Source organism: Strigops habroptila, chromosome 7, assembly GCF_004027225.2.
Source record: "Strigops habroptila isolate Jane chromosome 7, bStrHab1.2.pri, whole genome shotgun sequence".
Classification (NCBI taxonomy): Eukaryota; Metazoa; Chordata; class Aves; order Psittaciformes; family Psittacidae; genus Strigops; species Strigops habroptila.
The window spans coordinates 55,116,697-55,255,506 of NC_044283.2; the positions used below are offsets into that span (position 1 = coordinate 55,116,697).

Consider the following 138,810-nt stretch of genomic DNA (forward strand, 5'->3'; position numbering starts at 1 on the left):
AAATTCAGTTTGCGTAGGGTACTCTCAAGCAGCGAGCCATCATTCAAAATGAAGGTTATATGTTCCTTTAAAAACCTCCTGGGTTTAAGAACAAACTCAGTTGTTACCTTTGAAGAAAACAGCTCCATGCTGGCAGTCCCCAGTGGGCAGCAGCCCCAGGCAGCTGGGGAGCCCAGCAGAGGCACTGCTCAGCTTTCCCGGGCAGCTCTGGCTGTACCAGCACACAGTATTGGACCTGCTGCAGCATGTGAAACAAAGACTGTTGGGGTAATGATGGCAGCTTGCTTGTTCTCTTCCAAATACCAACAACTTTTTTTTTTCTACTTTGCACCTGAAGTTTAATTTTTTCAGCAATTTAATGCTTTTATTTCCCAGAGGAAGACCCTCAAGCTCATTAGCATTGCTCTACTGAGGGACATGGAAGGGGAGACATTTTCTTGCCTCGTTGAGTTTGACAGCTCCTTCACTAGATCCTCCCTATGGTGTCGTATGACGCTAGGAAACAGATACATCTTTGTTTCAGAGGCTCCCGAGCAGCATTTCCTTGCCAAGCTTTCTTTCTCTGAGCTGTGCTGTTTCAAGTATGTGGCTTGGAGCCCATAGCAGCACACAGGACCTGCCACGAGCACTCCCACTGCTCTCCAGTACAGCACAGGGCTTTAACACTGCAGCCACTTCCTTCCCTGCTACAAACCAATCATTTCTGCTTAGAGCAAAGCCCTTTGAATGCCCTTTGCCTCTCTCACCGATGCACAGAGACAGGTCATATCTTGAGGTTGCACAGCAGGGAGCAAGTAATACTTTCTCAAGGCAGTGCAAGAAGCAAGCAGCCTCTGAGTGCTAGAGTTGCCCACCTACAACAGCAGGGATGAGCAATTTAGCAAAGGGAGGCTGAAGCTGCTTACAGCTGCAGGGGATAAAGCAGTGTTTTAAACCCAGTTTAAAACTCAGTGCCAAGACTGTGTGAGTCCTTCGCAGTTGTCTAACAAGGGATTTCTATCTATCTGATTCACTCACACTGAGCAAGCCAGGTGTTCCCAGCCTCTGCCTGCAAATCCATACAAGCCACCAATATTACACACCGCATGCAAGGATCCTGGCCAACTGCCACATCTCATTTCTTATGCTCTTTTTTTGCTTGAAGGAACAGGTTTTGCTTGATTTAATTCGAATGAGTCTAGGATCAAGGAGAGAAAATATCAGCTCAAAGATGTCTTCTTGAGGAGACATACATTGCATAGGAGCAGATACTCTGGAAGTTTTTTCCCTGAGTGTAGTTATACTTAGAAATGTTTAACTCACATGATTTTTTGTCCTCACAAGATGTATTGCACTGGATGGTTTTGTATTGACAAGGCTGGCTGCAGTAGTGGAAAGTGGGGTGGAAGTTCATGGAGGAGCTCAGCTTGAACCAAGACCTTAGGCTGGACTCTTTGTAGTTTTCCCAGTTTTCTCTTGAATGCCCATCAGCTGAAAACAGCAGATGTTTCTGAGAAGCCAAGTTGCCTGTACATACCCTCCTTTTCTGTTTTAAATAAGCCCTGTGAAGAATAAAACCATCTATGCTACCCTCAACATACTACCAGCATCAGCAGCCACACACTCGAGTTGCATCTAATAGCTCCAGTCACTCTGCATGGGTGGGTCAAGGTCCTCTCCTGCCAATCGAAATAACCAGCTGCATGCAGCAAGCCGAGGGGCAGAATTCCATCACCAGCACCCCCGGAGCACACCTCATGGTCAGCCCACTGGCCAAGGATGGCTAGGTCTTCTCCAGGCTCCCTGGGAGCACCTGTGTGCCCCACTGCAGGGAGTTGCTGACCACAGACAGGGCCAGAGACCCCGTGGGTTGGGTACTTCTCACAACTGGGGGGGCAGACCCACACATCTCCTGCAGACACACTCTCTCTAGCTTTTGTGAGTGGCTCCAGGTTCCACACTTGCATCATGCTGGTTGCCAGATGTGGGGCAGATGAGGTGATGTATACCTGGGGCTTGCAAAAGCTCTGCCTGAAGCAACAGTTTCATGAGCTATACTTGAAGTGATGTAATGTCCTTCCAGCCTAAAACTCTTCAGGGACCAGTAGCTGTGAATTAAACTCCGAAATGGCAGAGTTGCATTCATAAGATGCATAACCCTATTAAGTGATAACAGGCCTGAACTGCTTTTATGTCCCTACACCTAGCCTCTGTTACACAACAAAATAAATGTTCCCAAGGAAACAGCACTCCCCCAAACAGCTGTGACCTTACCCATCTTACAGACAGATACCCTGAATGGTTGTCAGCCTACGTGTGCTTAGTTTATCTTATATAGATAAAGCCATGTTGTAAGAAAAGCTTTAGTGAGAAAGCAAGAGAGGGGAACAGCAAAGTCTTTCTCAACCATATTTAGCTGTCTGTCTAATGAATACTTGGGGAAAAAGGATTTAAACGCCCTCAGTAGTTCCAGTGCCATCATTTGGGTGTAAATGCCAGCATCATACTGGCTGAGTAAAAATACTGACCCAAAAACTCCTTTATGTGTGACCTTTAAGGTTCTTTTAGCAAAAATAGATTATTCTATATAATACATTCCAAAAATTATATTTTCTATTACTTTATCAGCTTTATTGTAACTTCACCTACTACTATTTCTATGCTTAGATGAGTAAGATGTAAAATACACAAGAAACCACATGGCTCATTTTTAACAGGCAAAACTAAATTTTCAACCATTTGACACTGCAACTGACAAGTGCTGGGACTTCATCAATAATTCTGCATGGAAATGCAGTATCTCTATTAATGGTGAGTTGTTGCATTAGCATCCCTAAGCATGATCTGAAAAGGTGACACCACGCTCTGAAATTTCATTCCTATTAGAGGTGCAAAATAGCACGCGGAGAAGCTTAGTGCAATTTTCTTCATCATCGGCCCCATGGGAGTGCCAGAAGCACTGGGTGCACTGCTGGGACATGAAGAATTACAGTGAACACAGTGGCAAAAAGGATTCAGGCAATGAATTGCAAATGCAATTTCAGGAACTGCAGCTGGCGGTAGCTGGGTGAGGTCTGAAGCCAGTGCTCTTACGGATGGATGGAAAAGTCCTCCTTCGCAGCTAGCCCAGGGCAGCTCAGGAACAAGGACAAATCTGTTGAGCAAAGCCATGGAGCTAAGCCTAGGCTGAACAGGCAGACAGCCACAATCCTTGAAGCAGCAGGGCCCGGGGCTGTCTTTAGGCTCATTGTGTAGAGCAGAAAGGAAAGCTGAAGATCAGTGTAGATGAGAGGCAAGACAGAGCACTGTGCACAGCAGAGTTCATCTGGCTTCACCTGTCTTCCCCAGATCAGTAATCACAGAATCATAGAATCATAGAATAGTAAGGGTTGGAAAGGACCTTAAGATCAGCTAGTTCCAACCCCCCTGCCATGGGCAGGGACGCCTTGCACTAAACCATGTCACCCAAGGCTCTGTCCAGCCTGGCCTTGAGCACCAACCGGGGATGGAGCATTCGCAACTTCCTTGGGCAACCCATTCCAGTGCCTCACCACCCTCACAGTAAAGAACTTCTTCCTTGTATCTAGTCTAAACTTCCCCTGTTTAAGTTTGAAGCTGTTACCCCTTGTCCTACCACTATAGTCCCTAATGAAGAGTCCCTCCCCAGCATCCTTATAGGCCCCCTTCAGATACTGGAAGGCCTACTGGAAGGCAGCGCAGCCTACTTCTTTTTTGTGAAAGATGTACGTAATTCCTTTTAAGCCTTCTCTGGTGAGCTGGTGACAGAGCAGCAGCAAAGAGTTTGCTCCCTGCTATGCCCTTAGACCTCCAAAGGGCTAGAAGGTGTCAAATCCAGAAGGGATTTTGTGGGCACATCACTTTGCGTGAGCACAGAAGGCACGAAGCTGCTTGGAGGAGAATGGACAAAGAATGTTTATTCAGCACTTTCACATTAAGTGATGTGGCAAAGCCTGAAGAAACTCCTTGACTAAGCCCAGCATTACTGTGAAATCCGTGTTTGCTTGCATGGACTGTCAGCTTTGTGAAACACTTTGGTTTTGAGGCAAACACTATGCATGAAGGACAAAGTATAGCTGAAGGTAAGGCTGTGCTGCTGTCCCAAGACAAGCACGTAGGAGAGCAGCAGCTACAGCCCTACGTCCCCCACTCTGTGGCTGGGCTCTTGCATGGGATCATGCAAGCTTCTATCATTCATGCCTGGCCATTCATCTATTTTGGGCCAGAAAGTTTTTCTTCTTGCCAGGATGGCAACAAACAGAGCTCTGCTGTAGTCATGTGGTGATGGCTACCTGCCTGACCACACAGTGCTAAAGGACAAGCATGACACAATTTCTTTTGTCCCAATATCATCTTTCTGGGTAAGTGGCAGCCCACGTTTGGCGGGATGTCACGATGACCAATTCTGGTTGGGACTTTCAGCACAGAGTCGCTGCAAGTCATGGCATCTTGACAGAGGAAACTAGAAAGGAGAGCTCATTTCTGCTTGGGCAGAATGACCCTCCCTACCCACAGCCTTGCCAAAAGTACTGGCACAGTGTGTAGTACATCCACTAAAGCTGTACCCCTTTGTTTTCCACAGAATCTTAATGAAAGAAGGATTTACATGCTTAATCTCTGCTCCTACCTCAATTACAGCTGTAATCCAACCTGGGTCACTGGTAGCTGTCAGAAGCACAGAGAGGTGGGTAGTGGAGCCAAGAAAATGTACTTTCCACCAGAAGCGTGAAAAAATCCTATTTTTTCTCTCCCCAATTATTGTTAAGAGTTCTTCCCAACAGCAGAGCTGCTACCTACCTTGGAAATTCCCCTCTGCTTTGCCACATTTGCTCTTCCACTCTCCTTGTGATAACATTGAAGATGGTAGGCAGCACATCCTTGTCCGTATATCCAGTTCCCTCTTCTTGCTGCTCCACTTCCAGGCTGGTCCTTGGGCCAGTTCCCAAACCACTCCTCAGGTAGATCAGGGTCTCTCACAGCTCCATGCATTCCCATCTTGGGCACCTCACTCTGCTTTACCCTCGTCCCTCCACCTCCAGCTCATGCTGCCTTTGCTCAGAAACCTGTTGTAGGGCTGGAAACCTTTCCATGGGGAGGGAGAGTGGTGGGGTTTCAGCACGGATATGCTGCAGCCCAAATATTTACACTTTGGGTCCTGCCTCAGTCTTTGGTTAGTTCTACAATAGATGCAAGTCACCTTATTGATTTCTGTATATGGTATAACAAAGCTTTTGTTTTCTTTTATAGACTGATTTTGTTTGACTACAAAATATTAAGAGGAAAACAAGCCATGAAATGCTCTTCCTGTGCAGAGCGGTGATGGCTGTGCCCACCATTTAGCATGGGTGTTTGTCTGCACGAGTTGTGCTGCAGGCAGGGGGACAAGTAAAAGTGATGTTCAGGGAACAAAGGACAAATGATTGTTCAGAAAAAGGCTGGTGCAAAAACGTTGCAGAGCAGACAGTGCCATCGGGAGCTGCGTCAGTGCTGGCTGGGCTCGCTGGCAAGCGCTGCTGTGCTTGCAGAGTCCCCCTGCTCAGAACATATCGTGATGGAAGGGGATTTTCTTTCTTACCTGAGATGCAGACACTCGGATTTCCAAAGTGTAAGCATGCAGAAACAGGGTATTCAAGCACTGATAATCTGTGTGATATGAGTGCATAATATACAGATGCATGTGTAAACATACATACAAAGCAAAAACCATATAATGTTTCTATATGTGGTACACAAAAGACAGAGATTTGCTGGGAATTGAAAGACAGAGTAGCTGCGCTGTAGTCTCATAGCTGGAGAACCACTTCACTTTTTCAACAGCTGGACTTGGTGTTGGTATAGAGAACAAAATGGATGTTAATTAATAAAACACAGAGACAGATTTTATTTTGAACCAAAAGTTAAAATTTTATTTCGGAATATCAACATACCCCAAAAAAATAAAAATAAAAACTTCCTTTTATGTAGTGAAATAGCCATTTGAAAATGGTAAAATAAAGATATTTCTCATACTACTCTCTCCTAGTTATTGTACACATATTTAAGGTTGTTTTTAATTCTGAATATAAATCTAGCTTCAGCTTTAAGGCTCCCAAAAGCCTCAAGCATGTAGTGGCTCTTTTGAGAAAGCAGATAAGTCAATCAGAGCTGGTTTTTTCCCAGCAGACAGGCCTGCTTGAAGCTGTCCAGGACTGGATAGAAGTGAGACTTCTCAGGAAGGTCACTGTTTCAGGGGAGTATTATTTCATACCCATTGGGGAATACACTCTAACCCCACTTCATGCAGCATTTCATTGAGCTTTATGATGAGCTGGGGAAGGCCCTGGTTCCCCGCAGCTGTTGAGTTCTTGTGCAGATCTTATTTGTGTAGGTACATTTGGTTTAATTTAAGAAATCAAATCCTACCCTGTAGTGTTTGCTCTGCTAGAAATTAAGTCTGTAACAAGGCACTGATCCTGCCTTTACCGCTGTAAGCAAAAGGTTTCCGTGCCCGTGCGTAGTTGCCCTGACCACAATGGGGCCTTTACGATAGCAGGATGAGGATTTGTCCTTCAACTTGCTTCTCATAAAATACATGGAATGGAAAATGTATTGAAACAAAACAGTAGAAACTAACCGACAATTTGGAGTTGTAAATCTTCCCTTTCAGAGGGCTCATTGATGCTGGGCTAGAAAATATGACTAAAGATGCCAGTCAGGGCCTGAGTGATGCCCTAAGTGGTTCATGTCACCACTAAATAAACAAGGGGATTTAGGTCTCGCATCACCCTCTGAACCTAGGCTGCAGCGCGCTGAAGCAAAGCTTGGTGAAGTCACTGGGCATCTCACCAACAATCTCACTTTCAGCAGGCATTGCACCAAGTCCTTAACTTGTGTGAGTGGAATGGTCTGCAATTTGTTTTGATTTCTTCTTTGATCAAGGCCATTTTTACAACTTAAAGTATGTCTGTATTTATGATTTGTATATAAACAAGTTATATTCCTGTTACCAGTTCTGAAGTACAGGATAGACTACAACTACTAGAGATACTACTGCACTAATATGTTGTATCTGGCACTGCTTACAAAGGCTGCTGTCTCACTCCCGCAGGAGGGACCCCTTCATGCAAGTCTCACTCCACCAGCCACCCTGTTCTGGGCACCTGGAACTGTGGAGCCCACCCTCCTCCCGCCTTGCCTTTCCTCATCTTGGGAAGGAGTCAGCATTCAGCCTGGTAATACCTTCTCCTGGGATTTGTAATAGGGCTTCTCTCTCCTTGTCTCTCCTGCAGTTTGTGCTCAATACTTTATTACTACTACCCAGCTTGGCCCTTTTCAGTGATTCCTCTTGCACGCTTTGGCCCTTATCTTGTAAGTAAAAGCTGATATTAGTTTACTGTGAGATTCTGGCAATAGGTCTCTTTTGGAGCCAGCTGCTCTTAGTTGGGTGTTATCAGTGAGCCCAGACATACATAATTTCTGACTCCAAGTTACAGAAGGTCTGTAAGCACAAGGGGTTTCCTTTTCGTCACAGGCACAATTTTAAAGAGCCTGCAGAATTACCCAAGTTTTTGCTCTTCAACTAACTAGCTGAAAATATTTTCCTTGGAGCATCTACTACACACAAGTAGCGTTTAGGAAGAGCAAAATTCTGTTCACAGCTGCCTAAGTGTAAATCCACACCAACCTTTCTGGTTTTATTTCAGTACATTGGATTAACGTGTCAAAATATAAAACAGACTTTGGCCGTGGCAGACTGGCCTTATCACCAGTGTAACTCTCCTGACTTTAAAAGTGAATGCCATAACAGCATTTCCAGCATCTGTAATAGTTGTCACAAGTCCCGTAATGCTTGGTAGTCTATATAAAGTTTGAATTCCCCATAGTGTGTGTGAATGCAACAGAATTACAGCTTTATTTAAAATAATATAGGAAAAAAAGGGTGGTAGTGGACAGAAAAATTTGAAAGTGTGACCCCAATGCTCAAAGCAGGGGAAATAAATAGGACCCAAGTAGCTGTGTTGATATCTTGTGACTCGTAGGTTGGAACAGCTGGGGTATTGTTGAGGTGTCATTACATTAGGGTTGACTGGCTCAGTATTTAAGTACATGTAAGTGGGTTAAATGTGATGTCTAAATATCATGTGTGCATGTTTTAGGAAGAAAAAAGAAGAAAATCAGTTTAAGTTGTTTTTTGTTTTCTCCTCAATTTCTTTAATGCCAGTTACCACTCCAGTGGAAAACCTCAGAGGAAAAGCCCAGTGGTATAGTAGGGCTATACGACCTGTGTAAACGCATGTGTGACATGTCATCTCCTTAAGCAAGTGGCAGTGTGACAATAACTGTACCCTAATTTACCACTGTCCCTTGTGAGTCTGACCTTGCTGCCCCTTCCCTACACATATGCCTGCCTGTAGCCTAGTCACCTGCCACGACATCCACTGAATTCAGTGCCAATTTCCCTCTGCATGCCAGGGATACACCTGCACTGCATCTTGAGGAGGCCACTTGGGCTGGATTCTGCACAGGAGCCACTTCCCAGGCAATAAGGAAGGTGGCTGGTGCCTGCCTGGCCCTAGCTGGTAGGGTGCTGGGCATGTCATGGAGCAGGCACTGGGAACAGTGCAATGGTGCCTGCAAGGGCTTTGGGAGGATGGGGTAAGAGTGGGTGTAATCCTTGCTCTGCTGAGTATCGGCATTGCCAGAATTGCCATCCAGAATGCACAGGTGTGTTTTTTCTCTTATGCAACTAAGGAAAACAATATACTAAACATGGCAGGTTGGTTGCAATCCACCCTGTTTTCTGCCTGTGTTAAACTTGGGAGCAAGGAGTCCTTACCTTGCTGTGGTGTCACTTTGTATTGATAAAGTTTAGGGGGCTTTAAGTCATTAGCCACAAGCCTCAAATTAGCCTGAGATGTGTGCAGTTGCTTCCCCCCTGCTCAGGTAAAGGCAGTCAGACACAGAGGCTCTGTTCACAGCAGAGCAAAATCTCCACTGACTTCACAAGGTCCAAGATTTCTGCTCCAACTTCAGCTCCAGACACCGGACCACTTCCAACCCCTCTTGCTTTATTTAAGAGACCTAAGACACACAGGACTGAGGGTCAAATGGCACGATGGTGAGCTTCTACTAACACTTCTCATCTAATTGCAGTCGATTTTAATTTTGCCTTTTCTACTCTCAACTGGTCTTCTTAACCTGCTTCTTAGCCAGAGCAAAATTAAGCATGAGGAAAAAGGCTTATTCAGCATTATAATTATCTACTCCCAAGCTGTATAACAAAATGGTTTGCACATTTAATTGGTTTTGTCTAATATTTCCACGTATACAGTAGTCCTATTAACGAGTATCATAGCTTCGTTACTGCATATCACATTTTGCTATTTGTTGTGTACCATAAAATAACATCAGCACATCAATAACTTAAATAACACAAATGTAAACTCATTTTCTGCTTGTTATAGTTATGATTTTAGCCTGCAAAGGCTTTTTGATTTGTAAGACCATTCACATAACATGGAATGTAGCTTTATTTGTTTTTCTTTTGTATATAATGAGACACCAAAAGCCCTTATCATCTCTTAACAGGATACTAAAGCAGCTCTGTTTCATGAATGACAGCACAATTAAAGCTAAAAATCATAATTGAAAAAAAAAAACCTTTGTACTGTACAATCTCAAATTAAAGCAAGAAAGATAATGACAATCTTTTGCATTAGCCAGGAAATGTGATTCTCTGCCACTGGGCTTTTTTTTCTTGTTGACAATTCACAGAATGTGTATATGGGTGTGTAGTTATAGGTGTGTGTATACTCTATGCAGAACAGCAGTCCCTATTTTGTTGATCTAGTTCTTCTAATTGTTTAGTTAAACTACCTAACTGATACAATTTAGAATACTACGTTAACACATTTAACATCAAGTTTACATACTTGCGTCTTTGAAATACTAGGAATTTTTACACATTTTATTTGGCTTTTTAAGGACTGGAATATCACAGATAATGCAATCTACTTGTCTTTGAAAGAATATGGCTGTTCTCAACTAACTCTCTAAGGTTCAGAGTGAAATACGTTTCTCCTTATATCTGTAGCTGACTTCAGAGAAGAAAGAACGTCTTCTAAAGTGGTCAGTCTGATGTTACAGTACAGATTCTGCAGAGAGATATACTTAATGAAGGGTAATTCTCTCTGGACTTTAGAGTTAAGCTGTTGCAGCAAAATTACTCTGTTTAGACTATTTTTTTTCTCCATACAAATCTCAAGAAAACCCTATTCCAAGTATGTTTTGTAGTAGTATCTCCACATGACCAGAGGAGGGCACTTTGAACATCTTTGCACTGCCCAGGAGGCAGATGCAGAAGCACAGTGTTTCCCAATGTCGCACAGTCCTGCCATCTCTTCCCACCCAGACAGGTATCCTTGTGTCCACAAAAATACAGAATCCGTATCGTACCACAGGGCATTGTTCTGAAAACAGTGGGCAGATACATCACTCTCTTCCCGCTAACTAGGATTTCTTCCAATTTCCCCCATTTAATTCAGTGTTGCTGCGGGTTAAATTGAGATTAACAGATAATTCCTAAAAATCACATGAGGAAAGTTGCCTCCCTCTCCTTCCAGCACATCCCTCTGCTATTAGCCCCTGGTAATTTAGCAAATATTGATTGATTTAACCCTCTATGACTTATCCTGCTGTAAAAACTCCTTGTTTTTAAGTGAAAAATGCACTTGGAAAACGCACTCTCTGAGATATGTATTGCAACAGTGCATCTTTTCACATTAAACTCTTGTAAAGTACTGCTCCTTTCTGCCTTCTGAGGGAGGTGACTCTGCATCCCAGATCTGCTCCCCTGGTGGAGTACATAGCGGAGAAATCAATCTCTTCTCTTTTCCATACATGACCACAGAGTGGAGTTCAGCCACCTTCCGTACAGGAAACATCCTTTTGGGTTTCATTTTGGCTAAAGGTATCAACCCTATATGGAAAATATTCTAATTCTGCAATTGTACTGTTATCACAGACAGATTTGTTTTTCTTTTTGTAACCTCTCTGCTTTGTTTTGTTCAAGTTTAATGCTGAAAAAATATGAGAAAGGATTTAGAAACTTTTTTTAATAAAAGTCTTTCCTCCACCCTGGGGAAACACACTGCTTATTTAATGTTCTTTTTTCCCCCTCAACATTATTTCTTTTGTCTTCTCTTCTTTCTTTTCTTTTCTTTCCTTTTTTCTTTTTTTTTTTTTTTCTCTCTTCTTTCTTTTCTCCTTTCTTTTCTAGAGCAGACAGGTACAAGAAGGAAGTTGTCTTTCACCAGCAGTCCTTTGAGATAGAGTAGAATTCAGTGAGTTCTCACCATGATAGGATCATAAACTTACTGGGTTAAACCAAGCTAACTTTCCCTAAGCTGCCAAGTTTTAGCTGCACCATACATATATGTGTTTCCTTGTGCCATTTTCTTTTCTTATAATTTTGTTTTTCTTGATGACCCTGAGCTATGGCTTCTCGTTGCTACCACTAGTCAACCTTCCTTTCTTTTCTGGTTTTGCCGATATAGGCCTCAAAGAAAAAATGGCAGAAGAGCACAAAGTAGCTGAGGTACATGAGAGAGGACCAGATGATGTTCTGCACGTGGGAATGGCACTGGCCATGCTGCATCCAGGAGAAGACCAGGTAATTGATCACACAACCGATCAACATCTGAGTGATCTGCGACAAGGTGATGAACATGGCAAACTTGCGTGAGACTCTGAAGCCAGCAGCCCGCAAGGCATAGTAAGAGTACATAACGGCGTGTACTCCATAGTTCATGGTCATGAACCAGCCACCGCCAGCCACCATGTCCTTGTAGGAATACCAAGAATAAAGTAACACAGTAATGTGATGGTACCAGTGTAAGAAGATGAGCTTCTGTTTCCTAAGAATAATGAATATTGTGTCGCCTGTAACAAAACACAAAAAAAAGAAAGGAAAAAAAAAAAGAGGGAAGGGAATGAGAAACATATCGAACAATCCTGCAATTACTGCAGTGCTCTATTCCTTTTGCTATTGCTGGAGTACACACTATTTTGGAGCCACCATCTCACCTCTAGATCTGAGAGCCTGTCTGGTTCGAGAGCTAGCTTGGCTCCTAATCTCTATGCAGTCTTCAGAAAACCAAAATATCCACATTTTCCTGTGTGAATAACCCATTTGAAAACGCCATAGGTTTACTTAGTAGCACTTTGCTGCAAACGTCATCTGTCGAAGTCTGAGGTGAGGCAGGTGGATGTACTTGTATCATCCCTGACTGTGAGATTGTCCATTAGATACTGTGACTAGAAGAGAAACACAGCTCAACAGAGAGCAGAAAACCTGAAGAGGAAGCAGCACAGTGTCCTCCGGTTCATATACCTACCTGCAAACCGAACCCAGTTAAACTCAGTAAAGCTTTTTGAGCTACTATGCAAAAAACTATTGCATATGCAACCTACAATACCAAAAGGTATGCAATTACCAGAAAAAAATGCTTCTAGAAAAGAATTTGGTTTATGTTGAAATGTACATCCTTTTCTGCAAATTCATGCTGATACTGTAGAAAAGTAAATTTTATTCTTCATTCCTGCTTTTTCCTTCCTTCTGGTTCTCATTGTTGCACTGAGCATCTCAAGTAGATATATGTATATACGTATGCTGCTTGTTTTCTATTGTTATAGACACAGGGTTTCCACAAAGATCCCTGAGATTTGAATCTGGAAACTTATTTCTACATATATCTGTTCCGGGAAATCCATGTAATGAATATTAGTGATGGGTGGAACCAAACCGGCACTGTCTGCACAAGGACAGTAATAATATATAATGTTACTGTTTACTTCATTAGCTGCAAGATGTTGACTCACATTTTAATAAATAATCATATATTCAATTTATTGGTGCTGTGCAGTTCTAGCTGATGTTTTCCAGTTTTAACAACTAAATTTCTGTGCTTTTGCAGTAATTTAAAGAGCATGATACCAAGAGAATCTGACACAGCAAGGCAAATAGTGTCTTGTCTCTCTCCAGTTTTTATGCTGATGTATTGCTGTCCTTGTAATTTGCTGAATCAAATTCTCTGCTGAAAGGTAAAGACCTGTTTTTGCTGTACTCCTGAACACAGTGCCACAGCCCTTTGAGGTTTAATAAGGGCATCCTCCAAAACGAAAGCTGAAGGGCTGCTAAATTGATGGCTCCTCCTTCCCATTAAAACAATCCTTTCTAACACTAATAAGCCATGAGATGAGAACATAAGCAGACTTCCTATTAAGTTGGCTTTGGCATGTATATTGTGAGTATCCTTAAAAAAAAAAAAAAAAGCTGGAGAGACAGGAGTTTATAAGAATCAGGACTGGAAAAGCAAGGGATATTAAAGGAAATTGGTTTCTATTTGGAGGAAGCAGACAGCCACAGCTTTCAGTGTTTAGGGAGGAAGCACATTACTGTTCATAATTGTACGCCTCCATGTGTGTTTAAGGATAAATGCTGCATAATGGAGGCAGAACCTGACTCAAAGCTTCTTCCTGACACAGGTGCTGTTGCCCACCCTTCACTTCTGTACCCACGGGGTGAGCGACTGCCAATTATGCTGCTCAGATTTGCCTACGACTAGCTGAGGAAGAGGCTCTTAGCTCTTCACTGCCTTATTGTGTATAATCACTGCATTTTATTCCTTGGCTGGGAATGGGCTTTTTCAACTGCACATTGCTCTAACTTCAGTCAAGAGATTAGAACATACAGAGTTTGGGGTTGGTTTTGTTTGCTCAGTTTTTGTAAGACTAAAACAAGATTTTGACAACACTGAGACCCTTCTTGTGCTTCCTGCACAGACATTTCTGCTTTAAATATGCATAGTGAGAGAAAGGGAGAAAGGGTACTTACCTAGTTCGGGTGCTTTGCTTAGCACAAATGCATATGCCCAGAATTTGCTGACAGGTCCAATGTAAAAACTCTGATCACACACTGACTGCTTCAGGCCTTTGGTCATCAAAATGTACAGCATATAAGCACCAGTTCGAACAGCACCGAATATACTTCAAAACAAAAAGAGAAAATTAAGAAAGTTGAGTGGACACTTGAAATCTACATGTTATCACTTCAAATCATTATGAGAAAAAGGCTGAAATGTGCTGAAATAATAAGTTTGAGAGAGCCTGATGCTGGAGAAACTCTGCTGGCTTCTAGGGAGTTATTCTGAACTCAGATTTGTAAACTGGACTGCAGCTATATCATCTGATGAAAGTCTGGAATGGTAATGTCAGTGTTTTTTATTTCATTACTACAGGAATGATGCTTCACTTTTCAGGAGTCATGAGAGACACCTACTTCAGCTGAAAACAACATGCAGAGTTTTAATGCTGGCAGCTGGGAGACTACAAAAAGTGAGCTGATAAAGAGCTGTTATGAACATAATCAGGACCGAGTCCCTCTTCTGATTTCCTCAGCGTTTTCTCTTGTCTTGCTTTGTACTCTTTACACTCACAGGAGCTCTGAGCACAGAAAAACCCAGGTAGGGTGCAGAGATTTTGATGGTGGGTGTCAGTCAGGGCTGGTGTTTTGGATCACGTGCTACCTTCATCTCTTAACAGGTCACTGCTAACAGAGAAATCGACCAGTTGAATTGAGTCGTAAACAGCAGATTCACCCACACCTCATCAAAGTGAGGTGTAAGGTAACAGTGTTCTGTAAATGAGAAACATCAAGAGATTGCAATGGTATTAATTAGTGCAATCAAAGAGGAGACAGGTTCAGATAACAAAAGACATCCAGCTGATGTAAAGAACAAAGGCTTCTGTCTCAGCAGCGAGGAGCTCTGCAGAAGGAATTGCCTCACTGTTTTAGAGCAAGGACATGCTTGCCCATTGTCTACTATTGTCGCTTGTTGGCCCTCCAAAAGTTGATGAATAGTGGGTGAAACAAGCAGCTTTCAGAAAAATGGAGCAAAGACAGACCCAATCTCCTTTGGGGTTGAGTATATCTTACTTTATGCCTACATCATACATCCCTTTGCCACTACCCTGCTTGATCTTATCTCCCCTTTAACTTCTTTGTGGCCTTGTCCTACTCATGAATCCTCTGGTTCCTGCTCTGCCTTGGTGTCTATCGTGACTATCACATGGCAGCAAGCAAATCAAGCCACCTAAAACTGATGTGTAGACGCATGTGGGCAATGCAAGCTACTATTTATGCAAAGCGTGTGAAATAAGGAACAGTTTGCCTTAAGTTACAGATTATCTGTTACTCATTCTTGTTTTGAGAAGTCAGTATGCTTTTAAAAACATGTTTTAAAATTATCAAGGCAGACTCAAAAAGTGAGTCTGTGGCATTTCTTATGGCACTTGGTCAGAGTAGATGGTTTAAGTAAGCCTGCTGAGCATAAAAGCTGTTGACTTACGTTTATGTATTTTTTTGCACAAAGTAATTAGCTTTCCAAATCTGCAGCACTGATATACCCAGTCAAACCCGCCTGCTGCTAAGGAGCAATGTACCTTGCTCTCCGCTGTCCACAGCACTCCTCAACCAAGTGGCGTAGTACCATGCTGCATGGTGCTCTTCAGGCTCTGTCAGATGGAGCCGTGTAACATCCTGACTCCCGCACCATTATGTTTCAATGTCTGAGATTTCACTGTGCCATCAGGAAATTCAGACTACAGTAAGCACTTAAGAAGCTACTAGCATTATCTGCTATTTGCATAGTGGTAGTTAGTTGCTCATGGTCTCTATTGCCAGATGAGTCCTCTTGTGCTATGTGCAAATAAAAAACCATACTGCTGTGCTATTGGTGTACTGAAGGAATTTAGCCGAGTCTGGGTTTCCCATTAGCACAGCCCAAAGCAATGCACATGTTCCCAGGCTTAGGCAAGATGGTTGTTGCAGTCTCTCACATTCATTCACGCCTGCATGCAAAAAAGTATAGTATTCTTATCAACTACGCAATATATAGTGCACGCTTTCTGTGTAGGCTCTCTCAGCACACTCTTCTCATGTCTTTGGAGATAGGTCCTTTTAACTTGGCAGAGAATGCCAAAGCCTGCAGGAGGAGTTTTGAAATGAGGTGTAACTCATTCTGTGTCTTCTCTTTGGTGCTTAACACATGCCTTTTTTTTTTTTTTTCTTAGGAGTTACATTTCTCATTCCCAAGAAGAGAGGAGATCCTGACAGAGATGTGATCTGATCACTTCCTGAGGCAGTGAACTCCTCAAGCTAGCCAGGGCAGGCTGCTGCTTGCTCTGATGTTTTGGGTGGTGGCAAAAACTGGGTGGAGGAAGATCAGTAAGAATATCTAATGATACACTGGTTCCCCAATTAGCAAATACCTCAGTTCCGACATTAAAGTGGGGGAAAAAAGGAAATTCTAAATTATGAAATCAAATAGCTGCAAGAAATATGGCTTTCCTCGTACAGAAACTGTATTGCTTTTCTAAAACATCATTCATTATTAAAGTTTTAAAACCAAAGAGAATTTTGTGCCATGAACACAAACTCAGATGAGAAGACTGCTTGTTTGAAAAACACGCAAATGTTGACTTAACCACAAGTGATTGAGTATGGAAACCCAGGGATTTAATCCAGACTGATAACCGAGCAAAAGAGTATTTGCCCTGTGGGGATTACAGAGTTTCACTTTGCTGTCCTTGAGATTATACCAATGTAATTAATTCTTCCTGACTTTCTGTTTAGCAGCTACTGCAGAGCTCTCCTTGGAGTGCATGCACGCACTCACACTCCCACACTTACTTTCCTGTAATTACGCAGGACGGTGGCTTCCTCTAGTTCCATGACTCCAGAAGAAGTGACTCCAGCTACTGCTCTACATGGTGTGAGTCAGAGTAATCCGAATTTTTAATCAGTAAAAACCAAGTTACATTTTCAAATAATTCACAAGGGAAGGCTTCACAAGTAAGGGGGATGGCAAACTGATTCAATTATCTAAATAGATGCCATGAGCAGGTAGCTATTTATGAGAAGTGCTGCATGCCAAAACACTACCTTGCCAACAAGCACACGCCACTGGAGACAGAAAAAGATCTAATGCACGCCTGCAAATGTGCCTTGGACCCAGACAGCCAGGACTGCTTTTTGTGCCTCTGCCACTTAATCTTGTTTGTTCTGTAAGGTAAGATCAACCAACAAATTTCTATCTTGCAAAGACATGATGTGCAGCAGAGCGATGACACTGCTTGCTCAGTAAATCTCTTCTGCTTCATTTTGTCCTCGCCCTGCTCTGTGATGTAGCTTTTGTGAGGTATTGAAATGAACTGCTTACCAAAGCAGTCCGTCTGGTGGGAATCATCTGCAGGGATGTTAGAAATAAGGTAGCAGTAAATTACTGTACAATTACAGCCTTTTGCAACTAGAGAGACTGATTAGAAATGAACTGCACCAGCTAATGCAGCTTTCTCATCTATTCAGACTCAAAATGTCCTACATTCTCCTCCCTTCAGGCAGTGACTTCTCTGGTAGATTAACAAACGCCCAATTGGTATTTTACTACCCATAATATGATCAAAACGTACCCATGAGTAAAATAAAAAGTAATACTTTTCCCTCACCAACCTGTTTACAATTGAGGCTGTGGCGGGTTGACCCTGGCTGGACACCAGGTGTCCACCAAAGCCACTCTATCACTCCCTTCCTCAGCTGGACAGGGGCAAGAAAATATAACAAAAGGCTTGCAGGTCAAGGTAAGGGCAGGGACAATTACTGTCACGGGTGAAACAGACTCAACTTGGGGAGATTAGTTTAATTTATTACCAATCAAATCAGAAGATAATGAGAAATAAAAACTAAATCTTTAAACACCTTCCCTCAACCCCTCCCTTCTTCCCAGGCTCAACTTTACTCCCAAATTCTCTACCTCCTCCCCACCAGCAGCACAGGGGGAAAGGGAATGGGGGTTGATGGTCAGTTCATCACACATTGTCTCTGCCTCTCCTTCCTGTCAGAGGGAGGACTCCTCACACTCTTCCCCTGTCCCAGCATGGGCTTCTCTCTCCATGGGGCCACAGGTCCTGCCAGGAGCCTGCTCCATCGGGGGCTTCCCACAGGGTCACAGCCTCCTTTGGGCATCTCCCTGCTCCTGCATGGGGTCCTCCAGAGGCTGCACGTGTATATCTGCTCCACCATGGACCTCCATGGGCTGCAGGGGTACAGCCTGCCTCACCATGGGCTGCACCACGGGCTGCAGGGGAATCTCTGCTCCAGCACCTGGAGCACCTCCTCCCCTCCTTCCTCACTGACCTTGGTGTCTGCAGAGCTGCTTCTCCCACATGTTCTCACTCCTCTCTCTGGCTACAGTTGTGCAGGATTCTTCCCCCCTTCTTAAATATGTTAGCCCAGAGGCACCACCACCATCACTGATGGGCTTGGTCTGGGACAGTGGTGGGTCCATCTTGGCTGGCATTGGCTCTAACAGACACAGGGGAAGCTCCCAGCAGCTTCTCATGGAAGCCTCCCCTGTATCCCCATCATTAACAGAACATTGCCATGCAAACCTAACACAGAGGGCCTTAAAACACATCTCATGCATGGGTTAGGTGCAGCATTAAGGAGGGAAATTGAAGACTGGGGAGCTAGCTGATGGGAAGGTAAAGCAGGCATTAGTAGCCAAAGCCTATTAGGTTCTTCTGTTTCCTCCATCCTACTTACCAGGAGGGAGTGAGGTACTTCTTTCTTGAAAGCCTGAGAGGGCAGCAGTTCAACCCCAGCTGCCACCGTAGCAGGCTCAGCTCCTCCTCACAGTGAGAAGGACAATGCCCGTTTTTGCTAGAGCAGCCCTCTGTGCAGACCCATCACTGCACTTGTCTCCCGACACCTCTGGACATCTCAGCCCAGGATCAACACTGCAGAAGTCAGAGGGAATGTAACTCCACATTAAAAAAGTAAAAAGTTCAGCACAGAATATAGCAACATTTCCTAAATTATTTTATTGCTGTGATAATCACAGCACCAAAATTCTCTGCTCTGGTTTGTGTCTTAACAAAACAACTTCAACTAACCAAACACGCCATGAAAATCTGCAGAACTAGGCAAAGATGGCATTGAAGGGGATAGAAGTCTTGACTATGGCTAAGGTGAAAGTAAAATATGCTAGCTACAAGCTACATGTCAAAAGTGGAGTATCTTTATGCATGCCATCCTGCATACACAGCACCAGCAGAGAGCAGCAGGGAGCCCACAGAGAGCAAGACCCAGCTGTGCTGCACAAAATGAAGAGCTGGTAGGGACTTCAAGCAATGCCCTCCTTACCCAGGCCCAGAGGCTGTTCGACATGGCCCAAAACACAGGCACCCAGCTGGTTTAACCAGTCTCTGAGGCGTCAGACTATCCTCTGCCATGGGTGTGCTGGGCTAGTCCAGCAGTGGCCCAGCCAGAGCTCCCACAGGGTCCAGCTCCAGCTCCCAGCCTGAGGCCTGGATGGAGGAAAGAGGAAATCTTAATTCTGCCCCAACCTGCTTATATGGCGACTCACAGGAGTCCCAGCAGGTGAGTCTGTGCCCCGCGTGGTGGAGGAGGTGGTGGAGAGGTGGTGGAGAGCATGTGGTCCTCCTTGCCACATTGAGCAGACTGTGGTCCTGAGAGAGCAGCCAAGATCACCTTACACATGCAGCCACAGCCCTCAGACTGCAGCCTGCTTGTATCGTAACAGTGAGGAAAAAAAGGAAGCAGGTTCTTTGGTTGGTTTTTTGTTGTGTTTTGGGTTTGTTTTTTTTTACAGAGGAAGCACTCTGAATTCAAGAGATGTTTAAAGGTCAGTAGGTGAAGAATGCGGAGCTTCCTACACCTTCCTTCATGATAAATCAAATCGCCTTCACCTCTCTGTTCTGTTGAGCAGGAGCATTTCAGGGCTCATATCAAGTTTCACTTCTGCTGCCGAAGAGCTGGTTTAACACAATAAAATGGCCTTTCTGTGCCCTTCTGATTAAAACCTGCAGTCCTCAGAAAAGATAAAACAAGTTGTGCTGCTAACGCTGCGGCACAGGAGTGTAGGATGCACAGTGACCCCTCAGTCTGACTGGTCAGAGCGGCAGGGTAGTCCAAGAGCATGCCTAGAGAAAGCATTAATGTAAAAGGGCAACAGAACATTTATGCGCTCAGCCAAGCAACAGACAACATGTAAAATATGAACTGATACTGGGAAAAAGCACAGAGAAAACAGCTCTTAGAGAAACAACTCTCTAAATGAAGTTTCTTGAAATGCAGCTGAAGCCACCTTCATCAGACAGCTGTGAACTCCCTGATAGGGCAGTTACCCCCAAATCTGTAAAGAAACCTAGAAACTCCTGGTATTATCAAGCAGCATGTACTGAGGTAGGTACATCTTCATGTGAAGGAACATCTCACATCTTTCAGCCATTTGCTCCCTGTACTCTTCGATTAATTCCTAAAAATGTTTGTTAACAAAGCAATTTTGCAACACAACTGGTAGGTTTGTTTTCCAGTTCTCTGGAAGTATTTATAGAGCTTTTCTTCACCTGATAAGAGTGAGTTTCTTTCAAATCACTCTTACCTTCTGCAGTCTCACGAAACATGGTCCCAGAGTACCAGTCCATCAATGACATGCACCAAGCAGATGACACAGCAAGGACAGGGCTAGGTGATAGCTTTCTTAAGAAACTGGTGGATTTCATTGCTGGAAATGAAACTGTTTGTAGGAGATTTCTATCTGTCTCCTGTAAAACCCTGCTTTGGCCATATGACAAGAAACAATAGTTTTGGCTGACTCAAAAGACACACAGGCGTCGCCGGAGGATGCAAGCATTGAAGGGGCTGCCTGCCTTGCAAACCAGCAAAGGGACGGGTTTTTTCCAAGCTTAGTACAGAATTAATTTTTCCTAGGTGACTTCAGATAAAGTGGACAGACCAGCACTGAGAAGTGGCTCTTTCCACTGAGGAAGCACACAAGGGCAGGTCCTACCTAGCAAACAGGCAGGAGTTCTGAGAACATGCATTTGTATGGCGACTGCATGCTATATTCACCGCTGTATTATAAGATATACATGAACTATTATTTGTGTAGACAGCTGAAGTAGTCAGATCACAGTGTGCTTGCTGCTTTGCTAATGCTATGCTGATTATACTATCAAACCAGTGGGAAACATGGAAGATTTAATGAACCGTTGGCCTGCTCCCAACCTAAAATCTGTGCTTACATTTCGTGGTGGCTTCGGGCACTGCAGCAGCAGAGTACCCTGAGAAATTGCTAACCTTTATGCCAAAAAGAGAAGACTGTCAAACAAAATTTTGTTAACTAAATAAGGAGATCTATGGGAGTCTGCCCTCATAATCTGTAAAAAAAAAAAAATAAAAATACATGAAACAACTGCATTTTCTCCAGTTCTCCCAGGATATGGCCGTAGTGACGATAGTTTCTTTTTAAAGTTGAGCCAAAATGAAAGGGAATATCCAGGTTAAAGTGGCTATCTGGGTGGTGTCAAATGAGGAAAGCATATTAGGGTATGGTTTGTGCTGACCAGAATTATGGACCAATAGTGTACTGATTTTTACTGGTGCCTGGGTGCTTATTTAAAGCCTACTGAGCCAAAATCATTTTGTGTGTAGACATGCCAGACTGTTTCAAGGCTGGGAGAAGAATTAAAACCCCAAAAGCCTGCCTGACAGACACAACATTCATTCCTCCATGGGGAGGGGACTGGCGAGACCTGCTGTCACACACCAACCTTCCAGCATATGCAAGCAAAGGCCAAATGAGGAATATATTTCCTGGCTAATAAAATACACGGGCACATGCTCACGGAGTATCACAGAGAGCAAACGTGGGTCTTGCGGGCCTCCCTTTCTGGGGGGTGGATGATTGCAGGAACATGGCAAAGGAGCAGCACAACTTATCCTAATTCGCAATTGCTTTGCTCTGCTTTCCGATACCCAAGCTGCTCTTGGGTGTCTGTGGACTGGCTAGATTTCTTCTTTATTTTTTTATTTAAATGAATCGCCTTTTAACTCTGTGGTTTTTTTCCCCAGTCCATATTTACCCACATCTGGCCAGCTTTGCTGGGGGAAGAGAGGAGCAGCACTATCTTCACTGGGCAGTGTGCAATACATGATGCTGCAATACTAAAACGAAGTTGGATTTTCCAGATGGAATAAATTCTCTGAAAGAGTGGAGGAATTAATTAATTTTAATATACAGTTTCAATAAAAGATTGACAGACTACCTATTATCTCAGATGTGACTCCTGTCCTAGGTTGCCTTGACTGTATGCAAAAGCAGTTCCATAAAATCCTGGTTCTTCTTGTATTTAAACAGGTATAGAAACCATAAGGTTGCTTTAGGCTTATCTTCGATTGCAAAATCATGGAACTTTTACTGTACAATGAGAAACCATACATTAAGAAACAGATCATTAAGTAGAAATGAAATGTGGGCAATGACTGAAAGAGATCATTTGGCTGTTGTTCAGTGACCTACATGGCATTAATGGCTCTTATTTTGATCTCAAAGAGTTAATGAGAGCTAAGTCAGTGCAATATGACATGTCCTCTAATCTCACAGAAATCCTCCTAAATGGTCAATGCGACACAAGGACAGCCAATATGAGATATCTGTAAATATTGATAACTGACTAGAAGAATCAGTTTTGTAAGTCTGCACCTGGTTATTAAAAATATTTTGCTAGGTTTGTGGAACTGAGGGTTTCATTTTCCAAAATAAATGAATCAGTCTCCTGGTCAGTGAAGCAATACAGTATTCATCTAAGTGATAAAAAAGTCTGAAAAAGAATAGGACTGACGATGGATTTTGTCTCTCTAATTCTAAATGTAATGTTTATGAGGCATTTTACAAGCATTTAAAAGAGAGGACTTCTTAATAATGAGTTACCTTGAAATCCTAGAGAGACACTTGTTCAAATTACAGCTGATGAACTTAGCCCAACTGTTATTTTTGTAAGAAATGACGAAGAAAATAATGTAATTAGGCTGTTGTTTCATCATCCCTCAACATTTCTGAAGTGCTTTCAAGCAATGCCAAAGTTAGGGATGGAGAGAAGGAGACCCAATCCTGCAGAAAGACTGTTCTTATAAAACACTCGTAAAGTACTTCCCTGTTTTACCTCCCAGAACTGATCCAGGTACCTCCCCAGAAGAGCCTCTCTCCTCATCCAATCCACTTGTGATGAAAAGGACATCTCCATTCTCTCCTCAGAGCAGACCTTCCTGTTGCCATACCAGAATTTTGGTCTTGCCTGCTTTCCAACAGCCAAGTGACCTGGCAGCTCTAGCTTGGGCTGTCCCAGAATTACCAATACCTCAACAATATTCAGGCCACCAACTGCTTTAGGTCAGATGTCCCTGTGTGAAACTGCTAAGTACAAAGCTGTTCATAAGCTGGGGGTCTCTTCAGGTTCAGACCTAACTTCCTTCAGACTTCCTCTGTCTGTTCTGGCATCTCTAAAGCTCTTAACATTGTATTGGTGAGTATTTCAAAGTCCTTAATGGCCTCTACTCTTGTGACAGCCTCATAAGGTGGCTAAGGATAAGATTCATTTCAAAGACAGACACGTGAGGCAAACTGAAACAAGTGTCTTGTCAAAAATCTGTGCCTGAGCCAGAAAGAGAAATGACGTGCAATGTCATGAGTTGTGGCTCAGTGCCCTATCCATGCAGCCTGTTTGAGGTAAGCAGAAAGAGGTCTGACCTCACTGGGCATCAGTGAAAACAGTATTATGGAATTAACAGTAAATACACTCCAGTAAGGATGAATTTTCTTCAGAGAGTGCTTTGCCCTGCTATAGATTTTCTTTTCACGTTGAAAGTTATTCTCTAAACTTTCAAGTCCCAAACCCTCCATCTTAATTACCCAAGGTACACCTGTATCTTTAAAGATAAATCGTTTTTAGACATAAAAGCTGCTGTTACACCTCCCTTAACATCACATTTTCATTGTCTGCACATCTGATATTTTGGCAGCATGCTTTCAAGCCCTAAAAATACAGCAATGCACAGACAGATACAGTGCAAGTTTACAAAGCTGAGCTGCCCTAGAAACACAAACAGCTGAAAACTTCCTGACCTAGCCAGAAGACCAGACGTGCCTTACACAGACTCAGTCAAGACTCTGACTTTCCCTCTGTTTTCCCTTGACATATTAGGCAAATACCAGGGAGGATTTGGCCTGTCACAGCTGGACACAAGCCATAGAGAATGTGAACCTATGGAATGAGTTTTAAGAGCACCCCTGCTTCTATCTCTCCCCCACTGTCCTACCCCTTGAATTTGCGTAGGACCAGACCCCTGCAGCTGACCTTGGCACAGGAGGAAATATGTGGATTCTTCTGCCTTAATAAGGAGAATTTTGCTGTTGTTCTTTCTACTGTAGTTGTTTTGTATTAATGCTCCCTGCTGATTCTCTTACTTGCACCAGTGAACTCCAGAAGAAAATCAGGTATGGATCAGAATCCACGGTGGGGGGTGCCTAATTCCTTGCAACATAGGCAGGTACAAAAACCACTTTAGTGATATGGAAAATTCAATGCCAATATTCTTAAAAACATCCTGTTTTTCTTTACTATTTCCCTCTGTTGATAGAACTACAAAAATGTAGGGTTTAATCCCATTCAGCAGCAACTGATTCTGTGGGAAGTTCATTTTAAAAGGCTTCTATTTACCCTTTGTCTATGAAGAAAAGTCTGTGAAAGAAAAGCCTGAAGACATAACCAGTGAGTCAACCACAGACAAAACCAGAACACTGAACTGTCACTGTAAAATGAAAAAATCTTACCATTTCAAAGTCAGTCTTGCAGAAGACTGCAATGCTCATTTTTTGTATGTATGGGGTTTGGGACTATCTTGCCATTACTGTGCACCTCAGCTGAACTCCTTTCTGCTCTATATTGTTTGCACTTTGCTTGGGGCAGGGGGGTGGGAATCACACTAAATCACATTGGCCACCATTTTCCCGCATTTTCCTCTAACGAAACTAACTTTGGGCACAGATGTGAAAACATGTTACCGAGTCTCCTCTGGTGCTGATGAACCATGGTAACTATTTACATGCTCATTCTGTCTATGCCAATTTTAGTGTAAATACAAATTTTAGTGTAAAACTGTAAAATCAGAGAAAGAGGTTTGTACTACCATATTCCACCCCTCTGTAACTGCGTTTAGAGAACCATGTGCTCAGTTACCACAATTCAGTTGCTAGCAGGTAATTCAAAGCACAGTAACTCCCTTGTGCCTGTGTCCTCTAAGGCCTAGCCTATTGGTAAAATTATTTGGGACCATTATTTATTCTCTTGCAATGGGCAGGAACAAGAAAAAAATACGAAAAAACCCACCTTGGTCCCATGATATATCTTCTCCCTATGGTAACTGAACCCCTTTAAAAGCACGTTTTCAAAAATTAACGAAGTAGTTATTTAAGAGCACTTATATTAATCTCATCCTTTAAAAAGAACACAGAACTCTTCAGCCCATGTGTCTGAAAGGCCATAAGGTATCTATATCCTTCATTATGACTGCGCTATTGTAATTAAGAGCACAATTTTCAAAACTGTTTTAGATCTAGAGATGGTTTTAGCTTCCTGAACTCCCTGAAAGCTTGAAATGGCTAACACTGTAGTTCCCATTTGCAATTCTACTTCTCCGGCTGAGGGAATGCATTATTTGATAATGTCCATTTTCTTCAAGGAGATGTATGCAATAACTAGTGGTGTGCACTCTCTGTGGCTCTTCTCTGCTTTGAGCTCCTTTGTCTGTGCCGAGTGGTCCTCCTGCACAGGAACTACTCCACGGCTCACTCCAGAGGCAGGCTGCTGCCTCCACTGCCCCGCTGCCTGCCCAGTGGTGCCAATTTGGCTGGTTGCATGGTCGTGCTGTTTAACTGGACTGGGGAATGATGCAACTAAGACAGCCTCTCCTCCACTTTTCTTTTTAATGACATGATTTCATTGCTCTCAATCATAGGAGGGAAAACAAAGACTGGAGAAGGCAGGAGTCTTTCCAGACAGCCTTAGTACTACAGAATTCAAAATGTGGCACCATACTCTGAGCAGCTACTCTGCTCTGGGAAGCCACTGAAAATAAATTTAAGATGCTGGACTGCATCTCTCTGCTGGATCTTGTTTCAGATATGGTTCTTTTAGAGGATGACAGAAAATCCCAGGACTGACTTAAAAGCTTGGAAATACTCTTAGGCTATGGTCGAGAATGCAGCAGGAACCGTATGAATACTGTATTAAGTACCATGCCTGTTATATATGCTTGCTATATATTCTCTCTATATAATCCACTGCTCTGAATAACAGAATTAGGTGCCTCCAAAACATACTTCCACAAACAGTTATCATCTCTGCAAGGGCATTAAACCATCAAGAATTTAACAAGTAAGTCCCAACAGCAAAACGTTTTTTCTAAAATCTTGCTGCCCAGCTTCTCCTCAGCCTCTCCCCCTGCCCATCTCCTGACTGGGAAAGAGAACACATGGGTCTTGCAGCTCACACACAAAGTCCTTCCTTGTTCTTCTTGTTGAAAAAAAAAAAAAAAGGGTAATAAAAGTGGGAGATGAGGAATAACACATGCTTTTTTCAGTGTGGTGCTCACTTACCCTGAAACCTGGTGGTCAGCAGTAGTAGAAGTGTTTTATAATGGGGAGCTCTAGCTCTCAGTGCCACATGTGTCAGCAAAAGTAGTGCTGATTTTCACAGTTTTTATCACTCGTTTTGGCAGAAGACTTTTCTTTGCGTAAGTTCATGCTTACTTTGAGGTTTGGGTTCAGTCCTATCAAAATCCCAAAGCAAAATTTGACTGAATTCCCCTTCCATCTCTAAAAAGACCCCCACCACTGAACCAAACACACAAGCCTTGCCTTTCAGACCTTTCTACTGTATCTGATCCAGATGTCTTTTTAGTAGGCTTTTCAATGCAAATCAAGTTTATTTTTTTCAGTTGGGACCAAAAACCTGAAGCCAGGCCAGCTCAGAGTGATTTAAAATTTGTGCAAATATTTTACATGGCTCTAAGAAATAATATATCATTTGTGCAGGTTTATATCCATAAGCATATGCATACATGCCTGGATGGTTATTAGTTTCCCATGTGATAAATTTGGGGGAGGGAAATGAGGTATATTAAAGTGACAGCTTGCTCTGTGGTTTCCAAGTGAGGGCAGATACTGTGCTCCTTGCACCAGTCTTTTTTTAGTCCTCGGCAATAAATCCCTCAATGTGGGGCCACTCCCTTCAGCCCTTCCCTCTCATCGGCAGATTTTCTCTTCACAACTCACCTTGCTCCCAAAACCACTTCTTTGTCCTTTTCATTGACAAAACCGGAAAGAAACCAGACTCAACTTATTTCCTTCCTTCTCCAGGGACCTCATTAAGCATACCCAAACAGTGACATCTCTGCCGGGCTCTGGATCAATGGACACTGTCATCTGGAGATTTTAATCACATTAACACCACAGCAGAATAAAATCCATCTGATTCTCCCTTGCAAAAGTGGTAAGCTCAACAATTCTGCCAATTGCTGCAACTACTACTCAGAAGGCTTATTTATATGTGTGGACAAAAATCAATCTACCACAGCTACTGCCTTCCAGTCCCTCCTCACGGAGCCTGAATTCCCTCTCCAGGAAATACAATTTGATCCTGCAGAGCTGCCTTCTTTCTGTTTGGGATTAGCTATATTCAGACAATCCAGAGGAGCAGAGTACAAAAATAATCAATAAAGCAAAGCTCTGTGGTCCAGTGGAAGAACTTGCACTGCTTATAAAGCATAGCAGAAAAACAAATGCCAGGGCTACATTCCTACAAGTGGTCTTTGCAACAGAGGAGAAGATAATTGGTGGAGGTAAAAAGGGTTATACTTGCACAGAGTCCTACAGAGAGCACTCGGTGGCTAAACAAGGGCCACTGGGTTTTGGTAGAGATAAACAAGGAGCAGTGGTCAGGCTGAAAGGCAGCTGCACTTCATCATTACCCTAGAACATGAGAATAGCATAAGTTGCTTACAGGGATACCCCTGTAACCATACACTGCTGAAAAACCATGTCACTGCTTTCTTTCAATGAATAAAAAAATAATTTTTCAGCTCTACCCCCACCTCCCTGCATCTCATCTGACTTCCAAAGAGTCAGTTACAAGCTAATCAATAGTAATTACCTATTATCCAGCCTTGCCCTCCTCAATGCGCCATTACCTGATGCTGCTCCCTGATTATCCGGCACATGGAGGGTAGGAACTTGCAGGTACAATATTTCTTGATGAAAGCTGTTACTTCTGAAGCTATAACTCACTTTTCCATCACTAAACAATAACTGGACCTTTGTTGCAGCTGAAGATCCCCAGCACCCTGTGAAGGCTGTATTACTTGGTGAAATGTTTTTCTCTCATGAAACATTTCCTAGTTCTTAGATATTTATTTCAGCAAGTTTGGACGTGGCTAAATTATTTAAAAGGAGGGAAAAAAAAAAATCAATTTTCAACTTGAGATGTATGTTTGGTGCAAAATCTCATAAGAATTAAGGAATCTATCTCAGGATTTCTAAAGCAGCCCATGAGGATTCATAAGCACAGTGTACCTCTTAAGCAATCCTTAATGAATGCTTCAGGGGCATGTGCATTTGTTCCTGTGTCATTACTGGAATTATTCTCAGCATCCAACATTATCTCAAGAAAATTTTAGAACAACTGTAATTTATTGCAGTGATTTAAATGATAATCCAAAAAAAGTGGCATATCTATTTCTGCTGGATAAAGTAAAGATACTTACAGGATCAAATGTATCAAGTTGGTATGGTAACCATCATGTATAGCATTGAAATATATGTATTCAGGAGTTTGAAATTATCCTAGGCAAATAAAGCCAAAAAGTAATAAAGTAAAAGATTTACCAGAGAATCAAGGCAACCAATGGCGCTAGCCATCACTAAAGCTGTAAAACAGGCAGATAACAAAGTAAGCAAAATCTAAGTTACAGGAAAAGGCTAGCATTTGACAGAATAAAGAAGGCTTAAAGAAGCTAAAGTTATAATGAGCTGCTCAGATACATAAATTTAATGGCAATTACAGGCCTGGAGCCATTGATCTTCCTTTTTCACTTTGTCCTCCCCAAGGCAGTACTCCTGCAAGTGCCTAGAGAAGTTCAGATCTCATGGATTTGCCTACAGTCAGTAAATACTAAATACATATTTTATCTATTCAGCAACCTACAGAAGATGATGAATGGTACAGGCATGAAGATGCATATTTGTTTAGAAAAAGTTAAACTCGTCACAAAACGGACACTTCGCTTGACACCCGTGTGCAGCCCTGTGTGTGAATACTGCTCTGTTAGGCAGTGTTTATTAACACACTCGTCTGCAGATGCAATGTTGGATTTGATGGGTCATGCAAGTTAACACCTCTCAGTGTTTTATTCCCACCGTCTCAAACAAGCATAAGCTGTTGCGGACTTACTCAGAAGAAAATACATGGAGATTTCTATTCACCAGGGATTTTTGCATGTGGGAGGACCTCTTACCAGGCACATGAACCAAGTACTGAGGCTCAGTAAAATACAGAAGTGCTGCCACAGGAGGACAGATGGGAGGTTTAAGTTTTTTGGAATGAATTATCTACTTTCTCTCTAGTACAATTCCCTTCTTAAGCAACCAGACAGATGTTCTGTTTTCCTCGAATACACTTTTCAGTCTGCTCCCCATTCAAAATGGAGAGGGAAAGTCTCACTCCCGGGGAACTCTGCTTTGAGTATGACATTCATGCTCAGTGGTGGGGGGTGAGGGCTCCTGTCAGCTGGGACAGGCTGATCTCGTGAGAAAGATACAATTCAGACAAACTGAGTGTCAACACTCACTGATTGTGAGAGTGAGGAGCGAATACGGGCAAACAAGCACAACAGCTGCTTTCCAAGTAATGTATTGGATTCACTTTGCTAAGTTGTTCGGTTTTCCAGCAATAAAGGCAAAAAAGCAAACAAGCAGAGAAAAAAAGTTTTTAAAGAAAGGAGGTTCAGCTTAGCACTGAAAAAAGAGATTTTTGTAGGAATTTTTTACCACTCCTAGCCATATCTCCTGTAGAGTAGCATCAGCCAGGTCTCTCAGTGGATCCTTAGTTTACTTCTAAATAGGCCTGATTAGGTAAAAATAGTAAAACCACTTTATATTCAAAATTACTTTGATGGACACAACAGAGTCCACAGCAGTAACAGCAGTGTGAATGAAGAGGTGAGATTTCAGAAGAGGATGGGCACAGCATTTTGTCATGTGGCATCCATTACAATTCTGGGAATAAAGATATTTGCATGGGATGATTTTCTTTCTTAGAATAAATAAAGCACATACTGGAGATATATCTTCTTGACGGTACTTTACTGCTCCTGGTCTATATATTTATATCACGTCTACACTGCTTTTTAATGCCAGCTAGCTTTGTTTTGTAATGTATGAATTCACTCAACATAGCACTGTTTGTATTTTCCTATTGGGATTACAGTACAGCTTACAGAAAACAGATTTTTCTTCTTAAACTGATAAGATTTATCCAAGGGATTTTTGTCGTCTCGACAATCATTTTGAGTTCCCACTGTTCACCCAACTTTCAACTTTTGCTCCAAAGTGGTAATGAAAAGATCTTTCCAATATCTGTTATATAAGAAAATCACATAAGTACATAAGGATGAACATGGTAATACAGAAATAAATTGTTAAGTTGGTATATATTAAGCATTTTACTAATTTGGGTTCTGAGACATGTCCTGCTGAGAATATGCTTAACACTTCAGAAATATAGGGACTGTTTCACATGGAATTCACTTGCTTTTAGATTTATGAGAGAGGATTATTAATTCACCTTAAATGTTGCTTATTAATTATAACGTTATTTGGCAAATATTGCTCTTTTCAATAATTAATTTTTTCTTTGAATCTACTGCCAGGACCTTTATAAAAGTTCAGAGTATTTTAGGATTTTCACAGGTTGCTCAGCAACGTATGAAATTGTGTTTTTATCTCCACAGTGAGTATCTGTGAGTGGAAGCTCTTGAGATAGGATGTAAATTTGAAGCATTTTTCATCAATTTTCCTACTTATAATCATAACTAGCATGCATTTCAGAGTCATACACCCAAGCAATTGAAATCCCTTCTTTAAACTCATGTTTAGTTTTTTCTGTTCAGTTCAGCTCAGGACTGACTTCCTCACATAAAGATGGGTTTTGGATTGCCTTGTCAGGAACTGTCTGCAGAACAAGCGCAAACCCTACTATAAAATGCTGCTGTGCTTTCAGTAACAAATCAATCCCCTATCGGTCTCATAAACGCAAAGTGAGTCACCTTCTTCCAGTGAGCCTTTTTGGTTTTGCCTTTCAAATGTCAGACTTGTTGGAATACTTTACTTTTGAGGCTCTGCTTAACCTTGTGGCAGGCAGCTAGTGACCTTTTAGCTACATTGATACCACTCCTACTACTTTGAGAGAAACTGTTTCCCAGGAAGACATATCTGGAAAGCCTGTATTGACATCAACTGATTTCCACCACTGCTACAAAGCATAACTGAACTTAGGTTAGAATCTAACTAATCTCAGGTGATGATAATAGCATTATGGCTGTGTGGTTTGGCTAGACAAAGAGAAATCCCTCCTCTCGCTGCACCAGCCATGGTCGGGCTTAGCCCCTGCCTACAAATGATTGCATCACATTGGATGTTTCAGCTTCTTCGCCTCCCATATTGATGTGACAGTGTTCTCTAGAGAAGATAAACATTTACTATTATTAGTTAGTGCCTTGACCCTGAGACATCTGTTGGCAGCCTCCTAAGGATGGAGAGCAAGTGAAAATGGTGCCATACTGCTGTCTGGTGTGAAGATGAAGTGATCAAATACAAGTTTAAGCTCCTTGATAGTGATGCTACCCATGCACAGACTCTACAGACTATAAAAGGAATTACAAAAATCCAGCTGAGATGTAATGAAAACATTAATGACTTTTTATCCTTTTGTGAGAGTCCTGGTCTCAGCTTTGCTGATTCCTAGAGATGCCAGCATGACACTTTTGCTATGCTCCAAGTAAAAAATTCAGTGAATGACCCTAACTTTATGTTCGAAGTGGCATGAATATAAAACTGGCAACTCAGATTCAATGTGGTTTTGCAGATTTTTAACCCCAGGAATTATTCAGACATACAGGGCTGACTGTCACTTTCATGTGTAGGTGAATCAGCAACAGCTTCCTTGGGGTCTTATGAGACTGAAAATGAACTTTTTTGTCAGCTTCCTAATAGCAGGTTCCCGTTGACACAGAGCAGCGTGGAGTTGCTCCCTCAGGACCTCAGCAGGTAACCAGGCTGGGCAAAACCACTTAATTCAAGTGTAGAAAACAGAACAAAAGACTGAAAACATTTCAGGCAACAATAAACCTTGAATGCTTGAAAGAAGTCAACAAACCTGCTAGGGAGAAAAAAACACCCAACCCAACAAGCCAAGAAAAATATCGCAAACTAATTTCTCTGCCAAAGATTTCAGAAGATCATGTTTTCGCAGTAGTTTCCAAGTGAAAAGAAAGATTTACGGTCATTGCTCCTACAGAAGTTTTCACTGAGGCGTGATAACCTTTTTCTAGAGACAGAATGTTCAAAACTTGTCAACGCATCCAACGGGAAATAAAGCTGCTTTTCTACCTCAGAAATCCTGCTGGCTGCTAGTGTTGACACAAAACTTAGTCTTGACCAAGCTCTTGAATGCTCAACAAGCTCAGTAGGGCGGTGTAGTTGTTTTGTTTATTTATAAGTGTGGCAAGTTTCCTACTGTAGCTGCTACCACATTTAAATGATCTTGGCAAACGCAAAGTGTAAAGGATACATTCTGAAGAGGGACCATGTCATTGCCTGGCAGGCAATTTTCTTTGAATTTTTTTTTAAACCCAAAACACATCTTTCCAGCTTCTGCTAAGTGTTACTATTTCTGAGGATTTTTAAAGCAGGTATAATGGTAGGACTGCTAGAAGGGAGATAAACAAGGACTCCAGAAAAAAGCCTCACACTGACCTTGGGGCATAATATTGAAGGCTCTCCAGGCTGGCTTTTCTTCCTCAGTACAACCACTTAAGGCAGACAAATACATTACTTAGAATTTCTGCAAGGTATCATAAAAGTAATAGCATTTCAACATCCCAGAAAGCCACAGAGGAAGTCCTTTTAAAATTAAGGAACACTTTTCTGGATCCATAGTAAGTCTACAGGCAGAACATTGCCATCTAAATCTATCTTCACCAACCTTAAGAGGAAGCAGAGATGCCTTTCAGGCCAAGCATATGTAAATGAAACAGTTATGCCAGGAGCCAGTAGAAAAAAGACTAAGTTACTTGGAATGCTTACAGCATTCAAAATCTAGTGCAGCTTGCTAAGAGAGTCAATAAGGCTGTGAGTGACTGATGGCCCTATAAAGGACACTGTGGTAGAATACCAGGAAATGAATGTTCTAAATAGTACTTCTCATAAGAAGTATTAATCTGAGGTTTTAATGAATGTTCTGCATTTCCTCTGTTTTCCAGGCAAAAAGTCAAGAGGTTTTGTGTTTGGATTGGTTTTGTATGGGATCGCTGGGTCATTTTTCCCCTTCCCTACTTTGCTCTTCTCTACACTACTCAGCACCTCAGGAGAGCAAAGCTTTCTAAGCATAGCCATGGAATTTTCATAATCAACTGGTCCTCACTAGCAAATCCAGAAGGTTAAATGCTCAGTGCTTCCGTGTACTCCAAACCTACCACTCTCCTGTTCATCCCTTCCCCCTCCACCCTGCTGCCTCATTTCCCAATATGCAGAGGAAGGGTGTGTTCCACAGTGCTTGGGGAACGCTTGTCCCAGAATTGTGCTATTGGAGCTGATAGAGAAAGCAAACCCTGCAGCGGTGAATCCCTTTCAAACTGTGCCCTTCTGGCTACTGCTTCTCATCTGCACAAATAGAGCTCGCCTCAAGTGCCTACTCTGTGGGGCACAGCAAGAGGTGGTCTCTGTGGCAGGTTCACCCTGGCAGCTTGTGGCTCCAAAAACACGAAGTCCACATGTTAGATTTCACCCACCATCACTCAGCAGCTCATGCTGACCATGCTTTAGCTATTTCATATGATCATGATGGGAAACTCCAACTAGGAACTAACGAATGTGTTGATTTCAAAGACCTTCTAGACAGCAATTTCACCGTGTAGTGTGTATTCTTACTATTTGTTAATCAGTACACAGGTTATGATTTCAGGAGGAAATTAATTAGTGAAATTGCTTACAAATCCAACATTTTGAATGTCAGCCACAGACCCATCTCAAAATAATGTGATTTTAAAATTCATCCTAGACACCTTCTTCAGAGGACAGCTCTGAAATCATGCTTCTTCCCCTCGGATTCAGAATTAAAATACAAAAGCTTTGTGTTAAGTCAGCTATTTCTTAGTGTCCACATTCAATAAGAAAGTGTTATTGGAATATGCATTTTGGGATCCTGCTGCCTACAAATCACTTTACAAACTGATCCACAAATGACATGCCATCTAGGAACCAATTCGACAGCTGCTGAAATTCAGTCATTTCTGGAACAAACAGCGACAATTCCTTACAGGACCCTAACAGCAAAACTGCATTAGACACACAGCCAGAAGAAGTACAGTGTCAAATGCAATCAGATGAAAGTTATAAATCTTTACAGCATTTTTTGTTTGCACCAGGATATATTTTTTTTAAAGGTATTGATGAACTATTAAAATCATGCCAACATAAACTTCTGCTGTTAGCATGTCCTAGCTGGATGAGACAACTTAGAAATACAATTTCATTTCCCCTGCCAGAGTTTTAGAAAGTGTCAATGTGATAGAACAATTTTGGACTAGCAGTGCTGTTGTATGTGAAGAACCCCAAACCCTCTTCATGGACTACTGTCAAAGGCAGTTGGTGTGAAGAAATGCCTACCTGAAGACGGCAAGGCTCAGGGACCAGAGCACTAATGGTTTCCTCAGTTCAAATTTTGCTCGTTTGTTCATTAGGTGCCGACCACCAAATATAAAGGCAGCATAGAGAGCTGAAAACAGGAATGATTTCTTCCTGCAAAACAAAACAAAAACACACCTGTCAAGTATTAAATTAGCATTAGACACACAAGAAAGTTACATCTGGATATAACTGCCAAGGGCTTGTGCGTTTCCTTGAAAGGAAACTCTTCTGAAGACGCTCCTGCAGCCCAGCTGAGATTATCGTTACTGTATGAACCTACATGCCTGCACATGGGGCCGGGTCCAAGTGCAGGCAAAACTGATGCTGGGGAAGTTCTGAAAAAAAGACAGCCAATTTTGGCTCCCATTTTTCCCTGGTTTCTGAAGACTGAACTTCTGTAACGAACAGAACAGATATTGCAGAGCTGACGCACTTCTGCAAGCACAACACAGTTGATACTTAAACCAGATGATCACATTTTGTGGTTCATTTATCTTTTTCATATCAATTTCTGCTTCCTACAGGCTCCTTGCTACCTGGAAATTTAGTTTCCCATTGTTTCCTCCACGAAGACACTTAACTGCATCACAACATGAAGAGTCGCATGAAAAGCGGAGAACCACAAGGAGAAGTCAATAGCCCCATTAAGCAGTGACCATGCTGGGTGGCACTGCCCTGCTGCACACGTCCTGCCTGTGAGCACCAGTTCAGGAAATCCAGTGAATGTGCTGAAAGGCCAAGCAGGACTCTCTCAAGGGACTTCAATGATACTCTTAGAATTGCAAGTTTTATTTTTAAAACTGCCTGACAGTAGTCCAGCTCAGCAATAATCAGCAAACATTTGAACTCCGCTACTATAACTCATTGTAAATCAACCATTAAAAGTCAAAAATAGATTCAGCTTAGGATTCCTTCCCACACAGCACAATAATACACTGACTAAGATCTAATGATCTACAACATTAATGGTGGCCTAACTAGATAGGTATACATTTAGGAATGGATTTTTTCTCTAAAAAATCTATAATTATATTCACAAGTATCAGTGGACTATAGCTTTGCACCAAGAGATGCTGGCTCTTTTTGGACCTCAAAAAAGAAACACAAACACTCTCAAGAAAGGTGTAACTACTTCATTAATATCCCAGACAAGGCAGCAGCAAGCTACAAGATCTTATGTTCCTTATGACACTGGAACCCCGAGATGACGCAGCATCAGACCGACCTGTGATCAGGGCACGGCACGCTGCCCAGACTGCCCATCAGGGGCAAGGTTCACCTGCATTGTGGTCGTTATAGGTTTTTCAGTTGGATATTTCTATGAAATTATGTTACTTCACCTCAAGATAAAGACAAAGATGTGCTTGTGGTGCCTGATGGTGCCAAGTAGCTGCCATCCCCAGGCTCTTCCATTATGATTAGCCAGCTGAGGGTACCCCATGGCAAGGGATATGGACAGCACAGGATGGTCCTGAAGGCCAAGCAGTATGTGCAGCACAGTACAGCACAGCACAGTGCATGCCTGCACCTGCTCAAGGCAACTGGGCATGGATCACAAGCTTCTCAGTGGACACGGGTCTTCCCATAAGGTCCACGAAAGCTAAGAAAAGATATAGCAGCACATCTGATTGGAAGTACGAAGAAAGCACATGCAGCCTCCATTGGAGACAGTGAGTTTATATGAGTTTGAAAGCTTAGTAGAAGCAAAGTCCAAAGAGACAGAGGCATATCATATCAGTATGCATGCAGCAGCATGCCATTTTCTGCCTACTTAGAAACTCTGTTTCTACTGACATGTTTATAGCTCTGTGTTGCAAAACACAGGTAATTAACTACATGAAAATCCGACTGCTCAGTGCTCTGCACTGAGAAAGGAGGACCTGGTGCCTGTGATCCCCTGGGCAAGGTTTAGCATCCACGCTGGCAACAAACCCCAGAAAGACCAGGGTAACCACAGAGCCAGGGCCCTCTCACCTGGTGCACCGAGATGGCCTAATTGCCATGGCACTATTCATAACTATTTAAAATTGCCATGGCACTAATTGCTATGGCACTATTTACACGTGTTTTGAAAACCACAAAATGTAGGCCCTTATTCATATCATAGTAAAGAAAAAACCATTAATTTTCACTTCTATGTTCTTGATTTTCACAGCCAGGGAAGGGGCAGAATTACCACATTTATCAAAGTTTAGCTTGGTTGGAGGTCAGTAAATATTTGTTAACTAGTTTGGGTAGTGATGAACCAACTCAAACTTGCTCATTCCAAACTGCCTAACTGTTAAGACAAGATCTATGGGATATGGGACAGGAGCAAACTCTCAGTGTGGGTTGGACTGCATTCCCATCTCCTTCCCTCTGCAGCCTTTTCAGCAGCAGTGTGCAGAGCAGCCCATCGCCAACCTGGGCGTGGGTGAGAGAAGGCAGAGAGAGTGTGATAGGCTGTACCACAGTCTGCAGTGCTGTCCTGGTTGCCCCAGGGCAGCAGGAGAGACATCTCCTCTGCATACTTCTGCCCCTTCAGTCCCACAGAATTTAGGCATATGTCAGTGCTCAGTGCAGACAGACGGCAATGCACACAACGAGGTATGGAGATACTCATACATGATACGTATGTATGGCCATTCAAGCCAGGTCATGTGCAGGGACCCTAGAGGAGGGACCCTGCAGCCCCATGCCACGAGGCGGGTGCAAACCCCAGACCTCACAGCACTGCCGTGGGAATCCCTCACATCAGAGGCAGGAAAGGTCTGTCTTGCACTGGTCCATGCGTGGAGCTCCAAAGCAACTGAAAACACTGCAGGATGGTGCAGGGGAAAAGACTGCAACACAGTGCTGCCATGCAGCTGCCAACAGGATGTGGGATGCATAGGCTGGCACAGGAGGAGGTCAGGATTTAAGAGCAGTAGCTAAAGATTCTTTGTAGGAAGGCAGCAGGTACGAAGCTGTTCAGTTCTGGACCAAACACAGCCAAGACTTCAAAGTAATGGTTCAACTTCAGCTCCAATTCAAGAAAAAAGACCAGTCTGAATGAGTTAGCAGCTCAGGACTGTGCTCTGTTTGACTCCCTTCCTCCTGGGCAAGATATCCTACATACACCAAATAACATTTTGTTTTGCTTCTTATTACTGAAATTATTTTTTGCGAGTTCAATCAGTCTATTGAGGTCAATAGTTCCATTATACTAATTAAAACAGATAGATTTTAGGTCAATTTTAACAGCTTTGTAATGAGTTCACCATTATTTGCAATGATGATAAATGGTATTCCCTCAGCATACAGCTTTGTCTTGGTGGTGGCAGACGTGAGAAGATTTGACTGCACGCATGATGTGAACTGCGGAGAGCAGCTGTAAGCTGTTTCAGACAAGGAGGGACGCAGTAGTATTATCTCCTATCAGAGGTAAGCACAATACTGAATTAATGAGTAGGCTGATTTTGAAATCATCGCTCTGTTTTGACACCTGCTGACAACTTTTGATAACTTTCTGCATCCAGAAGACTTTGAATCTTCCCCTCTGCAGCATAATAATGGTTAAAAGAACTGGGTAGTCCAGGTGATATAGTTACAAAGGGGTTGCAGAGCTATGTACTCCTAAAATAATCTGTTTAACTGCATTAGACTGGTATTAACCAGCTTCCTACTAGTGTTTTTATGATGGATTTTCCTGAAAGGTTCATGCCTACAGTCTGGTTCCTGGGCTGGTGACGCAAAGCAATGGCAATCTGACAGTATTCAGTTACATCTGACATGGTTTTAGCCAAAGGCGGCTAATACCAAATGAGCCTTTTTAAAGACAGAGTTTTGGAGTTGTTCTGGAGCACTGTAACTTTTCATTACTATTATCTGAAGAGAAACTAAACAGAGCAGAATGATGACAAAAAAATTAACCTTGAAACTAAAGGGAAAAAAAAATAAAAAAAATCCCCCAAAGCAATTCAGTAGCAGACTCGCATCCAGTAACTTCAATGTTAGCACATTCATATGTTTGTCTTCAATTCTGTTCTGCAGGGTAACATGCAGACATAAAGACAGGGCTGCCAAATCCTCCACATTTTTCTGGCATTTCTGTTTCTCACAGTTGTCTCCCACCTTCCTACATTTTCAGACTTCAGGAACTAAGTACTCTCTCTACTGAATACAACTCCATGTTTCCCTGTCAAAAGTTGCCAGCTCCTTCCCCCAAAAGGGAATTTTCTGGAGAACCTATAAATGCTCTGCTTGGGCTGGTGGTTACTACAAGAAAGCAAGGCAAGAGTTTGGGCTACAGGATGAAGATGTGAGGCAGATCTTCCAGGACACTAGCACAGATGTGGCTGTATCATGAGGCAATGGGACAGGCAGAAGCAGCTGACATGATGGAAGAAACAGAAGAGAAAGGATCAGTGGTAAGCATGGCAGCAAATGAGAGGGGCTGGGGGCCAAGAGATGGACGTGAAGCTGGGACAGCATGGAAAGGAAGGAAGCTTGAAGTCCTTTCTCTGCTGAAGCCCCTGGAGCAATGCTTCTTGCATCCATGGGCACACCAACAGGCTCAGGCTACCCACGCTGAACACAGAGCTTTGGTCATTCTCCTGCAAAAATCCTACAGGGGCAGGTGGTATTATCATCCCCTGGACCACAGCCCGTGGGCTCTGCCTGTCCCTCTATACTGTGTAAAGGCAGGTGATGTGTTTTATTGAGGATGGATGAAGGTTTGGTACTTTTAGAACCTGAAATCCTTTATCAGATCTGCCCCATGGCAGAATAGAGACAGCAAAGAAGAAAAAACTGAGCAGAGGGAGGCACAAACTGAGGCTGACAAAGAAAGACAGAGGAAATCCAACCCACCAGGAACAAAGCTTCTCCTCGTTCATAGCTAGGGAATCCTATCTAGGAAAGCCCTCTCAGGCACCAAGGAGTGACAGAGAGAGATCAACCATCCAGCCTCAGGCAGGAAAACACAACATGGAAAGGGACAGCAACAATAAACAGACAGCTAAGGAGTAAAAAATACTGACTCCCACAGAAGTATGTTATTTATAAAATGCTGCAAGTGTAAGAATTGCCACAGTATTCTAAAATAAGGGGCCAAAGCCTGAGGGTGAGCCTCAGGTGCAGTAGCATGAGACATACCAATGTCTCTGATGCAAAGTGAAATAGCCTTGAATATTGCAGTGCTGCTGAAGGAGGTGGTTTCAGCCCAGACGCACTGTTGTAATTTTTTTCCCCTGAAAATAGCAGCCTGAGTCATTATTGTAGAGTTCTCTGATGTTAATCAGCAAACTGAAACAGAGATATGTGCTATAAAATGTAATATTTCCATGGGATTTTCTTTAATTATTAAGGAAAATCCTTACAGAAATGCACAAAGGACAACCTTATCACACATCTTTTAACTATCCTCTATCACGTAATACAGGATTATCCTCATAAAAGCATTCATTAGGGGAATAGTAAAGTGAATCAGTGTAAGCCCCCTTTATTTACATCCTACAGGGATTTTAAATGATTTTTTCATCAAGATGTATTTACTTTGCACAGGCAGAGCTTGTTCTTAAACTCATTACCACTTCTTCATATGCTGGAAAGGGAGCACAACAGGTAAAAAAAACTAAACCACTGCAGTTGCCAGAGTGCTTCTGGCAAGTAAACAGGCAATTTCAGGCTTCCGATGTTTTTCTTTCGGCCTTGTTCATCACCATTTTATTGACTTAAGAAAATAGATTTTACTGGGGGAAAAAAAAAAGAAAAGGATGCTCAGTAAGATGAAAGATAAGGGAGACTTCTTACCAGTTTCTCCCAGCTTTCAACAGAAAACAACAGCAACCACTTGTGTTTAATTGAAACTCCTAACCCGAGAGTCTAATTAAAGCGCTTTAACCTGATCACTGTAAATCAAGCATAGCCATGTCCACGGCTCACAAGCAGTGGCTGATAGCCTTGGCAAAGTTACTTTCTCTCTGGTGCTTATTTAAAAATCACACATTCTGCATGTATAAAAAAGGGTGTGAAAACGCTTTTCAGTCTCTCAGTGTTTCTACCTCAGAAATACTGTCAAAACAAACCTTTCTCTCGCTCTTCCCAGATATAATTTTGACAGAACCAGCAAAAAGAGATCTAATGTGTGGATATGCCAGATCTGGATATGAACATATAACCTGCACTCATGGCTTTGAGCTTCTGCAGCTGTTTCCTGTTGACCATACCAGCCTTAGTACCAGAGAGAGAAGGACATGCATAAGAGAAAGACCTGCCTGATACACACAAGCCAACACAGCCTAATTTATTCCTACAGCTCAATATCCTTTGACATTTATATTTAGAGCAGTAACGACGACAGTCACATACACGGGTAAGTGACTCACTGATGATGGTTTTTGATGTAACAGGCTATCAGAGAGTAAACAGGGATGTATCTCATACCAATCTGATCCCTTGATTTCTAAAGCCTGCCTCCTAAAAGACCATTTCGGTCTCCTCATGACAGGTACTGTTGGATACATAGGTCTGTGCTACCCCCAAGGCACCCTGGAGGAGTCAGGGCCCTGGGAACAGTCAGGGACTGTTTTTCCCCCATATCTGCCTTTTCTCTGGGTTCCTGTTCCCATCATCCAATTCATGTCATTACTGACAGACAGTACCTGTATCTGTCCAACTCGTTAACCCACAGAAAGGAAGAAAACACACCACTGGCAGGCTGCCAGAGGGAGTGCTGCAGGAACTGTCCCAAGCTCAATTTGGCCGAAAAGGATGGGGGAGGAGAAGGACTTGCGTGTGCACCCCATGCCCCGTAAATGCTAACAGCAGAGCCAAGGCCCCCCATTGCCCAGGTCAGAGTGGGAAGGCCTGCTGCCAGGCCAGCTAATTCTGAAGAGTAGAGAAACTGGGTTTTTTTGTGGTGTATCACAAGGTCACAGCCTGCTGTGGTCCAGCCAGAGGTCCAGCTGGAGACAGCCCCAGTTCCCAACCAGCCAACCTGCAAGCGCATCTTTCCCAGGGAGCAAGGGGCTGTGCCCAACCAAGCCAACCCCCACATCACATCCAATCAGACCCAGCAGCAGGAAAGCACTCCCAGGTCATGCCTTTGGCAGGGTAGGTAACAGCTCTAAAATTACAGAGACGAGAAACAAGGGCACAGGAGTGTGGAGGCACAGGGGAAGATGGCTCATGTCCTGCACCTCCCTGATGGTTGCATTTGTTTTGTTGAAATATGTTTGCCATACTCATGCCACAGTTTGTCCTACTCATGCTTGTAGAACATACATGTTACAGAGTACTGGCTATAAAGTAAAATGTGCACAGCTAGGGATGAAAACAGCTGCAGCAAATTTTTCTTGCTTTCCCTCTGCAGTTGGAAAATACAAGAGAAGCTTAAGGGTGAGAAAATGAAGTTAAAATTCAGGGATAATTTATTTTTTTTCCTGATAAAAGTGGCAAACTCAGCTCTGAAGCATATGAAGTTCCTTGCTCTTTATAAGCCTCATGTTGCCTTAATCTAACAAACCAGAAACCCTTAAAAACCCATAAGCTACAATCCCAAATATAAGCAACATCAAAAGAGAAAATTACCCCTCAAATGGAAAGTGCTTCCCAAAAGAAACCAAAACAACCTCCAAAACTTTGAGACTTGAAACAGCTTGCCAAGATTTTGTTATCACTGAAGGCAGATCAGCTTCCTCTCTGGCTCTGCCCCAGATTTCCTCCAATTTAAGTTATGCTTTGAATGGTGACCTAACCAGTGGAGATGGCAGCTGATGGTGTATTCACAGTTATGACAGCCATCTTCCAGTTTCCACCTCATACGGACAGCAAGGCAAGTTGCAGCCCAGTGGGCTGGATTGCTGTGGTGAGCCCCATTGTACCCTTCTACCCAGCTGACACCACTCAGCCTGTGCTGAAGCCTGCATCGCCCTATCCACAATGCCTCCACTCCTCCGTAGGGATGGGCCAGCATCTGACCTCACTGTTACTGACACCGATCATAAGTAACAACCATTTTCGCACAAGCCCCCCAAGATTTATGTCACCAGAGCTAAGAAATGAATCTAGCCCCAGAAGAATCAAGGAGCCTACTGGCAAAACAATGACCATCCCTGTCCATGTTAGCAGTCTTCACAGCAGGTCAGTGTAATCAAAGAAACTCCTCCTGTACTGGGAGCCTCTGCTATACCTGTCTGTATCACTCTGACAACATACCTAGTTCTTAATACAAAGACTTGGGATTACAACAGGTGACGAAGCAGGGTGTCCCAGTGTCCCCTTGGACCCACCATGGGCTTCTCCAGGCTTTGCTGGCTCTTTCAGGCAGCCGGTGGAGAGACAGCAGAGAGTAGGGAACTAATGTAGGTCATGGGCACTGCAGTTCTGATGAAAAGCTACAGTACTTTCACTTTTAATTCCATCAATGTAAATTTAAACCTCTGGCCTCCACAGTAAAAACCTGGAGCTAGTAAACACAACTGAACTTGGGTCTACTAACCTACATGTCTCTCAGTTGAAGTCATTCTGTTTGTATGCACGTCTCACCTGAAAGTAGTTAATGAAGATGCTAGTGGAGGTATGTCATAGATGCTAGTGGAGGTATTTCATAGCATGAAAATAACTAGATCTCCATACTGCTTTACTCATTTGATCTGCTTTATCTGATCAAATCAATCAATGGTTATGACATCTAATAAGTTTACACTTACACTTACATCATTGTAAGGCCTTCAGATCTGGAAAGATCCCTGAAGCAACTCACATATGTTATTTATATAGACAAGTGTTGCTTTTTTCACTGCTCTGAGGATAGATACTTATTTAACAGGACACAACACAACACTATAAGTAACACAACAATATGAATACTTTATTAAAGCTACCTTTGCCCCTGCCTCAGCAGGAAAGTCTATGCATCACAGTGGTATGGTCAGGTCTCTCTACCTTTGCAAATGCAACTTGTAAACAGTCTTGGAAATAATGTCTGCTGGATATCATCAAATATTTAAGTATAAAAAAAGCAGTCATTCAAAATAAAACATGGAAAATGCAGGGATTACAAGCAGTGTGTTGTTTTTCTACCTATCCACCCTAAGAGACATTCCAGCGGACATTGCTCCCTTCCAGCCTTCTGCAATACAACCTCAGAAAATGATGTTGCTACAACTGCCAGTGGATTGCAAAACACAAACAAAAACCATCCCGATTTTCCTGAGAGCATTCCCAGCCAAAAAAGACATGCAAGATTCTTCTGTGGAGCAGAGCGCAACCTTAGAAACAGGGCAGCCAAAAGCAACATACAAATAAGCTTTTACATCTAGGGCTTGGTGACCACCTTATGGAAAGGATTGCTTTATAACTCTTTCAGTGCTAGAAAATATTAAATCATCCTGGAGGAAACCAAACTGAGGGGATGACTGAAAAGCTTAATTAATTAGAATATACACTGATGCTTCTCCTCCCCATCTAAAGACCTAAAACAATATGGACAGATCGGAGCAAGCCAGCTATGACATTCTCTGGCCTAGATCTGATTAAAAGGGGATACCGGTACCAGTGACATTGCACTAATAGAACTGTGGCATAAAATGTCTTGCTTTCAAACCCTGTAAATGCTCACATGCCCTGCGGAAGAGAAGGGGGCAAACAGAGCTCATAAAAAATGGCATTTTGGTAGAGAAGCAAATGGAAGAGTACTTTCCAGCATCCCTGCGTGAAAAAAAATCAGGTCATCTGAAGAACAACTACCTGCTCTGACTAGTCCTGCAGTACTTTTTGATACATGATGTCAAGGGCTGCTTGATGTACCTAATAAAACCTTCAAGGACATCTGACCCTTGTCTAGTGCTGAGAGATCAAGTGACAAAGGATGCTAATGGAAATACTGCTGCGAACCTGGACCTAACTCCTGACTGATAGGAAACTAGCAAAATCCAGGAAAAAAATGGGTCAACTGGCCATAATCTTTTCAAGCCCCTCTCTAAAACAAAGAGGCCTGCCAAACAGCCATTTCCCTTCTCAATCACCTGGGAAACAGGTCAGGACAAATACAAAGGTGTTTCAGCAAGCGCTCGAAACTTGCGACAGGGAGCAATTCAGAGTAGCTAGGAGGCAGGTTTACATGCTGCTACCTCCTTAGCACACGATGCTTTGCAGCTTGCCCAACACGTCCACCAGCAGAGAACGCAGCCCTGTGCATTAGCTGGCTACCTTATCATTAGCAAATGGCATTTCCATGAACTAAACCTTGCCACTACTTATGTAAGGATTTCATGATTAAATGGCATTTTCATGAACTGAACCTCGCCACTACCTATGCAAGAATTTTATGCTTTCCATTCCCAGTGGAGGCTTCAGTCCTCAAACTAATCTGCTAATAAATTTCCCAGTACTCTCAATCCGTCATGATTCCCATGTTATTGACCATGACCTATAGCTTCTTCATTAAATCCAGAATCACTTTACTTGAAATCAGTCAAGGCAGTACCTTTAAAGCAGACCCTTTCAAAGATAAAGGAAGAGGCAAACTGGCCTGGATCCAACTAAAATTATTTGAGGAGAGAACATAAAACACCATGAGAAATACTGAGAGTGATAAACCAGTAGAAGTAATTTTCCAATTACTGAGGTTTCAGGATCTGATGCAGGCAAAATTTAGAAGGCAGAATGACATTCCTAAACCTGCAGTGGAAATGAAGATGGGCCAGAGGAACATAAGCAAACACTGTACAATCACCAGCACCCATTCCTCAACTAAATGTCACTGCCCAGCTGGTTTTTGGGTGTTTCCTGCAGACATCCCACTGGCAGTCCTGAAACAACTGGAATGAACCAGCAGGAGTGGCACAATGCAGTACAAAGTACACGGCATTAATATAGCTTATCTCTATCCTGTCAGCAATATGTTTCTGACAGCTTGTTCTGGCTTTCCACCTCTGCCTACACCTTCACACTTGGCACGGGCACCCTTGTCTCTCTCTCAAGGTGGCAGGACCCACCAGCTCTCCCAAACTAAAAAGTATGGATCTCTCTTTCTGCTTTCAGCTGTGAGGGCTTGGCTGACTGCATCCTGCTCTTAGCCACCCCCTCACCTAATTAGATGGTATACTAAACTGCTTAGCAGTATTTCACTTTCCATCATGGTATAAAGAGTCCAGGTTACTAAAGGATTAGCAAGTATAACATTAAAGTGTTATATATACACACAAAGAGTTTTCTGTTCTAGCTTCAGCTAAATCTTGGTCACAGGGAACCTGTTAAAAGATAGCAGATGCCAAAAGGCAAAAAACCACAGACAAACAAGGAGATGAATCTGGACTACAGTAGCAGTGGCTGCATACATGATACCGTGAGAAAGAAAAGGAGCATTACCAAGAGTGAGCAGTAACTGACATTCAGCATTTCTCAACAGGCAGACAAATGGAGCAAAACAAGGGAATAAGAATACATTTTTTAACAATTCAAATACAACAACAGTCAGAATTTAGTGGCCATGGTTGTTAAGGGGCAGAAGGGAGAACCAGATTACTGCAAATGAACAGGAAAGCCTGTTAGTATGTCAGTGATACTGTTTCAGTTCTGTTTGTTTGTTTTGTTTTTTTTTTTAACAAAAAGTAGCCACCCATGAGGGTAGATAAATCAAATAAATGTCTGACCTTTGTTTTTTCCCCAAAGGTCACATAACCAAAATTTTTTAAACATCTCCAAACATATTCCTTTTGCTATTCTTTCTCTTACTTGGATTTTGTACCGCTGATTACCTCTGTAACTTGTGGATTTGCTCAATCTTCTCTCCATGGCAGGTTTGCTAAGTTATGGCTGGCCTATAAAGAGGCCTTTCATTTGCAAAGGGAATACAAGAGTCCTTTGGTACCTCTCTGCAGGATCTGATGGGCAACAGAGAGGAGGAAGGAAGTGATCTTCCCAAAGATATCATTTTCCCACAGAATGCCCTGAGGTGCTTCAGAACTTTGCAGTGCTCCCACCATAGCCCATGCCAGCAGCTGAACCAAAAAAATACCCAGGCACAAGTGACCCTCGCTGCCCCTGCACCAGGCAGCCCCATCACACAACTCACACATACTGAGACTGGGCATCTCAAAGCTTTCTTGCTAAACCAGTGGGATTCAAGCACCTATCACAGTCTCCACGGGCTGGGAACTCCAGTTTCTGTGCATTAAGTACATGTTAACAATAGCTTGCTTTTACAAGCTTCTCTCCTTGGGAAAGGGAAATGCTATCTCTCTGAGGTTGGTAATGATCAACACAACTGCGTATTTGCCACCCAGCTAACCTAAGTGCCCAGAGAAAAAGTTGCAACTCTGTGTATTCAACAAGTTTTTCCACTTTCATGATACTCTAAAGCAAATGGCAGTTGGCTACTGTTTACTGCTTTTGGTTTTGGTTGTTGGTTTTTTTCCCTTTAGCTGTAGCCTGCGTTAAGATTCCTGAATGTAAGCACATTACAAACGCACATTAGAGAGTTTCACAATTACTCTGTGTCTGGACTGACATTTCACTCCAGCAAAAGGCAGCCAGTCTTGGAATTAAAAATGCCAAGGGGAAAGAGTTTACCCATGTTTTAGGGATTTATGCCAGTGAATCCCCTTCCGCCCAATTGCCCAGTTTTTTTCTACTTGATTTTAATTTCTCTAGTTCACTGGGACTCTATCCCACTGAAAACAAAAATATTTTGGAGACCTTGACATGCAGCAACAATAACTGACAAACACAGACAAGTGTCCCTGTGTTTGCCTACATCCTGGACACAGTACTGCTGTGTTGGGACCAACCCACACCTGCACTGAGAGTCAGCGGTAATGGTCTTGGGCACCACCTCTGTTTGGTGTTTTCGGGCCCTGAGCTGCTCCCTTCACACGGTCAGCACAGTGCAGGGGTGCTCTGGCTCACACGGAAATTTCCAGCACATCCCTCCATTTTGCTCCTTCTCACTAGCCTGAATCAGAAGTGACTGCGTGTGCAGAGAGACAAGCAGCAGAAAAAGACTGATGAAAAATATTCAAGTCCTCTATCTTTTACCAAGAAGGCACAAAGTCCATGTTCAAAGTGCCTTTCAGTTCAGCAGTTTCAGCCCTGTCAGCAGCACAACATCCTACTGGGCAGAGGCCCTTGTGAGTGTGCCGCTCCAATGCCCCAAGCAGCAATCCCAGCAGAGCTCCTGCATCCCTCACCCGAGCAGAGGCTAGCAAGCATGACAGGTTGTTCCAAGCAAAACCACATTCAGTTTTGTGATTCATTGCAAATTATTTGTTTTCAGCCTACAGTTTAAGTTTCAGTCCCTCTAGCTACCTAGTATATCAGCAAAAAGAATCGACATCTCCCTGCCTTAGACATTCAGCAATCTCACATGATACTGGAGACTTGTTCAAAGTCGTATCAAACCTGCAGTTGCAAAAGTTTGTTCTTTTGTGGGTTGAATTCTTATAAATACAGCTTTAAGCTTCCTGTCCACATTTCTGAAAAATGCTGGATCCGTGTTACAGCCACCACTCCACCCATCCTACTCCACCCCTGACAGCTTTTGCCCTAAATAAAACAAGGGTGTTACGTGGCTACAAACCAGATGATGAACCTCACTAGTCTTCAGTCACAACAGTACCAGTCCTTATTACTTAGATCAGCTTGTTCTTCTTTCCTCTTCTGTCTGTGCATTTAAACATTGTGCTGATATACACCAAACTCCCTATAGAATTGTTGATGTGCTCGTTTGCTTGGATGGTGGGAAGAATAAATACCACTTTTGCTTCCCACTCACACCTGTTAAATAATACCAATAGTACAGATAAAATCCAAATAATACTGTTAATACTAGTACCAGTAACATGCTAAATGGATCTGTTAAATAATAATTAAAGTAAATGGGTTCACTCACCAAACAGGTAAGTACGCAAGAATGAGGCTCCATGTAACTGAAACTTACATTTGCATTCACAGAAAGACTGTAACCTTTGAGCAAAACTATATTCAAGTGATTTGGCTAAATTTGGTGCTCACAGCCTGTGCTAGACTGACGCTTTTCTGAGAAGGCGCAAGAAAATGAATTTGTTCTATTAGACTTCCTAAACCCTGTAGATGACAGGTGTAATAAGCAAGAGTTCGAGAGCTCCTGGGAACCAAGAAAAAGCTGCCCATCTGAATTTAGTGGCTGCATTATCCACCAAAGCAACAGATAAATGTTCTCAAGCAGCTGCTTCTCTTTCTCACTGTGGTATGCTGAGGCGTTTTAAATAACCAGAGAGGCTTAAACCATAGGGATGGCATACTAAGCAACCTTCTGGCATATGTCCTGCAGCCAAAATTAAAATGTGAAAGTCCTGGTATGAAACGTAATCAACCTAATAAAACTAAAAAGTGACACAATACAGGCTTGATGTCCCAAGAGATGCTGGCATGGCTTATTCTTGGATACTAGTCCATTTTGGACAGCATGAACAGTCCTGTAAAACTCTCTGCATGCGGGACTCCCTGAATCCAACAGCACTAGGGCTCCTCCATACAAGGAGAGCTCCTTCACTGTTTAGTTGGTTCCCCAGCAAAACTCATGAGCTCTCCAAACAGCCTCTCTGGGGGCACAATTTTAGACCAAGAGCTGTAGCTCTTTCCTCATGCACGTCAAAGCTCTGTGTGAGATGTTTCAGTGACTTCACGCCAGCCTCCTGCAAGGGCAGCTTCCTCCAGCACTGCTTCAATGTTCCAATCCCCACTGCCTCTTAGTGTGTCTGGAAAAAAAATGAAGAAAATATCTCTCCTTCCACCAAACTAAACATTTTACAAAAAAGTAAATTGGACTGGGGAAATATTTGGCTCTGGTGGGTCTGAGGAAGAGGATGGCAGCGAGAAGGTTTGGAAATTAAAGTCCCTGAAGCCAGCTGCCAGTAATGGGCATTGACCACTGCTCACGGGATTGCAAGTGTATGTCGCATGAAATAAGCCCATACCTTATGCTTAAGTTTCTAAATCATTGCTTTCATGGTGTGCCCGGAGGCAAAATACAGGGCTCTGCTGTCCTTCCTGAAGCTGTCAGGACTGGACTAAAGAAAAATGCAGGAAAAACATAGAAATAAAAATCTGAAGGGAACTAAATTCAGGTCATGGCTGTGAGTTGGGTCAACCAGCTACACAGTGAAGGCGGATCCGTTTCTTTTCTTTCTCTCTCTGCTTCAATGCCAGACTTGTTTAACTAGACTCTCCTTGATGAATTTTCTTTTATAATTAAAAAATGAAAAGGAAACATGCTTCTCTGCATTAGAAAAAATACCGTAGCTGCCTTATGCAAGTTGATTCCATTTTTAAGACTGGGAAAAGGCTTTGCTGCCTCTGCTTAAATACAGTCTTACTTTTCAGCCTTGTTTAATTTGGGATAGACAGGGGAACAAGGGAGGGTCTTAAATGATTGATGACTTCTGCATTCACATTAAACAACAAACACTAACAAAATAACAGCGAGAAACAGTCTCTAGCACACAGGCTGAGGCAAATCTACCACAACAAGCACAGCGGGTGGCTGATCTTGCAAGGTCTGAAAGACCACCTTGATCCTGTGGTTAGCGTGTGCTAACCACAGAAGCTTTAAATTAAAAAAAAAAAAAAAAAAGGATCTGATGCCTTATACAGGCTACACAACTTTTCCCTGCTACATGTCTTAAAAAACCTGGCAGGTTTAGTTCGCTCCCGTGCAAAGGGGAAGGTGAGGAAGGTACATAATCTTTCCACTTTTCTTGGCACCAGAACAAACCAGACGCCAGCCGCTGCTATGGGTAGGCAGGAAAATGACTCCCAACCGTTAGGATATCCAAACCCTGGGAGACTTTGCTTTCCAACAAACAAAAAAAAACTTTTTTGTTTGTATCAAAGATGGGGCTTAACAAGTTTGGGGAAAAAAAACCACTAAAGACCAGGTGAGGGGCTGCATGACTCTGCAGGTCCCTTACAAAATAAAACTGGGCTTGGGCACTCATGCCTGCACCCCAGCACTTCCAGGATGACTGTACTGAAAGTGGTCACTGGGAACACAAACCCAGAAGAGGAAAGGCTGAATGGTGCTTCGTATGGCTGGGTGTGATGCATGAAGGCGGCAGAGAAGTCTCACTTCTTGCATGCAAAAGTGCATGCAAACCTGGCACCTTTAATTTGCCAAAGCTTCTCCCTTTCACTCCCTTGCAGTGCCAACGCAAACCTCCTGAGGCTGCAAGGCTGGAACCTGTTGAGCGAGATGTACACACTGAAAGTTTGCAAGCATTGAGGGACAGAGAGATTAAGTCTGCCCTTGCACAGCCATATAGTGACTACCAACCCAGCTCAGTTGCTATATCCTCTTCTGCCTCCCTTCTGCATCCCTGTAGACCTAGCAGCAAAGGCTGCTCTCTGTCCCCAGACACAGTGCCCAGGAGCTGGGAAGGGGCTTGCGACATGTATCACTACTCTGGACCCTGATGTGGGCTGGAACGGCTGCAGCTGCTCTGGCAGTCAAGGCAGTGGGGATCCCAAAGCAGCCCCTGACAATGTACTAAGCCTGCCTCCAGCACAGTGCTGTGCAGACCCAGGGGCTTTGGCTGCATGGATAAATGCTGTTAGTTCAACCCAAACCAAATAAATTAAAATTAACATTCCTTTGGGGCTGACTCATAGAAGTGTAGTCTTTTCACTGGCCTGCACTTTCCTTCCTCCATGTGCTTGTCTCTCTTGCTGGCAGAACAAGGAAGCATTGCAGTTTACCAGAGATCAGGCTCTCACACACCCCTAAGCCAGGCCCAGCTTTGCTCAGCCCTCTGCATACCCATAGTTACACAAACAGTTTAAAGGGTTCCGGTTCAGAAGGCAACCCAGAGCAAAATGTTTAAACACCTCACTTGGAAAACTTCACCAAGCCGTGCCCATGCATGGATTCTTCTTTATTTTCATTTATTTGGCTGAAATGCATTGCTGCATCAATGCACCAATTTGGCAGTATTTCTGGGAACTAAACAGTAAACAACTTGCTAGCCCATTGCTAGTAAACATGTCACTTGTAATAAGAGCATGTTTTTCTTTGGCTTGGTTTAGATCAGTGGCGTGAGTTCATTATGCATCACCACAGAGTAAGAAGAGGGTAAAGATTTCACGGTTTTGTCCGAAACTGTGTATACAGAAAGGAAAGAGAAAAGGAGCCTGGCTCTCACAGATAACAGTATATATCTGAGGTGGAAGCCCTAGTAATTATAAGTTTTTACCAGCTGATGCTGACAAGCCTTTAGTAGTCTCAACCTTCTTCCCAGGAGACCTCCTAAAGCATAGCACTGCACTGATGGCATTTGGCAGCCTCAGGCATCGCTGCAGCAGTCGCTAAAAGAGCTGAACGGGAATTAACTGAGTCACACTCTCACTCCAGGTCAGGTCAGCCCAGGTCATGGCTGAGGTAGCACAGACAGAACTGCACTGATCAACCTGAAAGGGAAGGCAATAGGGCTACCAAGCTGGTGTTTGCTCCCAGTTGTAAATTCACACACAGAAGCAGCACATTATGCTTTTCCACATAATTCTCTAGCTGTGACTATACATGTATCATGAAAAAAAAAAAAGGATCATAAAATTATAGAATCATTAAGGTTGGAAAAGACCTTTAAGATCATTAAGTCTGACCTGGCACTGCCAAGTCCACCACTAAACCATGTCCCTCAGTATCACGTCTACATGTCTTTTAAATACTTTGCTGGGCAGCTTGTTCCAATGCTTGACAACCCTTTCGGTGAAGACATTTTTGCTAATATCCAATCTAAACCTCTGCTGGTGCAACTTAAGGCCATTTCCTCTTGTCCTACCACTGGTTACCTGGGAGAAGAGACCAACACCTGGCTCACTACAACCTCCTTTCAGGTAGTTGTAGAGAGCTGTCAGGTCTCTCTTCAGCCTCCTTTTCTCCAGGCTAAGCATCCCCAGTTCTCTCAGCTATTCCTTTTCAGACTTGTGCTCCAGACTCTTCACCAGCTGCGCTGCCCTTTTTTTGGACATGCTCATAGGTTACTGCAACTTATTGGGCAGGGAGGGGAGGGAACAACCTTTGCTTAGGGCATAATCTGGGCAGAAAGCATCTATTTAGAGAGCTGGGAAATACAGCTCAGCAACTCCAAGACAAACATAAATGCTGCAGGCAAAGCTCCTCTACTGCCTGTCAAATAACAAACACATTTGTATCCTGTCCTCTTTATCTGCACTGGCCCAGTGGGAAATAACACAGCAAGAAGGCCAATCACTGCTAAAACACATGGTAAAACTGCACAGATGCTAGTTAAGATTGCATCTCTCTCTTACTGCCAGAGAAATGCTTAGGTCTGGTCTAGAGCTTGGGAACATTAATATAAAATTCCCTAAAGTTTCAGAGCACTTTGGAAAAGTTGCATATTAGTTGCTGGATGATGTTTTCGTCATTTGCCATCCCTAACTCAGACAGCAGAACTTGACGACTTTAACAATCTTACTTTATTTACTATGCAAGTCTCTCATCCACTATTTTTTCTTGATCAATCATAGAATCATAGAATTTGGGTTGGAAAGGACCTTAAAGATGCTCTAGTTCCAAGCCCCCTGCCATGGGCAGGGACACCTTCCACTAGACCAGGTTGCTCAAAGCCCTGTCCAACCTGGCCTTGAACACTTCCAGGGATGGGGCATCCACAACTTGCTGATCAAGCAACCCTTCTTACAGGACAGATCAGCTTTCAGTGATCTCTTCTTCTGTGTGACCTCTTCACAGATAGAGGTGCACTGAACACCTGTTCCACTTCCCTGGGGTTCCTTGCAGTACCTCTAAAGTATTCAATACTGTTCTTTGCTGACTTGGGTGGCAGGACTGCCACTCCCTATGTGGGTGTGTTGACTAAATCTCTACAGCTTACTAAGTGAAAAAGAAACATTTGAAAAAGCTATTCCCCATCCAAAAAATTCAAATGGCACAGCTTCCCAGAGTGAGTTAGACAAAGGTATCTGAAGAGGGGAACTACATATCTGACCATGTTCCTGCTTTGGTCAACCACCGGAGTCAATCCCAGTCATTTACAACCTCTGCATTCTTAGGACAGTCATTAGCCGGAAGTAAGAAGGGGATAGATATCACTGCAGGCTTGCCTTTCTGCTTCTTGGAATCATGCTTGTGTGACTCTCACTCACTGCATGAAGGAGGCATCACCCTCAGTCCCACTATGGCTTAGCTTCCTCTAGAGACAAGCTGAGAAGATCCCAGAAGGAACATTCCACACGAAGTTAAGAGCAAGGCACTCTCTATTAAAGAAAAAAACACAGTTTGTCTCTTTCTAATAATTTTTGGCCTGTCCAACACAGCTGAACCCATTACAGTTCATTTCATTGGCATTTATGACAGTACTATAAGACCATATTTGCACTGGTGCCAGGTTGTCTGTGTCGTGAATCTGCACTGAGTAACTCCTTCACTGTAGTTACTCTAGAGCAGGCTTCTCTAGAGTATGTCTGAAGAATAGAAATAAAACTGGAACTTACTAGGAGCAAAAGTAACTGAGCTTCATCTTTGGTTTACAACAGCTCAATGGATAGAGTGTGTATGATACATGTGTAAGCGCCACCTCCTTAATTTCACTGTAGGCCACTTTAAGTATCTCCATTTAGTTGCCCAGATATAAAACAAATACACATGGATATTTTCAATGTCTGCATTGCCATCTTTAACTTTGGAGACCCCACCTCCTGCAATGTCTCCCTAACAGCTGTGTTTGCTAGAGCCTTTAAACACCACAAAAGTAATAGGTAGTAAAGCCAATAGGGACATGCCTGTGCAGAATGCCACAGCATTACGGGACTCATAAAGACATATTAATATGAATAGATTCACAGTCATAACTAGCAGTTACTTTTACTATATACTCATACAGTACTTTTCCTAACATTGGGCTGTTTGTAAATGCAGCTGACTTCAGGCTGCAGTTATGACACAAACTGGTTCATCTACCTTAAATACCTGTGTAACCTTGTTACTGCTCACACTATTTGATGTTCTCACTTCTCTCCAGAAAAGGATAGTGCCATTTTACAGACAGAAGAATGTGGTACAAAAAAAAAGCTGGCCACATTCCTGTCTTTGCTTTTGAGTCTCTTCTGTAGGGGAATGCTCTCCAATGGTAAGAACTAGCAGAAACAGATTTATGACTTCTTGCCCTTTCTCTCTCCTCCTCCATTTGCTTATCATAGGAATGACATAAACGTATCTTAGACTGTAAAGCAATTAATTTCTCATAGGGTCTAGGATTATAAATACCATGCTCTTGGATAATCCTTAGCAAAGAACTCTCTCTTTGTGGTCAATCCAGCCAACTCTTAATCTGTGACTGTAGGGGAACAACTTAATGGTCTGGATACCCTTGAGACATGTCTACAAACCACTTTTAGCCTACGCCTATTCCTGGGTCTCACATGGAGAGGCTCCCCCATCTACCTGCACACATGTGGAGGAACAGGCTGTTTCAGTAGCCCCAATGAACAACTCCTGGATCATAAATGACCACATACTGAGGACAACTTTGTTTTTCATTCTTAAAGGCAGCAGTTACTTCCAAGTGTGTGCCTTTGTGGTGTCTGTGGAGCACAGGCAGGTTCAGGAAGACATGGGAAAGGAAGGATGACAGCAACAGCAAATAACAGTCCTCCTGCCTGCACTGGGACCAGACCTGACCTGACATGCTATACTGGGTATGGGAATGATGTGGTGGAGAAATTCACACATTCTCAGCAAATTGGAGTCATTGCAGTGTTTGGCTTCTGGATTCATGCTCAGGAAACTAGAGCTGCTCTATCACAAACATTCCTGTGATCTTGAGCAAAGAAAATTTGACGATTGTCCTTAACCACAATCAGATGCCAAATTCCCATGGAAATCACTTGAATAGATACTTTGAGGGCTCTGGTCAGATCTCCTCTGTATATTTAGGTTTCATTTCTACATATCCAAACTAATCTTGATACTGTGTTGAGTTTGATTTTATCCAAGTCAATGACAACCCTCCTGCCCCCCAACCCTTCTACTCTTGCAGAATTTTCAGTGTCCATGGGAGGAAATGAGGTACAAATATTGCCCAAGACCCTTCTTCTACTCAAACACACTTCCGATTATTCATTTCACTAATTGATTGCACTAGGGAACTGCAGCATCAAGCACATCACATTTAAGACACATCTGCATTCTCCTTTTTAATACCTCTTCATGATTTGCAATGTATGTCTCTCATTTAGAGGCAGAATAACGTTTCCTAAAGCAGACAGAATTTATCCAGAAGCACAGAAGTCAGTTGCCTGTACTACTGACAGATGCACTTCAATGTAATTAGTTTCATGACTATTAATGAAATAACTCATTTGAACTTTTGCCACTAAAATGTTAATGAGTAAGACTGGATAGTGGTTTGGTAATGGGATACAGGTCATTTTACAGTTTGCTTGTTTAGTTCAGATCTGGCCCATGTCCACCATGACCAAAGGTCATTACTACCTGAAGACTATTCGATAGTTGTGCAAGACAAGTTGGTAGCATTAAGCCCATGCTTAGCAAGAAACAGCAGAAAAGCAAAGTGGAGAAAGGTCGCTGCAGTGCACTACTTTTACATAGCTGCGGTCAGAAAAGTTCAGCCGTTAGGACTGTTCACCCAGCACCTTTCACCAGCAGTGAATTCAATGAAGGCAAAAAGAGAAATAATTTGAGTTGGAAAAGCTTGAGGACTTTTTTGTGTGAAGTACAATTAGCCTCTCCGACTCACTGCACAGATTGTTTGCTTGTAGTACAATTCTAAAGAGAACTGGAAAAACAAATAAATACTAAACCTATGAAAGGTTTAGTATAAAACATGCTATTTCTAAGTTTTAACCAGACACTCACTAGATTCAGAAAAGCACATAAGAGGTGAACCATGTTACTCCTGGTATATTGTTCCCTATCACCACTCCAGCAAACCAAAAGCTTACACACAGAATCATAGAATAGTTAGGGTTGGAAAGGACCTTAGGATCATCTAGTTCCAACACCCCTGCCATGGGCAGGGACACCTCACACTAGACCATGTTGCCCAAGGCTCTGTCCGACTTGGCCTTGAACACTGCCAGGGATGTAGCATTTACCACTTCTTTAGGCAACCTGTTTCAGTGCCTCACCACCCCCACAGTAAAGAACTTCTTCCTTATATCTAACATGAATTTCCCCTGTTTAAGTTTAAACCCATCACACCTTGCCCTATCACTACAGTCCCTGATGAAGAAACTCCAGCGTCCTTGTAGGCCCCCTTCAGATACTGCAAGGCTGCTATGGGGTCTCCATGCAGCCTTCTCTTCTCCAGGCTGAACAGCCTCAACTTTCTCAGCCTGTCTTCATATGGGAGGTGCTTCAGCCCCCTTATCATCCTCGTGGCCTCCTCTGGACTTGATCCAACAGCTCCATGTCCTTCTTACGTTAAGGACACCAGAACTGCATACATGACCTTCAACAGTGGCCAACACATACTGCATCCACTCTTTTAAAAAATGACACTCTTCTGTTTGGTAAGTGATATAATTCAGCCCATACAGAAGCATAGAATCATAGAATCATAGAATAGTAAGGGTTGGAAAGGACCTTAAGATCACCTAGTTCCAACTCCCCTGCCATGGGCAGGGACACCTTGCCCTAAACCACGTGGTCCAAGGCTCTGTCCAATATCCCACTATTAATAAATTCACCCTGACAGCATGCAAGTGCAAGCCTTCAAATTATTACTACCTCTTCACAGACAGTAAAATGTGACATGCAACAAAATTATTTGCTCAAGGACTTGGAGGAACGAGGACCGATTAAGTCTTCACAGGGAACTCTCAGAAGGGTAGGTGCAACATAATTACTCAAAAAGAAATTCAAACACTGCACTTACGCTGGCAACCCTTCTCTTACTATTCTACATTGGCTTGACCAAGGTTTTGTGTCAATACCTCCAGCACCATATTCCTTCACATTGTCATCTGACTCCTGCCATTACACTGAGTCACAACACAGCCACGCAACAAATCCCGAACAGGCCCCCCTCCTGAAGCACTGATTTTGAAACAAACCGGCAATATATGCAATAAATGCAGTAAATATAGGCAAGCTTACCTTGGCTTTCTCCTTCTTTAGTGTCCTAAGAATATAGTTTTATTTGGATTAGATTATCTTCTGCAAGAGATCACCCGTGAGAGATCTCACAAACCTTCACCATTCTTCTTGGCCTTGGAAAATGAAATTAGAACTGCTGAGTGGCACCCAGGTCTGTGCAGATTTGACACTATGATGGGAGCACTCTCTCAAATGTAATTATGGGTTATCAGTCACTCATCTAACTGGGCAGCCGTCATATATTTACGTACATGTACAACATACATGACCGGGCATCAGCAATTTACAGTACAAGAAACAGCCAAGAAGAATTTATTGAGCAGTGTTGTCTCAGATTTCACAGGGGACAGTGACTGTACCTGCCTGTGGTGATGGCAAGGTGCAAGATGGCAAGATCTTTGCTGCTAGTCTGGCTTTTAGAGTGGTGCTGCTCGGCACATTTTCCAAAGCAGACTCTCATAAGGTGTTTCTGACTAGGAACCTACTGGGGGGGGTATTATAACCATTAGTCACTTTGAGAAACCTTGAGACAGCAGTAGATATGCAAAGTTAAGCATCTCACTTCATGCACATTTCAAAAGGAAACTTTCACATTACATCCTGTAGCCTTAATTCCATAGTTATTGGCCCAAGCAGGAGCAGCCTTTTTCTTCCACTTTCAGCTTTCACACAAATATGTGCAGCAGAGTAATAAATGTCACACATAAGATCCACACAATTCATTAATTAGTTAAGAACCCTTCAATCTCCACACCAACATAAACAAATGTGGTTTTCCCCATGTTACACATGCACCCTTCAGTAATATCCCAGCTGCTCCGCGCTTTCACTAGACATCTCCAGTCAGGATATGGAGTCACTCCTGAGGTCCTTGAACAAACTCCTGATTGCACCTAGTCTGAGACAGCCTCTCCTGGTAAAACCCCCAATGCTAAAAAAGGCTCAAAGCAAAACCACCTTCGAATAACTACTGCATCTTGATGAGCAGCTAGTACTTTTACCTAGGAAGCCATGCTGTCAGTATTTTCATCCTAAGTAGAACCACATTCAAATTATTTGTTTACTGACTTTAATACTTAATCCAAACAAACTGGATTGCTGCTTCTGAAACATACTGATATTACAAGGCAAAGGTGACAGAAGGATTACCTCAATGTAGAAAAACTGAATCTGTCTGAATTCAGAGACTCGACATGGGAAAAGTGCACTTTTAATAGCACTGCTTGAATATTATGCTTTGATTCTCAAGAAATGGGGCATTTTATTCTGTATTTATATTTTCCCTCAAACAGCAAGCTATGGCACTGTTTTCCTACTGACAAATCTTTTTACTGAGATGTTTTCCTCTTTTTTCTTTTTTTTAAGTATTTGGGATTCTTCAAAAGTGGGATCTTCTGCACTTCACAGTGACATTCCTGAAATAACTTTGAAGAAATAATGAGCCTCCCTTTACTTTACAGGTTCTCTAATACAACATAAGCAGCTTTACAAGGCTTAGCTAGTCTCTGCTGACCTAACAGCATGCTTTACTCCTACAATAAACTAAAATAAGCAGCCTGCTTCCACAACAATTGACTAATTAACATAGTGATTTTGTTCCGTTTCTCATTAAAAAATAATCCTATTCTTTCAAAAATCAGACATATCGAACAACAGTGGATGAGATTACTAGAAAGAGAGATGCAGACATCATCTCAATAAGCAAATCAATGTTGTGCTAAGGTTGTTATGTGTCTGGTTTTTGTTTTGTTGGGGTTTTTTTAATTCCCAGCAATTTAGGGTTGGTTCTTTTTCCTTGCCTGTGATTCATTTTCTCAAGTGCAGACACTGTGTTCAAATCCCTGCTGGCTGCTGTGTTTGACCGCTTGCCAATCAGCACTACAGTGTTTATACGGGATCTGTCTGCTACTGAGTCACTGCATCCCTGCAGAGAGCATGAGGTCACTAGCTGCTAGATCAGAGCGCCAGCAGGGTTGGCCTGGAGCTGAGCAGGACTGTGGAAACAACTTTTACATAAGAGGCTCCTCTCCTCTGCCTGCCATAAACTTTCCTGCCTTTGCTCCAGAAAAGGCCAATAATGGGCTTTTTACTGAAAGACAAAAGATAAGCTTGTGGAATTTACTGTCTGGACCATCTATGTCTTGCACCGTGTGAAAGGGATACATACACTTAAACACTGTATATACACTGTATAAGTGTATTACACACTGTATGTATGCTGATATTAGGAAGTACTGGGGGAAGAGGGCATTTAATTGGGAAAAAACCCAAAACTCTTTCCTCGGACTCAGCTCATCACTCCTGTGACAGCAGACAGCATTCAGATGTGATGCCCCCAGCCTACTTCTTTTGTGTTTGCCCACAAAAGAATCAGCAAAGATGCCTTTAAATTGCTATCATTAAACTTCAGAACTGGTGCCTTATGGAAAAGAAACTAGGCAGCACTCAATTCAGTTCAAGCTATCGGCAGAAAATTGCATGTTGATGCAAACTTACTTCACAAGGGTTTAATCATTTTCTTTTCAAGTATTTAGTTCTATCTTTTCTGAAAATTCGGCTTCTGAAACCCAAGTGGCAGCTCTGATGAGCAGTATTTGATGAAAAACATATCATTCTTTGGCTTCACCCACTGCCAACACTTTTTGCTTTCAGAAAAAATAAATGATTTGCTATTCATAATCAAAGCTCAATTTTTTTTCAATTCCTCATTTTCAGAGCTTCATCTTCTGGCTGATCAACTTGGGCAAATGTTTAAGTAAATGAACATGACAATCCAGTGGGAAATGCAAGGTAATATTATCCTTAAGTACTGCTACGTACATAGTATGTAATAAAACTAAGTAGTTAACAGATTAAACATACACTTAAGCTGATCCTGTGAACAACAGTGAGCAAGAGCAAAGAAAGTGATGCAGCTTGTTTCCAGCAGCTGTTTATGTGGCAACAAGCCTTATCTCCCTCCCAGAGACGCCACCATCAATGCTGATAACACATGAAACACTACGAGTAAAAACCTGTATATGGCAGTTAGATTAAAATGATATTTTTAGCTTGTTTCACTCAAGAAATTCCAGAAATTCAACATGAAAGGCTTCTAGGTAGGGACTTGACTTAGAAGAATACAAGATTCTTCTAAAGATGTGACCATCTCAAGAAGAACTGATAGGAAACACTTATGAAAAGGGCAAAACCTCCCAAGGTGCCAAAACATTTTACAGTGCTCTCATTTTGTAGCTTTCCATGTGTTTACTAAGCTGATTGGTGTGTGTTTATATTAATATGATTGAGACAACACTTCAGGTTCAAAACTGGTCATTTGTTCACAGCTTAAAGGCCAGAAGGGACCATCATCTAATTTGACCTTCTGAGCATCTCAAGTCCTTACATTTAATCTAGGAACTCTTACATTGAGCTCAAGAAGCTAGGTTTGGCTAAGCCTCATCTTCCAGGGAGACATCTGCTCTTGAGAAAAAGAAATCCAGTGATATGAATGCAACAATTCCCTTATTAATTTGTCCCAATACATAATGAGACTTATTACTAGTCACAATCACTGTGCTTAGAACTTCACGTCTCAGGTACAGACCATTGTTCGGCCACCCTTTTCAAGCTCTTTAGTGCTCTGGATTTTCTTTTTTTGCTGGTGTTAACATGCTGATTTTGGGTAAACGCTTATATTTGTCTTCATAGGGCATCTTCAGTGGCCGTTGAATCATCTGCAAGATCTTTCACAACTTCTCCAATCTTCCCAATAACATTCTTGATGCTGGAAATATGCATAAATAATTTTTTTTTCAACATACAAACTAATCTTTTGCCTTTCTTCCGTGTTTGCCTCTTTGGACATTGACTCGAGCATGTTCTGTGGAAGGAAAACCTGACCTGCCTAAAACAGTAACAGTTGATGCACAGGCACATCCTCCAAAAAAGCCGTCTGAAATCACAGGACCTCCAAGCACCCCTGTATGTACCATTAAAGCCCATAAATACTGGCTCTGTGTGCTTTTTTTCTCTACAAAGGCACTTCACCAAAGACGAAGAACATCAAGAAAAGCTGGGATTTCTTCTGTCTTGGCTATAAATAAGACATACCAAAGCACTTACAGGCTGAGCAGCACCAACAAACTGAGACACGGTTAAGCTACCCACAAACGTTTGACTGGAGGTCATTCTCAGCCCTTGGGAAGAAATATCAAAGAAGAAAAACTTAGGATGGCTACAACTAAAAGCACAGCCTAACACTTTAACCACTGCCACATCGGAAGCAAGCACCAAGGGCCACAAGGGCTCCAAACAAACTGCAGCTCAGCATCTGCTTAACACATCTTTTACATATCCTTCTCAGTGCAGGATGGATGAGGAATCAAAGGAAACGCCGTGCAAACAACTCACTACGCAATTCTGAGGTGAAATTTTAATTGCACAAAAATAAAGGCCTTTGGCTTTATCATTACAAAACCAATTTTATCTTTGTCCTCTTGCATGTTTAAATTGCTCTTGATTGTGCAAGTGAAGATATCACCTGGTTGTGCAATTTCCAGTAAGGTGACATTTATTCAGCAAACACAGGTAAGAAACTGAGCTTCTAAAATGTTAGATGCATAAATGTAATTGTTTGCTTTCCTGTAATTATTCTAGGCTGTAATTTAAATACCATCCCTCCAATGCAGCTATGTAAAAAGATGAATTCTGCACCACGTACATAGATTTGAAAGGCATCCTCTTCTGTAGCAGTGGATCCAATCTCATAATTCATGTTGGGTTATCATCATAAAACACATTTTAATGAAAATTTAAGGGCAGAAGCAAAGGGGAACTTCACATAGAAACTTCTAAGCCCAATAACAGTATCTTCACATGCGTATCTCAGTAATACTTAGAAGAATCACTTGCCAAAGAGTGCACATATCACCAGCTAAACAAAAAGAAAAAAAAGTATTTTTGAGGTATTTACTTGAGTATTTATTTGTTCTTTCCCTTTCTGCGGCTTATAAAGCATTTTTTGGCAGTAAACCCCGTACTGTGTTATTTCCCTGTTTCTCCATACAAATTGCCTTTCAGAAATGTAAATTCATCCATCCATCCATACATGACAGCTACCTATGCTGAATAATCCAAATGAATAATCCACAGCAAGCATTACAGAAACCTATAGCCTTCAATTGCAGACTTTCAGGTGGACTTAGAGAATCAGAGAACATGGTTCTTTTAGTCCTCAGAGACACAGAGAACCACTGCCTTTGTCTTGTTCTGAATTAGCACTACACAGTTCTAGAAAGATCTTAGTCCTCCTGGGCAATTCCAGAAGCTTTCTAGCTCCTGTATATGCAGTCAAATTCATCTATTAGATGCCTCTGAGTTAACGCATCTCTGAGGCCAAATGAAAGTAAGATGCAATTCTGAGATCTTTGACAGCAGTAGAACTTACCAGTGGCATCCTGAGTAGAGTTTGACAGCATTTACACCTGCCTTTGGTCTTGCTGCTTCTCAGTTAAGAAAATGGACATATAAAGCAGTTGCGAAAAGAAAGTTGAGACTGATGTTCACCTGCTGCTCTGCTTTGGTTACTGCTATTAATTATGCACAAATTCCTTGAACTTTCAAGGGTTTATGGATATCTTGATGTCCTAGTTTCATGTCGCTGGCATCTCTTAAACTTTCAAAGAACCTGCCTGCCTCAGGTGGTCTTTTCTTCTGATTTGGAGCTACATCATTACTACTGCGACACAGCAACAAACAGGGAGCCCCAAGGCAAGCAGAGCAACTCATCCCACAGAGCTCAGAGGATTATACACGATAATGTTTATTTGTGCAACACACGCAACATCCTGTGTGACCGGGTAGCTTCGGTTCCCCAACCATGCAGTGTGACTACCTGCAGCCAGCACAAGTCGTAATCACACCAATGCTTCTCTGGGAATGCCTGCAAGGAGGATGGGGCTGAGCCCATACCATCCCATCTCCCTCCCGCACATGGCAAGATGGGCATAATCTCTCTGCAACTCCTCTTGTGCAACCGAGCACTGAATCCAGCTCTCAGTATCTTCAGAAACTGAACTGAAATACCTTTCGTTATATGAGGTGGGTTGCCTGAATCAGTTTCAAGCAGGTGGGGGAAGGGGGACATAACATAAAATCAATCATCATGCCTCACATAAGCAAGGATGCAATTAAGGGGAAAATTCCTGAATGGCTCAGCCCACAGTTTTGCACAGGAAATGCAATGGAAATAGAGCACCATACTTCTCTAATTGTTTCCTGTTTACATGAAACCCAACATTGAAGGGACCCTATAAAGGAAAATCCCATAGTTGCTAAGAGCTGCCCAGGTTAATGAGGTCTGCAAATAGAAGTTCAGACTGCACTTCACAGACTGTCTTCTTTCAAATTCTCTCTGTCCTGGACTCAGGAGAAGAGGTTTCAATATACAAGGCCCTTTCCTACTAACCACTAAGCACATTTAGGTTTAACTATATACTTGGGAGCAATGAAGAGTGATCTGGAAAGATTAGACAGAATACAGTAAATTCCTCCTGGTCTTGCATGGACATGGCAGCTTGAAGTCCATTGCAAAGAAGCTAATTTTCTAAGCCTTTGAGATGTTGACCAGGAGGTTTTGGTGATTTTTCTTCCCACCCCCCCCCCCCCTCCCCCGGACTCATTCTCCAGTCTTCCTGCTTATTTCCCAGCTATTTTAACTGCCTAAACTATACTGAACTGAACTAAAACTAATGTAGAGTTATGCTATCACTCTAACAACAGCTACAAGTACAGAGCCAGCCGATTCATCCATTATAATCTTCTAAAATTACTTTGAAATTTGATTTTTGTGAAAACAGTGATTGATCCTAAAAACATCACAAAGCTGTGATTTTTCTCTCCCCACATAGACACTGAAGTGCAGAAAGAACAGATAGATTTCTGCGCAGTTCTGCAAGCATGGGACTGTAGAAAGAGCACCCAGTGTCTACATGAGTTTGCAGCTGAGGTTGTCCATTGTTCTTCTACTGATAGATAGTAAAGAACAGTTACTGTAATTCTGTATTGGGTACTCCAGTGTGATCACACCAACCCATGCAGGTTCCTGCATTGCCTGTTGTAACTGAAATAGCAGGGACAGCTTATGTAAAAGCAAAGATATGATTTTATCACCTTCTACAAGATTACCATTTAAATACAGAGCTAAGTCTGTCTCCACACTTAATTCTCATGCAAAGTCCCATGCAGAGCATCCAGATTCCCACGTATTATGTGTTGATGTTTCAATATTCTCAGGGACTTGTCTATCTGATTTTACCTTATTTGATCTGTAGGAAAAACTTTGCTTTGGGAAAAGGCTACTGCACCTATATTTAGTCTGCTATGTCTATTGTATGGTTAGGACAGCTATTCTGGTGGCCTCCATGGAGAGCAAAAAGAAGAAGTACTAAGTAAGAGAAGAATGCCTAGTGTTTCAAGTAAAATGATTATTTTGTAACTGAACAGTAACTGTGTTAAAGATCAGCTGTAAGTAAAGAAGGTACACACAGAATAACCTAAAGATAACAGTGATCTTTCTTTGGAGAGCTTTTCTTGCAAGGTGAGAACATTTCACATCTCATTAATACCTGAAATGGTCTTGTGCTTTTTGCTTCTGGAAATCTGTACTTTATGCTTCACTTCCTACCTATTGATTCAAAACTTGGTCGTGACTGAGGAAAAGGATTAAAGTGAAATGCTGAAATTTTTGCTACTATATTCCAGCCCACATTGCTTTAATGGTACAAGTTTAAGAATTGTTTCAAGTCTCCCAAATTAACCTCTTACACCTAGCATGGTTACCCAAGTGACACAAAAAATGTACTGTCTTAACACATCACTAGAGAAGTTACAGAAAAGAACAGTAACAGTGGTGTTCTACATTTCACTTGGAAAAAGCAACCCTGAAAGGTTTGAAACCTTCACTGAATTCAATGAAATGAACTTATCTGAACTTCAGAATGCGCAGCACGTTGAGATTTTAGATCTAGTTCACATTCACTGTAAGAGATGAGTAAGAATCAAAATCAAAAAGATCTTAGATATTCAAAAACTCTAATATAGCTGAAACCAGAGCCTGAATCTTTCACTTTGTGCATGCAGATTTGCTGGATCTTCATTCTGAGGTGAACTGGAAGCAGCTCCCAGACTCGAGAAAGGGTACCACCTCTCTCCACAAAGCCTGTACACTTTACAGAAGTGTTTACTGCCTTTGTTTACAAGCCAAAGATCAAAAGATATTTTCAGCTAAACAGATCATAACTTGAAAAAAGCAAGGAGCAAGCCAAAAAAGTCAGACAGACAGAGCACCGATACCAGGAACCGAAGACTCCAGCTTCGGCTAGATGGCTTAGCCTTAACCACTGAATTTAACTAGTGAAAATGCTGTAGCCCTTTATGAACCAATAAACTGCCAGCAAGAATTTAGAGGCATACTAATTATGGTATACTAATAAAAAACCAAGATTGTGTTAATATTTGCAGAAGAACAGGTTTAAGTACAACTTCTGCAAAAACTGCATGGAAAATACCTGAACCGGTGCTTCCACTTGGCGCGAAAGCATTTTGTCATAGCTGGGGAGGAGCTAATGAACAGAATCTGTCATATGCAAGTACCTGCAATATGACTGCAATACATCTGTGGGGTATGCACAGCAGCACCTCTTTAGACTCAACCAAATTTAAACAGAGACTGAGAGATCTTTACTCATAAATCAGTCAAATATGTAAATTCCAGGATGTGCACACATTACCTCAAGTTATTAGACGATAAAAGCTAATCCAGGGAAGGTAAGCAAGCACTAGTGCTAATGTACACTTAAGAAAATAAGAGACAGAAAAAATATTTAGGAAAATGGTGTAAGGATCATCTCTGTAAGATAATCAGGTCTTTACATGGCTTTGAATCTCCTCTTTTTAAGTTAGCATTCTTTTATGGCTCTTCACAGTAAAGAAGAAAAGTTGTTCTATGGCATTAGTGGAAACTTTGCCTCAGCAAAGCATGGCAGGGCTGGGTTTGTTACCCGAAACACAATAGCAAAATCGTAGCATCAGAGGTAGCGACTTAAAAGCTCCTTTTGTACATATTTCTGATACCAACCACAAAAGGCACCCCTCCAAAGAGATGAACAGTCAATTGGAAGATGCTTTCCAATTGTTTAGCTGCAGTGATACACCTGCAATTCAGAATAGACCGTAAAATAATGAATAATCTTTACTTTAAAAATGAAACACTGATTCTATTTTATAATTAAAGCAGATGTACATGTAATGTGCATTTAGTTTAAAACCTGACTTACAAGATCAAAATGCCTGAACCTTGGAGTACCACCAAATCCTAGTTAGATTAATTTTTAATCACTGCAAATCAGGATAGAAATTGCCAGCTAGTAGAGAGCAGATTAAAGGTTAATGTAGTCCAGAAATTTCATTGCTGGAGAAGCACTCCTATCCTAAAATCAAGTATGTTCAAACAACACAGAAAGAAATGGTGGCTCATACTTTTTCGGCTGTGCTGTAACCAGTAGGATGTTTCTCCCTGTGAACCTGAAGCGGGCTGGAAGCATCCTGAGCTAGGCTTCATCTCAGTGAGAAGGCCGTATGGTCTGTTGGGCAGCTTCTCAGACCTCCTTGGCTGGTACAATGTTTTACGCCTCATTTGAACCAAACCAAATCTGTTTCTCTCTCCATCAGCTTGACACCCAATGCCTCCGCCTGGCAGACACATACAGGCACCCTTTTCAAAGTCAGCCCATGATGCTGCTTACAACTACAGCATCAGGCTCCCTTCTGTAGATGGTTTTAAATTTTAGTCCAAATGCAGAGTCTATATTGGTTAACAAAAGTAGAAGGAAATTCATCCAAATATCTGGGAAATACAAGTACTGTTTCAGAGAGCTACCAAGTCTGAAGCTTTAGAACGTATCAACATACCGTGTAGGCCAATAAGTAGTACTGGATTAAACATAAATGCTAAAGGCCTATTAAAGTCATTAAAATTACCTTAACAACTTAGACTTAATACCTCTAACTGCATTAACTAAGATGCCTCAACATGCTTGTAAAACAAACAGCTGGAAAATCTGGCCTAACTATCCATATAACTAATATAGGGATATTTCCTTGTCTCTGCCCACAGTCCAAAGCCTCTTCCATAGGTACAAATCTCTTCCCTCATCTTTAACAAAAAGCCAAGTGGCCAGCTTTGGGCTGGGATGGGATATGGCACAAAGCTGTAGAGCCAGCATTTCTGGGGTGGGACACAAGCAGGCTGGGAGCAGACGTACAGTTTCCAGCCTGCAAGCGTGCTCTAGTAAGACAACAAAGCTGGGTGGCGAAGTCCCAGTTTCCATTTTAAACTCTGCACTGAAGCAGCTATTCATCCCAGAAATTCATTATCCAGTTGCATAAGGGGACATAAAAACATTACCAGGAGCAGGTGATGCAGTCTGGAGCTGTAGGAGAGTTTATTTTCTCCAGCATCACTGCCCACCCCATCCTGTGACAGAGTGCCATGCTGAAGAAAAAGCTTACTGCTCACCTTAGGCGACAGAAATGAAGAAATATCTTAGTAGAGCAGATCTCAACAGAGTACACGCTACCACTAACTGATAAAGATAAGGCATCTTTTTTAAAGATCTCATTACTGTCTGTTCTAGGACTGGTTTCTGTTTACTTGGGTAAAATAAATCTGAATTTATGATTTACAAATAGATGATGCCAGATGCTCTTTGCCAGTAAATATAACACAAATTCAAAGGCAGCTGGGATAGAGAAGGACTAATTTAATCATTAGAATTAGAGAATGGTTTGGGTTGGAAGGGACCTTAAAGATCATCTGGTTCCAACCTCCCTGCCACAGGCAGAGACACCTTCCACTAGACCAGGCTGCTCAAAGCCCCATCCAACCTGGCCTTGAACACTGCCAGGGATGGGGCAGCCACAGCTTCTCTGGGCAAGCTGTTCCACATCCCTCTTGTGTTGGGGGTCCCAGAGCTGAACATAGTACCGCAGGTGGGGTCTCACCAGAGCGGAGTAGAGGGAGAAAATCACCTCCTTCAACCTGCTGGCCACATTCTTTTGATGCAGCCCAGCGTACAGTCGGTTTTCTGGGCTGTGAGCACACACTGAAGCTGGCTCATGTTGAGCTTCTCATCACCCAATACTCCCAAGTCTTTCTTCTCAGGGCTGCTCTCGGCCCATTCTCTGCCTAGCCTATCCCTGAGGATTGCCCCGACCCAGGTACAGGACCTTGCACTTGGCCTTAATGAACTTCATGAGGTTTGCACTGGCCCACCTATCAAGCCTGCCAAGGCTGGACAGCAGCCCTTCCCTCCAGTGTGCCAACCACACCACACAGGTTGGTGCCATCAGCAAACTTGCTGAGGGTGCCACTGATCCAACTGTCCACGTCACTGACAAAGATGTTAAACGTAAAACAGCTCTGCTCATCATTTAATTCTCACTGCATGGGTCCAAGATGTCAGGCACTGCTTTTGAGAGTCAGTAAAAATAAGTGTGGAGAGTACAAGCACACACCCTCCTGATATTGTTTGCATATATATTTGGTCCAATATGTATCAGAATCAATGATAAAAATTGAAATCCAAAAGTGAGTAAAGCTGATCACAGTTCCTTAGCATTGCCACTGAAATGCCTGGAGGGTTTTCAGAGCTTGGTTCAAGAAGCTGACAGTCATTTCCACTATGAAGAAACAGCTAACAGAAGACACCAGAGAAGCTCCGTGTTTAATGCCCTCCAGCACTTACAAAAGTCACAATCAAAAATGTCAAGATTTTCAAACTTAGAATTTCTGTTTATAAACGCTAAATATCACTGATCTCACTGAACCTAGAATACTGAAACTTGCAATAAGAAATGCCATAAATAGTTTGGCTTGAGAAAAGCAATCATGCCTGAAAAGAACCAGAAATGCAGCCCTTTCCAGGTTGAAGTTCCTTAAAGCAAAACTACCATGCCTGGGCACTCACAAGGGTGCCTCTGTTCAGCTGCTGCTATGCAGAACCAGCACATAGGAGCTGTAGCTTCAATGCAGAGAGAGTTTTGAAGCCACTGTCAGTGCTAGGTTCTGCTTCGTGACATTGGAGAGTGCCATCTGCTTCCAGCCTGACACAAAACTGATGAGCAGGAACCGGCATGGAGGGAAAAAGCACGCTTCATTCACAGCAATGCGGCGGCAAGGTGATGCTGTGTGGTACGATCTCCTGGAAATGCATACATAATGCTCTTTGAACCATGAGGGAAGAAGCTGTTTGCCAATTAATTCCCTGGTAATTGGCCATGCAATGTCACTCTTTGCATGAGGATTGCTGGGAAAAACATTGGACATCATCTGATTAAAACAAGAGAAAAGAACTTTATATGATGGCAACTTAAAGGGATGGGATTCAAACTAGCCCTTAGCAAGCTGGACAAGAAAAATAAATGGTGGCCTGTTCAGAAGGGATTAAGAAGACAAGATAGTTGCAACCATCTGGGATACCCACAGACAAAACCTAGGAGCCTGGGCTGTAAAGGGAAAAAATCTGAAGCCATAATTGTCCTTGCATGCTAACCAGAATCCTCCAACATTTTAGGAGCATCGCTTGAGACCACTGGTATTTGAGAAGACATGCGGGAAATGAGCGGTACCTCCAGAAGTACATAAGCATTGCACATTAAGAACAGACATCCTTTGAAGTGGCAAAAGACACAGACGTTTAATGGCTCCAGGTGAAAGATCAAAGTGGGAAAGCAAGCAGTGCTCTGAGGAGGAAGGGCTGCTGCAGCTCACCCAGAGAGGAGCCAGATGAAGTCCTTCCAGGAGCATGCTATGTCCAGGGCAGGTGGTGAGCAGGGACTTTGATCACCCACATGCCTCCAGGAAGAGCAGGGCAGTGGGGACCCAGCAGCCCTGCTGCAGTATCAGCCATGCCCATGTACAGCTCCCACCCTGAAAGGGCTTTCAGACACAGGCTGCCTATATTAGTGTCCTCTACAGGTGAAAGCATGAGGCTGAATTTAAATTAATCAGTCAAAACAGTGCTGGGGAGCAGGACCTGAAGAGGCAGTAAGGCTGAATGCAGCTGGCGGAGCAAAGTCCCAGGCAGTGATGCTGGGGGTGGCCCTGCATAAAGAGCTGCATTTCCCAGCCCTCCCACCCATGCTGGGGCACGGGGGGGTCAGGTCCCTGCATTTTGTTGCTATTATTCATTTACGGGTGAATTATATTAACATTTGTATCCAAATGTATCCAAATCCAGCCTCCTACCTCCACGGGAGCCAAACACAAACACACTTATACAGTGTCTGGGACACAGCCCTAGTAACAGAGATAAAAATCAACACATCCAGGGAACAAGAAAGAAAAGGCAGTGCAAGAGTGAGTCAGCAAATGTAAGCAATATGTTAGTCAGGCAAGCATTTCTGAACGTACCGCGAGTTGTTCTCACTGCAGACAAAGTCACATCCTCAATTACCTGGACAACACACCACCCCCATGTGAGGGGCCCCCTCCCTTTTGCCAAGGGGCCTCTGCATTTTCATACATTCGTATGATGATGACTTTAATGCAGATTTCTTTCATTGCCCTCCCTCCATTCTTAGGTCTGGGAAGTGAAAAAATCTGTGCCGTTTAGAAAGACGGAGACGTGAGCTTGGGAATCTGGTGAAGCAAAGGAGGCCAGCTGCGCTGCTGCATCAGGTATCATGATAAAGGCTGCAGGATTAGCCTGGTCACTTTGCAGACCATGAAATGCTCCACTGAGCCTGTTTACAAATTAGCCTGTGGTCTGGCTCATCCTCCTGCCAGCCCACAGTTCTCTGCAAAACAAGTGTCGCAGTGACCACCACAATGCACCCCATCAGCGGACGGACCTGCCCCTCTGCAGTGAGCCATCGGACAGCAGGGCTGAACCTCTCCTCTCTCAAGTCACAGACATCACAAATGACTACACCACGTTCAATGGACACAGCTGCAGGAGGCAGTGAGTGGGAAGAAAAAGCAAGGTATGAGGCCAGGAAGTTTTATAAAACTCACTAAATTTTAAGTCACCAGCAAAATTTTTTGCAATTTTTCTTATCTAAATCCTGGTTTTCTACCACTTTGAAAATGCAGACTAATTAACTCATATTCTTACACACTCTGGTGCTCTGAAGAGGATACTTTTGTAAATGATATTTATAAAGCAAAAGCTATTTAATACCTGCTTAATGTATATCCACAACCTTCAAAATGTCCCCTGTGAGTGAACACACCCTGTCTTGAACTGACATTTCTTTCCCCCTTCTGTTCTGCAAGGCTTTCTCCAGCACACAGTTGCTACCCCAGAGCATGGCAGAAAGCAGTCTAAACCCCTGCTCACATTAACTGGTTCAACACTGGAGATGGGTAGTTTTATGCTGGAGGAGGAGCAATTGCACAGGGAGGATTGCACATGAGCCAATCTCTCGGAAACAAGCCCTTTTCAGTTTAATCTTCATGCTTTCTTGTGATCCCCCACGTACTACCATTGACTTCATAGCCACATCCTGCATTTACATCCAAATCATATGTATTCCTGCAGGATGGCAGCTTATTCTGACTTCAGCAACACTCGTATCTCTGAATCAAAGCTATAGCTAATGCCAGAGCCACCTTACATACTCATGCACAGAAATTTACGTCCTCTTCCCATTCAAGTCACAGGCATGTCTCTCACTGACTTGGATGACTCCCAGACTCCAATTGTAATAGTGAAAGCCACTAGTCCTTGAAAGCCTGTAGTTCTCTGGATGGGTGCCTTACCCACTCTTTGAATGAAGCAGGTTGAGCAGGCTAGTCTAGGGACCAGACCGCAGGGTGTTATCATGGCAGACTATGAAATCCAGCCTGAGAGGGATGTTTGTCTAATTCATAATTTAGAGTATTCGTCCCCACTTATGCTGCTAGAAGGAAACCGCTCAGACTGCATGGGTGCAACATTTTGGGCACAAGAGCCACGAACACCTCAGCGTACACGCTGTCATGGGCTCAAAATATCAAAGGACACACCATCCCCATGCCATGCTGTCTCTGGGACTACTTTCAGGAAGGCCATGCAGGTAGCCTCCAGGCAAGGCAGCTGGAGCAGTTTGATGATTTACTGCCTCTGCCAGTCCCTTCTGCTCCGCTGCAGGAGGTCACAGCCCTGGGAGAAGTCATTACAGGCAGCCCCGGCACAGGCAGCCCTGGCACAGGCCGCCAGTTCACCTAACTGTAGCACTGGTTGCATCTGGATGGCATGGGGAAAAGTTCAGCCCTGGGAAGCTACTCCAGCACCAGCAAACCCAAGGCAACCCCTCACGCAATCTGGGTGACAGGGAGGCTGTCCCTGTTGCCTCACAGGCTGGCTGACATTCAAGGTGCAGAATTTCATCCAGCAGCCAGGGAAAACACACAATGGTACCATCATGTACCATCATGTTTGATGTGCTTTGCTTTACTGTACATGTAAAGGGACTCTCTCAAAAGTGCTGGGAACCAAAGTCTTGCTTTCTTTTAATGTCATATAGTACCTGGGAGCTAAGAAGAACTCAGTTGAGTCAGTGGAATTGGTCATTCTAATCTGGCAAGACTTCCATTGCTGGAAACCATTCCAGCAATGGTTTCAGGCAGCTCTCAGAGCAGCCCTAGTAGCTGTGCAGATCCATCACTTCCAAGGCACCCCTCCTGTTGTTAGAAATGTTACATTATAGAGCTTTCTGTCATTAAATTATCTAACTTACCAAGAATATGACTCTGACATTCAGTCTAGTCCTTAGCAAAGGGCAAAAAGATACTAAAATACCATAACCCTCCATGGTAATACACTGAACACAACTGTCCCTGTTTCAAGATATACAGCTATTTTAACAACACAAGAGATACTTGAAATTCCTCCAAGTCAAGACTCATTCTTGAAATTTTAAACAAGGCACATGGGTTAAAGATGTCTGAAGCCAAATTCACTTCCCCTGTAAATAGGTGCAATACGATCTAATTTAATGGAAAGGGCCCTAACTCACTGCCAGCAATAAATATGGATCGTAACTAAGGTTATCAGGACACAGCCTGTGAAGACAAAATGCTGGAACTTAATTGTAAAAGTGTAGGCAAGATACTTGTGGTCTGTCAAAAGCCTCTCTCAATCATATATGCCATTTTAATTGATGCAATTCAAAACTGCTCACCATACTTGCAGGAGTTCATCGAGATATACCAAAGGACCACTCTCGGTATCTTACGTACTTTGCATGCCTACCCTGAAGCCACCAGCGTTTCATTAAGGAATATGCTCCATGACACCACAGCAGCATCACAGGGACTGCTAAAGTAAGAAGAGTATTTGGAAAGGCTGAGGTCAAAATCTGCATTCCCAGCTTTAGCGCCATTACACAATAGATGCTAACAGATCCTTTTTTGTTATCCTAGCCCATTTTTCTTCTCCATCAAGGGAATGATACTACAGAAAGCACAGGGAGGAGCTCTGCTCGTTCATCAGACAGTAAAAAGTTGTGATAGATCTCATCATTACTACTTCTCTCTAATCTCTGGATTGCCCATATTATCAGCCTGGTGTGCATTTTTTCCTAAATATTGACACAATCTCTTTTCTCTTCATACTCTTCTAGCATCTTTTCCAATTATTCAATTTACAGTAATGACCATTTCAAAATATGTGAATTGTCATAATCATTCTACATACCAGATGCTACATTACATTTAGCCAACACATACAAGTTTAGGAACTAAATCTCTTGCATTGAAGCCAACAGAAGTTTTACTACAGACTTTATTTAGGGTTTTTCCAGCTAGTGACTGGAAAGTGGCTTTTAAAAGAGGACCCTTTTATACCAGGATATAACAGGGGGTGAGGAGATCTACAAGCAAGCACTCGTCTTCTGTTACTGCCCTATTCCAGAAATCAAGGACCAAGTGACTTCATCAGAAGGTGGCAGCTGGACTACCCCAATGCAGTGCTTTTTGCTGTTCATCCAGAGACAGCTCAGGGCCAGGCCTGCACGGCCCAGCTCCATCAGCCCAGCTCCAAAACACACACCAGCAGTTTCCCATTGCCTGGGCTATTTTATGTGAGTATAGAGGGCTTCTAGAGCCACCCCGCGCTGCTGGTTTGACTGTTCCTAAAAAGATGTACAGAAAATGAAAGAGGGAGGGGAAAAGGGTGATAAAAAGAAAAAATCAAGTAGATAGCTGGAAAAAGAAGAAAATGCATGGTGGGGGAGAAAGGAAGAAGGATGTTTGGAAATGGCTGTGGTCCAGTTAGCTCCTAGGAGTCTCCTTATAGTCAGTGCAGAGAAGGGAATGGTTTTAGGATGCAACTTATTTCTCTTAGCTCCCTATTTCAGGATGAGATGACTCAGGCACTTTACGTAGCAGGTGACTCTATGTGGTCAGACAAATCCTATCACCAGTGCCTGCAGGGTGCTCAAATGATTGAATGAGTGAACAGTAATATAGCCTGTAATCACCAAATACCAGGATCCCAGACATGCAAACCTCCTGAGCAAGATCAAAAGACATATGTGGAGGAACCTGAGAAAGGCATGCACTGTAACTACCATCTTTATACAGGGGTACCACTACACAAAGACCACCTCTCATTAACATCTTGGGCCAGGTGTTCAAAATGTTTCTTTCAGTAAAACATCTTCTTTCATTTCCTAACAAGCACGAGCATCCTGCGTATAACAGCCTTGTGACAATCTGGCTCTAAATGTTGCAACAGGAACACCTGTGTTGATCCTATCTTTCAAACTAAATTTTGATATTTGTCCATGATGTAAGCGCTGATGTAGGAGGAGAGCTCTTGGAAAACGCTGGAAAGCTTATGGGAAATTCTTAAAAATAAAACCAAAAAAAAACCCAAAACCCAAAACCATCACATGTGATACTAAAAGTCAATGAACAAGGACACATTAACTGAGGACTCCAAGGACTCCTTTCAGAGCTATAACATTATTTTTACCGACAGTGTAGGCTATCTGGAGCTGCCCTCACTCCGATGGGACATCTGCAAAACTACCCACATCACAGAGACGGTGGCAAGGTAGCTGCACAGATCTGGTTCTCATAACCTAAGCAATAAGTTATCTAACCCTTTCCAAAAATAAGAATTAGTTTTGTCTGCCTGTGGTACTACTAGTCTTAAACTAAACCTTCAAGCTGCTAGGGGTAAGACAGTTTTTCATAGAGCATCCTTGGGCACTGCCTTGCACAGGGGGAATCTTGCCTAGCATCAGACACCCATAAATGCTGCAGTATGTAAGATTGCTGGGCATTTTCAGCATGAACTGCCAACCCAAGTAAGATTTAACTCCACAGTATTTACAGAGTTCTGGAACAACAGATAATGATTTAACAAAATAAACTGATGGTCTGTGTACACAGAGCCACTGCAAGAGGGAATGTCACTTCCAGACAGTTCTGTCGTGACTGGTACCAAAAATAGTATTTTCTTTATCATGCACGTGATCAAAAAAGGGTACTAAAGCACACAGGAGTGATCAGGTCAGATCAAAGGCTGAATCAGATGAGTATCTTGTTTCAGATGGTCGCCAACAGCAGTATCTTATAAAAAATGTAATGAGGAAATGCCTTCATGAAATAATGTAAAGACAACATTATGTATCTCGAAATACTTTTACCTGTTAAACAAACTGTTTCATCGGGGGTCTGAAATCTATGCTACGAATTCTCTTCATCCATTCCACTTAGCCCATCCTCATGGCTTCACTTTTTACCTAGGAAATGCAGTGAAATCACCAGCAGGCTTTGCTGAATTTGGGTCAGTCACCCAAAGCATGGTGATGCCTGTGCACAAGGGCCAGGACCCCCAACCACACCTGGGAGAGGGGCTGAGGTCTAACATGGGCCAGGACAGCCGTCAGCCCCAGAGCTACCATGTCAACAAAGCATGACAACTTGTGAAAGTGAAGGTAGCTGATGAAGACAAGAGGATCTAGACATCATCATGGTGCATGAAATAGCTTGGAGTTTTCTGCTTGGCTATCAAGCCAAGAAGGATGAAGAAACAAGAAGTAAGGAATTCAAAAGTAAGATGTCCACAGGATTTCCCGCTAATAACCAAAATCTCTCTTGGTTGTGACCTGCAAAGATGTGGAAAAGGAGTTGGACAGCTAGGCCCTCCAGAGGAAACAAAAAGGAAAACCCAAGACTTTCAGCTGCCTGGACATTCACATATTGGAAACCACAAAATTCCCATTACTGTTTACAGCAGACCCGCATTCAGCAAATGCACAACAGGAGACTTAGAGGGAAAACTCCCAATTAAAGCTTAAAGGAAAATTACATAAGGAAAAAGACAGACTTTGTAAACATTTGTTAATAAGCCCACTACATGAATGAGATAGTGCAACAACTTTGGCATCCTGCTTTTGTTTATACTTGGGGGATTTTACTATCAACTTAAGTACCTCTTAAGGGTTCTAAATAAAAAGAATAAACTGAGAAAGAAAAAAACAAAAAAAGAAAAAAACAAAAAAAAAGGAAAAGTAAGAAAAGGAAAAATTTAAAAAAAAAAAAAAAGAAAAAGAAAAAAGAGATCAGACAATTTTATTAGCCAGAAGATCATACTCCTCAATGATATCATTCTGGTGTTTATACAGGGCAAATACTTGTCCTTAATAATGTTCTTGACTGATCTTAAGTTTTATGTCCAGGGATAACTGAAGTCATTAGATAGCAAAACCAACACATTCAATTTGAGGAGCTCATAATCATAGATGATGTCCAATTCATTTTTCACTCACTTTGCAGGCTTCATATGCTGAAACTAATTACCAACAAATTTTAAATATTCTATTTTAAAGTTATGATCAGAAGATGTCGAATAGTTTGAAGTTTTATTGAACTATACGAAGGACAGTTCCTTCCACAAATTTGCAATTAAGAATAGTCTGGATTTTTGCAGTTTAATCCCATGACACTGACAATAAACTGACTTGCCTCAAATATTAGAGCAGTTCTTTTCACTCCTCAGTTACCACAATCAAGAAGACAAACTTCGCCCAACATCCTTGGCAAGAATAAAGCATTCTTCAGTGCTAGTACAAACATAGAGCTGCATAGTAATGCTGTAAAACCAACATGTTTTCTGTACTGTTTTAATGTAGTCACACATACAGGTCTTACAACCTCAGGATCACCTTTGTGACATGGTAAAAAAGCAACTTGGAATATCTCCAGGAAGGAATTGTTTCCCATTTTACACCTGAGGAACTGAAGCACAATCAGCAATTTCCAGAGATGACACAGGTTCTGGGTTTCTATTGAGATCGTGGGACTCGGGCACTTTTTGAAGAACTGCGTCTGACTGACTGATGCCTAACTTGTACATGGTGGCTACAGCTGCATTCAGTTTGAAGTCAGGCTCCCCATGTCATCAGAGATGTACTGATCATCATTCCCCTGCATGCCTCACAGTGCATAAACCACTCTATGTACTCTGCAAAGCCCCAGATCCCCTGGCATGAGGTAAATCTTTGACCTTCATCACCCCCTTTTCTTCCCAACTCTGAATACCAGCTCTTCCCAACAGAGGTCAAGCACTGTTCAGCAGATGCAAGATCTGCCCATCATTTCATCATTTCATGGCATGTCTGCTCTGCAGGATCTGGGTCCCTTCTCTAACTAAACCAAGGTCATGTTGGTTTTGGAGTCCTTCCACCTTGCTCCCAGTCCCTAAATAAGTCAGGGACAGTACATCGCTGTGCCAGGTGCTATGTAGCCATAGAGTAAACACAAAACCCTTCTACTCCAACCTGAGGCAAGGTTCAAGTGGGCTGACAAAACAGTTGGCAAGAAAAAAAGTATTGGGTAGCAGTATACAGGTAACGTGGTTACACAAATAGCTCACATCTTGATAGAATCCAAGACAGTGCAAAGTTTATTTTATATTCTAGCTGACACTAATTTACGTTTTAAAATAATGTTTTAACCTCTGCCCATTTCCATTAAAAGAAAAAAGCATCTAGACTCTCTCTTTATTAGGCTTTCCAAAAAGTGTTTTACATCATCTTGCCTTGTACAGTCCCAATGGAACCTGTACTACAAAATCATTCTCAAAACTGTGGAAAGCTCCATAAACTCCCCCAAAGCAAAAAAAGAAACCTCAGCTTTGTACCTTCCAATGTCTCCAGATCTGTACTGATAATGCCTTTGCAGAAAGGGTCTCTACATTCCCCATCAGCCTGTCCCACCCCCCTGGACCCCCCAACACACTGGGGGTACCAGCCTGCCAGTGCTAACAGTCACAAAGACAGAAATACTACAGCCTTTCCCTTACAAATTTTTCTGCTTTTTTATCTCTATATTTGTCACTAAGAGTCAGCAGATCAAAGACAGCTGAAAAGGGCTTGGGATAGACTCTTGAGCAAGGGGCAGAGACTGTGCAATGACATAAAGGAAGAAAAAAGTACAAAACATCCTTTTATTCCCAGTACCACTATAGATGGCCATGGAGAAGAGACCGACGGCAAATGCAGCGCATAAATTTGAGAGTTAAATACTCTGCCAGACCTTTCTCTGCTGAGACCAATGTGAACATGACCATGTTTGACTTTTTAAGGAACAGTAGATGTACTGGACTTGAACGCTCACTGCGTTTTCAGCAGGGAGGTCAGCGAAAAGGCCACTTATGTTAGGCATTGCAGAAAACGGAGTAATAGGGATCCCATATCACACAATGAGTTACATGCAGCGATCTCCTGCTTACCCTGAGTCCCATTAAAAGGAAACATCTACCAGCATGGAGTTCATTAAAAGACCAGGATCTAACAAATCACTGTAGCCTGTCTAGAGTGCTACTCTTACCAGATTATGGACAACCAGACTGTGCCTGATTCAGGGAGGAGGAGAAAATGGATGTCCCCATGTAAATTTTATTCACTGCTTTTAGACAGTTTTTACTATTTCTAGGTTGCAAGGGACACGCACATAGAGTGTCCGCCTCAGAAAAACTAACAGGAAGACAAAATGCACCAAGGTAAAAAACAGTGGCTCGTCATCAAGGTATGATTAAAAACTGGCATTCAGGAAAGGAATGCCACTGTGGTGATTACAAAGAGCCCAGAAACATGTGCAACCTGACAGCAAAACAGCCAACAGCAATTCATGTGCCACCATAAAAACTGCTGTCCTCTCAACATGGGGCAATGACCTTGGCCAAAGATGCACTTTGCGCTCAGGTTGCCTTCGCCTGTGGTGCAGAAGACCCTGTGGAGGTTGACTGCAGGACTGATGAAGCAGGGATGCTACCATGTAACAGGAAGGATATCTGCCTGGTGCCACTCCAACTGGCCTACCACCACATCCCTGTGAAGCTACAGCTTGGCAGGCTAGAAAGCTGGACCAGCACGCAGGGTGCCTCCTCCCACTGACTTCACATGGATTTAACCAGCAAAGGAAGCTGTCTGTCTCTGCATGGGTGCCTGTATCCACAAGCTAGCAGAAATAGCCACAGAGGTGAAAAGACTGTTTGCCAGAGGAAAAACTCCCTGTGATTCAGGGTCAGGCCATTTAGAGGAGAGATAGCTGGGCACTCTGCACCCCAGTCCCAGGGCAAATCGGCTTGTCCCCATCACTCCTTTGCCTATCCACGTATAGCACCCTGAATCCAGGAGCTTGTGCCACCACTCGCTACTCAGCCTGTGCTTGCACAAACACCCCTCTGCTTTCACAGTGTATGCATACTTGAGGATAGAGCTACTTTTTCAAAAGTGCCAAAACATAGCATGCTACATCTCATCCCAAACCGGAACGCTGCTGAATGTCCGTATTCACTTGTGAAAATGGCAAGCTCCTAAATTACTTCTTGCTTCATTCTTACAAGTTTATTGTTCCCACAGGCACATGGTGTTTCACAAAGTGGAAGAGATATTTTCACTCTCAGAGGCTTAAAAATTAGTGAAGCAACATGATGACAGATGTGTTCACACTCTAGGGATAGAGCAAGCAAAAGGCCAATGCCTACATTTTAGTGGTAGGCTGAATCTAGAAGACTCCCATGTATTTATCTTCAGGATGACATTTTTGTGCCACAATCTTTTTCCTTTTTTTTCTCCCCCACACACAGACAGAAAACACCTGAACTCTGAAATGACATGTACTGTTATTACCCATAGACTCTGTCCTTGTATTTGCAAGGAGCCAAAGCTCTGTGATACTCCAATCTATCAGCCTTTTGCTCAGAAAGGCCTGCAGGATGGAGGAAAGGCAAAGCAGTGGTATCCTCTAATCTCTGCAGCACCAAAGCTACCGTGCGCTGGTGATCCTGTCAGCTTTATGGCCAGTTTGCACAAGAGAGCAGCAAAAAGCCACTCTGGGGGATGAAATGTGGAGGTAGGCTCAGTTCTTGGGCTGACTGAATTTTGCTCAAGTAAAGCAGTCTCTCTGTGGTAAAGAGCAACTCGTACATCTTCCCTCTGAGTCCTTCTGCGGCACAGAGAGAAGGACAGGGTGACTGCCGTGCCCCCTCCACATCCTTCATTGGCATTTAGCAAGAGCTCAGGAGAAGGTAAAAAAAACAAGTAATTTACATCAGTTTTTGGCTGCCACGCACTTATGCCTGGAGAGATACGTGCATAGCCTCTCACTCTTGATTTCTGCATGAGGTAAGAGTAGCTTAAGTGGATGAGGGAAGCTTGTTCTGCATTAGGAAACAAATCTGTCCAGGACGATGGTGCTTCTGTGAATTATTAAAAGGCAAGTGCATTTCAAACCCAAATTAGCTGACCCTCTGTTCCACAACAGCTATCTCCAGTTTTGACTGGAAAGAGAATCACACTAAAGGATAAATTTCTCTCAGCATTGGCTGCACTTTCTGCCCCTTGCCACATAATATTTTTGCTAACAAAAGGTTAAAAATAACTTCCTGCACCTGGATGTTTGTTTTCAATACACAAACATTTATACTCATCTACAGTTCACAAAGTCAATTTCAGAGTCAAGTTTGAGTTGCCAGAGCCCTTTAAAACTAAAAAATGCCCAGCTATCCTTACACAGTGCTTCTCTCTTTACCAAAAGCTCATAAATTAAAACAGCTGGGTTTTGCAGCAGAGCCCCACAGCATCTTTGGGGAATAACCAGCTCCGCTTCCATCCTGCTCGTCCTCCTCTGCTCCAACTCAGCTCATGCTACTACCTGTGAGCACACTGCTGGCTGCCAAGGGTTAAACCTTAGCTTTTCAAGGAGTAAAACAGGCGAGGAAAAAGCCAGGAGGGCCACACAAAAGGAGGGAGAGGGGGAACCTGCGGAGGGCAGGAGGGCAGGGCAGGAGGGCAGGGATGGCCAGAGCTCTGCAGCAGCCGGCTCAGCAGCAGCAGCAGAGGAAAAGTTTCTGTGATTTTAGGCAAACCCTGACGTGACGTCATCTCGCCCAGATAATCTCAGTGCAGTCAGCACAGGCCTCCTGCCTCCCCATTGGCGAGCCCCTCGTCAGCAGACATCTGAAGATAATTATTATTGGCCAGACAATTATAACAGGAACAACTGTCACTTCGTGCTGATGCCCGAACCTGGCGCTCTGCAGCACGACAGGGAAGGACCTCGGTGGTCACTGCTCCATTTGTGCATTTCTGTCACTACCTGCTTTCCCAAGCACCAGCCAGTTTTTGCTGCCTCGCTGCCTGCAGCTGGGAATCAGGATCGCAGTGCTGCAGCCCTTTTTGCTGCATGTCTGACTGAACCATGAATTTTCTGCACAAATAATACTGTATTTATGCACCAAGAGATAAAGGACTAGAGCCACATTAATTCTCATGCAGCAGTTTAAGGGGGAAAGAAATCCCCTGCAGATTATTTATTTCATCCCTCTCCCCTCTTTGAAGAAGTTTGGGAGGAGGTGCTGTAAGTTTTACTTGAGAAATCGTTTTAAGCAATTATCTTAATAAACATTTGACTTAATCCTGATTATACTGAAATCAAACCTCCAATGGTCTGAGTACAGTAAGATAGTGTATTTTAAATTGATACTATATCACATATTAAAAGCTACCTGGTGGCACTATACGTAAACGTATGTCCACAACAGCTTTCCCACAATATGGGAAAGTTTAAGTAGTTTCATGAGCCTAAATAGACCCATTAGTTCTTTAACCTCCTGAAAACCTGTCATCGCTTGTTTAAGAAAGACAACTAATTGGTGGCTCTCACCCTCAGACCAGCAGGCTGCAGGTCTGTCTTTGCAGCCTGCAAGCCTGCTCTGCCCTTCATGCCTCTTTGCAGGAGAACCAGGCAATCTGGAGGCTATACCATAAGGGCAGCAGACACATAAAGCTATGCATTCAGGGGGGCATGAAACATATCAGCTTATAAGTGTCAGGGAACAGACTATTCATTTTATGCGTCAAAACAGTAGCGTCTTTACAGCACTACTAATCGAGGCCCAGGCTCTAAAAAGGTCCCAGCGCAATGCACATTGCAGGATGGGGGCCTCTCTAAAGTGAAGCAGGAACATCTGGAATGAAGCAAGAAGGACCTCGTTCACTGCCATTAGACCAATTCACTGTCAGACAGGCTCCATTCATGTCAGCCTCAGAGCGCTGATCTCCAGGGGCAGATGCAATGAGGAAAGAAACCCTAGGACGGGGCTGTGCTGAAGAAAAGCCTGGGTGCCAGCGACCACAGAGTGCAGAGGATGTGCACTTGCCCCAGGGAGCAATGGAGCTTGGGGCAGGCTTGGAGGACAGAGGCAAAGGAAGGACAAGCCTTGGCCAAACAGAACCAGCCACCATGATCCATCCAGACCAACCATACCAGTACCCAGGGGTATGCCGCTACCCCTAGGCTTTGCGTTCAAGCTTTTCCAGCTTTAGGCTTGCACAGTTGTAATTAAAAGGGCTTGTCAGTGCTTTAACCAGCTCAGAATACAGAGGGTACGTAAAGGGATTCATGTCCTTCCTCAAATCGGCCTACATCTTCATATGTGACACAGTCAGACTCCAAACACGCTTCTCAAAATCCAAAAGACACAGCAACTCCTTAGAGCCACTTCACTCCGCAACACCGTACAGCCTGGGGTTTTTTATGGCCTTGTAAGGTATTGAGAAAGATTTCTAAAGTTAAGCAAAATAACAAACACCACACCTACAGAATTTGTTTACCTCCATGTTAGACATGGTAATAGTATGGCATCCTAATTTCAATAGAGATTACAGTATAAAACCCTGCTAGCTTTTCCTGAAGCAAGTCCACTTATCCATCTTCCTGCCCAAAGAATGAACAACTGTGTTTATCCCTACAAACCACTACTTAACAACTTCATCTTAGAATGCTCTTACATTAATGATGCGTATGTTAAGGCTACGCCTACAAAGTCAAGAAGACACGTACTGCCATCGGTGTCTGCATAAGCAAAGCTATGGTGTCACCCTGATATGAAGAAGAAAAGCCTTCTTGTATGGCCCTCAGCTGCTGCATTTTACCAGTTAAGATCCCCCACAAAATTCAAGTGCTGGAACAGCAGCTTTCATTAAGCGAGTGATTTTCCTGAAGATAAAACCACACAATTTAACCTAAAACTCCGAAGGGTCTTCAGCAGCATTTTCAGGACAAGCCTGCCACGACAGAGACCTCAGTGGGCATAGCTCTGTTTCGTTTCCAGAAACACTCCCAGGCCACAAGCAGATCGGTCTCCTTTACTTTCATGTGAATCAGAGGTACTAATTCATAAGCTCCCTTAGAGAAGGCAAAACTAGATCAAGAAGTGTGTGCACACAGACCACTGTGTCTCTTTAGCTGTACAGCAGCAGCATAAAACTGATGGTCTCTTCCTTTGAAGCTGGGAAGAGAGAGCCTGGCATTACAGGAGTCCCAGCTGGAGACTCTGCAGCACATGAGACTGTCAGGGAGATTTTAATAACACTGCTTAGCATTTATATAGTACCTGACATCTTCAAGGCACTCGGCAAACATCACCGAAGTCATCAAAGCACCTCAAGAGAGCATTTCAGCATTATTACCCCCTACCCCTCTGGTCTTTCCCTGCTGGAGAAACTGATGCCTAGGAGAGGTTATGTAATAATGTACCCAAGGTCATGTCATGAAGCGCAGCAGAGCCAAGAAGATGACACAGGAATACTGGTTCCTAGTCATGTTCTTTAATCTAAACTGCATCTCTCCTGAGTTATTTGGCTATAAAATACACTCAGGTATCACCCCCTCCATCCTCTTTTACCAGTTTGTCCTCTTCTGATGCCAATTTTTTTCTGGAACACGGACAAAATGGGAAGCATCCAACAATCCCAGCCCAAGTATCTATGAGGTCTCCTTTTTCCTGAAACATGAGTGACACTAGGTACTCTTCAAGAGCTAATGAGTTCACCTGCAGGGGAATGGAGACATACACACACTTAAAGGGTCATTTTAATTACACTGCATTTAGAAGCCCCCAGAGGAGTCACTGGAGGATTCTAGCAAGTCCCTGGCTGAGATCCACCTAGGATCTGGGCCCATTCTACCTTGCAAACATAGGCACCAAAGCTTGGACCCAGAGACAATCCTATCCCGCCATCGTCACCCGAGGGTAGCACTAGGAAGCTCCTCACTTGGGAGATTCAGGGATGAGGGAGGCCAAGAGGGCAGGCAGCACTGCTGAAGGAGGGCATGCGGGCAATGAGAAAGCTGGGGGCAAGCTGGGGAGAGATGCCACAGGAGCAGCAGAAAGGCGAGACTGGGCACCAGGTGAGGGTGGCTGGGGACAGCGCTGCAGCAAAGCATGAGTGAGCACAGGCAAGGTGTGAACACAAGAACCGTGCAGGCAGCCAATGCCGGGAGGAAGGTGTTGGGCACGTGTGATGGAGAAGGAGATCCTGGCCCCGAGGGCGGCCCGGGGGACCCCCGAGAGGAGGCAGGGCAGCGGGGGCGCTCCCTCTATGCTGCCGGCCGAAGCCCAGGGAGCAGCGTGGACCGCGCCCGGGACCAGGGATGCCCCCGGGGCAGTGTGGGGCACCGAGAAGGCTACCGACACAGTGCTCCCGTTCGGCGAGCAAGGTGGTGTGCGTGTATGTGTCCGTTTGCGTGTGCCTGTGTGCCTGTGTTTGTGCAGCTTCATCTCGTCGCAGCCCGGGCAACCCCGCGGAGTCTCTGCGCAGCCCCCCAGCACGGCGAGTCCCGCCGCGGCTCGGCTCGCCTCGGCTCCTCGCACACGCCGGGAAAGTTAATAGCCGCACGACTGCAAATGAAGTTTTATTAGGAGCTGGGGGAAAGGAGGGGGAAGGAAAGAGGCTCTGCGTGGAGCGCAGGCAAAGGCGCAACTTGTTTTAACGGGCGGGGAGCGGGAGGGACGGGCAGGGATGGAGGCAGGGGAGGCCGAAGGCAGAGCCAGGGCACGTGTGCGGCTCTGCGCCGCCGGGCCACCCGGAGGCCGGGGCACGGCGGGAGGCGGCGGCGGGGCTCGGTCGGGGCCCGCACCGCAGCACACCGACCCGCACCGCGCCGCCGGCGGGATGCCCCGGCCTTGCGTAATCCGGCGGGGCGTCCCCGCGCACGGGCGCGCAGGTAGCGCCGGCGGCAGCGCCCGCCCGTGTGCCCGCGTACGGCGGCGCGGAGCCGCACCGCGCTGCCAGGCGCACACAGCACGCACCCGGATGGGCTCAGCGCCTCCCCGCTGATCGGCGGGGCGCGGGGGCGGCACTCACCAGTTCTCCTGCATCCACTGGATGGCCGCATGCTCGTTGAACTGCTTCTCGAATTCGTATTCCTGCAAAGTCAACACTGACATGTTCATTGGCCCGGTGGCTGCGGAGCCGCTCCCCGCGCCGAAATGCTGCCTGCCGCCGCCTCGGGAGCCGGGCTCCTGCGCGCCCGCCGCCGGAGAGCCCCCGCCTGTGGCCTGGCCCGCCCCGCCTCAGCGGTACCCCGGGTTTAACATAGCTCCGCTCCCCTCCGCGCCTCTCCTCCCGGGCCCGCCGGTCTCCTCCTCTTCTGCGGCCGCCGCGCAGCGCCCGGGGGCGGCGCGGTCTTAGTGCCCGCCCGCCGCCGCCGCCGCCCGGGACACCCGCCCCCTCTCGCGTACCCGCCGCCGTTCCCCGGCGGACGGCGCCGCTCCGCACAGGGGATACGCTGCGGCCTGGCACCTAGAGTACCCCCCCACACACACCCCTCCAGGCCCTCCAAAATAACTACAGAAATCGGAAGCCCCCACCCTTGTGTTGAATCGCTACCGCAGCGCCCTGCGCGCCCTCCCCGGCCAGCCGCGAAATAAAAAGGCACAAACTGAGGTTTAGCCGGAAAAGCAGACGCATACATTCCCCCCAAAATGCCTACACCCCGCGTCCCGTTTGCATTTAGATTCAAGCTGCACCTGCGGTGACTGCCGCACCCCGCGGCGCTGGGCCTTCTGCCCCCTGCCCGGCCAGGCCCGGGATGCTGCAGGGAAGGGGGAGCTAGTGCGTGTCCCCACACTGTTCACCGTCTTGCAGAGCCCCAAGCTCCCCGCTGTGCACAGACACGTTTGGGATGTTGCCGTGTGGCTGGGGCAGCATGGGGCAGGGACCCCGGGTGTAACCATCATCTGCTCAGCTCCCCTGGCAGCTAGGGCACACGGTGTTTATGGATCCTTAATTTTGCCTTCCCGTCTCATCTGCCACATGCTGATGTCTCCAGCTGAGTTCCTCCGGCTCCGGCAGCACCCGGGACGTGCTTTACAGTACGAGCTGGGCTAAAACAGCGGTCCCAGCCCCCACCGAGCTTGCAGTCTGAAGGCAGGAGGAGAACAGCTTTTGTGTCAAGCAAGCTAGCAGATGTCAAGAAAGTGAGCAGATCCAGTACGGGTCAGCATGCTCTTGTCTCTTGCGGGCTTCAGTTCTCACTGACATGGAAGTGTTTAATGTCATTAAACCCAAGCACTGGGGAGGAAAAAGAGAAACAAAGAGAGAGCCCTCACGTTGTGGGACATCAACAGCCAACTAGTCAGATGTTCCTGCTTGCATTTGACTATTGTGACTTCAGAGTCATGTTTTTCAGTTTTTCTCTTCTTTTTTCCTGACAATTAGATCTTTTCTTTTTTCCTAATGAGGGCTGAGTTTCTCATACTGTCACCTGACAGGGAGTTTTAAGCAAAACACCAAACCTCACGCTGCTCACACTGAAACTGCAAGGCGGTGCTAAATTATTATTTATTACTGTTGTACCCAGAGGCCTTTAACAGATCAAGGTCCTTCAGTCCTTTTCTCAAAATGATTGTCTGAATAGGCAGGATGAAGGGGTAGAGCAACAGTGTTCGCTTTGCTTTCCAGATGAGAAGCTCTGAGAGCTGCAGGGATTTTCAAAATTGCTTCACATCAGCTTTCAGTGGCTACTGATCTTGCTGGTGAAGTGGTGTTTGGGCAAAACTGACTTTGTATGCACTCCTGCTCCAAAAGATGTGCCCCTAAAGGTCCAAATCTCCACTGGCAGGCAGCTTTTGTGGATGGGGACCAGAAGGCAGATGGGTGAAGACATCTGGAGAAATCTCCAGCACATGACATTGGGTGGCTGGATGAAGCACAGGGTAAAGGGCTCCTCACATCTACAGAGCTCTAGGTCTGAGAAGCAGGATTGCTCCTTGCCATCGTGCCAGAGGTTAAATGCTGCCCATGGCAGATATCAGCCCACATCCCCTGCTCCTCTGCTAGATGTAATTCCTGTAGAATTATGCATGGATGTGTCAGCTCCAGCTGTCCTCACCGCAGTGTGCATCAGCACTTGCTCCATTAAAGGCTTCAGGTGATACTGCTCAGCCATCTGAACAATATCTTTGATACAGAGAGATGGAGAAATTAATGTGTGATACAAATGCTGGTGTATGTCAATGCTCTTTGCTTGAAAATGACTAGGAAATAAACAAGGAGATCTGGACTCCAATTTTGAGAGAATATTTGTTGTGTCTCTTATATTTACTTCCACGAGTGGCAAAATATTTTTTTCTGTCTTAAAAGTGGAGTTGTTACAGAGATAACATTACCAGAAGTTTCAATTGGGGGGGGGGGGAATATCAATATCCCTTTTTCTGCAACTCCAAACTAATTTGGATTAGAAACTTGGGTGGCTTAACGGCTTATTGCATCTGATTATTTCATGAGTATCTGGTGTGTTGAAGTTTGTGGTCTGGGAGTTTCTTTCCGCCAGAAAACAGTTGTTCAGAACAGAACTGCCCCAAATGCAGTTTACAGAGTGCGTGGATGGGCTTTAGAAACCCTGAAGTGGCAGATTAGCCAGAAGGTCTGAGACCTGCTCCCTCACACTGGAAGCTTCCTAAAATCAGTGCCAGAGCTTGCACAGTGCACAGGATGGAGCTGAAGGTTATGAAATGCTATGACAAGGGCTCCTCTAAGGTTTGGATGGCCACAGGGCTTCAGATGAGGTTGACTATTACCCCCAGGGTTTCTGTTTGGAAATATCTATCCTGAGACTCAGCTGTCATCCAGATTCACAAAGCATCCATGTGGCATTCGGTGCTCATTCAGGAGTGCTGACTGTGCAAGGCATCATGTAGAAGCCAAGTCACAGCAACGCTTGAAAATCAGCTGTAACATTCAGGAAATATATTAGCAGCCTCAAAATCCTAAACCCTACTGGGGTTTGTGTGCATCTCAAAAGCTCACCAGGGACTTCTCCAGTTTTTCTATAGCTCACAGGACTTCTGCATAGGTTAAATAATCTGCAATGAATCCTTCTTTTCTTCCTGCCCTGTCCTCATGAGGGCTACCTGAAAATTCCCCCTGGCATGTGACTATCTGCAAGTTAATACCAAAGCTTGGTGTCACTTATAAAATCTTTGTGGACAATGGAAGAATGCATAAGATCTTCTGGGCCTTGAGGAGTTTCTAAGCCCTGCTTCTAGCTGCTTATATCAATTGCAGTCAAGAACAGCCAACAAAAAAAATACAGTCTATTTTAAGGGGAAATAACTTTTATGTAACCATTCTTGAAGTAATTTATTTAATTCTCACATAAAAGCAGGAACTTGAAGTGAAAGTTGTAAATACCTTTCATGAGGAAGGATGTGGGGAGAATGATGTGGTTTCAAGAGACAGGGAATACAACCTTAGTCCCTCTGCACACATACATGTGCATACCTTTTTTTTTTTCCTATGGGGTGCCCATCTCGGCCAGTAAATAGATAGTTGTTGAGCATTACTTTTTATTCCCCTCATTTAGCATGTCTTCTAAAGCTGTATAGAAGGCATAGCAGCTAAATGCTGCATTTTCTACCAGATACATGTTAACGCCATTTACATTTTACCCAGGACGCTTTGGCTGAGCAATGCATGCAGGTTCTTTCAGGATTTACAAAGAACTGTCTAATCAGGTTAGGCACCTTACCATTATCATTCCTGTTACTAAGCAAATACTTTTTCTTCCCTGTCACAGTGCTAATTTATTGCAAAACTCATTAGGCTTCTATTGCTGTAAGAAGTAATTTTGAATGGTTTGTCATACTGATATATAGCTAAGTCTCAACTAAACTCTTAGCAGCTGCTGGGAAATGGGATGCTGTATTGCTGACAAGTCAACATAAGGTATAGTAAGTGGCAATGAGAGTTGACACTGTGATTTAAACATAACATCAATTACTAAAACAAACAAAACCTGAATAAGGCCTGTGTGCAGGCCTGTGTGCTTGAAAGTTTTTTTTTCCAGCTGTATCAATTAATGCATTAAAGGATTTAATCTCTCTGTCTTCGATTTTGCCATATTTGAAAGCAGAACAACATATGGAAGCCATGGAAAACTGGCTTCTCCTATACACCCCATAATATGGAAACAATTAGGTGGTGCCCTTGGATAAGAAAATGGGAGCTGGTATCAAGAATTAATAAAGGACCTCCCTAGGATTATTAGCTGGTCCTGATTGGTCCTAACAAAAATAAAAGTTTCAGAAAGTGCCTGTGAATAAACAAAAAATGGCCAAGGGATGTTTATGGGCAGCCCAAGCCTACCTGGCAAGCCAGGCCTGAAAATCTGTGCTGCTGCATTATGCCTGGACTCAACCACAGACAGCTGGGAAGCTGCTTGGATGGATGCTGTGGCAAGCCTAAGCAAACCCTGTGAACAAACTGTTCTACTCAGGAAGTGTCAGCTCATAATAAATCAACAGTAAGCACTAATCAAAATTAAAATGTTATAAGGGAATTTAAAGCATAATTATTGTGTCATCTCTCAGGTCTATAAAATAACCTATGTCTTGACATACTCCCATTCCTTTGTGCTATAGTACACAGCTTGATCATGTGCTTAAAACCACCCCTGTGCTCTGTAACCACCTAGATCTAAGCTGTTCTGCAATACTTTTTATGCAGCTAATGCCAGTTATAGCACAAAAGATGATGGGCAGGAGCAATCTGCAGAGCCAGGCAGTAGCACCAGGGTGCAGCCCTTGTGGGTAGTTCGGACAGCAATCTGCCCCTCCTCATTGTCAGGGCTATGGCTTAGACTGGCCAGACAAAAGCTCACTGTGGTGGTAAGTGGGGTAATTATATCTTTGTCTTCACATTGTCTTCATGTCCTCAGCCCCTCTCAGTATTTTCTTCACAGCCATAAGAAGCAGAAGCATTTTTCAGTTCTTGCTGAAGCTCTAGGACGTGGTTTGTGGCAAGAAGCGGAAAATCTCTGCGGTTTCAAAGCACATGAAGTCTTGTGCATAAAATGCAATCCAACAGCCAGACCTGCCTCATTATAGCCATTTCCATATAAATCACAGAATTTGAATTTCCCATCTTTGCGTACACTAGTAGCAGTTCTAAGCATATCCCAGATGGTATTCATTCATAAGCTAAAGATGCAAGGTTTTTTCTACATTATCTGCCAGTACATCTGCAGACCTGTTGATTGCTTCACCCCTACAAGCCAGGGAGAACATGACATCAACAGTGTACTTCCTTCCCTACAACTGTGGGTTAAACAATATCAGTAAACCTGAGAGAAAAATAATTTGATTTTCATTGCCGAAAGGTCAACAAAAGTAACCTGTTTTGTGAGGGAAGGAGGCAATCTGGAGAAGTGAAAGGCAAAAAGTTCAAACATGGGCACGTCAATTTGGAGCTGAATGCCTACACTGAACCACCTAAGTTTGCATGCTGAGGTCATGCTAAAGATCTATTTTAGAGGTTTTTGATGTTAATCCATATATTTGCTTGACTTTCCTACATACTACATTTTAATTGAATTAGGTTAAAAATGGAAAAGGTGGTTGAAATAATGAGGTCTGTGCAATCATGTTCTAAGGACTAATTTAATTTTTTGTTGCTGTACAGAAGAGCCACAGAAGGAGAAAGCACTGCTTCAAGCGATTAGTGATGTTATTACAGGTGCCTATTTATGCATGGGGTATGTGTATATTTTCACTGATGAGTGGAGCTATACAAAGATAATGACAAGTGTGTGAACTTCAACCTTAACTTTCTGTAATTTTTCATACTTTGATATTTTTTGAAAGCCTGTTTCTGAATATTTCACAATCTTGGAAATGAGCAAGAAGCTGACAGGCACTTTGATGAAGTGGCTGCAGAGCAAAATATTGGGCACCCTGGAAATCTTGTGGTCAGGCCTTTCTCTTCACAGCTTCAGCCTCTAGCATGGAGCATGCTTGCCAGCTGCAATTAGGAAAGTGTCATCAAGCAGGCCTCACTCTTCACCTGTTTCTGCTCTGTGCAGGCTTAGCTGCTCCCAGAACCAGCACAACTGATACTGCTATCTCTCCCTTCACTCCCTTCCTTAAAAAAAGCTGATAATGCAACAGTGGTATTACCAAATGGCTCTCTGGCTCTATCCCAACTGTCACAGCTTGCAGTGCATACAAATCATGATTCTGCTGCAGGGTTCCGGTGCCCTGGAAAGTCTTGCTGACCTCAGCAGGGACGAGATGTGGTGGCACACTTGCTATCTGAGGCAATGAAGTCAGCAGTGGGATTTGGAAATAGTGCTCAGCCCACTCACTGCCCATTGGAAGATGAACACCATCAGCTGGTCTCTTTCAGCAGGAAGGCAATAACGGAATTAATTCCTGTTAATTATTTCTGAAGTAGTCCAGTTAAGATTACTATTACTTACCACTATTATCAAATGTGAATGTTCTACAGAAATCCCATGCAGAGATTACTAAAATGAAGGACAGGACTCAGTCATCAGTTATGCTGCATGATCTCCCTGTTGCTGCTGAGATCATACAGGTATACACAAAGGTTCACTGGTTTCGAAGAGCAAAAAGAAGGTTACTCTCTTCCATGTAACAATGTGACGTTTAACTGTACAAACATTGATTGTATATATTTTAAGGATTTACAAAAAAACCCCCAGAAACAAAATAAAAAAAAAAAAAAAAAAGAGGCCTACGCTGATTCTTCAAAACTGAAAATGGGAAATTATTTATCTTGGGGTTTTTTTCAATTAATCAGACGGACTAATCCTGCAGTCAGTAACGAAGGGGGCACAAAAGCTGGGTAAATCTTTATAGTCACGTCCTCTAAAACCTTTAGCTTTACATAGCAAAGTCACTTGTTCTGTGCCATCTGGAATCTGTGAAAAAATAGTCTATAGAAGAACTTTACTTTGCAATTTAATGTTTCATGCACTCATACGGAAAAGTAGTTGCACAGTTGTGCAGAGAATTTGTTTTTAAAGGTCTGCCTTTAATTTTTAAACATATTTTTTAAATCTTTGGGACTGCACAGGTATTTTTTGGTCTCAGAAGTGCTTAGTGTTGGCATGAAAAAGTGCTCTGTATGAGCATTAGATTGAATACATGCAGAAATATGAATAAACTAAGATGATAATAAAACTGTCAGGATTTTTGTAGGAAGTCAGTAGGGTCAAGGGGAAGCTTTTGTATCTAGCTGTGTATTCAACCTGCTGCTATTATTTCAGAGGTATGGGGAAGTCTGTGGGCAGGCTCTGTCACTGCTACTCAAGCCTCTACTCAAGGAGTACCCCATCTCCTGGGCAGTGTTTTATCAGTGTAGCTGGAGATATATTTTGTTATTGCTGAGGACTGTAACATCAGCGACTTCAATCTCAACTCATTTTCAGGGAGACAGGTGCCTGGTACTGCCATTTGAGATGTCTTCCAGTATTCTTCCTGGCCTCCAGAAGCTGTTTACATAAATCCCATGTCCTGTCTGCCAGCCCCAAGGATGTGCTGGATACCCTAGACCACCCACCTGTGGAAGCAAACACCTTCAGTTGGGTACATGACCATGCCTGCGTGCCACAAGCTGTTTGCATTCCAAGAGACGAGCCACAGACAGGAATGACTCTTCTGGAGTCTTCCAGTCGTTTGGAGGATGAGTGCTATTTGGGAAGTGTTCCAAAATAACAAGTCATCCTGCTCTCTGCACTCCAACCGATTGCCACACTAGCAGGCAGAGACTGCCTGCGTGGAAGGGTTGAGCTAGCTGGTTGCCACAGAAGGGGAGTTTCTGCTCCCTGGTCTCCTGTTGGTCATGCACTCCTCCTGCTTCCCCAGCCCTGGCACTCCCCTCACCGTGCCATCAGGTGATTCAGCTCACTACAGTGGGTGGGTAAGTCACCTAAAAAAAACCTCAAACAGACAAAAAATCAGAAAGAAAGTAAGTATCTTGTGTAGTGAATTGCACTAGCTCCTTGAAGGGTCAGGTCTGTCTCATGGAGGGGGAAAGTAGTGTGGATCACAGTGAAGCTGGAGTTGGAATGTCACCTTGTGCTCTCTCTGAAAGGGGCAAAATGAGCCAGTGGGTTGCAAAAGAGTGCTTGGCCCAGAGGCTGCAGAATGGGCAATGCAAGAAAGACCACCTGCTAAATGTGGCAAGGGTGCTAAAATGTGAGTGTTAATTCTCTTCAGGTTTATGTGTTCCTGAGCAAACACTGTTACTCAGTTTCAGCTATCTGCTTGTTTTTATCGTGTTTTACTGCTTTGGTGGTCACCTATCTACCAATCTGTAAATTCGGAAATGCATGTTGCTACAGCCAGGTGTTGACCAAGGATAAGCCTGCAGCAGGGCAAGCTTACAGCAGAAACAACTTCTCACTAATAGGAGCAGAGTGCTTGAAACAGATTAGCCCTAGGCTGACTATTCTGACCAGAACGAAGCAAGTTGTTTGCTCAGCTTGGCTAACTTGCACTCGATGTGCGAGACGGCTCCATTTGAAGTCATTCCAATTTGGAAATTAGGGGGTTCAGCGTTCTGGTACTAGGGATTAAGCCATAAAGTGTCACATGGACATAAGGTAGTATGTGAATATATCTGTTTAAGTATTACTGAATATAAATAAAGGGGTGATAAAATATGGAGCTATGAGTTTCTTCAATATTTTTAAAGCTGCAGATAATCAGGAAAGATCTTTCCAATGACAAGAATTGCTTTTCCATAGGAAGAAACAGAAATATACCACTGTCTTTGATCCCGTACTCTTTTTCACAGTCATTTCCCTCTCCCTTTTCCAGGATAATCCCAAGAAGAGAGGTGAGTTTTCCTGCATGCCCATATGATTATCAAACAAAGGTTTGAATATGAGGAAGTAAGATATGACCACTGATCACCATGAGGACCTGATTCTTTGCATTTCCATCCAGGACTCTTCACTAGCTTCCTTCAGAAGGACAGTGAATTAATGCATTGCATATCTGTTCAAACCAACACCCAGAAGACAGGAAATTTCATCACTTGCTCTATATGTGTATAACGTGTGTCACCAGAAACTCATGTCTTGGGCTCCAAAGGTCAAAGTGCCTATTCTTTATTACAGGAATCAGCAGAATGTTTATCAGACTTCAGTCAGGACCCAGAAACAGACACGCACCAACACCATTCACAATTACCCCCCAAAACTATGAACTTAAACATTTTTATTCATTCAGCCTAAATGGGTCAATGGCAGAGTTTCCAAGACACTTCTGACAAGTCCCTTCTCTGCTTCAATCTGAAAAGCAAAAATAACAACTCTCCCATCACAGCAAATATAGCAAGACTAAATTCACTATTTTAACACTATTAGTGTTAAAAATTTGAAGAGCCTTAGAAGGAAGTGTTATTTTACATACAAAGCATAATTATTATATTGCTTATCTGCTACATACATTGTCCACAAAATTCAAATGTGCCATATTCTTACTGTTAGTAGTATAAACGCTTGTCTTTGACTCGTGGTCATCAGTTAAGAAAGATGCAGATGCCATAACACTGTAGCTAGGTGTTAATTACCAGCATGTTGTATAATACAAGGCTTGTACTTGCCATGATGATCTACTGAGACAAATATAGAAAACTCAAGTGTGCTCTTAATAATGCCACAGAGGGAGAGCCCTGATGGGATAATGCAGACCTAAAGTGAGCATTGGGAGGCATCATAGAAAGGAGGGCTCCCTTAGCTCTTCCTTGCACGAAGAGGATGCATCTCCTGATTTGTGCCTCCTGGAAGAGTGTGTGTCAGTTTCCCTACACATGCTGTCTCAAAAGGAGGAGGGAAGCCCTTCCTCTTCTTTGGCCCCTTTGAAATGCTGCACAGGCTAATGGAGGGGAAAAGGGGCAGAGCTGCCCTAGCTCAGAAAGGAAAGGTTTCCATGCCCCTCTCTCGGCTCCACAGCTCCCAGGCAGACTAGGCACAACCACTACAAAAAAATTCATCATCTTACAAGTTAGAGCTTGTGGGGTTTTTTCTGTTTCTTCCAACACAAGAAAATTAATCATTGAAGCACAGTGGTTACTGGGTAACCATCAAATAAGTGGAAGGTTTTTGCAATAAAGAACAAGGGCCAAATTCTGATCTGAGTCATAAATCATGACCTTGTATCAGCTACTCCAGGTTCTAGTACTGTATCAGTGCGAAGAAATGGTAACCCTCAGTTGCTACACCAGGAAGCCTGCCTGGTGCACATATCCAATATAAGGTCAAAAGTAAGCAAAACTCACTGCAAAAAAGTGGTGTTCTGGCTGTGCTATCTTCCTTTCACCTGCCCTGAGCAGGCGATTGATCATGTGCTCTAACGCCAAAAGCAGATGCTGGGCCACTTTTGAAAGTAGCAGGGACAGTGTGTTTTTAAAGGAAAACCCCAGCTCCTTTTAGGTTGCAGCTGGGGTCGGCAGGAGCCAGCCCTGCAAACTGCTGGAGCATCTCTGCTCCCAGGAGCATCCTCCTGCTGCTGCTGCCTCTGCCGCTGCCCCAGCTCTCCACTCCTGCTGGCTGGCTGTGCCCTCTGGTGGAGCCTGCGTTTTGGACACTGCTGGGTAAGGACCAGACCCAAAACCAGGCTTGGGCAGAGGTACCAGTTGGTTCTAAAGTCCAAGCAAGCCACCCACAGCCCCCTTTCCCCTCCCACCAGTGTCTGCTCCTGAGGGTTGGGTAGGCTGTGCTTCCCCAGGCTGCTGCTTCAGGGATGGGTCCGGTAGCGGCTCTACCACACAGGATTTAAGTCCCTGTGGTTGCAATAGTTTCATTGACTAAACCCTTCAGCAGCCCTAGTGGAGAGCACCCAAGCTCCGGCACCCTGCTCCCCGGTGGATTTTAGGCACAGAGTGCAGAAACACTCTCTGTTGGCCCCTCTCTGTCCCAGCGGGGGTTTAATTAATTCCTGCAGTAGGTACAGCAATTTCCAGCATGCTTGCTTCCCTGGTGCCCACTCCAAATCTCTCCTGCATTAAACAGAAGGAAAGCAAGTGCAAGTCTTGGGACTGGGAAACCCCAACCCCGACAAGTTGGTCCTGCTGCCAAGCTAGCTCCTAGTGTTGCTTCCTCCTCGATTTGGCAGGAAGAATCAAGGCTGTTGCACCAAGACATAATTTGGAGTTTGGCCCTGTAAGATGCAGACTGTGGGAGGCTTTTGTCAAGGCTTCACTGGATGTTTGAGCTGTGCTGAGTTCCTTAATCAGTACTGTCTTTTGTACTGTCCTGAGTATTGTTAGGTACTTGTAAGCTATTTCTTTTTGTGTAGGGAAACACAGCTCATACAGAGTTAAACGAAGCAGATAGAGCAAATACAATGCTCTGACTATGTGACTTATTATTTATAAACCTTAGGGGAATGAACCTAGTGAAATTAATTCTACTGAAGGATGTCCTGCTCTGGAAAATGGTTAGATAGGAAGAGGGGCACAAGATGGATAAAGGTACTTCACAAAACTCGTTTGCTAATAAGACACAGATTTGGGTAAAGGCCAGAATTACTGAGTGAGATTTTTACTGAGGGTCAACCACTTCAGCTGTGTGCAAGTCAGTGGAGGTCAGGCAGTTTACATCAGCTGGTCCAAGTCTGCTATGAACACCATCACAGCCTTTTCCTCTGCTGTGTAATGTAGGGAAGGACTCTATTTCACATTCGCATCCAGTGCAAACATCCCAAGTCATGTTTTTGTTAAACGGTTTTATGAAAAACTCCTAGAGACTAAAATGAATAATAAAGCATGTGTTACTGACTTACTCTCTCTAGAGATGCATTTATTGATGCACGTGATCTGCATTTTGGGGATAGTTTCTGCTCTCACATACACGAAGGGGTGTGGGATCACCTTGAACTTACCTTAGAATAACTAAGCATTCTCAAGGGAGACTCCCTAGTAGGGAAACTGTGCTACATGATAGTTAGTATTCATGCACACAATTACTGTGGTCTACACGTAGTGATGGGAGAGATTTCGATCCACTTACAGAGTCATACTAGAAAACATTCCTATAATGATAGCGTCTATAAATGAAAGCTTCTAGACTGGTTTGCCATGAATAGTCTGAAGTGTCTCCTCAGGAGCCCTGAAGCCAGTGCTGTATGTGTCCATGCTGTGACTGGTACCTAGATAAACAGACCTTGTAGCATATCAGACCCACAGCTTATGTAGGTCACAGTTACTGTTTCACTCAAATAAATAGGAAACACAGACATATTTTTTCCATATTTGTTCTTCAGCCCTCTATTAATAGCAGTCTTTTAGGGTTTTTTCCTGGTGCCTTTCTTCTACAGACTTCTCAGTTTAATTTCATTTCCCAATGTAGTGACCTGAAACCTGTCACCTCTCAATTCACCCAAAACTAGTAAGCCTTGATTTTTGAATAGTTGAGGGAATAAAGATGACAAACAGAATAGAAATAGTATAGAATAAATTATTACTCCAAAAATTTAATAACATAAAAAAACAAATACCAAACAGAGCAGAAAGAAATCACATCTTTCTACCCATCTGCACACACGTGCCCCGGAACCTTTCAGTCACACTTGGCATTTTGTAGTTCTACACCACAAATTTTTCTAAGCACATTGGCCTAAATACATCCTTGCTGTAACTCCAGTGACATTAATGACTGGCTTTCACGAGGGCTACATTTAACCTCAATGGCCTGATGCACTTGTCGGGATCAGCACTGCTCAAAGGAAATTCTCATCATTTTTGGTCTCAGGCAAAGTGTTCAGACTGACTGTGAGACTGTATTTTTGATTTGCACCGCCTGGCAAGACCCTTGGAAATTTCCTGTGAAACTCTGCACCTGAGTGCATTTAGAATAAAGCCCTGAATTTCCTTAAAAGCTCCTAGACTTTGTCTTTGAGCCTTACTTTTGTGTTGTGACGGCCAGGAAGATGATCAAATCTGGAGTCAAATCAAGCCCCTTTAGAAAACAATGACAAACTCTTCTCATCTATGTTTTCTCCATAGGAAAGTCTATGCTCTGAACTAGAAGGCAAAGAGCAGAGAGAAAAACTACTGAGGGTCTGTGAAGAGAGGAGAGAAAGGAAACCAAAGGAAACTGAAGGAAAAGGGAAATTATCCTTGGGAATGTGTTAAACAGCTGTATCCATTCAACTTTGTCACAACTAATATTTTGCCTAGAAATACTGTATGAAAAAATAAATTTATTTTCTATGCCTGTTTTAAACAACCATACACCTTACTTTACCTTATTAAAGATAAAAAATATTTACCTTTAATGTCAAATATCTCCTAGGTACTCTGTAAAATACAGTGGAACATGCGATAAAATAGTATTTTGTATATTGTAAACTGTTCATAACACTGAAACGAAATAGGACCAGAGATCGATTCAGTGCTATTTGTTATATATATCATGACTGTCATAGACATGCTCTTTTCTTACTGCCTTTGGAAAGGCATTCATCTGCAATTTCAGCCTGGAAGGTCACCATCTTCTTTTTCTAACAGGAGAAACCATCTCTACAAAAAGCTGTGTGGTAGCTCAAGCTGCAGGGAAGACTCAGTCAGTCTTCAGCTGATGAAGATGGAAATACAGATTTTGGTCTTCTATAGCATATCTGTAGCCCCTGTCCTTCTGCTAGCCATAATAGCCACCTTGCTTCGGCATCTGTTTCTTCACTCTCCTCACTTCATTTTCAGAGCCTGGCAGACAAATGGTGACCTCAGTCAGATGTTAGGGAACTGAAGCCATCATCTGTTGGTTGATATCTCATTTATTCAAATAATTCATAAGTAGAACTGGCATAAGGACCTTAACTGCAGAAGACAAATCAAGTGCAGATTTATGAGAAGTAATGTTAGAGCCAAGCATAGACATGTAGGATCTATCTAGACTACAGCATGAGCACAGTTGTATCATAAACTTTAATTGTTGAAAAACAGCAAGAACAAAAAAGAGCGAGGCTGGATGAAATTTTGTTGGCGAACACAGCAAAGTCCAGTAGAGAATTCTGTCTCAGGTGTTCATGCATGAGTTCAGCTGATTAGGTTGGATCTGCACTCCCTTCTGCCCCCAAAAACCTACCTTAGAATAATCCAGAATTTCATCCAACACCTTTGAAACTTAAAGGTTTTAAAAGGCCATTGTAGACCAGCTTTCATTTCTTCTGTTCACAACATCTTTCTGGCCCTGCACGCCCGCACTGGACTCCCCACAGCACCACTGGCGCTCCTCTCTGGCCTGTGCATGTCTCAGGCCTGTGCTACTACTGTGGATCTTTCAGCCTGCACTGCAGATATGGAAAGCACTGACCAGCTTTAACTTTAGGTTTCCTTTCTGGCTTTTCTGCTTATTCTTGTGAAAAGGCGTCCTTTTCCTTTCTTTCCACGTCAGAGTGCTGGAAAATAGGTACTGCCAGAGCCAGCACTGAAATGCTTCAGCTCCCCTCTATGCGAATGTACCTAATTAAACCCTCATGCAGGTACAGCTGTGATTTGTGAGGTGTGCACTGGAGCATGCAGGCAATGATCTCGGCATCGTACTTGACAAGCAGAACAATAAGGTGCTCTCCTGTGCAGCTCGGCTGCCGACAACTTTCTCAGCCCTGCCAGAAAAGCAGCAACCCAGATTTTACAAAGCAGGGTTTTGCTGACGAAGGTGCCAGGCTTTTAAGAGCTACATGAAAGCACCTGGGAACTGGCAGAGTTGGTACTGCTATATTCCTACTGCATTATTATGGGGTAGTCAGTCTATAAGGGTTACGGTTATAAGGAGCCATAGAATTAAAAAGTTGTGGGGGAAACCATGTGTTTTCCCACTGAATATAGCAGCGGAAGCAAGTAATAGCTTCAACGGGCACCCAAATTCTTCTTAAGTGCTGAGGGAAGCAAACATATTTTCCATTTCATTCAATAATAGGTGGATCCTGTTGGAATTGGTCAGTATTTCGTGAATTTCCACTTTTAAGATAAAATGCCAACTGGCATTTGAATTTTGGCACAGAAAGTGTGTTTTTACTCATTCCACAAAGGTCTGTGGGTATTATTTTTTATAGCCAGATTTCTCACACACTTGCGAATTAATTGTATTCCTGTTGCACTGGCAATTCCCCTTCAGCGAGGCAATAAGGCATCGTTGAGAGCATAGGGTTTCAGGACTGAAGGCAAACCATCTTCCTCCAGAAAAGAAATAGCAAAAGCAGCATGCATGATCATTTTGGCCTCCAGAAGTTGAAAGGCAGATCAGTTTCCAGCTACAACCCTTCCTTGCAAGTGCAGGTAAAGCCAGTGATCTCTGGGATCTGGATGTTCACCTCATCAGAGCCAGGCTGCCAGACTCAGCTACATGTGCCAGCAGGCTGCTATCAGTGATGTGTTCTGGTCACTAGCGGCTGGAATGATATTTAAACCAACAACCTATAATGGAAAAATTTTCCCTTCTGCTGTCCCCTAAAATGACCTGAGAAACCTGAAGTTATCAAGGCTCACCAATGGTGAAGTTGAGACAAGCACCTTCAGTAATTAGTTTTTTATTCCTTAGTGGAATCTGGTCACTGTCCTAAACCCTCCCTCCTTCTGTGCTTTGCACTGTGCACTAATTGTTGTGTGTGACTTTATAAGGGACAATCAGTGTGTTGCTGAAATGCTCATTTTGTTTATAATTTCATTAAGGTATTCTGGAAACATTTCCAATCCATTTTCTGTATCTGTTATCTTTGCATTCCCAGGTAATTTAGTTAGTTACAGCACTGTCACTGAGAAGAAAAAGATCAACTGTTTGATCTCAGTTTCTTTTATCAGGCTCAGAAATACATATGCTTTCTACCCCACCTCTAAGCATAAAATAGCAGCAATTAAAGGCCTTGCTAGAAGGCACAATCCCAAACATCCTCTGTCCCACCTTCTGCTCAGTGGGGAGGGAGGAGGTCTGCAAACCACAGTTGCCATTTCAGTACCATTCACACTGCTACGTACTGGTTTTAGCAACAGCAACAAAACAAAAAGCATAGAATTCCTATTATAACTGGTGATAAAATGATCAAGCCTAGCATTTACTCCTTATGCTGATTACAGTGGATCCCTAATAAACAACCTAAGTTGAAGTCTGCTGCCTCATAGGTGTAGGATATTATTCTTCTGAGGGAGAATTTTGTACTTTTTAGCATACCTAAGTCTCAACACGTGGGTGACTACTACATGTACGTGACTGCTCAAGCAAGAAATTGGGTCTGCACTTTTAGGCAAAACTAGGATTTTGCTTCTTCCTGAATTCAGTCTGTCCCAGGTCTAGTAAGCAGTTGAATGGAAATGATTGGCAAAGGAGGATATCCATGAAGAAATATGGAGGACGGAAGCACTGTTCAGGTCGTAAAAGTCCATGTTCTAGTTTCAGTAGCTCTGAATTTTGCACAATCCTCACTTATGCGTTTAATTACTACACTTAAAAAGCAAGCTAGCAAGATGCATGGAGCAATGGCAGCTGTAATTGTGCAGGCACAATTTATGCGCTTACGCATTTGCAAAACCTTTCAGTGACTTTGACAGGAGAACAGGCGCTTTGATTCCATAACGAAGTGGTGGCTGACGAATACTTATTTTTTCCTTTGGTACCTATCTTGTCTGCTTTATTGGCTGCTTGGGAATGCACTTCGAAACCTGGCAGCAGAGCACTGACATGCTGTCTCCTTCACCATGGTGCTCTGAAGTGTGGGTGGATGCCATCAGAAACATTTGTTTTTTAAACTTGAGTGGCAGTGGGGGAATGTCGGAAGATGTCCAGTAAGGACCAATAAGGCCTATACACATGATCCTATGCAAGAACTTCGATTTCCATTTCTCTTCTTTCTCTGTCCTCGTCTGCTTGGGATCTACCTTCTTTGAGGTAGGGAGTACTTTTTCTGAAGTCTTATATTACCTAGCATAGTGGGATTGCCATACAGAATTAAGGGAAATAATAATAATAAAGATTATAATAATGATGATAATGATAATAATAATAATCACTATCATCATTATTATTATTATAACAACAACAATTACAACACAAGACTGTCCTGGAAAAAGACACTGACGTCTAGGGAACCTGAGTTCTTCTGCAATAAATACATTTACTTCCTCCAGAGCTGAATTTGGCCTACTTTGGAAGATACTGAAACAGGAAAATAACCTAATTTCTTGGAGTATGAACATTCCAGTGGGAAAGTTTGCAGTCGCTACCTTTTAAAAATTAGGCTATGAATTTTTGTCTTTGAAATTTTCTAATGAAACCTGATCATCAGTAACTTTAGCCATCTTCTGGTAAGATTAGAACCCCTGGGGGAAGGGCAGAACAGAAAGAACTCTCTTTTCATTACAAGTTGCTGATTTAACTGAACCTGAAATGCTTTGCAAATGTGTGCCCATGCCAGTGAAATTTGGAAAGAAAGCAAGCAAAATCTCTTCAGCAGGTTTCTTGCCTGTCCCATTTCCTAGTCACTTGGCAGCGATCTTCCCTGGGGAAAAGATGCCAGGGAAGCTAATCTGCTTGGCATACAGATCCCTGGCAGGCAAAAATTTTGGGGACTTCCATGACTGAAGGCTCTAGCAGAGTCTGCTAAGCAGACGATGTTAGTCAAAGCTAAGGATGACTTCAGTGCTGACATGGGGGACTCAAAATGTTTTGGTTTTCCACTCGAATTAGGGCAAAACCAGACTGTGAAATCTCCAAATCCTCAAAGGTATAGAATTACATTTCTCGGCATAGATTTCTAGTTTTGAGTAAGTCACTCATTACATTAATAAGGGATTTCTGAATGCCAGTCAGAAAGGCAATTAGAAATATTCTCCAATGGTGAAATCTTGGCTTTCACTATGAAAGGTTCCCCTGACTGTCAGCAAATCCTGACATTCATCACATTGTATTTTAAAATGTAGGATGCTTCTACAGGCCTGATTTCCCCCCCTCCCCATTTAAAGGTTAATCAACCATAACAAAACAGAATTTCCCCTCCATAACAGTGGCAACAAGATGACAAAATAATTTAATTTTCCATTGTTATTTTCTTCCAGTGGCAAAGCTGCTGGTGCTGCCTTGACAATAAAATACCAGGATTTATTAAACTAATACTAACAAAACCTAGTATTTACAAGAAAATTGCCAAATGAGTAGCAAGACTATGCAAATATGGTCTTAATAGAATATTCTAGCTGCTACAGTATTTAAGAAAATAGAGGTATGATTCCTTTATACTGCCTCTGGGCAACTGCTAATTGCATACTGTAGTTATAAGCATGTCTCCTTAGCTAGTCCAGAGGGTAGGTACGTAATGAGAGTGAATCATAATGTTAACTCACTGTAATAAGTATGCCACATCTTTTTATTTCAAGGACATTTACGACTTGCAGGTGTCCAGTCGATGGCTGCATATACTGTCTGCTACTAGTCCAGGACCAGTGCAGATACATCCTCCTGCTTCAGCAGCCACAAACAATCTAGGGGCAGCACAGAGGCCTGTGTAGCTATGGATATTACCATGCTATGGCTGAATCTGTGAATAATAGATACTGTAACTGCATGTGGCAAGTCTGAAAACTGATGAAATTGTGACTGATGATGCAATAGAAGTTACTGCTATGAAGGGAGCAGCAATTCAGCATCGTGGTCCCATAACATGTTTGTGGCCTCATGAGTATGTAGGGCAAAGCAGCTACTGTAATTGCAAATGATGGCTTGGAGTTCATGGGCTCCTGAGGTCTCTGAGAAGACTTGCAATTCATAGGCTGGCCTAGTTTCCTCCCCTACCAGAAAGGAGGAGTTCATACACCAATGTTTGCCTCAGCAGTGGTGGGGAATATCGGTCCTGAAGCCCCCTAAGTGATGAGGAAAAACTCCTCCCAATCACTGCTTGCCCCTATCAGGAGTTGTGGTAGCAATGTTCAATGTTCAAAAAGGTGAGGAAGAGCCTGGGCTGTGCACTGTGCTGCTAGGGGTCATATTTGTACCAAATCAGCACAGGAAGGCTGTCTGGGGCCTCTTAAAGGAGGAAACAATGCTTCTCTGTGCAATTATCATCAACCTCATATCACACATTCTGCTTTTCCTTCCCCTGTATCATATGGTTTTTTTTAACTATTAAACATTGTGGATAATTTGAAAATATCTACTTCATTTATTTTTCAAAGCACCTGCTGCATTTTCTCACATATATTAGACAGGCATTAGGTGGCAGTATGGACTGGAGACTTTAGCATGGGGCAATGGGCAAGATAATTTGTATTCCTGATTCAGATGTAACATGAAAAGGTTCTCTAAAGTTTCTTTTCTGTCTGAAAAATGGAGGTGTAAGTAATGACCCTCTGACATCCTGTGAGGATTAATTAGCTGGTCTAGACAGAGCTCTATGCATGAAAAATGCACTCCATGAGTAGAGAAATGGTCAAGTAGAGAATTTTTCTTTGACATCAGATTAGTGTCACAGATTTTGTCCTTGGTTTCTGCAGTGACACATTTGATCCATAATTCAGCCCATACATTCTCAACTATTCTATTTTTAGATTTCTGAGAGACTCAGATAGGAATTTATATCTAAATCTAACTTCCCAAACCGTAGTCTGACAGGACTGATCAGAGCTAAGTACACAATAGTTAGTGAAGAGCTGACAAAGGGCTTTCATAAAGTCATTCCAAGTTAAAGATGGAAAAAGCCTAGTGGGTCATCTAATTCATCTCCCTGACTCTGCAAGGTTTTTCTTTATTGCACAATTTTGCCCGTGCTGTGTCTAAACTGGCAAAAATGATGTTAGAATTTTTCTAGGGAAATTCCCTGTCTGACAACCAAGGAAGGCCCAGATTTCCAGATCAGTTTCAGCCTCATTTTGCACTAGTTTCAGCCCATAACTTCCAGCAACATGCCTCAATTCAATCTACATCACTTTTCAATGTGCAAAGGGGTGTTTGGCTAAAGCCAGTCAAATATCAACATACCCCAGCTAAATTCTGATTCAAATGTATTTCGACCCACATCTGGGTCCTACTTGAACTCATTTCAATGACTCCAAAATTGCCTTGTATTATTGATATTTCAACTTGCAGAGGGGTATTTCTGTTCCCAAGAAAGCAAAACATTAACAAGCCAACTTCACCTGGAGCTGTGCCTGGGAACTTGCAGCAGACCTTCCTACATGAGGAAGCCTGTAGGAACTTAGACTCTGAGCTTCTGTTTTTACACCTGAAATACGGAACTAATGCCATCTTTTATGCCAATATATCACACTGCAGCCTCATTTCACTGGCTCTGTGCTCCCATCTTTGCATATTTTTTATCTTTCAGCATAGCTGGTCTGTAGAGTTTTTCCTTCTTTTGGATTATTTCCATCTTTTCCTCTGCCTCAATGATTTAATTTACATATTTTCACCCCAAATCTCACACTGTTATTCTATGTCTGTGTTGTTATCATATGCAGCTTTTTTTATGTCTCTTCTATTTCCTCTAGGGCACTTAGTTATACTTTCACATCATCTTCAGTTTCCATTACTCTCACATTAATGAGGACACTTACATAAAAAGAGACCCTAACACAAATCCCTACCTCATCCATTTTCCTTTTAGGATTCATTTCACCCTCACGTGTTTGCATGAAACCCCACTCTTCGCAGACTTCCTTGCATGGCAGAAAGTTACTTGACTTCTCTGCTACTATTATTGCTACATGCCTTACCCATGCCCAACCAACCCTTTTCACTTCCAATATTGGATTCCTTTTCATTTGAGCCTCGAACATTAGAACGTTCCTGTGTCTCTCATGACAGCTGGCGTGCTGCAAGATGCCTGTTTTCTATGTACATGTGAGCAGGCTAGAACAATTTTCTTAACATTCAAAGCAGTGTAAAGACTGATTTAGGTAAGACCCTGACCCAATGCTTGTATTTATGAGTGTGCAATTTTAACTCATGTTTTGTTTGAGATACTCTCAGTAGTTTTCTCAGATTCATAGCTCCCAAGGCCAACAGGGGTGACTCTTGAGCAACAAGCCCCATGTTAACTCTCATGTAGGTGTAGCTGTAAAGAAAAAAAACAACTAAAAATAAAGTTTTAAAAATTGCTACCATAAATTTTAATGAGAGCCTCACTGTTAAATCCTGTGTCGTATTTCTAGTCCCATTTTTCTGGCTTCAAGACTGCAGAGAGCCACCACCAAAACTTTTCTGCATTGTAAAGTCTTATGGATTGCAAATAAGTCACCCTTTAACTTTCTTCTTATAAAATAGATGCTACCTCCTTGATCCGCAATTTTCTGCCCATAATAAACATTTTCCAGGTTCTCAATTGTGCTCATAACTCTTCTCTGCCAATATCCTTCTTGAGTTGCGAATGACAGAACTGGTCACAGTATTCCATTAGTGCCCTCTCCACTGCCAAACACAAATATCATGACTTCATTGCTATTCAAGCTACCTCTGTTTATACAACCAAGGACTGCATTAGACACTACCCTGTCAAAACTTAACCAGCTCAAATTACTCTTCCAATCCTTTACAGAGATGTTGCTTTCTGGGTTGCACAAATATTTCTTCCCCTCATTTTTATTTTAAATTGCACCCAGATCATGTATTTGTATTATAAACTCCAGGTTAAGACCTACATTGTTTAGTTTATTCTCAATTTATCCAGACAACCACGTTGTTCTGTACAGCTGTCATTGTAAACTTTAGTGGTTACTGGCAGTTAGTCAATGGCCAAGCAGCAATGACCAGCTGACCACTCTAGGAGCACATGTGCTTGCTTATGGTTACCTGCTTGTAGGCATGACTGAAGACTTGTCTTCCATCTTACTTTTAAGAGGTGCTATGGTAATTTTGTGGCATTCCTATTTATTATTCAAAAATTATGTAAGAAAGATCTAGAAAAATTCTTAACAGATGTTTCAGTACATTACATACCAATGTTATCTAAATTTATCCTATCTTTATGTAGAAATCTAGTTCAAATATGAAAGTACCCATTTAAGCTCTTTAATAAATAGTAGTAAGTAATAATTATAAACTCATTCATTCTCCCTTTATTTTCTTATTGTACCCCATTTAAAGTATTTTACCCAGAATCAATGTCAGAAGGCGAAATGGCAGTTGAAAGCATCTAGGTCATGCCATCTTCTGATTGTAAACATTGGCATAGTGCTGGAGCTTCCTCTTTGTCTAAAGAGCTATTTAAAATTCATCCTAGAAATACTGACGTTCTCAACCAGCTCATTTAAAACTCCTGGGTGTTGAGAAAGCAAAATGAAAGTGTCTTTCTCTCATTTTAACAGAGGCTTTTAATAAAGTTTTTATCTAAGAAATGTCAGACTTGTTTGGGAACACAATGAAACTGTCTAACAAAACTCTCAGTGGTGGCTGTGTGTTTCAGGTAGGTGCCTTCAGTATTTCTCCCAGCTGCCACCTACCACTGAAAGCAGTAGTATCCCTGCTGGTTCTGTATTTCTCTTTCTGGGACTAATCCCCTCTGAATAAGCTGGTATTTTTGCTTGTGTATCATGTTTGCAAAACCAGCTCTCACAGGTGTCCTCTGAACAAACACACCAGGCATCTTCCAATAGCCTCTTTACTCTGGGCCTTGCACAAAGACCTCCATACATCCTTTCTAGGGAGGTGCCTAGGCAAAGCCACATGCTTCTTGGAGCTTTTTAGTTTGATTTGGTGAGACAGGAGATAGTTGTGATCCTTATCTCTGGGGGATGTTCCTACTTGGAGTGTTCCAACTGGATTCCCACCATCCTAGAGTTAAAATGAAGTGAAAGCTTCCAACCGCACTCCCTAAAGCATCCATCCCCACAGCTGAGGCCAAGGCCAAGCAAGGACTTCCCACTGCTTATGGCCCAGTTTTCTGTGTGGTCAAGGACGCTTGGGGCCTAGTGGTCAGCATGTTCCAGGCACATCTGTAAAACCCCTCCTGGGAATTCAGTCTCAGGGAAGGCACATTTCCACACCTGAACTGCCTCAATTAGTGCATGTTTCCTGGTGTGAAGCACAAGCAAAGAATGAAAGAGATAGATACAGAAGACTTTAAAGTTTATGGCTCCAGATTAAAAGTAAAAGTAAAAGTGAAAATAAAAGTAAAGGTTCAGATCCTGTTCATACATGACCTGGCCTCTGGCTTTATTCAGCAACTTCTGTGTTAAGAAAATGTTCAGTAGCCAGAGGAAGGGGAGAAGAGGGTGAGGAGCTTAAAGCTTCTGTTACAGAAAGAGTGGACGAGAGTAAATTATATAAAAATAATCCACCTAAAAAAAAAGTAGAAAAATAATGCTGATCTTATTTAGATGTAGTAATTCATGTTATATGTTTTATTTATGGAACTGTAATCCTAGAACAGTAAGTAGTGCTATTCTATACGCTCTCATGAAGATAATGTGGTAGAAAGAAAGGTATGTAGCATGAAAAAAAAAGCACACTAAAGGAAGAAATTGATCATGTAATTAAAAGAGATTTTTTTCATGGAGCTTAAGAGTGTTTTAAAACAGCCTTACATAACAGAGATATATAAGGGTTTGCTTTCACAAAATGTAAAGTACACTAAAAATGAGGAAAAAATTACCCATACATGTTACATTTCAACTATTGACATTGCACAAACAGCCTTTGTCCACTGTAAAACCAGATGGTTTCAGCTGAGACTTGTTAACAGGAACAACTGCAGCTACTGCGACTGAGAATAGGCCTGTGTATGCCTCTGTGAACGTGAGCCACACAAACTCCTCATTTGCTCCTCACCTCTTTCTGCACTAGTTCCCAAGGACTATTTAGCAGTCCTGGTGGTCCAGAAAGCTCCCTGTGGTTTCCACACTCAGCTAGATGCTGCCCTGTGGGGCCCAAGTCTTTGCCCATGATGTGCTAACTGAAACTTGGCTTGGGGAAGGAAAAGAAATGAGGAGAACTGTGGCTGGGATAGAAATCAAAGGTAAAATTTCATAGCTGGCCAAAGATCTGAATGAGCTATGTCCTGATTTTGTGCCAAAACAGGGCTCTAAGTTAAGCTGGAAAAAACCATAAATACCTACCATGGTTTTGATCTGTCATCTAGCAAAAAGCATATAATTGTTTTATACAAAGAAAAGACCCTGTTCTTGGCTTTATTTACCCAAAGCTTGATCGCACCCTACAAGGCAACAATTAATGAAGACACAGAATCAAGCAGATCTGACCTATGAATCCAGCCAATGCAATAGCTCCTGCTCAGGACTCACACTTTTACTCATTTAATAGTCATGATTTGGGTTTGACATCTCAATATGTGTGACAAAGAACACTGTAAAAACACCTTTTTTCATGAGATACACCACAACCCTCTCCTTTGTTGTGATGGTGGCGTTCTGGAAGCAGAATGCACAGATTTCTTACTCTTCCTGGTTCTACAGGAGATCACTGGTGGCTCCTCCATAGCCCTCTGCCCCCATTTTCTTTGGGATGCATATTCAATGAAATCATCACCCAAGACTACCTTGCTAGGCTGTGACCTGTAACTTTCTGCATGCACGTAAACTCCACTGCTCACTGGGCCTACAACTATCTAAAGTCCTGTGACAAAGGTATAATGCTTTAATCTATTCCTGCACCTACAAAATTGAAACTCCTCCCTCCCATGGAATGGCAAATCTCCCCATGCCAGGATGCTGTGGGAAACAGCTCTGCTTTAGCTTGGTCCCTATGGCTTGATAATTTAATTTTTCTGAATCTTGAGTAGCTTCCACAGCTATCACAAATGCCAGCTAATTCTGAGCAAAGCGTTTAGTGTTTTTGTTATTCATTTTCTAAAGTGTATTAAGGAATTCAGTAAAGCAGTGTATAATTTAGAAAACAGCATTATTGCAGTCTGTAGAGATTGAAAATGCAGGACTGAAAAGGCACAGAAGTGTGTAACAATACAGAAATAGATAGGCATTGATGTGAATAGATGCACATGTTCAGGAGTAGTACTACTCATTCAGGCTTTGTGTTAAGTGACATATTTCTAGCAAGAAACTGGTGGTGATTTACTGCAATGAAAGATGTGACCCGCAGTTATAGGACATGCAAGACCATTTTACAAGTCTCTATTGATGGCGAAAGGCAAAATCCATAGTATTTTGGTCTGACTTTTCCTTGAATCTGGAAGAGGAGCTGAAGACTATCCCTGCCATCTAATTTGAAGCTGCTAATTGGATCTAATTTGTTAGTGTTTTTTCAAGTCTGCTGTTTGCTGCTCTGAAGGCTTTAAGGTAACTGCTAACTCATCTGCACCAAGAAAAAAGACAGAGAAGGACAGTTCTGGGTACCCCAAGCATCCTCCTCTTTTCACCATAAGGACAACCAGAAATGCCGTGTCTCTCCCCTAGCAGCACACTGTGTGACACAAACACAGAGTTGCAAGCGCCCTTTGCCTCACCTGAAGTGAGGAAGTAAAAAATAGCCCTTGAGCAAATGTAAAGATGAAATAGCACACCTACTCATCCAGGGTACCTGGCACTGCTATAGGAGGCAGTACTGCACGCTGACATACACATGCAGACTGATGGCCTTGAGCTGCAGCAGAGGCAAAAGCGAGATGGGAGCAGAGAAGGATTTGGGATTCTGAGGGGACTGGTGGGCAGAGGAGTATAAGACTTGTGCCAGTCTGGCACAAGAAGGGCAATTTCTAACCAGGGCTTCTAACCACCTGGAAATGCTTTTCAGCATCCAGTTCCCAGACACAACTCTTTCCAGTTCAATCCTGTATACACTCCTATGTTCCACACACAGCAGAGGTGAAGGTTGAGGTGTAGCATCATTATCATTACCAATGCTGAAAGCTGCACGGCTCAGTGATTAGCTTCTTGATAGTGACTTAGATGAGCTGGGGTTTATGCTGTTTGGGCAGGCACCACTGCGACAATGACAGAATAGAGCAGATGTACCTGAGTTAGTTAGAATATCTTTAGGTGAGCTAGTGCTCCTAGTGCTGCAGCAGTTTTACCACTGCAGCATAAAACTTAGTGTTGAAGTAACCACTCTGCTATTCATTCAGCTTCTCCAACCCTTTTTGCAGCATATTCAGCACGTCATGATGTTATGAGTACAACACACAGATGTTATCCTCTCTGTTGCAGGCTAAGCCTTCCTGAGCCAGCTGGAGACACCACTATCCCGCAGTGCCTGTTCGGAGTAAATGGAAAACCTGTGTGCCTAACAATTCACATCTCTAGTCTGCTTCTGTACAAGAAAGATACTGAGGATTGTTGCTTACCTTTGTGGTGCTTTGAGGATAATAACATAAGCAATTTTCTACCCATCAATTACATTGTGCCTTAGGAAATCAGTTGGTGCACGGTGAATCTTATTATGCAGGACTGGAAACAGTGTCTACCCGCAAATCAGAAGTAAAAATCTTGACCTTATCTTCTTGCTTCTGCAGAGGCCATCTGGTGGTCAACTGGGCATTGGTTATGCAAGTGATGATGTGCACACACCACAGAGAGGCTTTACAGAAGAGCACAGCACTGCAGCAGAGCTCCTCCAGCCCCTGCTTCACAGCTTCCAAAAGAGCGGAGCAGAAGTCTGCTTTCCAGAAAGCAGTCAAGTGGACACTTGGCAGTATTTACAAACCAGCGCTATTTTCTCAGTGCCCTTGCACACATACATGTGAACTTCTGCCACCATTTTCCAAAATTATCTGTTCTATTACTTTAAAAACCTGTACTTCAACAGAGGCCAAATTACTGCCAGCAGTCATTAGAATGACTATGAGCAGAAAGGGAAAGGACTGGGATTTGCTCCTACGCTGGCCCTGGCATACATGATGCTTGAAGAGAGGGGGCCGTCCAAATTAAAAGCAGAAAATCTTTTGGGTTTTGGGTGGGGTTTTGTTTTGTTTTTTTTTTAAGAATATAATTGAAAAAACCTCTGTTCCTGAATTCCAAGCAATCCAGGTTTCCATGCAATTTTTACCTTGTTACAACCAGCCATTTACATGCAGCATAAAAATCTGCGAACAGCAGATATCTGATAGTAAACTATCAGAGAAATTTTAAGATTCCTAAGTAACGTATAGAAAAATTAGGCTGCTGTTCAGTTTTCACTCTGAAAAAAACAGCAACCCATCCTACACTAGGGGAATTTAGATTGCATGAGTTACATGCTGGTTACTTTTGAACTACTGCACGTTTCAGTGTAGAAGCTCAGTCAGCACTTTACATTGTCAGTGGGATGCCTGGCTAAGAATTAATTCCTGAATTAGATGGCTCTCTCTTGTATGATTATATGGCAATCAACTTCTCTGCTCATGGCCAGTGATGACACCAGTATCAGTCCTTGCCAATAAAACCTCTTATTCCCTTTCTGCACACTGGTTTGTAGCTCCTGGCTGGAACTCTGCACTGCAGAACAGACACTAAAAATCTTTTTGCTGGAAACTGGGTGGCTCAGGGAAATGTCAGTGAGTGGCTGCCTTTGCTTTTCAAGCACTAGCAAGACTCCAGCTGGTCCCTTCATCTCCTGGTTAAAGGCAACTGAAAGCAGCTACCATCTGCTTGCAAAATGTTTCTCTCTGAAGACTTGATATTACCAGTCAGTCATAAATGCCTGTGTCCGTACAGACTATGTATTTCGTTTTCAGCAGGCAGTTTAAGCAATCTAAGGGGCACAAAGATACCTGAGTTACAGATTTTGTCTATGGATAAAAAACGATTTTGCCTTGTCATTACCTGTATGGAAAAATCATGGTGCAAGTTATACAACATAATGCTGACAGCACTCCAGCTCCTGGGTAAGAAGATAGGAAGAGACGACTGTGGTCTGGGCAGAAGGCTGTATGTACCACCAAGCTGAATTTGTCTCTGGGGCCATCTAGGCACAGGGAGAACAATACTTCAAATGTGCCAAGGACTTGTCCTGTCTTTCTAATAGAGCAAGCAAACTGAGTCATGGAGCTCCCGCCTGTGCCTTGCCAAGAGCAGCATGACAAGGGAGATCCCAGCCCCTTCTTACCTGCTCTTGAGATAGTATCTTGTAAGCACATGCCATTAGCTATTTAGAAATCTATATTCCCAGTACTTTACACTTCCGTTTACATCAACTTCTTAAACAAAATAAATGATTTTTGCTGTTACTGGCCCAGTTCCATTCCCATTTCCAGAAAAAAATATGAAGTGAATATCACAGGGTAGATGTTCTGCTCCAACTTGTACTCAAAAATAAGTTTTTTTCACAGTTAAAGCAGACAGCTGAATGGAACAGTCAGAACTGGGGCTGAAACTGCATTAGCTGTTCTTGTAGGACAGTGCCCATAGCTGTCCCTGAAAGCACTAGTACTGACTGTTCCTGGGTGATCCCAAATAAATGGTGGTTGGAACTCACATTGCTGATAATTACAGATAGGCATTTTAGTAGAAGAGAATCATAGAATTGTTAAGGTTGGAAAAGATATTTAAGATCATCAAGTCTGACCATTAACCCTGCACTGCCAGCTCCACCACTAAACCATGTCCCCAAGCACCAAATGTACACAATCCGTTTTGTGAAGACATTTTTCCTAATATCCAGTCTAAACATCTCCTGGTGCAACTTGAGGCCATTTCCTCTTATCCTATCTCTTGTTACCTGAGAGAAGAGGCTGACACCCACCGCACTACAACCTTCTTTCAAATAGTTGTAGAGAGCGAGGTCTCCCTCCCCTGAGCCTCCTCTGCTCCAGACTAATCAACCCTAGTTCCTCAGCTGTTCCTCATCAGACTTGTGCTCCAGACCCTTCACCAGCTTCATTGACATTCTCTGGACATGCTTCAGCACCTCAATCTCTCTCTTGTAGTGAGTGGCCCAGAATTGAACACAGGATTCAAGGTGCTGCCCCACCAGTGTCGAGTACGGGGGGATGATCACTGCCCTGGCCCTGCTGGCCACACTATTGCTGGTACAAGCCAGGATGCTGTTGGCCTTCTTGTCTGCCTGGGCACAAACTGGCTCAGATTCAGATGGCTGTTGACCAACATTCCCAGGTCCTTTCCCACTGGGCAGCTTTCCAGGCACTTTTTCCCAAGCCTCTAGTGTTACATGGGGTTGTTGTGGCCCAAGTGCAGGACCCAGCACTGAGCCTTGTTGAACCTCATATAGTTGGCCTCAGACCATCAATCCAGCCTGTCCAGATCCCTCTACTCTTCAGCAGATCAACACTCATACCCAGCTTAGTGTCATTTGCAAACTCACTTGATCCCCTTGTACAAGTAATTGATCAAGAGATTAAGCAGAACTGGCCCCATTACTGAGCTCTGGGGAACACCACTTGTGACCAGCTGCCAACTGGATTTAATTCCATTCACCACCACTTTTTGGGCCCGGCCATCCAGCCAGTTTTTTAGAATCACAGAATCATAGAATAGTTTGGGTTTTAAGAGACCATTAAAGGTCATCTAGTCCAACCCCCTGCAATGAGCAGGGGCACCTTCAACTAGATCAGGTTGCCCAGAACCACATCCACCCTGGCCTTGAATGTCTCCAGGGATGGCACATCTACCACCTCTCTGGGCAATCTTTTAGCCAGCAAAAAGTACACCCATCTAAGCTATGAGCAGCCAGTTTCTCCAGGGTAAAGCTGTGAGAGACAGTGTCAAAGGCTTTAGAAAAGTGTAGGTAGACAACATCCACAGCCTCTCCCTCATCCACTAAGCAGATCACCTTGTCATAGCAGGAGATCGGGTTAGTCAAGCAGGACCTGCCTTCAATAAACCCATGCTGACTGGGCCTGATCACCTGGTTGTCCTGTAGGTGCTGCGTGGTGGCACTCAAGATGACTTGTTCTGTAACCTTCGCCAGCCCCAAGTCAGACTGACAGGCCTGTAGTTCTCAGATCCTCCTTCTGGCCCTTCTTGTAGATGGGTGTTCACATTTGCTAACCTCCAGTCAACTGGGATGTCCCTGGTCAGGAGTGCTGATAAAGGATTGAGATTGGCTCAGTGAGCACTTCTGCCAGCTTCCTCGGTAGCCCTGGGTGGATCTGATCCAGCCCTATAGGCTTGTGTGTGTCTAAGTGGTGTAGCAGGTCACTGACCATTTCCCCTTACATTACGGGGGCTTCTTTCTGCTCCCCTTCCCTGTCTTCCAGCTTAGGGGACTGGGTACCCAGACAACAACTGGTCTTACTATTAAAGACTGTGTCAAAGGCGGCATTAAATACCTCAGCCTTTTCCTCATCCTTTGTCACTATATTTGCCCCCACATACAATAAAGGATGGAGAGATTATCTTTAGCCCTCCTTGGGTTGCTGACATATTTATAGAAACATTTTTTTTTTTGTCTTGTATGGATGTAGCCAGATTAAGTTCTAGTTGGGCTTTGTCCCTTCTAATTTTCTCCTTGCATATCTTCACAACTTCCTTGTAGTCCTCCTGAGCCACCTGCCCCTTCTTCCAAAGGTCATAAACCAAGTTCCAGCCAAAGCTTTCTGTTTAGCCAGGCCAGTCTTCCTTGTCAGCTCATCTGTTGGCACATGGGGACGGCCTGCTTTTGTACCTTTAAGATTTCTTTCTTCAAAAATGTCCAGCCTTCTGGACCTCTTTGCCCTTCAGGAGCACCTCTCAAGGGACTCTGTCAACGAGACTCCTAAATAGGCCAAAGTCTGCCTTCCTCAATTCCAAGATAGATCTGCTGACACCCCTCCTTACTTCTCCGAGAGTCAAAAACTCTATAATTTTGTGATCACTCTGCCAAAGATGGCCTCCAATCATCACAGCACACAGAAATTCGTCTCTGTTCATGAATAATAGGTCTAGCAGGGTGCCTTCCCTAGCCGGCTCACTCACAAGGAGTTTTCTTTACGCATTTCAGGAACCTTCTAGATTATTTCCTCTCTGCTGTATTATATCTCCAGCAGACATCTAGATATTTTGGAGCTGAACCCAATACTTGCCTTGTTTTTAAGGCAGAATAGGATACTAACTGAGAAAAATACGAAAAGATCAAGTAATAAAGGAAAATTACATTGCTGGAATTGTTGCCCACTTTTCTCCTCACAAATTACACACTGAAATTAAAAAAATCGTGACAACCTAATATACAGCTAGATACTATATACAGCTGAAGGATATTATATTAGATCAGTATATACTAGATACATCTAAATGCTGTGTCATTCCAATGTCTCCTACAGTGTTTTAAGTGGAATATAATCAACTGTTAACTATTAGTTAGTTAAATAGTTTAGCTGAGTGAACACGCTCTGCAGTATGAGCGAGTACCTTCTTTGCTTTAGGTCAACTGGATATTTACATCTTGCTTCAAGTATGCAAAGAGCCCTTTTGCTGCTATAACTCCTACTCCACTGTCCTGACAAAACCACATCCTGACTCTTATTATGTAGTCCAGTGGGAAAGGTGCATTTTGCCCATGTGCATGGTACTGTCAATCAAGGAATAAAGTAGTAATAATTTGGAAATTATAGTATCTCCTGCTTCAGTTACAGAACTTGGCATCAAAGCTGGTCTGACTCAGCAAGCTTTTTCCATTTAAAAGTTGACTATTAATCCTATCCTTCTTAAAAAAAAAAATAAATTGAGAGATGCTTATCATACCATTTTATCCGTAATCAGTAAGAAGGTACATTTTCTTTTTCCAAGACATAAAGATATTTGTGGCTAAGCAACTTCCAGGTTTCATTACACAAAAAAGCCTACAAAGTATGATGGAAATTTGAACCAGGGTTAATTCCTTGCACACTTCCATTGGTGTGAATGACAGGGAGCCTGGGAGGTCAATGGCCTCAAACAAATGCAAGCCCCTCATGTCTTCCCCTAGGTATGGCTCCTTGTTTCAAAAGCTTATCCAAGAAACAAACACTGCTGCAGTGGCAGAAATGAACGGGATTAAAAATAAAATCAAATTAATTTTGTGTTCAAAGCTCCTTGGCCAACAGTCTGAGAGAGTCACTGGAAATGCACAAACTTCCCCCCACACTTCCCCATAAATATGCCTCAACACTTGACAGACCGCATTAGTAAGTGGTGGATTTGTGACCTTGAATATCTCAGCTTTAAACCAGTGCCTAGCAGTACTACCAAGCTTGGTTTATATAATCGAATAACAATAGGTGGCAAATTCTATTTACTACCAGATGACTAAGTGCAAAAGGTATGAAGGGTTACACCTGGTTTACTCTGATTCCTTGAACAGGTTTATAGGACTGACTAATTGCATGGGTGACTCCAGCAACTGTATTATATCAAACCTATGGAGACCTATTAAAAAGCAATGGGAAATACTGTAGCAAAATATTTGGCTTTGTTTCTTTCTGCCTTGTTTGCGTCTCTGCTAGCACAAAACCACAGCCCTCCCTTGCGACCAAATTGTGCCGCTGTCTGGATGGAAGCACAATCTAAGTTGAAAGATTGTTTTCTGATCAAAACTGCAGGGCTGTGTTTTGAATATTTAAATTGTGGGGATTACATTTCTTCACAGCAGCATCTCATGACTACTAACTAGCTTACTGCTTTTTCCAATTGCTGAAGCTTCTCATGAGATCATCTCCCACTTGAAAACCCAACTTAAAACAGAAAGGTACTATTTTGCTGCTAAAAATGGAAATAGAGAGGTAGCAAATTGGTACAATCACCAGGCACAATATGCAGGAGTGGACTGAAATGTATGAGTTTATTTGAGTAAATCAGGAAAGTAGCATAAGGCACCTGTGGAAGCGTTGTCATTCCAGGTTCTGCAATCTTGCTGAACGTTTCAAAACCAACTTGGCAATTTATTCTATTGTACTCACCTGACAGACATGCTGCCTTTCTGATAATTCAGTGGAAGGAGGAGGATAGCATTTATGATACCACTGTCTGCCTGCAACTCTGGCATCCAAGAGACAGAGAAAAAATGGAATGACCTAAAATAAACCATTTTCTCCAGTGAAGCAACCTAATAAAAAGGGGACTAGTAATAAGCTGTCTTCTAGCCTTTTTTTGTCTGTATTTCTTTAGGTTTTATCCTACAGCCTGCCTATAAACCTTGCCAGAATATCTGGACTCCCTTTTTATTTGGCAACAGATAAGGCAGAGAGGCCCTTACATCTAATATAGCTTAGAGATAAGAGGTGATAATGCCCCTAAATGAAAGTGCTGTAGCTGAAGTTTGCTTACCTGCCCTGACTCCCCCCAAAGCTCCAGATGTCTCTAACAGTCCCATAGTGCGGGACATCAGAAGCACAAGACAAAGGACATGCACTGTTGCACAGAAGGCAGGACAGGGTGGGTGGGAGGAGGAGCTGGACTGAGCTGCTCCAGGAAGGCCCCAGAGTGGGGCAGCAGGAGCTGCTCTGGTCACCTCGTCTCCCACCAGTGTTTGACACTGCTATGCCTGCCTTTGTGGAGCCTACAAAAGACCCTGATCTGTGTTTTGATTATCTGCTGTCTGGCACTTGCCTTGAATCTTTGATGCTAACACTTGAAAAATAGCTGCAAGTCTGCTAAAAAAAGTAATGTTTTGACAGTGCTGAAATTCAAACCATACGCTGAATATTAACTTTTACTACTACTTTGTAAATAAGAAGAAAGCTCTGACAGTGACAAAGTTGATCACATACTGCAGCACCAGCTCTTCTCTCGGCTGCTTTTTGAAAACTCAGAGAGTTTTGGTATCCAAAAATAGTGAGTGTCTCAGGAGTTGACATAATAGCTGTTTCCTGCAATGACCTATTTTCACCGTAAGAGTAAAAAAACTGTTCAACAACTGAAAAAGCGCCTGCATGAGCCTGGTGAATATTAGGAGAAAGTAACTTTGCTCTCAGTGAAAGGGATGCTCCCTGGTCCAGTGCACACGGGGTCACTCAGCTGCCATTGCACAGCTCCTTTTGCCAGCCTTAAGCATGAAACACAGCAGCACCTCTTTGCCACTGAGGCAGCTGCCGTTGCCAGCTGGGCTGTCCCAGCAGCAGGTATGAATCGGTACAGTAAGGGATGATGCATGACAGCTTTTCTGCTTTCTCCCTTGTGCCTTTAAAGGCCGCTGATGATGCCAGTAGCCAGCTGCCTTTCACAGCTTGAGCATATTTTTCTCAAGCTGCTCTAATAGTCAGGTGAATTAGTGGAAGCCTCTTTCCGTTCTTTTGTTGCTGCTTGACTCACTTTTCTCTCCTGTCTCCTTTCAACTTTACCATTTTTTGCTTCAGCTTTCTATTCCTGCGTCACTTCTCTTTACCTTGCTGAGCCCTCTTAATAGGGAAACAACAATTTAAATAGTTGTAAATTTCAAAGATAGTCCAGAACATTATATGTCCTTGACAGATGCATTACTAATTTAAAGTTGTGGATTAATTAGTGAGCAATTAATAAGTTAGCAATTCCTTCTCTGTGTTATTAAAGTTTAATTCCTACTAGTTGTAAAAAAAACCCCAGCATTTTTCTAACTCAGCTTATGTTTTCACAATAAACTATATTTTCAGGTATAGTTTTATTCTATGTGCAGAAATCAGAAATCCCAAATCTCTCTATGTTTGTCCAAAAGAATCCATCTTAGAATGCAGCTTAAGTTCCTTTTGCAAATATGCACTGCATTCTCATATTTTAAGGCAAAAGGAACTGTTCTTTATGGACAAAAGCACAGTCAATATCTTTGGGATACTTTAATGAGATCTAGTCCCAGCTGAACAAATTAAAATTCAAGAGATAAAATTGGATTAAGATTCATGACACCAGGCTCAGTGGTGTGGTTGACACGCCTGAAGAAAGGGATGCCATCCAGAGGGACCTGGACAAGCTCAAGAAGTGGGCCCATGTGAACCTCATGAGGTTGAACAAAGCCAAGTGCAAGGTCCTGCACCTGGGTTGGGGCAGTCCCAAACACAGCTACAGACTGGGGGATGAAGGGATTGAGACCAGCCCTGAAGAGAAGGATCTGGGGGTGCTGGTGGATGAAAAGCTGAACATGACCCAGCGATGTGCACTCACAGTCCAGAAGGCCAACTGTACCCTGAACTGTATCTAAAGAAGCGTGACCAGCAGGTTAAGGGAGGTGATTCTGCCCATCTACTCTGCTCTGCTCTCATGAGACCCCACCTGCAGTACTGCATCCAGCTCTGGAGTCCTCGGTACAGGAAAAACATGGACCTGTTGGAGAAGGTCCAGAGGAGGGCCACCTTCCTTGCAGGTGGGAGTCGCAGCATGTGCCATAAGGTTCCAGGTTCAGACACACTGCAGGATCTGCCTGGTACCATCTCAACCAACACATCCTGAAGAAAGTTTTGCAGATAGGATCTGCAGAACGGGCAGCTACAGCTCAAACAGTGACATCTTGGTTTTGGCTGACTTGTATTCCATTTAGAGAGGTTTTGAGGGATTCCTGAGGTCTTAGCTAGTCTTAGCCATGGGGACAACCGAGAGGGAGAAGGTCACTGCTCTTGTGCACAAGAGCATGGTTTGAAATGGCCTCCCACATGGCATGGTTTACTCTTGGCTTCCTTTTCCTTGGAATTCCTTTTTTTTGTTTTTTGCCTGCTCTAGATAGATGACTAGAGTCAGAGGAGTGATCACACAGTGAAGATACTACAGAAAACACAGAATAAGTAATACTTAACACCTACACGCAGCTTTTATCTGCAATGCACTTTGCAAAGTCTGACCTTTTGCTTTGCAGTGAGCCACCCGTAGGCAGACCCCTACAAAACTGAAGAGAAGTTAATGCAAAAAAGCAAATATCAACAAAAATACAGCCGATCACTGTGTGTTAGCCATTCCCAGAAACACAGCTGTTCACAAGAAGGGAAACACACATGACCAAAGGAAGCAGTTTGAAATCCTGCCCCAATGCTACGCATAAAAAATGACTAGGAGGTTGTATTAAACTCCTATTTATCTGACTGGGAGTTACTGTTTTAGCAAACGAATAGTATTGCTAAAAGAAAGATCTGTGCCCCAAGATACTGTAGTGGAAGTGGCAATTAAGAGTAGATAGCACATTGCCTTCTTTATGATAAACACAATTATATAACATTATTATGCAGTGATATTTTTCACAGCCTGCTTTTGCATATATGCCATTTTAGAAACACAATAAATAACTGGAGGTGTTCTTCCAGATAGATTGGACTGCCTGAGGTTATTCACATACCAGAGATTCAATGCTTGGAAAGCTTTAAATAAATTGAGCCCAAAGAAAGGAATAGAAGTTGAATGCACCATTAGAGAAACGCAAGAAGATTTATTTTCTCAAGATAGTACTCTATAGGAGTAAGCACAAAATGAAAACAGTGGCTTCCAAACTGAAGGGTGCTGCTGTATGGGAACAGCTAACAGTGGGCTAGGTGCAAATTGCTTTTCACCTGCTCCTCTTTCCTTCGCCAAGCAAAAAGGGGCAGGTTTTCTTCTCAGTTCTCCTCAGTCTCACAATCCTTTTGCTTTTTCATGCTAAGGACAGAAACAAGGATAACGGAATGTAACATGTAATAATCACCTGCACTGAATTTTTTCCCCTCAGCTCTGCTGTGCTATTTGACAGCAGGAAAACAAAGGTTGGAGGATACACCGATAAGAGCAATTTTTTAGTTTTGATGTGAGAATCAGAAGAAAAATTCTGGCAACTTTAATGAAAGTCTCCTGCTTGATTTGTAAACTAGGGAAAGGTTGAGAAGCCATGAAAAGCTGAGAAGAGAACACAGAGTGCACAGGTCTAGTTAACTGTACTAAATCAAAACAAGTGTAGACCTTCACAGAGAAAGGGAAATATATGAATTCAGATAGATCCCGGGGATTTATTTTTTCACCTCCTTCAATAAATTTCTAGATTCTCCATCTGTACGACTCCATTCTGAGAGTTTAGACTGTGAACATATCACCAGTTTTCAGGAACCTGAGTGCCATTTTCTATACAAACTCTAAAGCAGTATTTCTTAAACCTTTTGCAGATGCATCTCTTTTTGTGGTGCCTTCCTTTCTAAGCATTTACATAAGCCGGCAGAAAAGCTACTTTTAACTGCTGACAGGACATCAGTCACACCAAGGTGGATATTAGACTCAATTGTAAAGATCCCAGACTCCTCCTCTTTGATCTCCAGTGATCACAACACACTGTCTGAAACACGTTGACTTGGAGTTTAAGAAATAAGAAGTTCAGTAGTGCAGCTTCTGTTTTCTTCTGCAATTCATAGGACGATATTTTCCATATGAAGGCCATCGTTTCAAGATACATATAAAGAAGGTATAAATCGTAAGTATAACCCTCCAAAAAGTCAAGTATTTCTGGGACCACTATGAACAAACTTGAAACCCCAGACAGTTCTGCTGTTAAAAGAATTCTATGAGAATTTATGGCACCTTATTAGCAGGCAACAACTATCTTTGGTATCAATGCTAGCCCAGACATGGTCCTGTTTAGCAGGAAAGCAGGAGAGAGATTCTGTGACCTAGTGCAAATTATTAGAGGAAACAGTCCCAACCCTTGCAGAAGCTTGCACAAGTGAACCAACCCAGAGCAGCAGTGCTTAGAGGGAAGACACTGTAATGTTTAAAGAGTGTTATTATACAGTTCACTCTGGACTGTAGATTAGATCTACAATTGGATACATCATACATAGGAATTTTTAAAGCAAGAAGCAAACATTTACAAATTGGAAAAAAGTGTCTCTGGACTTCAATATGGAAGCTGTTTAATGAAATGGGTGAAGGGATTTTCAGCTTTATACAAGACATTTTTATAGTTGGGCAATGTTTGTTAAACTTGCATTAAATTCATCACTGGTGTAATCCCAATGACATTAGGCATGGGAATGTAACCCTTGGTTGGGGCTATCCAGTTACAACTTCAGTTAGACTAATTTCCTCACCCTGAGCCTAGTCAAGGAAGCACACAGACATGGATCTCAAAGACGGAAAAAAAAATTATAAAGTTGGGTGAAGAGTGAAGTATCATTTAGATGCCTACACCCAAAATTAAAGCCCTGAATTTCCAGTTAGGTACTAGTGCTGGAGGCCCATTTTGTCCATAGATAGATATTTCACTGTTCCCCAAGTCTTGACATACCTGAGCAAAACAGCTCTAGACAGTGCCCAAGAGAAATCAGGGTCTAGAAATAAGCAGTTTTCTGGCTAAAATTCTCTGCAAACCTCAGTGCAGTAAATATTTCTAGATTGCTATAGAAATCCTGAAATCAGCCTCCACAACAGAATCTGACTGAAGAATACGTATATGTTACACACTATTACAACAGCAAGACAAAGCAGCTGTGGGCTCATCATATAGATGAATGGTAGGATTTGAACACTTATAGACAATCTTCAGGTTATTTATGGAGAAAAGAAAATACTGCTGTGTAGAGCCATTTTTGGGGAGTCGCACCAACACATAAATGTGTGCTATTTATAGAATCCAGATAATGGATACCATATAAATACTTCATACAAACCATGAATGAAATTCAAGGATCAATTTACTGCCCTCCATTCACATTTGTATATTTATCTTGATTTCACTTGGGTTCAATACATTGATTGAATCTACCTTTTATCTAGAGGGTTATTACATTAAATGTATAATGCCATTCATTTATATTGTATTTAAAAACAAGTATTTCAATTAAAAATAAATGCTTTATGACAAAACCACTGAGCATATGAAGTCACCTGAGGTTAATGGGTACTCAGCTGGGTGATAAAAGAGGTGAAGGGGTTATTTCCAGTTTCAGTATCTGGAAAAAATCCATTCCCAAAACAAATCTTAAAATTTGTATTTGCATATATGAATAAAAACATTATTGTAAAATAGGTGCAATGATGTTAAGAGATCTGTTCTTATTTCTTTTCCATATTATAGAAAAATCCACAGCCAGACACTCAGGATTCCAAATTTAACGTAAAATCCCCATTCTGGCATCAAATTATGATTTCATAATTTTAATAGAGCTTCAGTAACTTAGATGACTTCGATAGAACCTTAAATTGCCTTCACAAGTCTCTCTTAGTTTCTTTAATCATGTTTCAGTCATTTATATTATAAGAATTGCTGAAATATGTTCCACATAAATTCAAACCTGGCCTTTTGTACAGATTTATAATTGGAGACGAACATTCAGGAGTGATATAAATAGCCATCACAACCTAATTGAGGACAGCCTCAGTGTAAAGAACTGAGAGATAAGAATGAAACTACACAGAGATCCTTAAACTTCTGATTTAAAAACTAATTAATACAATTTATTTTGAAAGAAAAAAAAGTGATAAGAAAGAAAAAAACTCTTCTGAAACAATTTCAAGGTTTGCAGCTGAAATAACTCTGTCACCCAGAGAAAACAAATGGGGTTTTACAGTCAGGAAAGGAATTCAGTAAACATGAGGAGGGTGTCACTTGGCCAATTAGATCCACCAAAACTGTAAAATCTCAAAGGTCATGACAATTATAATGACAGTGCTACGAGAATTAATTAAAAACTTGAGAATCTATTTCCTCAAAGAAGCAAAAACTGAAGAAAAGACAAGAAAGAAATTACCATCAGCAGACAAAGATGTATAAAGTTTTAGGGAGGAGAAAAAGAACACACGTTAATTGATATAAATTAAGGAAAACCCAAAATGTTCTGGAAATGCACACTGACTGCAAGAGAGATTCATGACTTACTGCTTTGACATGAAAGCCTTATCTGTCCTGAAGATGATACACTAGAGAAGTTAATCTTAGGCTAAATGAAAACTTAGTTGTTTTAAAAGACAGAACACTTAGTGGATGAGAATTCCATTGGAGCTCCTTGCAAGTAAAGTTCAGGCTCAGAAAGGGAGAAATTCCTCATAATCATTAGAGATTACACACCTCGTGTTTGCTATTGATGCGGAAAATCATAAGACATGAAGGCAAAATGTTGCAATGCAGAAGCATGAGACTGGTTGATTTGCTCGGACAGATTTGCGAGGGGGACTTTTTTAAAAGAACATTATTTTTTAAATGAAAAACTAGGTTAGTTAATTCTCGGTATCTTTAATGACTTTTAAAATACAGTTTACAATTCTAAGATATTTGTACATGTGAGGAAAGGGAAAAGATGCAGTGTGATTTTTTTATATGCTGGCGCTATAAATGTTCACTAGTTCTATCTACAAACATCAATTAATTATGACTAATCAGGATATTTGGGTGTTGAAATCTGGCAGCAACCAGTGGATGAACTCTGGAGAATCTACATCTTTTAAGAGTCTGGCAAATAGGCTTTTAGAAATTTGAATGAGATTTCTAGGACAATCAAAGTGACTTCAGAAAGAAGTCACACGCTTCACAGAGCATCCTGAGGTTATGGTCCAAATTCATCCCTGGGAAGCCTAGCAGAAGCTAGCACTTTTATTGCCATCAGATAACTCTGGCTAAGCCTTAAGAGGTGACACTGAGAAGGTTAAGCACAACAATGAGGAGACAGAAAACCAGAGTAGTCCAAAGACAACTGTAGTACATCCTTTGTGTGTCAATTTAAAAACTCTAATCATTTTTGGTAGGTCGTGATCAAAATTTACTGGAAGAAATGCTTGAGGACAAGAGGAGACCTTGACTGTGTGTATAAAAGGAAATATTACTATTATTGACTACACCTACACTTAGATTCCACAGAATCTCCTAGAATTTCCCATTCAAATTAAATCATACATAGCACTAGTTGAAGCAACTGCTGCCAAAGGTATCATACATTTGTAAGACATGAAACTCCAGCATAAGACTCTCTGTAAGATGAAGCAAAGAACCAAGCAATATCACAGCTCAGAGTTAATTTTAGATCCTTAATTACATCAACTCAATTGGGTCAATACAATTGTAATGCATCTAGAAGGGAAACAGTGACCTGAAAAATGCGATAGCATTTTCCCTAGTTTCATGATTTTCAATGCTTCCATTAGAGCAACTAAAAGGAAAAGTGTCCCTAGCCAGAGAGAAATCCAGAATATCCATCAGATTTCTCTGTACCTCACCTATATACTACCCTAAAGTTAAGTGGCAAACATGGATACTTCAGAGCTTTTCTTTCAGAGAGAACATTCCCAGCAATCAGCAAATGCACCATACTGATAACAGTCGGAGGTGGACTCTTCTAGTATGGTGTCTCATTAAAACTTACCAGTGAGGTATGAGCCTAAGCTTCACTGAGTGCTTATATGTCAATGAAGATAATAAATTCTTATTCCTTGTAGAAAATCAGCTAGACTTAAAGGCCTCAAAAAAGGGTAACAAGCTGCGACATTCCATAAATGCACCTGTCTAACATGCGGGGCTAAACCTATTGGCTGAAGATGCAGAAATTGAAGATTTTGCATCCATTTTCACTGAAAAGATCAACTGTGGATTCTTTTTTCCAAGAACAGTAGGTGCTTCTGGACTATTTTTGTCCCCTAACAAACCTTATAAAGGAAGAAGAAAAGGTAAGGAGCACTGTTGAAGAAAGGAGCACTGAAGCAATCTGAAAAAGAGCACTGAAGAATGGGAATGATAGTAGCCTCTGAGGATGTAAATGTTCTTCATCTGCTCCCAATTCTACAGCGGCTGCACAAAATGCACTGGGCTTACACTGATTTAGGAGGATAGACTAGATAACCTCTCAACCCTCAGCCGTATTATTTTCTATGAATCAGCAGAAAGAGAAACTCCCTTCTTGTACAAATCTCAGTTCTTGAGGCTCCAAATTCCCATTTTTCTTTTCAGGTGTCTATATTGTATAAACACAGGAATCGTATCATTAGACATAAACCAGACCCAACATAATTACAGCACAGATCAGTTATCAGTAGATTCTGGGGCCTGCCTCTATTGACTTTCTTAGAAGACAAATGCAAACATATAAAATACATATGATGCAAACCTTGTCACACACACACAAAAATTAGGATTAAATGCTGTTGGATTTGATCATGTGTAATTTTGCCACCTTTTGTCATCAAGGGAAGTCTATTTTGTTCATGTATTATCAATGCGAACTAGGAAGTTTTCAAGGTACCTACAGTTACTGCAGTCCCAAAGTGCCTAAAAGACTATTTTTTTCATTCCCAACTTCATCTTTATTCATCACACAGTACCCTATAATTACACATACTCAGAGATTTTAATAAACAGATTTTTACTGCCACAGCCATCTTCACCATATAAAAGATGTCTAGTCAGGCTGGCAAGCTTCCCTTTCCCTAGAGCTGTTTTTACTGCGTATTGAGAATGAGATTGTAGGACAGCAAAACCAAGTTCAGTGGGCTCTTGCCGAACACATACCAAACATAAAGGTTTGTACTATGGTTCCTGACATTACCAGCTTTCTTCAGGCTACATCATGTGATCATTTATGAAATCCACTTTGTGATCATTTCTGGTAGTCCCAAATTAGCCTCCACTGTTTTGTGCTGGAAAACAACCTGCCAGTTCCTTGGAGAAGCAAACCAGCAGCACCATGAACAATAAGCTCTCCAAAGTCAGACATATACACATTTCTTGCTTCAGCCTTGTCAGACAAGCTACAAAGATCTTTAACTTCAATTATTTGTAACTGCCTAGAAATCAGCATAAACTGTCCATATGGGAAACTTGACAAAGCTGTCAATAATGCCTGTTTCACTGTAGATTTATGCCAAAGAACCTTCTGCTCATACAAAATTAGACAATTATTTTAATTTTCCGTTTCAATTCCTTTCTAAATATTTTAGAAAGTAAGAAATGAGCCTGCAGTGGGGTAAAAATATAAGACAAGGATGTAGGCATGAAGAGAGTATAGACAGCAATAAAATAGCAAGCATAACACTGTATCCATTACTGAGCCCCTGGGCACACATTTCACAGAAGCTACTTCTGGCAGCTTACACATTTTGCACACAATTTATAATTGAACTTTGTGTCACTAGTTTTGGAGTTTAGGCAGATAAGGTTTAGCATCTGATTTTCAATAATATATAGGAAACACTGGAATAACATATGCTCCCATAGCACTACTATAAACCCAGAGTAATGCAATTTAAACCAGTAAAATGTATGAGTTTGCAACTGGGATGTTGAATTCATTTACTGCATAGCTCTGCATATTTCTGAAGTAAAACCCAGGCTCTGTTGAAGTCAGTAGGCATTTTACCACCTACTTCAGCACAGCCCAGATTTCAGCCTTATGATGTGTGCTTGCACAGCAGAGGAAAAGAGACAAACAAAGAGATCAATAGGATGTTTTTAGTTTCATGCTCTTGGCTGAAATGATCAGAGGTGGAGAATGGAGACTCTAGACACTGCTAGTTTTTAAACGTGGTCAGAAGGTCTGATGCAGCACCCTGCGGCTGTGGCTAAGGAGAGGGATCCTCTCCTGCCCCTGGAGGCTCCAGTGGAGCAGGAAAAGTGTTGCCTTCTTGGGACAAGCTGCTGCAAGGGCTTCTTCAGGCTGCAAAGAGCTCATTACACACTGTCAAAAGAGAGAGGAAGGAGGCATTGCCAGCCTGGACCATTCACCCCCAGCATCTGCAGGCCAGAAGGCAGCAGGCTGTGGCGCTTTCCAAGCAGACCAAGGCCTGTTTCTTGCAGCCCAGAATTGGCACCGAGTGTTGTTCCTTGGCAGTGTCTGTACTGATTAAGATCACTGAAGCAAACAGGGAAAATAAACTGTCCTCTCCTCCCTGAAAACAGTCTCTACAGTGCTAGGGTTAAGCAATGCAGAGAAGCTGGATCCCATCTACTTTCTTCTGGGAATTACCAACACAGCTGCCTGAGTGCCATGCCTATTTGTGACTTCTCACCAACACACAGCTAGTGTAAATGATGTGGAAATACTACTCCCCATGCAATCACAGCTCTTTTAATCACTGTGATACACGCACTTGTTCACAGAAAGTGCTGGAAAAGCTGGTATTACCCAGCTAAGCCATTTACAAGTTTTGTCCAGAACTGGATGTGTTTTCCCCTTGGGAAATCTCACATCCACTTAGGACTGCAGAACATATGCAGTTGTCCTAACCAGACTACTGTACACCGAGGAGCTTGTGATCTACGCACCAGTTGCCTTGAGCAAGTGCAGGCACGTGCTATGCTGTGCCGTACTGTGCTGCACATACTGCTTGGCCTTCAGAACCATGCTGTACTGTACATACCTCTTAAACCTAAACTTAACTGGTTAATCATAATGGAAATGTCTGGAGGTCTATTTCACCTGACACCGGGGATGATGCCACCAGCATGTCCTTGTCTTTATCTTCAATGGAAGCTGCCTATTTTACTTGTAAGAAAGTCCTATAAAAACTTTGAAGACTGCAATGTCGGTGAGTCTCACCCCTGATGGGAAGTCTGCACAGGGTGCTGTGTCCTGACCATAGCTCTCTGATGCTGCATCAGTTTTGGGGTTCCCAGTATCAGAAAGGACACAAGATTTTATAACTTGCCATCACCTTCAGTGCTGAACCAGCCCTCCTCGTGAGAAAAAAAAAAAAAAGTAAAGGAGTGATTTCGACATCCTCATTTTCTCCTACCCAAATGTTCCTGGGGGCACATCAGGGTGGCTAATTAGTGCTATTCAGCAAAAGCAAGGACAGGAGGATTTGACTGTAAACACTGCAAAATAGCTGAGTTTACAAACTGTTTTTTCCCCTTTACATTGCATTTCCACCTGTTTCTTTGAAACTTACATGCTTGTATCCAACCAGCCAATAATCCCACCCTGCATTTGGACAGCCAAAGTTACTGGGTTAGGCACTCAGGTGGCTCATAGTTCACTGAGATCAGGTTTGATACCACAGCTTTTCATGGAGTCAGATTCCAGGCTGCAGCTGGGAGAGCTATCCTTTTCTGAAATATATCCCATTGAACTTAGCAATGATACAGAAATACAAATAAGCCTTTCCTTGCTGAGGAGTGCAGACAGGATCCACTGTGTTTAAGTTGCCACTTGCAATGTGGAGGAGAAATGGCTGTAAGCTCATAAGAAGAAAGGAAAAGTCAGAGAAAAATGCATCAGCACATGCAGGATTGACAGCAGATATGTGTACACAGCAAACTCACATCTTCCTTGACTTCCTGGAAATCTGATGTCACCCTAGTTGCCGATCACTTCAGTCTGCTACATTTAAAATGCTTTCTTTGTATTTGGAAAGGTTCTCTGAGTCCCCCATTCAGAAAAGACCCTGAAATGTCTCAAGATGAGAAATTCTCAATTCCTCAGCTGGGCAGCTGAAATGTGGAAATTTAGGCATTTGTACATGAGTTTCTGTGGTGTGCCAGCCCTCCAGCCACTGCAGGCTGTGATCTGGGGAGCTGGCAGGATACAGCCACTGGCAGAGCTCCTGCTCCCCGAGCATGCAAGCGAGCAAGGCACACAGTGTTAGCTTCAGCACCTGCTAACTGGGAGCAGAGATTGCCGCAATGATGCAATATCCATCTCATCACTTGCAGAAATGCTTGCATCTATGTCCGTCATAAAGCTGAAGTCTTGGGTTTCTTTTAGTCAGTTTTCTGGTGACAGCTAATGCTGTTTGTCATCCCTGTATACCTCATGCCCTAAAATTTCTCTGAACAGCAGTGGATGTGAACTGCAAATTCTCTATTGCAAATGCACTTTGAACACCTCACTGAAAAACTTATTAAAGAATATTACCTATGGTAAGTGAGGTACCAATTTGGAGAAATCTGCTTTGCCATAACAGGTTCTCAAAGGTGCTTTAAAGCAAAATCTAAGACCATTACTTTAAACATACAGAGTTTAGTTGTTACTGCCTGGCTTATGCTTTTTGCAAGGAAGTGCTATGGCACAAACTGTAAGGAATCCTATTTTTGTCAAAAAAGAGCCTGAACAACAGTTAACACTTCTCAGCAAATAGGTGCATACACCACTCCTGCCTATAAAAACAGCCATGAACAGCAAGCAGTTGGCCTTAGTTTATTGTTCTTCAATAGAGTGTATCCTGGAACAAATGGCTTTTCAAAAAGCAGGAGTTCCAGGAAGCTTGGAAGTCTTTAAAGACAGCTTTCCTATTTTCCATGTTAAATACAGCAGTGCATTCCTGCACAAGAAACTTGTTAGCACAGCTGATAAAAAATGCTTAATAGAAAGGCACAAGCCACCAACTCTAAAGATGGGCTCAGCTCTAAGCATATGGAACTGAATTAAGGAAAAAAAAGATTTACAGGAGACACTGACTTTCTATTCCTACTCTTCTTTAAAGGCTTATCATGAATCTTTTCTGTCTTGTTTGCATATCTTTCAGTAATTACCTCTTTCCATCATTCAATTGTATGCTAAGCTCCGTACTACTTGACACACTTTCCCCTCTTTATTCACCTGGTTTTTCTTCTTTTATTTCCACTTTGTCTTTGCATTTTCAAATGTCCTTAAGACTCCTTGAGGCTTTATTCTTCCAGGCTGCTCACATCCTGAAATGGTAGACCCGATGGTTCTATGTGCCTGTGATCATCTTTCTCTGGGAGAAGATGGCTTTGCTTTTCCTGTACTCCCAACTTCCACATGGATGCAGACCACAGTGAGTCTTTTCTTACTCCACTTAAGAAAAGGAGTAAGATAGGGCATTTTTTGAAAGAGACCAAGAGATAACAGGTACTGCTTGTGTTTCTTCACATACCACTGCTTTTCCCCCAGTGATGAAGATCCCAACAGTCCCCAGGTGCTTCAGTCATTTCTCTTGGGGTCTTCACTGCTTGGTAAATCTTCCCCTACTTTGGCACTGAGAGAAGACATACTTCACAGATGGTCAGAGGAGAGAAAACCAAACCACAGTGAGATTAGAACTACAGCTTCTTACTTAATTATTTTCAGATTTGAGCAGTTGGTGCTGCAAGAAATCAGCCACATAACCTGTTGCTTTCCAAAAGGGATTCTGCTAGGGTGATAAACACAACAACCCCATCTTCAAGGAGGACTCTGAATTGTCAGGTTTCAGTGGAAAAAAAGTACTTTAAAAAATCTACCTTCAGCCTCCTAGACTGCCAGATAACAGCATTTTGCAGAGGTAGGTGCAGAAACAAGGAGACACTGAGTGGCTTTGTACTGCACTATCATGGAACAACAACAGACAGCTCTTTTAGACTTTCTAATCCATCAAGCTCTCTCACCATGCACAAGCAGATGTGAGAAATACCTGTAGGCTAACATCACTCCTAGTCACACAAGACAAATGCCTTTATGCATCAACTGTTGAACGGTGTGTGTTATGCAACCTGACACCACACACATGGCTGAGGGAAGAGTTCAGAGGAAGAAAGGTTTTGCAATTGAGACTTGGTTCAGTTGAAGTGGCGGAGCAGTGAGATCAGCAAAGCAGTGCTGCCGGGTGCAGCTGCACAGATTGCTTGTGATCGCTGTGACTGGCCAGTCACACAGACTCCTATGGCATTTCTCACTGAGGAACAGGCACCGCGTCTTGTGCAATGTATAGCAAGAAGCATTTTTTAAGGTGACAATGCAGCTCTTTGGTCATGACATTCTCCCTATCTGCTTTGATTACAGACATCATTGGCTGCTTTACACAGAGATACATGTTCTCTCCCACTTTGCTTAATTTCCCCAATAATATCACCCTGGAGACTTCTTATTCATAGAGACATACATTCCAAGTCCAGAAGAAGTCTTGAAGCTAAAGCATTGTTATCTCCAAGATTAAGACACTGAAGAGATAAGGCTGAGATGAAAGTAACCATTCCAGAAGTCCTATGTAGTATCTCAAAACACTTTCAGGTTAGTAGGAAACTATGCAAAGGACCAGGATTTAACAACATTAATGTGGTAGGGAATGGACAGGAAAAGTTTAAAGTGGAAGAAAAGCTCAGGGCACAGGCCAGCAAACACAGATTTAGGGCTGTCCTTGCTGGGTTCAGAGCACTGGGGTTGAAGCAGACCTAGCATGGGACTGAAACTGCCAGCATACTGACTGAAGAATATGTTTTACATCATCTCTGAAATTGAGGATCATAAAACTGACAGGAGGTGGAGACCCATGATGTTAAAAATACGATATTCATGGGTGCTTTGAAGAGTTAAAAGTTGTACATTTGAAAAGCAAAAAAAAAAACCCTAAGCTCATGATTTCCCTCTTCATCTGTAACTCCTATTGTTTATGGAGTATTTGGATTTATTTTTAAAAATCTTGCTACCTTATGAGCATAGCTGAATCAGAAGTTAACCTCTGGAAACTTTACTAGCATCTAAACGCTCTCAAATCTCAGGGATTTCCAGATGAAGCACTTAATCTTTGTCACTATGTTTTTATTTTCCTGAAAGTAAGGCTGAGCTTCGCCCCCCCCCCCCCCCCCCCCCCCGTGATAGATACCAACAATTATCTTTAAGAAAAAGATTGTTTCGTGGTTAAAAGTGTGGCCCAGGACTCTGGAAATCTGCATTTCTAGTCTGCTCTACTATAGGTGATCTTTATGATGTTGAGCAATTCATTCGATCTTTCCTAGGCCCATTTTCCCTTTTCTAAACTGAAGAAAATTACATTTCCATACTTTCCATAGAAGAGTTATGAGCATAAATGAATTCATCTTTATGAGGTACTAAAGGGATTCTGATGAGTACCATAAAAAGGCTGACTTACAAATAAAACCCTCTCTGTGTTCTGATTTTCCACTGATATAGCTGTTTTTCTCTACTTCTTAAAGCAAGGACGTTTTTTTCCAGAGTACTATTTTTCACTTGTGACATCTCTTGACTTTACTTCAGAACAATAAGTACTTGTACATTGCAGTTGCAGCGATTATTTTTATGCATGATATGCTATATAAAAAACTTTCAGTGTCCTTTATAGCCAAACAGAAGAGAATAGTTTCTTTCAAGATTTATTTTTAAAGCCTGTGAAAAAGCACCAGACTTGCAGCTGACTAGGCTGAAGCATAGCACCTTTACACATAAAGCAGAGAGAGGATGGGAAGCAGAGAGAAAGAAGAGCATCACTTCTGCTTGCCATTCAGTCCTAGGGAAGGTTGACTCATGGGTGAGACAGCAGAATAACATCAGTACGTATAAACTCTGCCTTCTTACTCCATCTGTAAAACAGAGGATTGTGGGGGGTCACTCAAGCTATTTTCAAATTTTGGGTGACAACCAACAAAAACAAACCGGGCTGAGGTCTCTCAGAAGAAAGAGGAGAAAACTATTCTACCTTTCACTTTCTTAGCATAAAAACATGAAATCTTTAGCAGAATCTATCACACAAATATTAATCCCTGCTGGTAATTCGGGCAGTCATCTAATTCTGCCCTACCTGAGGGTGGAGCTGCACCTATAGGGTGCCCTAGTGTCCCTGACAAAACCTGTGGGGTGCTAGGATCAATCCAATTTTCTCCATGCCTCATCTCAGGTGTATGAGAAGTTGGTCTCACCTGGGAACTACTTCAGCAATTCCTTCTGGAAGAATGGCACATATTATGGTCAGTACAATTTAAAAATTAGGGAGCAATGTCATCTGTTTATACTCAGTGCACTGCCATGGGATCTGATTAAACCTTATCAGTGTCGGGTTGGGTCAGAAAGCCTTGGGAAGTGTTGCAGCAATGCAAAATGTTTATCCTGCTACTAAAAAGCAAAGAGAATTTTAACACCAGCTTTGCAGAGGAAAATTTGTGCACAACTTAAGTTTATTTTGTTGACTGAATGTACTTATTCCTGTATGTATATTTATGATGACACCAAGTGTTATGTAGAAATAATCTACACAGTGCTATTTCAGAATTCACATAGGAAATTAAAGCCTTCGAAGTATGCAGGGAAATAAATCTTGACTACTATAAGAAGCAGCTTTAAAACAACTTGAAAAAAGAAAGCAATTCAAAATCTTTTCCTATGCTTGAGCACTATTAGGATAATAGGGAGATACGTGACACCATTCGGACAAGCAGATTGTTTAAGTAAGTCCCTAGTCAGAGGAATTCAGTCAGCCTTCCAATTATCCTTCCCTCCGAATGTCGAGCTGGTGAGAAAAAGCCATGGAAGAAAGCAGCATTTTAAGCCATATACTGCCACTTGCAGGTCAAACTATGTTCATGTCAGCTACATAAGGCAAGGATAGAAGCACACAAATCCATAGACATGTAATGTAGGGCTTCGGTAAGAGATTTGATAGAGGCACCCTGGAAGAATTTCTGACATCCTCTCAAGAGAGGAAGTTTGAACAAAGCTAGCTTTGCTGCCAAGGAGGAAGCACTTAGCAGCAAGTACATCTCTTTTAGAGTAACTGGGGTTACGTGTTCAGGTGGCTGGTAGCACAGTAGGATGTCAAGGTTTTCACAAAACAAATGTGAGTGCACGGAAACATCAGCATGTTGAGAAAACGCTCTTGGATGACAGAAAAAACAAATGACAGCAAGCAGTTAGTTTAGGACAGCACCAGGGCAAGTCTTGGGCTTTGGGAAAAGCACACATGCTTTTAAGCCGTCTCAGCCCCTCCTCATGGCCTCTCCGGCTCTTGGTGCAGTCCATGCTGACAGGTCTGCACTGTGCCGGGAGCACTATTCCCTGTGGGATGACTCTGCTGCCTCAGGCTTGTGCCCCATTCTTCTCCTGTGCTGAGGGAAAGGCTCTCATAGATTTGGCTATTGTAGGTTTGTGCTCTGAGCTACTTTTCTGTAAAAAAAAGCAACTGTGAGGCTATGCATGCCAAGGACTTGAACCCTCACCTGGAGGAAAAGCAGCAGTTCAGGGTATGGAAGTCTCCTCCAGGTGCCACATACAGAGGAAGCAAGAGAGGACCAGCAGTCAGGAGAGAAATGAGGGCAGTAGACCCATTCCCAACCATTCCCAGCCCACCATGATGCCTGAAGCCTCAGAAGCAGGCAGAAGGCCAGGGTGACATTGGTTCAGTGTGTTCCACTTGGCACACTCCCCAGGCTGAAGTCCAGCAGAGTTTTGCCTCAGGTGGCACTTTGAAGCTGCTGGATGTGTTTGAGCAGCCCTGCAGGGCTTCCATGCTCTCCTGGGCCTTAGAAACTAAATACAGTGGTAACAGTCTCCAGATCTTCATCACAATTTATATTTGAAGGGAATTCACAGACTTTCTACTGGTTTGGAGGAGGCGGGGAGAGAAGAAAGCAGAGTTTAACACATGCATCCAAGAGGTGGCCCTCATCTCACAGCAGTGATGCGTTCCTGCTGACATTTTAAATTAATAACTTGTCAGTGGAGCCTGAATTACACTGTAAATATCATATTACCGCACATCCATATTATGCCTGCATGATTTCATCACAATAAAATGACAGCCATAATTTGGGCTGATGTAAAAAAAAGTAGTAAGAAGTGTGAGATTGTGAAAATATTAATTGCTTTCCAATCAGTAGGGTGACCACACACTGTACCACCTTCAGTGAGGAAAGACAACCTGGGATCTGCACTCTGGCTCATACGCTGCTGTACTCTGACCTGCTTAGACAAGTGGGAAAGGGAGTATTTTGATCCTGTTGAAAGGGTGACTGAACCTTCTTGTCTTTGGTTTTGGGGTGCAAGGCCAGCTTATTGCACTACAAGGAAGAAATAGCTGTGTCTACTGTTTTCATGAAGTATTTTGGATAGCTGAGAAGTTAGGAAGCTTGAATTCCACCGAATTAGGTAGAAGTGAGAAAAGTGCTGTGAAATTAATTGGTAATGGTAGCTGAACATGCTCCTTGATGTAAAACTTAATTGCTCCATTTTAATATCAGATTATACTCATTTCATTCATTGACAGAGAGATGATTATTATTGAACTTAAGCTCAAAGTCATTACTCACTATTTTCAGATCCTTTCATTCTTGCAATTTTTGTAATGCAGGATTTTAAGTATCCTAGAACAGTTATAAATAGTTTACATTTGTAAAGTATTCTCCCTGACATATTTTTGCAGAAATCTGCTAATTTGTACCATGAGTTAGAATCCTGCTGAAAAGGACTGAACTTAAATTATGTTTAAAAAGCAAATGTGCTACATATATATGCATACAACATTAACTTGGGAACTCAAAGCATTGTGTATCGCTACATTTATTTTGGGGGTTTTTATTATGACTGTAGTATAGTATTTATATTTCTAAATATTTTGGTAAGTCTATATTAGCACAAGTACAACAGCAACTTAGGCAAAATAACAGTATATTAATATTCTAAAATTGGGCTTTTCATCATTTTATACTGTTAACCTTTCTAGAAAAAAAAATATAAAATTGATCTCTATTTGGCATGTCTTAAACTGTATTTTTAAAAAGTTTTTCAAGTGCAGATGAAAAGTATATTTGAA

At 42.7% G+C, this 138,810-nt stretch overlaps 1 protein-coding gene across 1 annotated transcript; it reads right to left on the minus strand.

The window, feature by feature from the left end:
• Positions 1 to 6,152: 6,152 nt before the first annotated feature.
• On the minus strand, positions 6,153 to 87,034 carry ELOVL6 (ELOVL fatty acid elongase 6). The gene is made up of 4 exons (XM_030492052.2): positions 86,707 to 87,034; positions 34,896 to 35,027; positions 13,871 to 14,022; positions 6,153 to 11,916 (listed from the first exon to the last, which is right to left on the minus strand). The coding sequence occupies exons 1-4, from the start codon at positions 86,793 to 86,795 to the stop codon at positions 11,492 to 11,494; spliced, it is 798 nt and encodes a 265-aa protein (XP_030347912.1). The 5' UTR covers positions 86,796 to 87,034; the 3' UTR covers positions 6,153 to 11,491.
• Between the last annotated feature and the right edge of the window lie 51,776 nt (positions 87,035 to 138,810).

What these genes read in the sequence shown, in the direction of transcription:
- ELOVL6 (XM_030492052.2), bottom strand. Translation starts at nt 86,795, where the DNA reads ATGAACATGTCAGTGTTGACTTTGCAGGAATACGAATTCGAGAAGCAG. An exon ending in CTGAGCCTTGCCGTCTTCAG is followed by an intron (nt 14,023 to 34,895) that starts GTAGGCATTTCT and finishes TTTGTTTTGAAG; the next exon opens with TATATTCGGTGCTGTTCGAA. An exon ending in AAGCAAAGCACCCGAACTAG is followed by an intron (nt 11,917 to 13,870) that starts GTAAGTACCCTT and finishes GTTTTGTTACAG; the next exon opens with GCGACACAATATTCATTATT.